The sequence below is a fragment of the Solanum lycopersicum genome, chromosome 10, assembly GCF_036512215.1.
Source record: "Solanum lycopersicum chromosome 10, SLM_r2.1".
In the NCBI taxonomy this organism is placed as follows: Eukaryota; Viridiplantae; Streptophyta; class Magnoliopsida; order Solanales; family Solanaceae; genus Solanum; species Solanum lycopersicum.
This window is the reverse complement of record NC_090809.1, coordinates 3,073,951-3,214,520: the sequence shown is the minus strand read 5'-3', so window position 1 is coordinate 3,214,520 and position 140,570 is coordinate 3,073,951. Positions and strand designations below refer to the sequence as shown.

The window sequence follows — 140,570 nt, the reverse complement described above, 5'->3', positions numbered from 1 at the left end:
GTAAGTTAAAAGTTGGACATTTTAATCATAGGCTAACCACATTTAATCCTCATTAAAGTCTCAATTCAGATAATATGGTCCATTTAAGGTGGATTTGGTGTGGAAGAAAATATTTTTTTAAAAATGTTGTTGTTTATTTAATTTTTTTAATTTATGTTTAGTTAGTTTAAAATGTTTGAAAAATATTTTTTGAATCAATTTATTTTTTTCAAATTTAAGAAAAGCAATTTTCCTTTCAAAATTGAGGAGAATATTTTTCCAAAAACTTCACATCATTCTTTCATTTTTTTTAAAAAACTTATCCATACCCCGTACCCGACACTCCTCATTCAGAAAAAATTATTTTTGAAAAAATATTTATCGGGTTAGGTCCTGTGTCAAATCTCAGGGTCAAATTTTGGAATGGTTATTAGGGTCTTGTCATAGTTTTGGTGTCGGGGTCATGGCCTAGATCAATTATCGAGGTTGATTTTCAGATCAGAATTTCTTTTCCCATGAAGAATATTTTTTAGCCTCAATTATCGGTGTTAAATGGGCGGGTTGGGTTGAAATTAAAATATTACAATGAGTTGAATAGAAATTGGATTGGGTCATAACCCACCCAAGTTTACTTTGAGCTCAATGGATTGGGCTCAGGTGGGCAAAAAATTGGGTTGGGTCATTTGTAGCCCAATTTGACCCGATTAATCTCAATAATTTAACATATTGATATTTAACTTTTATATTCACAAATTGAATTTCCGCTCAATGATTTTTTGTTAAAAAGTAAAAAAATGGATAGATAAATCGTAAAAGATGTTAAATGTATAATAATTCATACTTTCAATATAGGTTCAAATCTTAATAAAAAGTTTTAAAACGAGTTGAAATTGAGATTGAATTGGGCTCAATTAAGAAATCTCTTCAAATGGGTTAAGCTTGAACGAGTTGAAATTGAACCTAATTCTAATTATCTTAAGCCCAACCCTTCAAATTCTGGCCGGATTATCTCTGTATTAATGTACAACTTCTCTTATATTTGAATTGATTTTTCAATTTGTTTTACAAAATTTTTTGTTAAAATCATTTTCCCCTTTAATTTTGAGCTTGCTTACATTATGGATTTAGTGGATCGGGTAAAACCCTTAACCACTAACATTTTAACCCATAAATCATTTTAGAAAAATTCATGTTCATCTTTTCCAATTCTTTCGATTTACTTCTAACTTCAAAGATTTTTTTAAAAATTTTCTTGTAAATGTATATTTATGTAAGTTTTTTTAGCTCAGTAGGTATTCCGAAATCAAGACTAGCTTTGAGTTCTATAAGTGAATTTCACATTTTTTTTTGAATTTGTACGAGTAGATTGTTTGATACTTTTGTTCTCGGGAAACTATATGAACAGAAACGGGTTCAAATTTCTTTGTTGAAAGGTAAATTAGGTGCTAAATTGACCAAGTTTTAGAATTTTCTAATAAAAGACCTTGAGATAGATAGCTAGAACTTGATGATAGAGTATATAATAAAGAAATTCGCTTCGAGTAGTAAAGAACCAACTTTTGTTGTTGAGAAAAGCTCTCAACAGCCATTAACGGTGGTTTGGAGAAGAAGAAATGTGGTCTCTTTTCACTTTGATTTAACAATGCCATGTGTCAGTTTTCCATTGCTTTGGAGCTGCAATTTTACCCTTTCACGCGCTATTCTAATGTGAAAACACAATTGCCGTGAAAATGGATCAAAATGATGTATTTATTCTGAATTTTTAAATGGTTTCGTGGGGTACTAGGACTTCCGCAAACTTCTTTAAAAAATGGTCTAAGTTTGATGGGGGTTATTATGCAATTTCTCTTAGGATTACGACAAGATGAGAGTCAACAAAAAGATCAAAGCAATTAGTTTCACTTAACAATATCTATAGCCTAACATAGTGAGTAGTGACTCATTATTTTTCTAGTTTGTTGTGTTTAAGCAATCTGTTGATATTATTGTTCCTTTTCTGAATGCTCTATATTGTTTTACAATTAGCTGTCTTGTTTTTTACACTATCATTTTTCATTTTAATTACTAATTCAATTTTCTACACTCGAGCTAAGGATCCTTCGAAAACAGTCTATCCACCTCCACATGGAGGTACGAGTAAGGTTTGTTAACAATCTATCTACCCAACTCTTACTTGTGTGTTTCATCGGATATGTTGTTATATAGTGACTCAATGCACATAATCTTGAAAACTTTTAAGACTTTGCGACACCTCGATCCTAAATAAGTCAGACTAACAAAATAGTTAAAAGAGTAAGACATTTTCTGGGTTTAACTTTTGAATCAATGAATCTGATTACTAATATAGTTACCAAAAAAAAATGTACAGTTTTCTGGCAGTTAGATATAGAGAAAAATCATAACATCGATACAGTGATGTATGGATTTCTCAGCTAGGTAGACTAATACATGTTAGTAATAAGATACTTTTATTTAAATTTAACGTTAAACCCCTTCGAATTGGCTCGTCTTAGTGAGCCTCTAACGTTTTGTTCGTCCTTGTCCATTGACACAGGGGAATCAGGATTAGATGAAGCAGCATTCCAAGAATCAAGATTAGAAGATGGACATTTCAGAATCCCTTTCAAATGCTTTTTTAGTAGACAGACGCCTTCTTTGTTCGAATCATCATTTGGAGTAACCTCATTAGCTTCGACAGATATATGATTTGTGTCATCATCTGTACTAGGCTCTTTAGATTTGTCATGAGTAGAACCATCGCCTAATTGTTCCTCAGTAACTTTGGCTCGGACAAAGTCATCATCGTAATCCTCTTCACCACCTCTAACGCGAGGAGAAACATCTTCTAAGTTAACCTTACTACATTTTACTGGGACATGATGATCACCATTGGCACGTTCTATACCAGCCCATACACTTGCATAATCATCACAGAAGGTATCCTCTGTAACTTTGGCATGAATTAAGTCGTAACTAACAGCAGCGTCTTCATGTTCAGGTGCAGCATGAACTATGTTGGTGAGAAAAAGATCTTTGTCATTTGTTGTCCGAACAAGATCATATGTATCCGTTGTTTGAACAGATTGAAACTTGTCTCCCTTTTTGGCTTTAGGCAATTTGAACCATCCTTCTAAAGGGAGAGACAGATTCTTTAGAAATGAGGACTTCTTTGGAGCTTCTGCTAATTTTTTCTTGTCCTTTGTGGTGAAGAATGTTATGGCAATCACGGTGGATATGAAAAGCTGACAGATTGCACATTTGATCTGCTCATGTCTCTCGAAAGACGAAGCCTGTGTAAGGCCAATCATTTTCTTGATCCCAAGAACTTTGCGCGCCAAATCTCCTAGCTCATATCTCTTGTACTTTGAGTCATTGAAAAACTTGGCAGCCAGGTAGCCTACATCAACTTTATCTTTAGTCAAGCCTAATTCTTTAAATGGGAACATATCTTTCTTTTCTGGGATAGCAAAACCAACGAAATGAATCCTCTTGTCTGTAAGAAATTTGAGGAACGGATTAGGTAATTGTTCCCCAGAATGAAATCTGAGGATCAGACAACCTACTCCAAAGCACAAAAGAACCAAGATTATCTTAGGATCACGAGGGTGGCGCATGACATCAATGCCAACAATAGGTGGTTGTGCCCAAGTCTTACCGTCTGGGAATAGAATATCAGCTGTGAATAAAGATTCAAACTCTTTTGCCTTAAAGGTTATACCTTCTAATTTAACCTCAAATCTATTGGTTTTCAGGTACACGATTCCTGCCATATTATTTATCCGATGAATGATAAGACTCTAAAATACTGCTTGCATGAGCTGATGGGACCAAGAATAGAAAAAATCAAGATGAATCTCACAAGAGATGCAGGAAAAATGAAAATTCTTTAAACCATAATGATTTTTTGCGCAAATATTGCAACGCAATGAATGATGAAAACTAGCAAGATGGAAAAACTAATTGTGAGTCAATGGTATCCAAAACCACAAATTAAAAAGGGAGGAAAATAAGGGAAACTAGGGGTTCTTGAGAAACAAACCTGTGAAAATGGATGGTTCTAGACTAAAGTTGTTACATTTGACAGGTTTGTGTTTGTCAATTTAGGAGATTTCACATCCACTTAAATTAGGAATTTCTCCATGGAAGTTATCTCAAAAATTTGAGGATCTTTAAATGTATCAGTTCCACTAAAAAAGGAGATCAGTACTAAACTTGAACTCAAAGATAATTTTCTAAATTCACATCCACAAGGGTAAAGATTGGCCATTTACCATAATTTTCATCTTCTAGTTAACATCTTACACCACTAGAACAACATATCCTGTGTAATACCACAAGTTAGGTCTAGGAAGGCTAAAGTACTGAAGTATACACAGATCTGCCCATAACTTGGAAGGTAAAGCAGTTGTTTTTTGATAGACATTCGGCTCAAGGGTAAGCATAACAAACCAAATAAAATAGAAAGTTCCACAAAGCAAAGAAAGGAAAAACAAACTACAATGACACACTGTGGTAAACAGCGTACAAATAATTCAACAGCAGACATTGTACAAGCAAGAAAAAGATATACCAAAACATTCTAATGCTTCACACTGTACACACAGGCTTCAACATGGTGTTAAAAATGGTCATTTTCCATTACTTGAATAGCACACAATCATGTTTAACACTGGAATTAGCTTTGAAGCAGATGGACATAAATAGGTTGAAACAGGTTCAACTAATATTAGATGATAAATGCTGAGCTTTTGACTCTAGTGAAGCAAAATATTACTAGAACACACCCATGCTACCTATGAGTCATCCATGAAATTTTCACAAAGCATCATGACAATAAGAAATCTTTGAAACATCAGCATATTCATATTACTAACATCTAACAATTTCCTTAGCATTTTTCATTATTCAAAAAAACAAAAATCATGAAACATATATAAATTAAGACAGAGAGATAGTCAACTGAACACAATGAGTGATATTTCATTAGAATAGACTTGAAACATATTCAGAATTGAGAAAATTCCAAATCAAAACATAAAAGGTTCAAAACACAGAAAAACACCACCACTATATACTCAAATCACTACTACATTTTAAGCCCTTTCGCCCCTAATTCTCCTGGCAAGCTGAATATCTTTTGGCATAATGGTAACCCTCTTAGCATGAATTGCACAAAGGTTAGTATCCTCAAACAACCCAACGAGATACGCTTCAGCTGCTTCCTGTAGCGCAGCAACAGCAGAGCTCTGGAAACGGAGATCAGTCTTAAAATCCTGAGCAATCTCACGAACCAACCGCTGGAACGGAAGCTTCCTGATCAGAAGCTCAGTCGATTTCTGATACTTCCGGATCTCTCTCAGTGCCACGGTACCTGGTCTGAATCTGTGTGGCTTCTTCACTCCTCCGGTTGCCGGAGCAGATTTCCTAGCAGCTTTGGTCGCCAGTTGCTTCCTTGGAGCTTTGCCTCCAGTTGATTTACGGGCAGTTTGCTTTGTACGAGCCATCGATTAATCTCAAGTTTCAACTGATTTAGGGTTTATGATATGAGATTTTGATTTGAATAATTTGGGGAAAATGGAAGAGTATTTATAGAGCAAAATTTTGAAAAATTAAGCGGGAGAGAGGACATGGATCGATGACGTGGAAGAATCATGAGGAGATCCTGAGCGTTGGTTTTTAAAGGGTTTCATTGTGAAATCAACGGTTCTAATTGATTTGATAGAGCTGTGAGTTGCGGATCGGTGACGTGGTAATTATTGTGCTTCGTTGTTTTTGTTATTTGATCCAACGGTTCAGATTGATTTAAGAAGGGAATCATGGATCGATGACGTGGAAGGATCATTTTGGTCATAAATTTATTTTTTCTTATTAAAAGTTCTTTATTAAAAATAATGTTTGAGATAGAAAAATTATTTTTTCGTATTTCTTTAATGTTAAATTTCATGCACAAATTTCAATTTCTTTTTTGAGTGAAATCGTTATTTGATTATATACTCATATGATATTCGATATAATCAATATAACTTCGTTATTACTTGTCGTAGTCATCATTTACAATCATTATCATTAGTCACAATTATCAAACATTCACAATCACTATCGATAAGCTCACCATCGATCACAAATTCACAATTATTATCAGTTATCACCATCATTAGCTATCACTATCATCCATCACAATTAACAATTATCACCACTAACTACGTATATATACCACTATCGTTAATCATTATTATCATTCACCAATTACCTACTACACATAAGTAATTAAAATCGTTAACCCAACTGGATTTTCTCATCTCAATTCATCAATTGATGTCTGATTTGGCCATTAATGGCTTCACAACATTTCCACCCACAAAATACATGAGATATTTGATTCAATCCGTTTGAATAGATCTTTAAGGTATTTTTTTTTATCACTTTTATTAAATCATATTGCACATCTATAATCTATTGATATACTGATTACTTTGAATTTTTTTTTATCGAACTAAATCATCATTTAAAACAATTTATGAAAATAATACATTTTCAAAAAGTATATAAACGTATTCTACAGTAACGTTGTAGGGAATCTATTTTATTTTCAAAAAATTTAAGAGTTATGTTCTGACGGCGTTAAGTTGAGAAATGTTATTGTGAGTAATGTTTATATTATTTTGAGTCACGTTTTACTACTAAAACGTTAATGTTTCTTAAGAATCCAATCCTGCAAATAAAGATATAGTATGTCACAAATGTGATTGTATATTTGGAGCGGACACATCTAATATACCTATATATAAAGTTCAATTGATTGGAGCTGACTTAGCGATAGATTTATAAAGGTCCAAGGTGTGTAACGGGACACTGCTTCGTTGGTCAAGTGTAACAATCCTTACCCAAAGGACGCGAGTCCGAACATTGGAAAAGATTGTGCCACAAGTCATAATCTTATCCAGAGATCTGACATTTATTAAATATCGTACCAACGAATAAGTTCACATATATGCTCTATTTTTTGGATGACTGGAACACCAATATCATTTACACTAGTTTTATAAAATTTTAGAAAAACATATATTGTTTCGACAAATTGCTTTAAGCAGGTTACCAAGTAGTAAGTTATCGAAAAATTGTCCAGAATCATATAAAAAAGACTCTTAAAGCTCCAACCGACCCATATAGGACATAAGAAAAACATTATAATTTATTTGATTTGTTACAATAAAGTTGACAATACATGAAAAATTACAAATACAAACAAATAGGGATGAAATTAAGAAGTTCAATAGTGTAAAATTGTAACATGACATTCAACTATTAGATCACGAGTAGTGGCATTGTACCAATAAGTTCTCGCCGTGACAGTACCTCGTGCTAGCCGGAAAACACCGGAGCCACCAACCACCGGCAACTCACGGTACTCGCGGGACACTCGGTTGTGTCCGAGGATACTGAGTGTGCTACCATTGTACTTACCTTGGGTGAACACAAAGTTAAAAGTCATAAGTAGTTCTCTATCTTCAAATGAGGTGAAGCCATACATTCCTTGAACTCGACCAATTACCTGATAAAAATTTAATTGAATAAATCTAAAAATATTAATAAGATATATAGTCATAAACGACAATAATCTGGTTCAGATCTCACTGTCATCCATTCTCTCTCTCTATACATATAAAAGAATGTTCATATGCTTGGCAATCAAAATGAATCAATCCACATGTGAACACAGGGGCAGAGCCAACATTCCCCTTTCAGTGGAAAATATTACTATACATGCATGGTTAAAATTATTATTTAGATGTATATAATAGATGTCGAATTCCATTCAACTAGTTCATATGTTACTCCTTCAAATTTTGAACATCCTTATTGAAAATTTAGGATCCACCACTGTGTAAACATGTTTCACTGTTAAAGGAAAAACGTTCAAATTTACCCTTATGTGGCCCTCCCTTTCACGATTGTCTAACTTGACTATGACATTTATCACGATGACGCCACATAGATAAAAAAAAAAAAAAAGATTCAAAATTTACCACTAAACAATCAATTTTGTTTATTTACCCTCTTACGATAATTTAAAGTATGTCTACACATTTGAAAAGATTCAGACATATCCTCATAGTTTAATCAAGTTTTTTTATGATAGAAAATCATGAATCGAAGGATTATATATATATATTTGAGATGAAAAATACTTATGTGCCAAAAGGTAAGCACTTTAATATTCTAAATAAAATGATTACAGACTTCAATTATTTACCTCGGAATTGATATTTGGTCCAATAGTCATTGGGTTGTCCATCATTCTCACTAACCCAAAAGATGTGGGAGATAAAGAGGTAATATTGGCTTGTGCTATCTGAATTGCTGATGGATTCTTTCCACTCACAATGTCATGGAAATAAAAGTGAAATTTGGTCATTTTTTCCTTTGCATGTGATAAATTCTTGAACCATTTTTCAACTCCTTTTGGGCTTAAATTAAGCCCAAGAATTGAAGGCAAATTAGCAATTGCAATTAACAAGCAAATCATAAACAAAAAATTCTTCATATTTTTGTTTTATTACATTCATATGAAACTAGTTAATAACTAACTTCATATATATACTTGCACAACACATAAAAGTTTAAGTTGATTTGGGAAAAAAAAAAAGGAAAAATTTGAGTTGACCTTGGGAAACTCATAAACAACTAAGTGTTGACCAAATAAAAAATATGACTTCCATGTGAGTGGTGACAACTATTCAGATCACGAATCCAAATTTTTTGGTTAAGGGTAAATCCCGTCGATTAGTGTATCACAATCTATGTTTGTAATAACCTACATATTTATTAATTGATTTTGGTGTTATACCTTTAATTTTTTTGATATTTTCTTTTTAAATGTCAGTTCAAAAGTCTAAAGTTGGATATAATTAATTAAGCTAAATTTAAAATGAGAATTGAAAGTCTAAAATTCAAGCTTTTTATAAAGCATAAATTTGATCAATTTTCAACTTTAGACTCGATATTTCGAACCTTGAGCTTAATTTCGAAATAGCTAAATTTTTGTTGATGCATAAATTTCGATTATATCTTAAATATCAATTCTTGAAATTACCATTTACGCAATTTCCCCCGTTACTTAAAAGGGGAAAAACCACACCACACAACAAATATAGACTTTAATATATTTATACCAAATGACAACATTTTAAATAAAAGTAATATGTTTTCACTTTTTTTTTTCCAAATAAAAAAACAATCTTCACTCCTAATTACTCAAAAAAAATAACTTTTATTTTTTGCTTTCGAAAACAAAAACTATTTTTTATTATTAATTGACAGCAAAACACAACCAAAAACCTATTTTTATTTTGATTTTTCATATACTGTCTAATGTTCATATCGAAATTCATCAAAATTAAAATTATAAAATTTTCACATCTGAAAATAAAACGATACCTAACAAAGACAACTAACGGATCGAAACCTCTATTTATAATATTTCCTAGTTGAATCACTAATTTATTTTTTTTCGAATTTCCAGCTTTAGCCTGTTGTACACGCAGCATTTAGCTTATTCTTCAAGAAAATGTATCAGCCACCGGACTAGTCAAATTCCGGGGATGAAGGAAGAATAATACTATATAATATATATAAATATAAAATTCAGATCAAAGAATTTTATATTTTTTAGTGTTAAAATTAAGGTAGAGTTAACAAATTCCAAGTGATGGTCCTTCTATTATTGAAGTTAGGGACACTTGCTTTGAGAACTTTGAGTAAACCCATTGCTGTTAGGCTTAAGAAAGAAGCTGGGTTGCATCCCAAATTCCGTAATTTCATCATCAGCATTGCGCAGGTAATCTCCTTGACAAACCCTTTTAAGTAATAGTATTATGTAACAGTAGTAATAATATTAGTTTGTGATTCATGTTTTTTTTTTTTTTGGTTGAGTTGGTGATTGGATTGACTTGAGCTTTTATCGAAAATAATATATTGAGATAGGGGTAAATTATGAATATATTTTATCTTTCTCACACCTATTACGTGCGATTACGAGTTGTTGTTGGGTCGGCGACTGGATTGAGCCGAGGGTCTATGGAAAATAATCTTTTTTACCTCTTGAGAGGTAGGGGTAAAGTCGGCATTCGTTTCTCTTTCTTTAGACCCCCACTGTGTGGGACCACACTAGCTTTTGTTGTTGGGTTGAGTTGTGGATCTATTGGAAACAATCTATTGAGCTAGGGGTAAGCTACGCGTACATTTTATTTCTCAGACTCTGCCTACGTAGGACTACACTTAGTATATTGTTGTTGGATTGGTGATTGGATTGAGCTGAGAGTTTATTAGATACAAACTCTTTATCACAAGAGATTAAATTCTGCATATATTTATCTTTTCTAGACTCCACGGTATATTGTTGTTAGGTTGGTGATTGGATTGAGCTGAGGGTTATCAGTAACTTTCACTCGAGATAGAGGTAAAGTTTGCATATATTTATCTTTTCTAGACTCCAATATGTGGGACTACACTGGGTATATTGTTGGTTGGTGAATGGATTGAGCCGAGGGTCTATTAGAAATGACCTCTCTACCTGTGAGGTAGGGTAAGTTCTGCCTAGATTCTATCTTTTCCAGACCCCTTTGTTTGGGACTACACTGGGTATGTTGTTGTTATTGGGTAGGTGACTGGATTGAATCGAGGGTCTGTTAGAAATGGTATCTCTACCTGTGAGCTAGGGGTAAGGTCTTGCTTGATTCTATCTTTTCTAGAACCCATTCTGTGGGGCTACACCGGTATGTTGTTGTTGGGTCGGTGGCTGGATTGAGCTGAGAGTCTATCAGAAATTTCTCTCTACCTATGAGGTATGGGTGATGTCAGTCTACATTTTATCTTCCCAGACCTCATTGTGTGGGGCTAAACTGGTGTATTGGTGTTGTGTTGGTGATTGAATCCATCAAATACATGTAAACTTTAAACTAATTGGGTTGATTCTATGAATCATTTTAGGATTAGTCTCATTCTTTGGTCGATCTTGGGTCAATGTTCAAATAGAATGAGTTGGTTGATGTTTGTGTATTGATCTGAATTTATTCTGTCATATGATTCTTTTCTGGAATACAACAACAACATATCCAGTGTAATCTTACAAGTGAGTTTTGGAGAGAGTGGTGTGTGCTCAAACTATACCCTTATTTTGCGAAGGTAGAGAGTTGTTTCTGAAAGACCCTCAATTCAAATAAAGTAATTTTAAGCAACAAATGAAAAAAAAAGAAGAACATAACAATAGCAATTAGTCAATAACAAAACAATGCCATAAACGAAGCAAAAGAAAACAATATGATGATTAAAATAGAAAAATAAATAATAGGAGAGTGATTATAAAGCAAAGGGAACAACAAGTATGATAAGAGATTGTTGGTTTTAGAAGAATTGTGGAATTTTTTGTATACGGTTGATTTTGTCAAGTTATTGAATGAAAATACCGATCAAAAATAAAGAATTGTGGAATTTTGCTGTTTAAATGGTGAGAATTTATAGATTCTAGTTTTTTTCCAACTTGATATTCAATTATTTGTAGCAGAATTGTTGTGGAACTTTACCATCTTTTGTTGGTTCTGATCCACATTTAACTTTTCCAGAAGGTTGGATCATCTAAGAAGGTCAACTAAGAGGAAAAATTGTTCCCTGTCATTACCATCTCTCTGTTTAGCTATGAGTCTAGTTGCATCATGTAAAGTTTTTTTTTTTCCTGAAGACGGTATAAATTCTGCTGTTTTTGTATTTGATAGTATGATAAGTAGACGATGTGCTAGTTTAAAGAGTGTATCCAATTCTAAAATGTGGGTGGCTGCTTTCCGCTGGAGCCATACATTGAGTATTGGTCTTAAATTAGTATGAACAGAAATGTATCACGTTCCGTCTTTCAAATGTTGGCAAGTCTCTTCTCAAGTATTCTAGTAGTATAGACATATAGAATTATTCGTCTCTGAAAGACTGCAAATCTTAATGCTCTGTTAGAAAGACTACCTGTTGTGTATAACATATTGGTAATTGACTCCTACTACTTTGTTCATACAAGGAAATGTACAAAGAAAATGTGATCTAGACACTGACAGGAATATACTGACATATTGATGACAAACTACAGTGACTAGCAAATGCAATGGTTAGACATCACAAGCATGATGGTCATTTTTTGAAAAATATTGTGTTCATTGATGCTTGTGGTATCTCCATTAAGGGATTTTATGTCTTGGAGATTTTGTTGCATGCACCTCACTTTTTTGGTTAATACTAGTTTGTATTACAGTTCATGAGTTTATCTAAAATTTGTTGTCTATGCAGTTCTTCTTGCAAGCAGTCCATTTTACGTGTTCTCTGTTCCTCTATGCTTCATGTGGTTATAGATGTAGCACACTTGCATCCCTCTCCGATGGTTCCTAGATATGTTTCAATACATTCCACATATTTCATTTCAGATGTGAATACTGAATACTCTAGTAGACTTCATTCTTTCAACGTTATGCTCCATTTCTGTTTTTACGTTGACTTGTTTAGAGTTTCTGCATATATAGATCATCTTTCATCACATACATTGCTCAATCCAGGCGAACCACCGAATTACAACAACCATGCAAAGACGGATATATAGCCATGCAACTGATGTTGGAATACGACCTTTGAATGAAGAGAAGGCAGTTCAAGCAGCTGTTGATCTTCTGGGAGAACTTTTTGTTTTCGCGGTATTGTTTGTTCTCGTACTTGATTTCGCAATAATGTCTGCTAGTTAGCTACCCTGATTCTTACCTATAACATATGTTAATTTTTGTGAAAGCGCAGACAAGCTATGCTAAGCAGTCGAATGATACAAATTTTACACATGTAAAACTTTATACTTTCTCCCTAGTTACCACAAAAAGAAAAAAGGAACATGTTATGTTCTCTCACTCAAATAAGTTACTCCCTCCATTTTTGGGGTAAAGAGGTTGTTTCCAATCGACCCTCAGCTCAAGAAAATTATTTTCAAGAAACGTATGAAAGAAAATGTAAGAGTAGAAAAGCTATGTTGAAAATACAAAGGCTTATAACTCTCATCTTCCATTGATGTGTTTGCGTTGCCTAGACCAATATGACTTCTAAATCTTGCTGTGCACAACTCCCTTAAAATTCATTCTTCCAAAAAGCGGCTGCTAGTAGAACAGAAGGCACAAAGAGCCACAAGAGAAGTACCACCTTGTTTAGGAAATTCTCGTATCTCAATATACATAGCAAAACTTTGTGCATGTGCACAAAATCTGATCTTTGATAATTTAAGAAATATTGCTTTGGGTGATTTGCTTCAGTGAGAATAAAGTCTCAGCTGCCTGTCATGGCAAATTGGCAGTACAGTTTTGAAGGCCAGAGTTGTCTATGCTATTTCATGCATGTGCCAATGTTTAGAATCTCTACATTGCTTTCTTGCAACATAATTTTCTTATTGATAAAGCTATTGAAAGGGCTTTTGACAGAGAACTCCTTTAATTCCAAGCTAGCATATGCAATAAACATTTGAAACTTCATTAAAATCTGATAGTGTAGTAGCCAAATACGTGTCAGAGGAGGAAGATAAGAGAAGGCGGGAAGTTTTTAGGGTTGGTTTTGGGTGTTTTTGAAATATTAACAGTTCAACAAATTATTCCATTCATTTACTTGCTTGCCCAAAAATATTTGTTCGATGATTGAACTAAGTTCTTGAAAAGAAAAAGCTCCAAGTCTTGACAAATTTTGGCTTGTACTTGCTGGCATAGTAAGAGTTGGTGCAAACATGCGAAGTAAGAATGCATATAATAGACCCCTTTGACTCTGCCCTTTTTGGGCCTTGCACATAGCAGGAGTTTAGTGTGTGCCATGATGCCTTCAGTGCTTGCTGCTACTAAATTGGATATTGTATTGTCTCACAATTTCTTAATTGGATGGTCAAGCAGTTTCTAAATGCTTTGGAGCTAATATGTCAATGGAAGGGGAGAATGCAATGGAAAATTTATTAGTCCAGCAGAGCTGGCGGAAGCTGCCATATTGAAAATCTATGGCTGTTTTAGCTGTTCATTAACAGTGTGATAGAGTAATTATGTTTAACTTAATGTCGATGCATGCTGCATGATGCATGATGCATTTCGTTATACTAATGCTGGGTCACTGGAACGTACAGATTATCTTATGCCTTGACGCACTTTGTGTACGTCACTTTCGGTATAATGACAAGCCATTAGGACTTCTTTTCTTGTATCTATTTATGTTCAGTGGCATCTACACATACACACATCAATGTCTATGTCTTGAATATCTTGAGACTTGTGGTCAACTTTAACCCTTGAAACATGACCTGCCGTTGCCATCTGCTGCCTGTGCATCTTCTAAGTAATGTTTGTGCAACTTTTACAATGTGCTGAATAGGTCGCAGGTGCTATTATTGTATTTGAGGTGCAAAGGAATTCTCGGGCAGAGGCTAAGAAGGAGGAACTTCGTAGGCAAGAAACGGAGGTAGTCCTATCATATTCTTCTAAGCGAACTCTTAAGTGTGCTTTATCTATTATCCAAGCTTGACTGTTTCACTTCATCTGAAAGTTCTAAAATCGTCCTCTTGATATTTCTCTTAGATATGTACTTAATCATCTCGTTTTGAAGTTTTTCCTTTTATATTCTATCTAAATCTGATTGCCTTGGATGACAACATGCATTAGTCTGTTGATTTGTCTTCCAAGTCTAAGTGGCAGGGTATTTTTGCACCACTTACCACTAGTAATGTCAAATTTTCAAAGTCAATCTCAGATAGATACACCATCTATTAGAGTAGTACATGCTATTTTATTTTTTTACTGCTGGTTCTAGATATCAGCATGGGGTTCCTAATTCAAAAAGTTTTTCTTCCTTTGCTGCTTATGCTTTTTATATCTGATGATCTCGTGAACTATGTTCATGTTACATTCCACCTAAGTGGAAATTTAGAAAGTCCTATATTTCATATAAGAATCTGCAAACCTTTATTCCTAGATATGTGTTCAAAAGTTATATCTTAGTTCAACGGGTGTTTTTCAGAAATTGAGACTACGAGATGAAGCACTGGAAAAGGAGATAATGAGCCTTCGAAGCAAAATTCAAGAGCTGGAACAGCTAGCTAGGGGAAAGGGACTTGCTGGTATGTTCAATTTAAGACTTCCTCATATTGGAGAAGGCAAGTCAGCAACACCAGCATGATTTGTTTGCTCAGTTTTGGCTACATAGGGATCATTTTTTTCTTTTCATTCTTTTGATCCAAGTCCTATTTGGCTCTTTTTTTTTAAAAAAAAACTCGGTCTAAGCTTCACCCCGCTCACTGTAAATAAAGTTGAATCTTGCATTATGAAAGTTTTTAAATGCTAAAGTTGGTGAAAGTAGCTTAGCGCCTTCGTTTTTGTGCCATGTTTTTCTTAATTTACATTCATCCACCCAACCTGATAGAAAAGTTGATGTCTGTTACGAAATACGCTTTAAGAAACTTATCATCTTCAACTAGCATCTGATGTTGATGCTAGTTAAAAGTATGTCTAGATGCCCCCTTATCTGCAGAAATCATTATAGATTGCAGATATATTAGTAGTGATCAAGAATTTGACTATCATGGAATCTTGAAGATGATAGTGGGGGTGTACCCTTTATGCCTTCCTTCCCTTGGTTCTTTCTCTTTTTATTATTCACACAACAACAAAACCCCTTTCTGCTGAATGGATCTGGATGCTTGCTCATAAAGGCTTAAAAAAGTGGCCAATCTTTCATCAACACATCATCACAAAGAGCCATATTCTTCACTTTGGTTCTTGATGAAAAAGTGTCAATGGGAATAGTTTTTCCCTTTTTCTCTTTTGTCTGTCGGAAACAACCTCTCTGCCAGTCAAGGTAAGGAGTAACATCTGCCTGTACATTACTTTCCTCAGTTCCTACTTACGGGATGGTTGCAGCTCTTCAAGATTGCCTTGGAAACAACTTGTCAACTTATTACCTGACTTATCGTTTATTGATTTGATCTAAACATCGAACGTTCGTTCGTTGGTAACTTTTTTTTTTCTACTCATCTGTTTTAGGAAGGGAATTGATATTCCCACAACATGAGTGAGAATCTCATTGTGAAATTGTAGTCCTCAAACTTCATATTGCTATTGGGAACAAGATTCTATTTTAGACAATGCAACTGTATTCCATCCACTATCTTTTGGTGTGGGGCTAGAAAATTACTTAATTGTTCGATTTATTCAGTAATTTTAGTTTAAATTATATATTTTTATCGAATAATTTATTTAATATGTATGATAAACGAATTCAAAAGTCAATTAGTGACACCTATACCAAAATTATAGAATCTATAAAATTTAAATTTTATCTTTATTGTAAAGAATCTCTCACTTGAGCCGGTCGGTAATTAACATTATTTTTAGTTGTAGAAATATGATAATGTAATATAATTTTTAAATGTATATATTTCATTTTTTATTTTACATTCTTTTGGAGTAAGAGAAAAAAAATGCTCCATTGTTTTTTCTAATCAAATAAATAAGGATGATAAAATAAATGGAAGGGATGGTGAGATTGTTAGTAATTGCTTTTAAATATTTTTACATTTTAAGCTTGTGTAAGTAAATTATATAAAAAAAAGTAATTGAAAATAATTCACGACTTCAATCACGAATACTCAAAGACACTATAATCGATTAATATTTCGTTTCGTGATATTATAGATCGGAAAATGTATTCTGAACGACCAAAAGATAAGGGAAAAGGCTAAATAAAGGACCTAAAATCTATCATCGTAGATCGAAAAGCGTATCCTAAACGACGTAAAGAGAAGGGAAGGGGTTAAATAAAGGACTTAAAATTTTTCATCGAACGTGAATCTAAATTAGTCGAGCCAGTCGGGGATTAGGGGTATAAAAGGAAATTCAAAATAACATCATACATATATACACCTCTTGCCTCATGCTTTTGCCGCGTAGACATGAAATGTCATCAAAATTGCTTTTTTCTTTCTTTCTTCTTTAGGTATTGATAGTAACCACTAACCAGTCTTCTTCTACTCTTCTCTAAGCTCAAAAAATCATCAAAATTACAAGAATTTTACTGAAGCAAAATCCCAATTCTTCTATATATAGAAGGAACACTGAGCAGCAGTTTCACTTCTTCTCTATCTTCACTTGCATTTGTTCAGTTTGGTTCACCGCTAACAGGTACAGCCCCTTTTAGTTTTTTTTTTTTTTGGGTTTACTTTTCGAATTTCTTTATGTATGGAATGTGATTCTACTTTTTGGCGAGTTGGATGTCTTTTTTTCCATGTTTTTATTCTGTTTTTTTTAAGTATATATGGATAATTTTTAGTAGAATCTGATGCTCCAATTATTTTTGATTCCGATAATTTGGGGATTTCAAGTTGTTGTTTCCAGCTAGAGATCGTGAGGAGCGAGTTTTATTGGTTGTTTTGAGGTTTCAGTTGGGTAATCTTTCATTTCTGATTTTGGGTTTCTTTGGGATTTGATGCTTGTGAGAAATACTTGGATTTGGTAAGTAATTGATGTTTGAATTTTAGTATAGTGTTAGATTATGACTTGGGTTTTGTTGGGTTTTTCTTCTTGTTGTGTGAGGTATTGGGTTTGTAACAGATATTATGTATTGGTATTTGTTTGTTGCATATGGTTTAGGTGTTGTGGCGGGTTTGAATTTGAAGAGAAATTGATAAACAGAATTGGATGTCTAGATTTGAGTTTGTTTACTTGTTGTGTTTTTGCAGGTGAAGAGTTTAGGGTGTTCTTTTGTTTGATTGGATGAGGAAGGTTTCGAAGAGGGGTGCATGTAAGTCTGCATCACACCAGCTCTTCAAGGACAGGGCAAAGAACCGTGTGGATGATCTGCAGGGTGTGTTAACTAATTTACAATCTGCAAGGAAGGAAAGCCGAACGTATGATGTTGGGTTGCTTGAAGAGCAAGTCCACCAGATGCTGCGTGAATGGAAATCTGAGCTTAATGAGCCATCCCCAGCTTCTTCTTTGCAGGCAAGAACAAATATTTACGTCCCTTTTAGCTCCGACCGCACTTAGAGGTTTTATCTTTTGTACCTGTCCGTGGTGGGTGCACTGCAAAGAAAAAAATGCATGTTGGTGTGTCTTCTTATATGTAAGCTTGTGTTTTAATGGTATCGCGTCTTGAAGCATGCTTGAGACACATGCACATAGAAAGTTTTGGCATATAGCGAGTGCGGATCAATTCCACTATGTTAGTCAAAAGACAGTATTATGAATATTGTAGGCTGTGTGAATTTATGTTTCCTATATCCTTTATGTTGGTTTTGTTTATTTACGTGGTATTTTTATAAGTATGTTTCTGTATTCGATTATTGGTGGCATGTTTCCGTCTTCGGGTATTGGTGGCATAGAGCCAGTGTGTTTTTCATAATGGCTGCCTTTTCAGGGAGGAAGCCGTGTGTCATCATCAGCAGATATCTATAGACTGCTATTGGGAGAGGAAGAAGATGATGCCACCAGTGCATTAGCTGCACCTAAGCCTGAGCCCGATGCTCAAAAAGTTAGCATTACCGGTTTTCAAGAGGTATGCATTGTACTTGTAATTTCATCTTCTGCAATTGCTGGACTCTTCTGATTGGTATGATGACAGAGTGATCTTTCTATAGATTAGCTTGTGACTTGATTGATATTTGATGTTTAGACCTGGTAATTACAAGGAGGTTGCTGCTTCTCCTTGGGAAACCTTTCACAATTGATAAAATTTTTATGTCTTAAATAGATGGGAAGATCATTTCTAGTCCACGTTGGATCAATATCAATAAGAATAGCAGTCGTATATGTATAGGTATCTCTAATCAAATTTAAGCTTCATCTTATTGGTTTCTCTATCAGATAGCTATTACATTAGTATTTCTTCCACCACTATTAATGCTTGGAGGAAGTCACATTTGACATATTGTTAATGCCCGATTGAACAACATAGAATAAAAGTGTGAGTATCATTTGAACTAATCTAAAATGGAGTGCTATGTACACTTTGGCCTTTTAGGAAGAAAGTGATGGTCTAATTTGGTTTGAAGTTCATGTCTGTTGTGGCTGCTATCTTGCTTGAAGTTTTCCTTAACCATTATCCTACAGCATGTTTCTCTTTGTAGATTTCCTTTGTTTTGATTGATTTCTAACAAGTGAAGATTCAACCTTTTGCAATCTTTTGTTTTTCAGCTGGTTTAGGATGCCTGTTTAAGTGATCAATTAATTCTTACCTGTTAAGCAATTTGTTTGCTGTAGGGTTTCAATGTAACTCAGGTGCTGCAGGAGCAAGGTTTCCAGTTGGTTGATCAATGCAAAGGCTTGCCTTTAATGGTTAATAACACAGGAGTCAACAATCTTGGCATTGCAACACAATTGGATTACCATTCTTTTGATTTGCATCGCGAATACGATCAGCAGTACCTACCTGGATTTGATGCGTTAAATCTCTGCCTAGAGGATGCTATGCCTCCTATTCATATTAGTCCTCCACCCTCTGCTTTCCTGGGGCCGAAATGTGCACTTTGGGATTGTCCTCGGCCTGCAATGGGGTCAGACTGGTGTCAGAAGTCTCAAGACTACTGCAGCGACTATCATGCTTCTCTTGCACCTAATGAAGGCTATCCTGGGAGGCCTCCAGTTGTTAGGCCAATGGGTATTGGCTTAAAGGATAATTTGCTTTTTCAAGCTCTTGGTGCAAAAGCACATGGAAAAGAAGTTGGTGTTCCCGAGTGTGAGGGTGCTGCCACGGCAAAGTCTCCTTGGAATGCACCTGGTGAGAGTTCTGGGGCATATCTCTACTTCTGATTGCTGAGATTTTTTGTATATTTAGTTCTACACATTTACTTGTACAGTCTAATATCCGCTGGTTTGTTTATGCTTCTGCAGAGCTATTTGATCTTAAAGTTGTTGAAGGTGAAGTAATTAGAGAGTGGCTTTTCTTTGATAAGCCTCGAAGAGCATTTGAAAGTGGAAACAGGAAGCAGAGGTCATTGCCAGACTATAATGGACGGGGTTGGCACGAGTCAAGGAAGCAAATGATGAATGAATTTGGTGGGTTGAAGAGATCCTACTACATGGATCCCCAACCGATGAAAAATCTAGAATGGCATCTTTACGAGTATGAGATCAACAAGTATGATGCATGTGCCTTGTACAGATTGGAACTGAAACTTGTTGATGGGAAAAAGATCCCCAAAGGTAAGATAAGCAATGTATCAGTTGCTGATCTGCAAAAGCAAATGGGAAGACTAACTGCTGAATTTCCTTTGGACAACAAACGAACTGTGAAAGGCAGAGTGAAGGCCAATATGAAGAATATGGGAAACATTCATGCTGCTCCGGTTCCAATTGTTCCGATTGGTGAAGGATTTGATTATGGGAATACCGACCCTTATGACTATCTTCTAGACGATCTGGATGGCTACTTCATAACGTAATTCTATACATTCGATGATACTCCTTTCAAATTCACCTTTGTATTATACAGCAGTTTCGTCTTGAGACTCAAAAACATCTGGTGGTAGAAGTGTTACCCTGGCTCTGTTTATTCATCAGTCGGGGTCAACCAGATGTTTCCCATTTCCGCGGGCTTATGGTCAATGCTTCATTGTCATGTGAGACGCGGTCCTATCTAACTGTGGAGCACACTTAACTGTACTTGTTCCCAATCTACATACTTAAGAACCAGATTGACACTAAATGTATTTATGTTGTAGTGTCGAATTTGGTGACCAAATGTTATGGTCATTTTCTTCAACATCTGCTGCTTTCTATGTGTAATGGGGTTCCATTACTATGATTTAATAAATTTTTTTGGTAATATTTGTGTTAACTATGTTCAGGTGGGCCTACACCTCAAAATGGGAGAGATATGCTATTTTTTAACATTGACAACTCTGATAAGCTTTGTTGTGTATAGGGGTGTGCCACGGTTTATCGGTTTTCAATTTTTAAATATACTAAAATTAAAACATAATCTTTTATCGATTTTTGATTTATTTTTTATTAAAATGCATATATATGATTTCGTATTTCTCTAACAATTTGACACGATACAATGGCAAATCATCTATAAATGTTTTGATATAGCGAAACAAGAAATATAATGAGAACTTGCATCAATAAAAATAGATGTAGTGTAAAGGCTACAATAACATGTTACAATCAAAACATAATATGTTATTGCTTATGTGAAGTAGAAGTACTAGACATATCAAGTGTGTAGATCGCAATATAGAGTACTGATATAACATCTAGTTATGTTGAGTTATTAACTTTTAATATTCATGAAGGATGAAGTAGTAACTTAGTTATGTTGAGTTATTAATATTTAATACTTATGAAGGACATAGTAGTAACTTACTATCATCTTAACGGATTATCAATTTATCCAACAACTCCAATAGTAAAACCAATACCAAATCGATAACCCAATAATTATTTTTTATAAAACCATCAAAAACCCATTAATCCAATAGCAATGACTCAATTCTATTCTTTTCGATTTATTAGCCGGTTTGATTATTGCACAACCCTGGTCATGTAGAGTTACGTAATCTATATACTAATGGGACGTAACAGGTGTCCCTTCAACAAGTACTCAGTGAAATAATCGAGGCGATTAGAGAAATAAAACTACTTGACATTAGGTAGATACGTCGTTAATCCGATTCCATAGAAACTACTTGCACAAGCAGAATATAAACAAGATAGGTTCTGCGTCTATTTCAAACTATTTAGACATAGAAAGCCTCTTTAAATGGAGTTTACTTATTACACTCCAGCGACGCCTAGATGAGTTTCGCAGTCTTCTGAGGCAGTGAGACAGAACTATTGCCAATGGTCTACGCGCATAGTCCTGAGCAGTTCATCAGGATCTATAAGAAACGTCTTCTTCTTCGTAGTTGTTGACTCGTTCACACTCATCGATCCATTCACTATATCTGTGAGTTCCCAACAAAAAGACATGAGAAGTGCAGAGAGGAGACGGATGGTTTACAGTAAATGTATGTGAATTCAGTATAAATATGTATACTTCTCAAAATAGTTAAATATCTATATCCATCACTGAAGAAATCAATGGCAAGGTTAGGTCCACTTACATATCAATAGGTTCTGTTAGCGCTGCAAAGACGAAACACAAAAAGAAAAAACTCGTTAGCAATCCAGTTATACATATGCAAGCAAAAGTCTAATGAGACGTTAAAAGGGTGAAAAGACATGAAGGATAACGACAAAATCTTTCGCCAATACAACTATGGCATGAGCAAATGCAATATGCAGTCTTATCTGACAGAAGGCAGATCCTTTAATCCAGAGTCTGTTAGGTAAACGAGAAAATACTCGTTCATTGAAAACATCGATTAAAATTACTCTTCTATGTATCTGACTACTTTCTCATAGAAGTAGTAGGTCGCAAGTCATGCATTATATTTTCCGGCCCCAGTGGTTTTAATCATCTAATCAAATGTCATTACAAAACATGAAGCATAGACAAATTAATAGGTAAACAAGAAACCAAAAGTCTAGATATACCTGTGACAGTGGTGCTGAAGCTCTCTTGGCAGATTCTGCAATTTGCCTCACCAATCAAGTTTTTCATATCACTGGATACCAAAGATGAACATGCCATAAGATTGAGCCAAAAACAATTACGCGTTAAATTTATTGTTGACCAACAATGAAAAGCAATGCACGTTTTTTGATGATGAGTTGATCTTTTTTACACACTCTGATGGGGAAGCAAATAAATACTTCCATGTAAACTAGCAGGTGCAGCATGTATAAAGCTGGCTACAGAACTTATTCCGCTCCTTATACTATTAATCTTTTGGACGGGGAAGAAGGGAAGGGGATGGTATATATCAGCAGGACCTTTCAAAATGATTGTTTTAGGAGTTGTCATCTGAATCTAACAATGTCCAAAGTGGTGTGGAGGCGGAGAGGGAAAAGCTCAATCTATCCAATGTCTATGAAGAAAAATAACTAGCTTATGAGAATGCTAAATAATTAACTTACATGCGACATTCCACGCTGGTGCCATGGCTACAGAAAGGACAGCTGAAAACAGTGTCAAGTTTGTCCATCCTCTTCTTTGGAGGTGGCTTCGATTTTGCCTTCCTCTTTCCCATAGCTCAAGTTACTGTTAAGTGCATTTAAAAACACAAGTCAGCTGCAAGAACGTTAAAACTAACTATTAAAAGGAAGTCTGAGTACTTAACTATTCTATAACCCATTAACCCCATTATAATACATCAAAGCTATGAGCTTTTAAGTTACTGCAGCTCATGCACCAAGATAACACCAGTGAACAATTCTGCACTAGACTGATATGATACTAACGTAGTGCCATGACTGCAAAGAAATAATTATATATCCATAGCAGTTTTAACACAAATAAAACATGTCAACGCTTTTATTTCTCTCGCTTTCGTTTTCCCCAAAGAAAGCATAATGCAGCATATCCTTTAAGAGTTACAATTTTAAGCATACTTCACTCCATATCCTCCGAATGCAAGTTGAAAACTAGAGTAAACAAAACCTTGAAGATCATTCAGTCACCCAAAAATCCTACAGCAACAACATTCAAAACAAGATCCTCAAATTGTTCGACCCCCCGTTTAAAATCCTCCTTAGATCATCCTCTAATTAACTCATGTACCAGAAAATAACAACTTTCAGCAACCAAACCAAGACATAAAACTACAAACATGAGCAGAGAAGTAAAAAATCAATTTTTACAAAAAAAAATTAGCATAACGGAAATCCGAATCACCCAATAAATAACAAATTTTCCTGCAACACCAAGATGTCTTTTTCTGAGCAATTTACAGATGAAAATTGATTATCAATACTTCATAAAACAGAAACAAAATCAACAGATTTCTCAAAGAAAGACAAAAGGGTCTTTGCAAATATCATCAAAAAGTTAATCAAACATATCAATCAACAGATCCAGATTTTCTACACACACATATATTTTCAAAGTCTTCTCTCTATACTAGATCGCAAAAAACCCAATCAACTATTATCAAATCGGGATCAAAGGGTGTGTTAAAAAATCGTTTTTTTTACAAATCGGAAGAGAAATCAAACCTAAAATCGATTGAACAGCAACAAAAATCAAAATTGCCTTCCAATAATCTGCAAAAAAACAACAAAATTGAATATTTTTATACAAATTAAAATCATAAAAAGGATCTGAATTACAAATTCGATTTAAAAAATATAAGGGTTTCAGAGAAAAAGGGGAATCACCTGGAAACCGAAAGAAGAAAAAAAATAAAATCTATCAATTTTATGGCGTTGGAAGGCCTTTTTATCACACAATCGGAATTGTATTTATACCTTGTCATATTATTTTTGGCTCTTTTTTCGAGGATAGAAAAATGTATCACGTAAATTAAATTGAAAGACTCATACAAAGTTTATGAGAAGTAATAATTGGGGCAAGTTTTTCTCCGTCTTAATTGCGAAAAGGAAAAATGTTTTTCTTACATCTCACTCTGTTCGATAATAGCTGTTCACTATTAACTTAACACATTTCTTGAAAACGATAAAAAGATCGAGGTAGTATTACTATACTATTCTTTAAATTTATTAAATTAAATATTTGAAGAATGTATTAGATAATAAATAGTATGTCCTCTGTTTCATGTAGAATGATCTAGTTTGACTTAGTACGGTGTTTAAGAAAATAAAAATGATTTTTGAATCTTGGGGTCATAAATTAAAATTATGTCAAATATACAAAATTACCCTTTAATCTTGTGACATTAAACATATCACGTGAAAAATTGGAATCAAAATATTACCAAAAAAAAGGGGTCATTCTTTTTTAGACAAACTAAAGAGGAAAAGAGATTATTCTTTTTTAAACTAATAAAATATTTAATAACAAAAATAAAATAATAAATTATATCTTGATTTTATAAATTATACTGATATTATTAAATATTTATTTTTAGTATAATAGTTAATTATCGTTGAACTAATTGAGAATTTTCACTTGTTCAAAATGGGATGACAAAGTACAACATGGACAATTGACATGTTAAAAATGAAATACATGAACTTATGGTATTTATCTCTCTCTCTCTTATATATATATATATATATATATATATATATATATATATAATAAAATTAAATGATGCTATTGACTAAATTTATATATTTACATTGAGGATTCTTCATTAATATTGCCTTCTTGTTTTATTTTTATGTTATGAATACAAGGAACTTTATCGAAGGGATAAAGATTCAAAATGATTGAAGACTTTTAAATTACAATACTTTCTTCATTTCAAATTAATTTATTTTTTAAATTAATTTAATTATTTAATTTTTAAGGCTTTTTAAAATGTTTTTTTCATTTTATTCATTATTAGTTATTATTTAAATTAATTATTAATTAATATTTAGTTGTTTTAATCATGAATTTGATAATAGTAATTAATAAGAGTAAAAACAAAAGTTATGTCTAATTTATGTCTTAATTTTTTTCTTAAAGAATGTAAAATACTCTTAACAAAAGTGTTAAATAGCCAGAAAAATGTGATCAGAATTTGACTAGAATAGTGAAAAAGACAATTATAGCCTTTCACTCAACAATAAAATTAATTTGTTGATATTTTCAAAATAGTATGAGCATTAATTATTTTGATAAAATGAATTTTCTAGGTCCCGTGCCTTGTTCCTTTTTCAATTCATTTTTTTTTTTTGTCATTTCACTTCTCCTCCTTGACTCTTTTTTTTTTTACTCTTTTTATAAAATAAAATTAGATTATGGTGAAAATAAATAATTATATTTAAGCACTTAAATTGGTTAAATTCATTTTCTGAATGAAATAATAAAAATATTAGTTTATGTATCTATTGAAACTTATCAATGTAAAATATTTTTTTAAGAGTACAAAGAAAATCATAATTTCTTAGAAAAAAAATCACAATTTATTTGCTTGAATGTCAAATTCTCTATGTATATATAATTAATGCATTAATTATTATTTTTGTAATATGACTCAGTTTTAAATACACTCTCTATATTTTAAATTTAAACATTTACACTTATGTACTATAAGAAATATACAATTACACCTCCAACTAAGTTTATCTATAACTAATTACATAAAATATAATTATTAAATAATAAACTAAAAATATATTAAAAACTGTTTTTGTGACGTTATTCTTACAAATTAATTAGGGTCGATACTTATAAGTAATAAAAAAATTATAATTTCTTTAATGTTTTGATGTTTATAAAATATAAAGTGTTTTGAGTTTTGCTTGACTTTTGTTGAAATATTTTTAAATTATACTTATAAAATGATTTAAATATGTATTTTAAATTTATTTGAACGCAACTTCATAAACTTATTTAATTAGAACTCATATTAATAATAATAAATAAGTAATAGTACACATATTTATCAAGTCAACATAACATTAGGGTGCAAAACTATCACATATTCAATGTGATGTTGTTAAACAGGATCGACACTGATGAAATAAATGATTTTTATAATATTGTGATATTTGTTGTCTCTAAAGTGTTTCGAGTTTTGATTGTCATTATTAATATAGTTATGTTAAAATATTCAAATAAATAGCCTAAATTTATTTAAACATAATAATTTATAAAATTATATACTTTTCATATTAATAACAAATATGAGTAATGAATGATCTATAAATTATCAAATTGACGTAATGTAGTGCGGATACAAGACTATAATTAACATTAACACGTTACTCTCATGTATTCTCAATAATATGCAATATTAGTAAAATAAATATGGATTCTGAATTTTACAATTGAATGATAATGATTAATACGATTCTTCACTAATTAATTTAATGTTTATACATCGTGTGTATTTTTCTTTTAGAAAAATAATAATATAATTTTAGGACTTAGATATTTTAAATAACTATTAATAATAATGCAATTTCGTAGTGATGTCTTGAATTAAAAAAGTTATTTCTTATTATATAATTCTCTTAATATCAAGGTTGACTACTCTCATTTACATTTCATTACTATATCATATTGTTTGTTTGATCTTCATAATAATAATATTGTGCAAATTATGTTGAATTATTATTAGGAGAAAAAGATTTGATACACTCCTTAATTTTGTGATATAGAGATAATATATATTCAGTAAAGAAAAGGTTACATATACATTTATTGTTACATGAGCAAATTAAATAACTCATATATCCTCTTTTGACTGACAAAAGTTAAATTGTAGATTTTTAATTTATTTATTTTAGTTATTTAACCAAACAATATTTACATAGAGGAAAATCAGATAGTATTTTCACGTGATTTTATTTTTGAGTTTTTTAATTTAACGGTTAATTTGGGTCTTAATTATCTCCCTTATGAATATGTTTTTAATCATTATTTGAATATGTTGTTCATGTTTAATTTTTCGCTTTCATTTTTTAGTGTAGAAAACATGAGAATTAAAAAGAAATAAAAAAATAGTGAACCAAATAAAAAAAAATAAAAAAAAGCAAACTAAAATTAATCGTTTTTTTGCGGTTATATTGAATTTTATTCTGTAGTTGTAAAAATGTTGATGCACCTATAATAGACTTTGCAAGAAGATCAGAGAAAAAATAAATTTGATCATCTACATAGTATATCAAAATTAGTCATGGAATTATAGAAGATAAAAAATAAAAATAAAAATACAAAAATTCATGTGTGAAGAAGATCAAATATAACTCGAAATATTTTGAGAAGGGCAAATATACCTTTTATATGTTTATTTTGTTAAAATAATTAATAAATTTTTCACTTTTATCAGCGAAAAATGATCTTGGCTCTTCAAACATATCTCAAAATACTACGAAAAGGGTCAAACATACCTTGTATAATTTTTACTTTATTAAAAAAAAATGAATCAATTTTTTGACTTCCTTCATCTAAAAAAGATTTAGCTATATCAAAGTTATATATGTAACAATTGAAATAGACGTGAGCCACTTTCGTTTAACAAAAGATATATTATCTCTAAATCACAAAGTTGAAAAATATAATTTATTATTATTAGTAGTAGTATTATATAAATGACCAATATATATGACACTTTTGATTAATAATTTTACTTAATAAGTTACTTTATGAATTTTTAATTTGAATTGCATGTGAGATAAATTTATTTTAAATTTAATATTATTAGTGTTTATTTTGTCATTTAAAATTTTAAATTTTATTTATTAGTAATTTTTAATTTGTGTTCTTTAAAATTTATATTGAAAAGTAGAGGGAAGAAAAGAAATTATTAAGGCTATCATTTTATAGTATTTTTAAAAGAAATTGAAAATTAACATATAATTATGAAATTATGAGAATGTGGGAACAATTCTAATCGCCATGCATATCTTTTTATGTGTTAAAAAAATTAATAAATTAAAATTTAAATAAGGGCAAAAACGTTAAAAAGTAAATCTGTTTATAGCGTGAATGCTCTATTCTGATTATTATGGCCAAAATTTTCTCGCCAAAAGAATTTTTACTTCAATTAATTTGAAATGAGTCGAACACAAATATTAAAAGTTGTTACAATAATTATCTGACTTCAAAATAATTATTACAGCTATAATAATTACTATCTCTGTCCTTATTTAGTTGTCCACTTTAGCATTGTCACATATATTAAGATAGCAATAATTAACATAGTGAAGTTATAATTTTAACCTTATTAATTATGCTTTCAAAAATGATGAATTAAAACTTTGAAATTTTCAAAAAGTTTAAATGAGGGTATAATAGATTTTTTTTGTCCTTTCTTAATTTGTCAAAATGAATAAATAAACAGGAATAATTAAAAGAGAAAATATGGACAAGTAAATAGGGACAAAGGGGGGAGTAATAGTTATTGCAATAGCCACAAAATTTGAGGAGTTATTACAACCACTTTAAAAGTTATTGCAACAAATTCAATAATTATTACTCTCTCTGTTCACCTTATTTGTTATTTATTATTAAAATTAATTTTCATTTATACTTGTTATTCTTGACATACAAAGAAAAAATTTAATTTTTTTCATAGTTTACCTACACAAAAAATATTTGTTTTCAAAATTATTTTTCAATGTGTAATACTTCTTCCATCCCTTTTTACTTGTTCATTTTTTCTTTTATAGTTGTCTCTAATTACTTGTCTATTTTGACAAATCAAGAAATGATAATTTTTTTACCTATTATACTCTCAATTAAATGACTAATTACTTTTAAAAATGTAAAACTTTTCATCCACTTCATAATTAACAGGGATAAAATGGTAAACTCACTACGTTATTAATTATTTTCTTAATAGGTGTACCAATTCAAAAGTGAACAAGTAAAAAGGGACGAAGGGAGCACTAAACAACATTTACTAAAGATAGTATGGTAAATACATATCAATAATTATATTTTTAATGTATGTATTAAGTCAAACTGTGACAAGTAAAAATGAATAGATGGAGTACAACATAGAGTACTTTCTTAGTTTCATGATTTTTTAAAATTGAACAGATGTTGTTGAACAACTGTTTTAGTATCGTGGACAGGGACAAACCTACACAGTGTCAAATGAATTTATATGAACTCACTTTATTGAAAAATAACACTTTATTACACTTAACCACTAGGCTAGAATTGCACCTACAGAAGTGCAATGCTAGCTTAGTGGTAAAGGGGTTCAAATTTTTCCAAGAGACATGTGTGTAAATTTAGCTATCAACATTTAAGCATCAATTCATTTTAGAATACTAAAAATCTATATTTATTTTTTATATCGTGAACTCACTTGATGAGCCTAAAAAGTCAATTAAAAGTAGAGTTGTCAATATATGTTAGCTCACTCCATTCAGGCTAATTCATACAAGTTTTGACATTTTACATATCAAGTCGGGTTAGCCTATTTTTGTGGTGGCAAGAAAATGGTCGGTCCAACTCACAAGTACGTGGACTACAAACTTGTTGGGTCAGTCCACTTTTTAATTTTTTTTAATAATTATTAAATTATAAGTATAATTTAAAAATATTAACATAAATATCGACAAAAACAATATTACATGATGTTAATGTTACTACTTGTTAATCAAATTCACAGATAAAATTATCTTTATAATATTTAGGAGGAATGACCTGAGGAACCCTTGTACTTGACTTTATTTGTTACCTAGACCCTTTTACTCACTATTTTGTCAACTGAACACTAAAAGTTATTAAAACACAATATTTTAAAATGATTTTTTTTTTTGCATAATCTTTCAAACCATTGGATCCTACTTTATAAATATGTCAAAATTTATGTATTGTTGCAAGTCAATTACTTAATTATACAAAAAAAACATATAAACTAACAATACACAAAATTTAAATTATTAGAATAAAATATTCATTTTTTTATCCATATCCTTATTATTTTTAGATAATATTGATCTTCTCGATGTAGCTAAGACATGACCAAATTATAAAAAAAAATTATTTGTTCAATTAGTTTCTTAACAAAAATAGACTGAAGGATGATTCTTATTATTTTTTTGATAGTATAAAACTTTTTTTGCTCACTTAGATGATATAAGAATATAAATTAAATTTGAGTCATAATTGAGGAATAATTTTAGCCAAAAACTCCAAAATTAAAATACACTCAAATATATATATATATATATATATATATATATATATATATATATATTTATTTATTTATTTTATTTTTATTTTTTTACATTTGGCAATCATGCAAAGCGACACGAGTATCAATGAAGACAAGTGATCAACATGCAATAAAGGAATACGTGTCACACTCTTATATATATATATATATATATATATATATATATATATATATGTCTACTATTTTGTTTTTACACCTCATCGATTCATTCTACCTACTCTATTTTTGAATTCTTTGATTTTATAATATTATTTCTTCCGTTTTAAGAAGAATGTCTTCATTTACTTTTTAGTTTTTTAAAAAAGAATGACTTTTTTTTGCAACACTTTAACTTTAATTTTTCACATAATTTTAATTTAGAACCATAAAATTAAAAAAGTTCTTTTGATATATTTGACATAACTTTAATTCAGAATCATAAAATAAAAAATCTTCTTTCTTTGCTTAAACTCTATTTCAAATCAAACTAGATTATTATATTTTTTGAAACGGAGGAAATATCTTATATTTAAAATCATAGATACATTCTTTATTTCTAGGAAAATAAATATTTTATTTTTCAAAATCATACAATTAAAAAAAAGAACTTAGAAATAAGCTCATAGCTAGCCACGTGTCTATTCCTATTTTCTCTACTAGTTTGTTGCATATGAATCTTGTGATCCTTAACATTTTCCTTTCTGGTATTTTTCTCCAAAACATTAAAAAAATAATAATTTAGCCTTCTACTTTCAAATGTTGTAGATTTTAGCTATCAAATATTTCTCCACACGATTAATTTAGATTCATGTTACATACAGTGTAAAGCTCATTAAAGGAAAAGTATTTTTCATACGATTCGAATCAAGAACCCCGATAGATGATACACAAAATTGGTAACTTTTTAGCTTTTTTTTTTAATTTCTCATTTGATGTCTGATATCTATTAATGTATATTTACATCGTGTGACACTCATTTAAACAGAAGCACTCCCTACTAGGATCTTTTCCCTATTTTGATTGATTTGAATTCAATAATTTTGACTCAATTTTGTATTTGTGTTATAAAAAATCTATATCAATGAACCTAGTAAATAAAAATAATTGTGCTAAAAAACATGTAAATTAAAAATTCTGATTCCGCATCATACCCGGCAAATTATTGCATTTGTGGAGTGCAGATTTATTAGAATGAACCATATGAAACTAACATACTATATATAACTAATACTTTTTGTTTGTGCAACTATGGCATTGATGCGTTAGTGCAAAGTATCATTTAATTATTGGTATAATACGTCAAGATGATCCTTAATTTGAGTTCAGTAGATAATTATATCCTCCAATTTTGAGTGTACATTTAAATCTGTATAAAATTGTATAAGCAGACAAAGATGTCCTACACGGCAAATAAATGTAGGACGCCACCTCGAGCATAAAATTTCTGTAGGATATCATGTAAGACAATATTTTATTTGTTCAATTTTATAAAAGTGTAAGTGTCTATCTGTGCACACTCAAAATGAAAGGTCATATTTGTCCGATAACACTAAATTAGGGGTCATATTTATATATTATGTTTTAGTTATTTTCTAGTAAAAAATTAGGTAGTAGTTCTAATTTAAGTCACATTTTTTGTTTTTAGTGTTTCGGAGTCTTCAAATGCGTGAGTAAATAATTTACATTGTCAGTATATAAAACTTAAATTCTGATACGAAATTATTGATTTTCAGGTGAAAGAAGATAAAATGGAGGACAAGAAATTAACTTTTATTATGTATCCATGGTATGCCATGGGTCATCTTACATCATTTCTTCATTTATCCAACAAACTTGCACATAGAGGCCACAAAGTTTTCTTTGTCCATCCTACAAACACACTTTCCAAATTAGAAAAATTTAATCGTTATCCCGAACTCATAAACTTCAAATCCGTCACAGTTCCACATGTTGATGGACTCCCACTTGGAGCTGAAACAACTTCAGATGTTCCTATTTTCAATCAGAATCTTCTTTGTCAAGCATTGGATCTCACATTACCAAAGATTGAATCTTTAATTCAAGAAATCAAACCCCATTTCATTTTCTATGATTTTGCTTACTGGGTTCCATCTGTTGCTCGAAAATACGGAGTTAAGTCTGTGCATTACTGTTCTATTACTCCATCATCTGTTGGTTATCTTATGCGTGGCGAAAATCCAACTTCAGAAGCTGAAATGATGCAACCTCCACCTGGTTTTCCAGTTGATTCATCAATCATGCTCCATAAACATGAAGCTCGTTTAATCATAGCTCTACATTCAATGGGGAAGAATTCTGGTTCTGGCTCTGTATCGTTCACTCAACGTATGCTTTTGGCTTTTCAAGATGGAGATGCCATTGCATTCAAAACGACTCGAGAAATAGAAGGACGTTATTGTGAATTTGTTGAGCACAAGTTCAAGAAACCAGTTGTGTTAGCAGGGCCAGTATTGCCTGAACCAATGGAGACTTCAAATACAGAGGAGAATTGGTCAAAATGGCTCGAAAAATTTCAAGAAAAGACGGTTATTTTGTGTGCATTTGGTAGTGAATGTAAGCTCAAGAGAGATCAATTTCAAGAACTTGTTTTGGGACTTGAACTTACTGGCTATCCGTTTTTCGCTGCTTTAAAACCGCCTATTGAAGCTGACACAATCGAAGAGGCATTACCGGAAGGTTTCAAAGAGAGAACACAGGGGAAAGGCATTGTTCATTCAGGATGGGCAGAGCAACAATTGATGTTATCTCATCCTTCTGTTGGATGTTTTGTCACTCATTGTGGCGGGAACTCGTTATCGGAGGCTCTGATTAATGAGTGTCAATTGGTTTTAGTACCAAATTTTGGTGATCAGTTCATAAATTCAAGATTATTTGGTGGAGACTTGAAAGCTGGAGTGGAAGTTGAGAGAAATGAAGAAAATGGATCCTTCACTAAGGATGGAGTTTGTAAGGCAATCAAAATGGTAATGAATGATGAGAGTGAAGAGGGACGTAAAATAAGGGCGAATCGCGCAAAGTGGAAAGAGTTCTTGTTGAGTAAAGGGCTTGAGGATTCTTACATTGATGGTCTTGTGCAGAAGCTACAATGTCTACTATGATTGCAAGAGACTGTGTCCACAGCTTGAACCTGTAACGTTGTAACCTCCTAGTAGTTTGCCCATAAGTTCTTGTTGATTAAAGGACTTGAGGATTCTTACATTGATGGTCTTGTGCAAAAGCTACAGTGTCTACTCTGATTGCAAGAGACTGCTTTCACAGCTCGAACCTGTAACGTCGTAACCTCCTAGTAGTTTGCCAATAGAGTTCTTGTTGAGTAAAGGACTTGGAGGATTTTAACATTGATGTTCTTGTGCAAAAGCTACAATGTCTACGAGACTATTTTCACAACTCGAACCGGTAACGTTATAACATCCTTGTACTCATATGATAACAACTTTACAAGTTACACGAGAGCATCGTCAATATGTAAACTACGTAAAAATGCATTTATCTTTCATTTAAGTATGTTATTTTAGTTCTTTCCTATTTCTATTTTTAGATGTTTGTTTCTTGTTTCTACTACTAAGTGATTTCTGTCATGGAAACCCTTTTTACTGCTAATAGTCACTTATAAGAAAATATTTGGCAAGCAATTATATCTAAACGTTAAATATCAGTATACGTAGATGAATTCAAACTTACTAAATAAATAAATTTTATTTGGTTTCATAGTTTTAAAATTGATGATATTTGATTTAATTTTGATTTTATTAAAAATAAGTGAAGTGAACCAATAAATTATATGCATATTTTTAGCTTGATCTTATCTTACATTTATGCTATCTAAGTTGGTATACATAATCAAACACTTAAATTTTTATAAAAAATTAAACAAGAAGACACACATGTTTTGTATGTCATCTTATGTGGCAATTTGCATCTTTACAGTATGTCTTATGAGTATTATGTACAGAGGCTGAACTTAAGATTTGTAACTAACCTATTATTATAATTGGTGCCTTAATATGTGTGACACTTTTAAAGCGGACAACTAAATAGAGACAGGGAGTATGAGACTAAAAAAGTATTCTCTTCGTCACTTTTTATGTGACACTTTTCGAATTTCGAGATTTAAGCAAATTTAACTTTGATTATAAATTTTTTATAGACATTTTAAACGTTTGAAATTATCAATTATTATTGACTTATAATACTTAGTTTATAAATATATAAATTTTATTTTTTAAAATTAAAAATTTCACGTAAAAAAATGAAATATGTCACACAAAATTTTAGTGTATGATTTATTACCAAATAATCGCAGAGGCGGACCCACATGGTATCCACCGGATGCTCGAGCACGCATTAACTTCGTTACAAAATATATATATCTATGTAGAATTTGATAGGTAGTTGTATAAAATTAAGATAGAGCACCCAATGAATAAATGATTTAGTTGGCTACTTAAAAGACTTTTTTAGGTTCGAATCTCACTGTTAACACATATTTTTTTATATTTTCACCTACAAGCTTAAATTCCTAAATACGCCACTGAATAATCGAATCAAAGGTCAAAATCAATAAATATAGGCACTATATAGTATTTGGATTCAATCACCTCTTCTGTAAGCTTCTACCCTCCTCACTACCATGGCTGACCATCAAAAACCTAAACCCACCGACAATTTCTCTTCACCGCCGTCAACAAATCCACCTAAAACCTCCGGCGGATCATCTAACGGTGGATTATCCGGCGCTCCGCACTTTCCAAACCCGCCGGATCGTACGAATCCGGACGCGGCGACACTGAGAGAGCAATGGAGGTTCGCTATCAAGCAGTACAGCAAATGGTATTCCCACGCTTGGGGAACTGCAATTTTAGCTGGGCTTTCATTTTACGCCCTTGGTTGGATTATCAAAGGCTCTAATCCTTTGCCCTCTTTTAAGCACGAAGAGTCGGATGCTAAAAATGCTTCTTCGTCTTCGTCTTCTGATGATGCTGGTGCTGTTCCAGAGGTTAAGAGAAGTTGATGATGACGATAATTTCATTTTTAGGTTCGTTTTAGAAACTTGAATTTCTCCCTGATTTTGTTATATCTTGTTTTATTTTTAGGCATAATACATAAACTTGAGTAGTCTCAGCTGGAAAACACTTGAATTCATATAAAGTTGAACAAGTAGAAACATACGTAACATAATACAAATTGATTGAGTGTATAGAGTATGTTTTCATCTTTGCCTACTTATGCGCACCAAAAATTGGATGGCATAGATGTGAGCTGTTGAATCCAAGTTAAAATAAATGATCATGTATTATGCCTAGTTTTTATAAACATGGAGGTTAAATGGGAAGACTAATGCACCAGAGTAATTCTTTTTTTTTAAAAAATTGAGTTTTTGTACTATGTTCAGTTACATTTACATTAATAACTATACCTGAATCACTTTGGATCGATTAGATGAACTCTCTATATCCACTTTTTATAAATTTTATTTCATTTATAAGAGAATTTGGATAATTCAACCCTCTCTCTTAGGTTGAAGGCATGCTTGACGATTTGTTTGTCTATTCATCCATTTCAATTAGTAGGTTCGGGGGTTTGTTTGAGTTTAAAGACAATGTTTTTTTATGATGGTTACTTAAATTTATTGTGTTGTATCGTTAAATTCTTGTCTAATGACCAATTTGGTGTGATCATGTCATTACTCTATTTTTCTTGTAGATTATGTCTGACATGTAAGGATGGAGAATGATACAATCTATCCAAACATTGTATTAATTAAAACAATACAGTGCGATATAATACAACACAAAACAACATAATATAATACATAATGAAGGAATGTGTAACAACCATCCAAATGAAGTGTAAGGAATGAATTGAAGGTTGATTGGGAGCACTAAAGGACTGTTTCTTAATTGTCTGAGAACAAATTAGAAGTTGTAAATGTGGCTTAGTATTTCAAATTGGAAGCTTAAAATAATTTTACCATCCAAAAAGTGACAATTGTCTTTTGTGTTTGAGTTTTGACTGCCAAAATGCCCTTTTTGTCACCCTTCTGTAACTCTCATCCAAGATAAGTGAATATCCTCTCTAAGGATATTTCGCAGTCTAGAACACGTTTGAGAAAGTGTGCTTCATTTACATTCCACGCTCTTAGAGCTTGCTACTTTACCAGTTGATTTTAAAGAATCAACCTCAAACAGAAAGAAGTTCAGCTTTGAATCCTCTTTGTTTCTTTCATTCTTTCATTTGTTTGTCCTTCAACTCAGTGGACAGAAGTGAAACTGCTGACCCTTCTTCCTTTATTTCTTTTGTTTTATTTTCTTTATTTTTTTGGAGATAAATTTAATTAAATCTTTTTTGATTGTTCATGTTTTATTCTTTCCTTTTTACGCCCAAAATGCCCATTCTTGCCTTTTGTCATCTCATTAACGAGAGGACAGAAATCCTGAAAATCCCACATATTCTCTTTATTGTAAATATGCCTCTGAAGTCTTGCAATATCTTTGTATATGCTTGTATGAAAGATCAGGAGTTCTTATTTATATCTATCATGTCTGTTTGAGACATCATATGTTGAAGCCTCTCTGTTGCTTATCCAATCCCTGACCTTACTTTATAGTTTCATTTCCTTCGTTTGAATGTAATATTAAAAATCTGACCATTTATGCATTTCTATTCACCTATTTTATCCTGCTGAAAACAGAATGTAGCTGCTTTGCTCTTTGTATATGTGAAGGAACAAATAAACATATAGAGTTAATATACTTCCTATGATCTCTTTATGCATATGTAATGGAGAGATCTTTGCTGTAAATAAATGAAGCCTGTCTGGAGAAGTGTAAATCTTATTCTGGATGCATTGCCTAACGCCTCTTATTTTCAGTTGGATAGTAACAAGCAGCTAGTAATTGAAAGAAGCATATTATACATGGAAGCTCTTGACAGGATTTTAACTTGACTCTCCCCACACAAAGAATCTTATCGCCATAACGGCCTCTTGTTATGCTGTGTTACTTCAATCGCCACTGCCTTTTAGCTTTGATCATTAGATGAGCGACTGTGCATATATATTCTAATTCTATCGACCCCCTAAGTGTTGATTGACATCTTGTTAGTGAAATAGCATCCCAAGTGCTAATTGTTTTTGTCCTGTCTGGACCACCTCATCCTTGACTGTATCTTTTCCTTGTCTATTACAAGTTTTATGCTTTTCCGAAAGAAAAGATGTGATCTCGTTACCACATTAGGTAGTCAACACCACCATTCTTTGTTATCCTATTATGGTTGCAGAGACCTATTATCCAATACGCAACTCGGGAACAGCACATGGAATGGGTGATAAAGAATGCAAAGGAAGAACAGTGAGAGCTCGAGCTTTTAAAATTGTATACACTGAATGTGTCTATGCCGTATGGTTAAAGCAGAACCAGCGAGTCTTTGAGAAGAAAGCGAGAGATTATGAAGTCATTGCCAGAGAGATAACATGTATGTGTAGTGTTCAACCAATCTGTAGCTAGAATAATAAGTTGCATAGAAACTGTGCTCTAACACTACATTGTCCTTCCCTTTGCATTCTTTATCACCCATTCCAGGTGTTGTTCCTATGATGCGAATTGGATAATAGGTCTCTGCAACCATAATAAGGATTCTACTCCACAACTGCCTTCAATTCGCAAGTAGTTCAGATGAAGGAACTGAAAATGAAATAGAGAATTAAGAGGTCTCTCGGTAACTCTTTCCCATGTAAAGAGGGTGGATTAAAATGACCTTGCTCCCAAAAGCAAAGAATGTAGAGTAAATATAATGTTTTTAGTTGACTAAACTTGTAAAGGCAGCCTTCTCTTGCCATAATCTTACCGACCTGATATATAGCATGGCCAAGCTTCTGAAATCAACTTATTTGATTTACAGAACTGCTTTTACAAAAAGTATTTTTGGTAAGAGTGTTTGTGTTTTGGTTAAATCAATTTGGAAAGCACTTTTGAAAGGCTTGAATTGTATGCTAGCTTTTACTATGAATTGTAAAGTCTCGAACGTGCTCATTGGTTTATGTAGTTTAATATATTTTGTGAAAAAATAATCAGGGAAAATAATGAAGAAAAATCATGATTGTTAGTGTGTCTGACTGACTTTTGTCTTTATTTTACTGTTCTCCTCTAATTTGGAGGGACAAGAATGCAGTGAATGAACTTCTGCCATTGGGATGATGCAACTATCTCTTTTCTCTTTGTTTTGTTTGGTTGTTCATTTAAAGTAAATCAGTTCTTGTTTCTGAGTATGTATGTCTTTTGATTGGCACAGACTCTCAATGAAACAAGTTACTCATGAATAGCTGAAGTCTCTCCCTCCCCTCCAACCTCTACCCTCATTCACTTGCTGCAAGCTCTATGTGGATGGAAGTGCAATCATTGCTAACAACTAATTCCTGGGCAAAGTTAGTATATCTGCTTCCTGGAAAAAGAAACACCAAAATTTTAATAGGATGTGTACCACGACCAATATCTGCTGGTGCCCACTGAGAGTCAAAGCAAGTCAAGTGTGCCTTTTTTCTTTGACCGTTTGTCTCCTGCAATGAGTACAACAACTCTACATGAAAAACAATAGTATCCTGAATATCGTTAAGAAGAGTATTGTTACTTATTTCCTATACAGTAGATGTGCATATCAATAATGCTGTAGTTTTGAGTTGTTGACGTTCTGTGTAGCGCGGATAAGTTACCTTACCATTTTCACAGCTGAAATGTTCTTAATGTCAATGTACACTTACGAAAAGACAAAACAGATGGTTCTTAAGCAAAATTTTACTTCCATCCCCCATTTCCCCACCTCAGTTCTTCAAATTTTTCTTTCCGCCAAGTTACAACTTCTTAGAGTGGGGAGTGCTATACAATTTTGTACAGGAAACCTGAAATTCTCGCATTCCTGCATTTTTCTGCAGTTCATCTATCTGCATTTCTGAGAAATGTAGTAGTGAGTGGTTGATCCTTGCTCAACTGGAACAACAACCGCCTTTCTTAACAGCAGATACGTCATTTCCAATGTGGATCGTTTGTCCTGCAGGCAAAGATGCTGGATCGTCTCCTGCATCAAGAGCCTTCTTGCTAACCACCCTGTAAATCTGAGTCAACACTTCTGTGAAGGCGTTTTCAACATTCAGCGCCTCAAGAGCTGATGTTTCCATGAAGAAGGTATTCTCTCTTTCTGCAAATCCCTTTGATTCGTCTGTGGGAACAGCACGCAGGTGACGGAGATCTGCCTTGTTCCCGACCAGCATGACAACAATGCTCTGGTCTGTATGATCTCTGAGCTCCTTGAGCCATCTCGCAACATTCTCAAATGTTACATGGCGAGTAATATCGTAAACAAGTAAGGCACCAACTGCTCCTCTATAATAAGCACTTGTGATAGCCCTGTACCTGTTTTTATAGCCAAAAGTTATTTAGAAACAATTCCTCCAGGCATTATAGGTGAAAGAACATTGCATTCAAATCTTAAGTAAACCAAGATGCACACGAAAACTTGTCGAAAATTTTCTCTTTTTCTTTCTGTTGTTGTTGTTGCTGCTTCACATGATCTGATAAACTTTAGAACACCTAGATGATATCCATCTGATTATATAATTGATCAATATGATCAATGAAGAGAACCATGTGTTCTTAGATTCAAAACTCAGTGACGACATAAATACTAGGTGATTTCTTCGACCTGTCCAAGCCTCGGTAGATATTGTTTAACTAATTGAGGTAGGTACACAAGTGGGTTCAGACACCATGGTAGGAAAAAATTTGTGAATAGAAGTCGTACAAAATGATGATAACTAATCTTCATTTTTAGAATTCGAATCTGAGACATGTGGTTAGCAATGCATGTTAAAACCAAAAGGAAATTGGGATTGGGTTACCTTTCTTGGCCAGCAGTGTCCCATATCTGGGCTTTGACAATCTTGTCATCAACATGAATGGTTCGGGTGGCGAATTCAACGCCAATAGTCGACTTAGATTGTTGGCTGAATTCGTTTTTGGTAAATCGCGATAGCAAATTCGATTTACCAACACCAGAATCCCCTATTAACACCACCTTGAACAAGTAATCATAATCTTCCTCTGATCTATATGTTCCCATAATTTCCTTTTTCTCTTAACTTGTACATAAGATCAGTTAATTATGGAGTGTTTTCTCTATCTTCCTTTGAATTAGGGATGAAAGAAGAAGAATAACACGAATATTCATCGATTCGATTCATTTTACTATTAACAAATGGTGTATATTTAACCTCCGTTTATATCGGATGGTTGAGGGGAGAAAGAGAAGAAATAGTTTTTTAGTTCAAGTATTATATGGTTAATAGTAGCTGGTTCGTAGAATTAATTTAAATTACGATTGTTTTAATCAATGTATAATCTATGTATATCGATTAGAAAGAGTAAATAATGAATTGTGTGAAGATCCCCTTAATCCGTTTATAATTTAGATAGAAATTATTATAGTTCAAGGAGAAAAGGACACCACCCTATTAATTTAATATTGAATTGACAAAATATGGATATAATTAATTTAGGGATTTGTAAGTTATCAACTCTTAAGATTATCTCACAAGAGATATTTTAATATAATTTTGGGATTTTTTAAGGTATCAACTTTACTTTCCCACCCTATATTTCAATAATTGGCTCACATATTGTAGAATATTAGGGCTTCCCCTTCTTATCTCAATTGTGTGGTTTTAATAATAGTTTTTGTCCAAACTTTATCCAAGACACACTTCAATAATTATCTCAATTCTAACCTTGACCTTGACTCGGGATTTGATCTGACCTCAGACTCGACTGACCTCGACTCAAGATCTGAACCTTAAACCTTAATCAACCAAAGAGTATCTTGACCCAAACTTCGATTGGGGACCTAAGTTCAACCCTAACCTCGACTAGGGACTTGACCCTTAGCCTGACTGACTTGGTTTGAAGATAAAGAAAGACCCTTCAAATTTAAACTCGATTTTGCTTCGTTACCTAATTCATTGATTAAAGTTGCGAAATTGATTATTGATGATGATTTTTTGTCAATGGTATACGTTGTTTGTTCAAATTCTCGGTAATCAATATTCGGAAGAAAGATAGTATGAAAGAAAGATAATATGAATTCTATTTAGTCTAACTCTCTTTACGCTCGTCTTGACATGACTTGAGACCCAAACTCTGACCCTTGACATTCATGATCCCAACCTCAACATGAAACTCCTCATCGACCCCGACCCAAATATAGGATCTGACCCTAGCCCTCAGCGCCTTATTAGGGACTTGAACTAAAATCCTCGACTCGATGACCCGATCCCAACCTCGTCTAGGGACAGGACCTAACCCTGATTTGGAGCTCAACACCCAATCCAAAAATCGAGACTCGATTCATTTGTATATATTTTCGTATCATAATTTCCTCCAAGTCATGACCCAGAAAATCTTGATCCAATCCATAAGAAATTCCCTTATTTTGTGTTTCTTTTACTTATGCCCCTCAAAACAAAAAACCTAATATTCCTTGAAGCATAAGTATATATTTTCATATCATAATATCTTTTATGATTTTAGTTTCTAAATAACTTCTCCACCATTTGACATAGAACTATAACTAATATTAACACTATAACAAATAGAAATATAGTATTTTGATTTGGTTGGACCCATGTAAATTTATGTGAATTATGTGGTTCATGGCTAACAAAATTAATTATGCATGAGATGTTAGGAAAGTGTTGAGAAGTAGATACATCCTATTGAGCTGTCATTGGTCTTAAAGTCCTTTAAAAGTAATGAATTTTTATTGTGGGCAATGCCCCTTTATATATATATATATTATCTAAAATTGGTGGTTGTTTTCATTTTTTTGGACCTACCTTATTTATTTGTACTCACAAATTAGGTACTCACAAATTTGTAGTTTATTTTTGTATAAAATATAATTTATTGGTTTGTATCTTCAATTTTTGGATATTTATGAAGTTCTTTCATACAACATTTTTGACTTTCGTAAACTTTCGAGTAAAATTGTGTACATATCATTCTCTTCATATTTTAGCTACGAGACTATACATGATGTTAAGTAATTGTTGATTAATAGAACAACAAATTCCTTCAAATTTGATGTGATTAAATACATTGCCATAGCTTACAAATAATACATATAGTGTAAATCACATTTCTATTTTGGTTGTCGAATCATATGAAATTTTAATTCAAATATGTAATGTATGAAATATTTATGTACTAGTGAAACATAGACACACTTATTTTATAAGTAGTTTTCTACCCCTTTTCAGCCTACGTGATATTAGTTTGAAAAAAAAAAGTCAATCATCATTGGGCCCACAAGATAGTGCCACGTAGGTCGAAAAGGGGCAAAAAATTATTTAAAAAATAAGTTCGGGGGGGAGAGGGGGGGGGGGGAGAGTAATAGGACCTTAGTATAGTATAAGTGTGTCTCTGAGATTTCGAGCATAGGTTGAGGGGTACTTGTGCATAATCCTTTAAATTGAATTGAAATTTTCAACAAATATATTGATCTTTTTTTTAGAAATGACTTTTATAACTTAGGCTTATAAATTAAATTATAGGAATTTGCTTAAATCAAAACAAAAATGATTCCATTTCTACTTATTATTATTATGATAATATATTAAAAATGAGATCACAAATTGTTTGAAAAATAAGGTAAATTACTTACTACAATAAATTTAAATATATTGATAATGTAATAATACTTCACATTATCAATGTATATACGTTTAAAAAAAAAAAGGATTAGAATATACCCTTGACATTTGCAATATATTTTTATATATGTTTTTCGTAAATCTATTAGCTAATAAAAGTCTCTAATATTATTTTCGATCTCAAATACATCATTAAATAATTGGAAAAGTCCAATTAATTATTTCATGGTAATAATGGGAGTCACGTAAAAGTATATTTGGAACTTTTAAATTATTGTTCAAATAATTGCATTTGATTGCCATCCAGTGATAAATAATAATATCTATAGAATCAAAGTCCTTATATAATATTGGCTGTACTAGTTGACCACAAAGGAATTTTTTAATTTTATTCGATTTCGATTGAGATTTATGTTTTTTTTAAAAAAAAAAATTTGGTCTGTATATAAATTGATATTTAAGTTTGTATAAAGATGAATAAATTGATATACAAATCAAGTTAAGTGCATTTCACGTGAATTACCATGCAAATAAGTTAAAATGTTTATTTTTACACACTTAAAATTAAAAGACATAATTATCATCTAAAAACAAATTACAAAAACACGTTTATATATTATAACTTGACTGACTCGGCATAGCGCTTCGATCTACGTGAACATGTGGTGCAAAAATTCAATAGCTTGATCCCTTTTTCACTATAAGAAAATTGTGGATTACATGGAGATTTTTCTGGGAATTAGTATGAAAAATCTGTAGGAATTTTTTTTTTTTTACAAATTTTTATAGAAATCACCAGAAAAAATTCCATGTAATTCACCATTTTCTTACGGTGTTTGACAAAGTAATGGACAAGTGGAATGATTTTGATTTTTGATATGATATTTTAACACATTTTTGGAATCTTCCACTAAAGAATTTTGTCATAACCGCACAAGATATACCACGTATAAGGATCCAATTATATTTTTATTATAGACAAAAAAAAAATATAATTAAAATACAGTCAATCGGTACATTAAGTTCCCTCTATATGCGGAGTTCAAAGAAATATAAATCGATTTATGATTTGAAATTTATGAATTCTCAATAATTTCAAATTTAAAAATAATTATTTTGTATGTGCCTAAATGAAATCAAACCATGTACGACAAATATTACTTATATATTAATTAATTTTTTAATATAAATTTAAGATATACATAAAATTTATTCGATATCTTAGATTCGTAGAGCATAAACAATAATGGAAAGGAAAAAAAACAGTTGAAGAATTCATTAGCTATTTTTGAGATGATTTCTGTGTGTTGTATATATATTCAGAATAAATATATTTTGTTGTATTTATTATTAATAATTGAAGTGGACCTATATTTAATCAGTAGGAAATAAAAAAAGAATTTTAAAATATGTGATCGAAATGAAAAATTACATATTTGAAGGAAACAAATAAACGTCATTTTAAATTAAGGTAACAAGTGAAAACGACTCGATTGAAATTATGTTTAATTAAATTGGTTAAAGTATGCGAAATTTCTTACTTTTTACGAAAAAATAGATTTTACAATCAAAGTTCCGTGGCTAACTCATATTGTCTATCAGTCTATCACCATTTCCTTATATCTTTTTCGTTACTGGTTATACGTACAAAATTAATTTCAAAATTAAATATCGTACGAAAGATCTTTAAAATAATCCGAAAAGAGAAAGGATCTAAAAAAGTACTATATATTTTAAATTTTTATAGAGGTCCACTGCTATTATTAATAGTACCTACACACAACAATTTTTTATTTTTTTTTGCCATTATATATACAACACATTATAATAGACCAAAAAACTCATTCTAATTTTTTCAACAATTTTTTTTTCTCTCCCAATTATTATTCTTCAACAATGATTTTTCCTTGTAAAATTATTCTCTTTTTGCCCATTCTTCTCATTATTATTTTCCAAAATAAAACTCAAGGTCGAACATTATTATTAAATAATAATAATAATAATAATAATTATAAAAAATTGCCAAGGCCATTTAACAATACAGTTTCAGCTGTTTTTGTGTTCGGAGATTCCACGGTTGATTCCGGCAACAACAACTACATAAACACCATCGCAAAGTGCGATTTTCCGCCCTACGGTCGCGATTTCTCGAACCACGTTCCCACCGGGAGGTTCACTAATGGTCGTCTCGTTACAGATTACTTAGGTACGTACGTACATATATAGTAAAAAATATTTATGATTGCATCGTGTACGTATAGCATTATTCATGTACATAGATAGGGGAAATAGTACTTTCATTGAATACGTGATCATTATAATGAAATACTGTTACAAGGAGATCTTGCTTACTTAGGTACGTACGTACATATAGTCAAAAATATTTATGATTGCATCGTGTACGTAGCATTACTCATGTACATAGATAGGGGAAATAGTACTTTTATTGAAAACGTAATCATTATAATGAAATACTGTTACAGGGTGATCTAGTTTTACATTAAAATGTAAATTTTGCTCTATCATATCATTTAAGATGTATTATGAGCTACATTTTCATTTTACATATTTTGGTCGAACATGAAATTTAACAAAGAAAAAGAAATACTTTATATAAAAAATATGTGGTCAAGAAAATTAATAGAATATAGTTATTTTGATTTTTTGTGATGATAAATCGTGTCATTAAGATATAATTAAAAGTTTAAAGTTAAATTATTTTGAAAAAAGAGGATTTTTGTTTGAGTGTTACTTAAAAAGAATTTCTATATAATCACCAATATATATACATAGATTTTAGAGTTTTTTTTTTTTATATTTTATCTAATTGTTATGGTATTTTTTTTAAAAAAAAAGTGAAACTGTCAATGTATATAATTTAAATAATATTATAAATTTTTGTAACAGCTTGGTATGTGGGAATCAAAGATTTCGTGCCACCTTATTTAGACCCGAGTCTTAGCTTGGACGAACTCATGACCGGAGTTAGTTTTGCCTCGGGTAGCTCTGGCTTTGACCCTCTCACAGCTCAATTAGTCGTACGTCTCTCTTATTTATTTATTTCGTATAATAAAACTAGCGATATAATTAAAATATTTATTATTGCGCGATCTGAGATTTCGATGGAAGGATATTAATTGACTTCCCTTAAATAAATCATTGTTGACTAGTGTAGTTGTAACATAATGGTAATTAAAAATTCAAAAAATTACAAATAATCAACTTTATAGTAATTTATTAGGTGCATTAATTAATTTAAAATTGTTGAAATCTTGCAAAATTTATTCTTTATAAAGAAAAAGAACAAATACTCTGTTATAATCTGACACTTGAATCATAGTTGCATTGAATTTTTTTCTTTATAAGTAAATTACTCCCAACAACTAAAACTTGTACTATCTGCATTAACCTTTAATTTAAAAAATATAAAAATATATAAGTTAATAAAAAAAATGATTTCTCTATATTCATCATAAAAGTAGAAAAAAATAAATTTCATAAATAATATTATACATCGATAGTCTCTTATACTAACACATACTTCATCTCCACTCTCGACGCTAATCTCGATAATATTCATTTTTATAGTATTTATCGAAATGCTTAAGATAATATGTTTTATATTTACTTATAAAACTTAAAATATATAAAAAAAAATACCATTTATTTTTTAGAAAGCTTTCCTTTTCTAGTAATGATATAATTAGATAGAGACTTAGGGTTTCATACCATGTTCCAACTTTATTTTTGTATAAGGGTAGACGTTTAATTTTTTTACAAAAATATTAACGATTCGAATGTTATCGTAAAATAAACTACTTATATTATACCAAAAAGAGAAATGATAGGTATAACTAGACAGTAAGACGTGAATAATCAATCATTATACTGTAAAAATTGCGTAGGTTCGATCTATAGTGATTATACCCTTTTTTTTTAATCAATTGATTATTGACAAGATTGTGATTTGATATTGATTATTATTATTATTATTATTATTATTATTATTATTGCAGGATGTAATTACGATGGAAAAACAGCTGGAATATTTTAAAGAATACAAAAGAAAACTTGAAAACTCAATTGGAAAAGAAAAGACAAAAATATTAATAAGCAAAGCAGCATTTATAATAAGTGCAGGAACAAATGATTTTGCTGTAAATTATTATAACACCCCATTTAGAAGACAAAAATATTATAATGTCTCTCAATATCAACAATTCTTGATGCAAATGGTCCAACAATTTATCCAAGTAAGTATATATCATATACTCTTTCTCGGTCTCAATTTAAATGACACTTTTTCTGTTTTGAGACTCAAACAATTTAAGTTTGATAGAAAATTTACGCATGAAATTTTTTAATTTTTTTAAAATGAAAATTTATATATTTATGAACTACGTAAAAAGTACTATAAGTCATAATAATTTATAATTCAAAGTATTTTAAAAAAATTAAGCTCAAAGATAGATTTGTTTGACTCTTAAATTCAAAATGTAACATATAAAATGAGACTGGATGTTGTGATAAATTATAGCCATGTGATTCTTATAAATGTGGAAAGATATATAGGACTAATATTTTTATTGACAAATTATAGCCATGTGGTTCTTATAAATGTGAAAAAAAATCTGATTGTATGCATATATTTTTATCTTTATACTTTGGGTTTTTTTTTAAAAAAAAGAAAAAAATATTAGTGGCATGAGTAGGATACATAGAGGTGAAGTGATTTAATAGGCCTTTTTGAAATGATATAAACATATTATTATAATAATAATAATTTGGAAGCAAAAACATTTATGATGATTTATGAAGTGGGGAAGGGTTGAGTTAGGTGTTGTTATGTAATTACTACAATTAATTGGAGACAACCAAATTTTTACAAGTTTTTAATTCCTTTTTTTACAAATATTATATTGTTTTTCGGTAACTGCATCTCAATTAATTTTATAGAATATCTTCTTTTCTTTAACGATCAAGTACATGATGATTTTGTACTTCACTAAAATTTAAATATAAGACCTTATTAATTTCAATTTATTTGATTGATAATTGGACAACGTACATGGTTCAGTTAGCTGCTTGAATTTGTAAAATCAAATTTTTTTCGTAGGAGGTAAGGAAAGAGGAAAATAGGGAGGGGATTACGTGATAGAAAATCGATTCTTCATGTAATCAATTAACTGAGCAACTAAAATTTCCTGTCTGAATATTTATCCAAATGGTATATGTATCAATTTAATGTGTTTGATACTAATATTTTGTATACAAAAACTTTGTGTTGATTGTTCTAGGGTTTGATGAACGAAGGAGCTCGAGTAATCGGCGTCGCCGGAGTTCCGCCTTTCGGGTGCTTGCCGATAGTCATCACGATAGATTCCGGTGACGCACTTCAACCTCGTCGATGTATCGAATCGTACTCCGCCGTTGCAAGAGAGTACAACTCGCTACTTCAACGCTTATTAAAGACTATGGAAATTGATGGCACAAAATTATTCTACGTCGATATCTATAGTCCAATAAATGACATGATACAAAATCCAATTAAATATGGTGAGCAACCCAAAATAATTAATTTTCCACTTTTGGATAATGTTATTTTTCAATTTTTATTGGTCAAAATTTTCTAAAACTTAGATTTTTTAAATTAGAAATATAATTTTTCTAACAAAAATATATAAAATAAGTATCGTAAGTAGCATTTCAAACTAATTGTCTCGTCAAACCCCCCCCCCCCCCCCCAATTTTCCAAATGCCTCCACCCCCGCCTCCACTCCCAACTCACTCCTACCCCCTCATCCTCCTTCACCCCTAGCTCGCTTTTTATATAAAAATATTTTTGAAATAATTTTTTCTGTATATACTAAGTCAACGTTTTACCAAATGAAGGTAAGAAAATCGAAAAATTTTCAGGAAAAATATTTCCTTCATATCAACTAAATTTTTAAAATACAAAGAAATTAGCTTGTTATAGTAAATTATCGACTTTAATTTTTTTAATTATTAATTCTACTTATTGTAAACAATATTTTATAATTTGATTTAATGGCGTAAAAATTACTTAATATTTTGTAGGATTTAGTGAAGTTACCATGGGATGTTGTGGAAGTGGACTTATTGAAGCATCAATTCTTTGCAATCCAAAATCAATTGTATGCAATAATCCTTCAAATCATATGTTTTGGGATGCAGTCCACCCAAGTGAAGCTACTTATTACAATGTTTTCAAAGCAATACGTCCTTCTATTGATTTTGCCATCAACCAATTGTAAACATCGGGTGAATCAAGAATTAGAATTCAGATAAAGAAAAAAAATATCGATCGATTGATTCTTTTTTTTTTTAGATTTTGATGATATATTATGGTGAATGTATTTGGTGGTGGTGAAGTCAGAAATTTAAATTAAGGGATTTATGTTAAAGGTACTTCATCTGTTTCAAAAAGAATGATTCTATTTTCTTTTTAATCTGTTTAAAAAAGAATGACCCCTTTCCTTTTTTGACAACACTTTTAACTTTAACTTTCCACGTGGCATGTTTAAGAAAAAAGATTAAAGGGCATTTTGGTAAAGTCTTCTTTCTTTTCTTAAACTCCGTTCCAAGTCAAATTAGGTCATCCTTCATGAAACGGAGGGAGTACTCTCTTTGTCTATTAATTTTTTATTTTCGTATGATGTTTAAGAAATCATAAATAAGAAGATCATTTTATCAACTTATTTTTTAAAAGAACTTCTCTTTTAATTTGTTAATTTTGACGGTGCTTAAGAAATTATAAATAAAACGATAATTTTACTAACTCGCTTTTTCAAAAAAAAAATTGAGAATTTTATAAACAAATTTCAACACTTAAAAAAAGAATTAATTACAAGAGTAATATAAAAAAAATTAATTAATGTTTTTTGATTAATATGATGGGGAACTATTATAGGACGACTAATTATATAATGATCAACTAATCAATATGAAATGAAGGAAGTAATAATCGTGTAAAGATGATTCAACAACTTATACATGAAATTAAAACAATTTAATAATTTATAAATCAAAGTATCAAACTAATATACACTCATCAATTTTGATTCGATTTTTAAAAAATAAAGTACAAAATTAGATTTCTTTTATCTCAAGAAAACAAGAAATAAATAAAGTAAAAGCATAAACTTTCTACTTTGCTAAGGTAGTTCTATATATGTACCAATGTACATTGGCCCTTTAGTGACATTGATTTGCACTTCACTAAATTCTTAAATTTCTTGCCTGCATGCACTTTCTTTCATAGGAAGTTGTTATTATTAACGACATGATTTTCGTAAATAATCACTATAATAAATTTAATTATGCTTTATAGTTATAATTATATATTTACGAATTATAGCTATAATTTAAGCTGTCTCGTTCGTATAGCTACAAAATAACTATTATGTCTTGATCTGCATGCCTCTTTACCTATATATATATGAGGAAAAAAGTTTGAAATATATCTGAACTTTGATCGAAATTGTGTTACGATACTAAATTTTATGGAAGACCTTTTTACCCCCTTGCACTATTTAATAGCGTATTGTGCTCACGTGGACATAAAAAATATTGCATCTTTTTAAATAGTAATGTGTCACGTGGACACATATATACCTTTAAAATACACTTTTTAAAAGTGCAGCGGTAAAAGGTCTTTTATAAAGTTTGGTATCGTAACTGCAATACCGACCAAAATTAAAGTATTTTTCAGACTCTTTTCCTTGTCTATATAACACCTTATGATGTCTACAAATTCATTATCCATATCTAATCAAAATGCATTTTTCATATTCTTATATTTTTCTTTTACATCTTCTTGTGTTAATATTGAAAGCTCATGCTCAAAAACATAATAGTTTAGTTTCTACAATTCTTGTTTTTGGAGACTCAACAGCTGATCCTGGAAACAATAATCACATATTAACTACTATTAAGAGTAATTTCAAACCCTATGGAAGAGAATTTCCTAATCATGTTTCAACAGGAAGGTTTACTAATGGGAAGCTTGCTTATGATTTCATTGGTAATTATTCTACAAAATACTTTTATTAGTTACTTTGATTAGTTAGTTAAGTTTGAAATGACACATAAAAAGGTTGCAAAAGTAGGGTCTAGGGGTGGATTTTGTAGCTAGGTTCGACTGAATTCATTAATTTTAGTTCGAGCAATGTATATGCATGCATATGTAAAAATAGGTTTGAAACATATTATTAACGATATAATTAAGAAATAGTGTGTTTTATTTAATAACTGAACTTTCTAGACGAGATGATCGCATAGATTAGACGATATAGAATATTTGTATAAATAAACCACTTCTTCTTAGATTGTATGTGATGTATATTATAATTTTTATATAACAAATTGAACTAAACGATCAATAAGAAATAATAGTAGGAGCAGATAATCTTAGCATAACTAATTTCAATATATAATTAATCATATCATCATAATAACTTGTGTTCAACTTTAAGATTCTTAACATTGAGTTTATTTTAGGGAAAATACCCAAGTACCCCCTCAACCTATGCCCGAAATCTCAGAGACACACTTATACTATACTAAGGTCCTATTACCCTCCTGAACTTATTTTATAAGTAATTTTCTATCCTTTTTTAGCCTACGTGGCACTAGTTTGAAAAAAAAGTCAACCATCGTTGGACCCACAAAATAGTGCCACGTAAGATAAAAAGGGGTAAAAAATTATTAATAAAATAAGTTCAGGGGGTAATAAGACCTTAGTATAGTTTAAGTGTGTCTCTGAGATTTCGGCATAGGTTGAGGGGTACTTGGGCATTATCCCTTTATTTTAATTCTTAAACTATGGGTTAATTAAGACCTAATATTTATTTGGTTATTTTAATGCAGCTAAGCATTTTGGTATCAAAGAATATGTGCCTCCATATTTAGATCAAAGTTTAAGTATTGAAGAACTCAAGACTGGAGTTAGTTTTGCATCTGCTGGAACTGGAATTGACCCCCTCACAGCACAACACTCTGTATGCTATCTCAAACCCCCCCCCCCCCCCCCCCCCAAGAAAAAAAAATATTTTTAATATGGTGTAATATTATCTTCGTTTTTTGAATTACGAGTATCCAATAATACATTTTAAGTACACCATTCCCTTCTCTTTTTACGATACCACAACAATATACCAATATTCATATAGTATTAATGACTAATGAGTAATTTTTGAACAAAAAATCTTACTGATATCAATAGTATCAATTAAGCTAAATTATCTGCCTAATTAATGATATAATACTTATTAAGTATTAGTTAAGCGAAATTAGTTTGGAGGGGTGTGTGTGTATAGTGTTATTATTTAGTAGTGTATGAATATAAAGGAGTATATGTTTGTAACTATTTTGTTTTATGAGGTATTTACTTAATTTTCCCTTTATAAAAACACGTAATAGCTTAGTGGACAAGCGCCTTTTAATTCTATAATTCAATAAATTTAAAATTCTGAATTCGTATTAATCATAATGTTGTCATAGACTCATAGTCATAGGAACAAAATAGAGCTAGACTTGTTTTATATTATAAGTTGATTCAATTTTTATTCTCAACAATGATTAACCAACCCCCCACCCCCACCCCCACCCCTTTTTGTGGAATTTTTAGAATGTGATACCATTATCAAAGCAAGTGGAATACTTCAAGGAGTATCAAGAGAAAATAGAGGCAGCTATTGGGAAAGAGCAAACAAAAAAATTGATAAAAGAATCATTGTTCATTATAAGTATAGGTTCAAATGATATTATTGCAAATTACAAGTTATATCCATTTCCTAGTGAAAACTACACAGTCTCAGCCTACATTGACTTCTTGTTACAACATGCCCACAACTTCCTAAAGGTTTGTCTACTCATTTAAAAGTTAAGTTATATACGCTGATAATATAATTTTCTTTTTTATAGCATATATTCAATTTAATTGGCTATTGTAAGTACTCATACAATTTTTTATGACTTGAGTTTCAATAGAAAAGCGATGATAATGAATGGAATGATCTCTCGTTGGATCACGACGATATCCCACAACTCTTTTATATGATCTGGATAATTCTTAATTTTTTTCTTTTTGAGTTTGTTTTTTTGTGTGAGTTGAGTTAAGATGATTGAGGTCGAATCTAACATACTATAGTCAAGCTAGGAAATCAGACAGTTGCCGAGGTGTGAAAATACCTCGATTCATGAATGTGCACGTACTGGACTAAACAGCGAAAATCCAGATAAACAATCTTTCTACCTTTAAACCTAGTTTTTAATGTGTGAATTAGATCCAAAATCGAAGTTGACATATGTTCAAAGGTTCGTATATTACAAATCTAGTAAAAAATTTACCTATGGAAATTTTTGATTAATTCCACCACTTTGTAAGACTTATTAATCTTCGATTAATGATGGTGAAAATGAACTATATATTAAAGTAAGCAATGTGGTAAAATAAATAGTTATAAGGTAGTCTAGCTCGATCCAGGTAATAATATCGAAATGTCTTTTTTAGTCGGACCAATTCAACTACTAATAACTTTAATTAATTATTTTTCAACTTAATTTTAATTATGCAGGAATTATTAGATGAAGGAGCTAGGAAAATTGCAATGGCTGGTCTACCACCATTAGGTTGTTTACCAATTGTCATTACACTTAACTCAAATGATGTATTTTCAAAGAGAAATTGCATTGATTCCTTTAATTCCATTGCTAGAGACTACAATTCCAAGCTCCAAAACAAATTAAATGACATGCAAAATAGCTTTGCAAATTTGGGTTCTAGAATTGCTTATTTAGAAGCTTATAAATCTACTATGGACATAATTCAAGACAAGAAGTTATATGGTGAGTAATTGTGATTCATACTCTATATTTTAGGAAAATAATGTCTGAAATATATTTGAAATTTAATCGAAATTGTTCTAACAATACTATACTTTGGAAAGAACCTTTTACCCCTCTGCACTATTTAATAGTGTATTCTAAAGGTATGTATGTGCCCACAAAGATATAAAAAATATTGCAGAATTATAAACTTTAAAATATACTATTAAATAGTGCAAGGGGGAACATTTAGTATTGTAACAATAATTTTGGCCAAAATTAGAGTATTTTTCATACCCTGTATTTTCAAATAGTTTTATGTAAGTTTTATATTTTAGAAGTACAAGTAATAATAGTATATATGACAGTGAAGTATGTCTAATTATATAGTTTTTTCTTATTTAATTTATTAAAACTAATATAAATTTTTATTCCTTTTGTTTTTTTTTCTTTATAGATTTTGAATTTGTGAACATTGGCTGCTGTGGAACTGGCTTATTGGAATTTGGACTTGCATGTAATCCCATGTCAAATATTTGCCCAAATTCATCAAAGTATTATTGGTGGGATTCAGTCCATCCAACTGAGAAGGCATATGATATTATTTCTAAAACACTTTTTCCAACTATTGATTCCATCATCAAGAACTAGTAATAATAATAATACTTTGTATATTTAATAATTTTAGTGCGATACAATAAAAATCAAATTGATCATCTATGAAATCAAGTCAGTTATCGATCATGTGTTATATGAAACTTCAAATATACACATGATGACATGAAAGGACAACTTTACTATAATACATGAAAAGTTCTCAAGTTAGCATAATCACGATGATTTTCATGTGTCTCACAGCTATAACGCGATCACCATGCACATTTTCCTCACGCAATCGCACAAATACGAATAAATATCTGCAACAGTTAGATTAACTCATTTTGAAATATGAAAATTTAAAATGAGAGACGATTGAATTATTACACGTATAACAATAATTATATATTTGGTGAGATTGAATTATTACACTTAGTTTGATAAATATGATGGTGTGGGTGTATGAATGTATATGTGTCAAATTAAGGTTCATAGAAAGTTGACTAAAAACTCCTATACAAAAATTAGAAAGCATATTATAAGGTTACACTTATTTTATTTTTTCCTATTTATGAACCATGCACATTCATAAATAGGCGTTTGGTGATCAAAAAGAGTATAAATTATGATACAAGTTAATTTTAATTGTATTGCCACTTATACCAAACTCAAAGAAATTAATTAATTAGAGATGGTGGTTAAGAAAACTTTAAATTACATTTGAAGTGTTTGGTCCATCAAACAATTACAAGAACAAAAGCAACATCGATCATGACAATAAAAATAGCTTTCAACGATAATAAATATATGCATATATAAAAAATATTAAAATTATCAATTTTAATTAACTGTCATTGTTAACGTCGATATGGACTCTAGAAACGTTTGCAAAGAGCACTAGTTACCTCTAAATTTATTTTTATAATTAAACAAATAATTAAATCCATTTAATTCTTAATTAACTAGTCATGCTATATATATATAACTCCTTGTTTTTAATAAAGTCATCAAAAGGCATAAGATTGAAGCTTTAAACTTTTCCAAAATTTTCTTGATCAAATCATTAATTATTAATATGAGTCTTTTAAATTTTTTTATTATTCTTTTGTTAATTTTCTTCATGTTGGAAGCTCCAATATTAATTAAAGCTCTATCTAAGAATAATAATAATTTAGTTTCTGCCATTTTTATTTTTGGAGATTCAACAGCTGATCCTGGAAATAATAATTATATATCAACTCCTTTCAAGAGTAATTTCTCACCTTATGGAAAAGATTTTCTAAACCATGTTCCAACTGGAAGGTTTACTAATGGAATGCTTGCTAATGATTTCATTGGTAATTAATTCTTCTTTTTCTTTTTCTTTTCGAACATCGAAAATAATTTCTATCGAACTTTACTTGTGAAATTACATTAGATATATTGTTGTTGTAATTTTTAGACACTAACCAATGCAAAATATATTTACATTTTAAATACAGAATCTAGAGTCAGTGGATTCAGAAAGAGTGTGATCTAATCAGATGACACTCTGTATTACATCTTAATGTAAATCTTGATTCTGTCACTAAATTAAATCGGAAGTTCAATGTAGAACCTAAGTATAAAACTCGTCTTAGATTCGCCTCTCTCTCTCTATATATACACACATGCAACTTCATTGTGCTTGAAATTTGTGTTTGATTAATGCAGCTAGGTATGTTGGTGTTAAAGAATATGTGCCTCCATATTTGGATCAAAGTTTGAGTATTGAAGATCTCAAGACTGGAGTTAGTTTTGCATCTGCTGGAACTGGATTTGATCCCCTTACACCAAAAATCAGTGTATTATATCTAATACTCATCTGTTTTTTTTTTCTCTCACCTGGTGTTTGGTATCCTCATTGAAATCTGACTAAATTCAGATTCGCGTAAGAAAGTTCTACATTGGGGTTAAACCGCTCCCAAAGACGACTCCATATCAAGGGGACTCGAATCCGGGACCTCTTGGGTTTCCCACCACATTGGAGTCTCACTTAATCCGGATTTACGCCGAAAAGTCCCGGGTTGGGGGTAAAACGCTTCCCAATGAAGGTGACTTCATACCCAAGGGGACTCGAACCCGAAACCATTATCCCGTTAGTGAGATAATGGGTTAATTAACCACCTTTCCATTAGTGGGATAATGGGTCCATGATGTGGGATAATGGACTCATATAATATGGACCATATCAGCATTAACAAAAATGCAAACAGTAAAATGCTCCTTAACAAAGACGACTCCGTAGACAAGACCTCTTGGTTAAGAATGAAAGAAATTACTACTCCATCTAATACTCATCTAATTCTCATTAATCCCCTACTCTTTCATCATTTCTCTTTATGGGACGAAAATATAGTAGGATTCGAACCCTCACCGTATATACGGAGGAAACATATTTTTTCATGTTCAGTTGATTAAATTTTCTGAAAAACATCGTCTCTAAAAAAAATATGAAAAATGAAGAAAATGACTTACCTAGTAGAATTTAGAAAAACAAATTCCACAACTGACATTGCATATTGATTATGTCATTCTCACTCACTAACACAACAACAAATCCCATTGCCCCGCCCACCCCACAACCCTTACATTACATAGTATTTCTCTGGATTATATATATATATATTTTTTTTTGGAAATAAATACAGAATGTGATCTCATTGTCAAAGCAAATAGAATATTTCAAGGAGTATCAAGAGAAAATGGAGGCAGCTATTGGAAAAGAGCAAACACAAAATTTGATAAAAGAATCATTGTTCATTATTAGTGCAGGCACAAATGACTTTGTTGTCAATTACAACACACTTCCAATTCGTAGTAAAACCTACAAACTCTCAAACTACACTGACTTCTTGTTACAACATCTTCAACTCTTCCTCCAGGTTGGTTACCCATCTTCAAGAATTTTCCTCTAGATTAATATCGAAAAAAATTAAGTTATATACACTGACAATATATAATTTTAAAATATTTTATAAGGTGGGGGGGGGGGGGGGGGTAATTTAACTGTCGATAGTAAGTTCTTATGTTAGTCTTTCAGGTTATCATATCAAACTTGACATAAAAAGTTCTCTAACTATACTTGTGATTGTTTTAAACTACCTCTATTTAAAATAAATACATGACCTTAGTTTATTGTGTTACACAATTCATTACTCGATTTATCCTAATTTATATATGACACATTTTTTTAAGCATGTCTGAAAAAGAATATCACATTTTTTATATTAAAAAATAATTAACGACAAAGAATATCTCATTTTAATACAGCCACACAAAACAAGCCTTATTTCAGATAATAAATTTCAAAAGTCTTTTATGTTATAGCATGATTTAAATTAATGTCAATGGTTTTTCTTTTTTCTTTTTGGCTTAATTTTGTGTAGAAATTGTTGGATCAAGGGGCTAGGAAAATTGGCATGGTAGGTCTACCACCAATGGGTTGTTTACCAATTGTCATCACCATTCACTCTGATAATGCATTTTCAAAGAGAGATTGCATTGATTTCTACTCTTCCATTGCTAGAGACTACAATTCCAAGCTCCAAAACAAGTTAAATGACATCAAGTTTGCAAATTTGGGTTCAAGATTTGCTTATTTAGATATATATGGACCATTGATGGACATGATTGTAGGCCACAAATATGGTGAGTCTATACTAATTCTTATGTGCGGAATACGTAGAAGAGTCGGTTCATAGACTAACTTTATATCGATAATCTTTCCCTTACCTCTTATGAATTCGTGACTTTTCTGATCAAACGATAATAACTTAATTTACCAGTGTATTTGAGGAGTAATTCTAATTTTGATATGGTAACTTATAAACTTATTTCCACAAATCTAATAATGAATACATAAGAACCAACATGTGTGTGTGTTCATTCATGCATTATAATCACTAAAACATTATTAATTAATTCACAATCTTGTTTTAGTTTTATCATTAATTTGTAGTACGTTAATATAATTTGACGTAAACGCTTTGTTCATTACAATATAAATATTATAAATTATAATAACAACATATTCAGTATAATCTCATATGTGAGGTCTGAAATGACAGACTATACACAAATTTTATTCGACCTATCTTTAAATCTTGAAAGACCGTTTTCGATAGATCCTCGGCTCTATATGATATGTTTTTTTTTTAATGATAGATTTTGAAAAGGCTAACTATGGCTGCTGTGGAACTGGCTTATTGGAAGGTGCATTTTTGTGCAACCCAAGTTCATATGTATGCAAAAATGCATCAAAGTATGTTTTTTGGGATTCAATTCATCCAACTGAGAAGACATATTATCTTATTTCTCAAACATTTCAGCCAACTATTGATTCCATCACCAAATAGTTTAACTTATATGCAATATATCAGTATAAGGAAACTTTTATATTACGAGGTTATTTTTAGTTATCGCAGTGCATAATCTATTTTATTTTTAAGCTTAATAAAGAAGTTTTACATTTAAAAAAGTTTATCCGTAGCTTTTAGGGACAACTACAAAAATCTTCTATATCTGGGGCTAATTACATTTCCAGAAGTTTCGCTAATTACAATAATCTCAAATTTTTTTATTACTTTTGAATACATTTCTTGGTTGTTCGATGCTTTGCAAATGATACATTACTTAATGTGAGAGATGTATTCGAGAAGATATAGGGATGTATCCAAGAGGGTATAGCAATGTATCCGAGAGAGAATTTTTGTTATTTTTTTAAATGACAGGAATTTTAGAAATTATGTTATTTTAAATTGTGCATTTGTGTAATTTTTTTTTAAGTGATTTGATAACAAGCAAATGAGACATTCAATGGCAATATATATATTTTTAGTGATAATATTTATCGTTGCAAAAATATTTAGCGTCAATTGAGTCAATATTATTGCATCTAAAATTGCTAAAACCTTTAACAATGATATATAAAGTGTTGATCATAAATATTCATATTATATAATAACCGTTAAATATAATATAGCAACAATTACATTATTCAAAGATCTCTACTACTATTCCTCATCATTATCAACTAGTGTCTCGTCCCTAGAGACAACCCTACCTTGTGGCGTGAGGTATATATGCATTTGGTAATTTTATTTTATTTTTGTTATATATGTATAGATAATCTGAGAAAGGATAGATATATTTAATTCTGCATTCTTATAAATTAGAACTCATTTGGGTACACTACTGGTTTGAAGCTATGATGGTACATCTCGCATCATTGTGAGTTCGAGCCTAGACAAGGAGCTACTTTATCTTTAAATTTTGTGGTTGTCTCTGCTCACCGTCCATCATCATTAACTATCACCAATATGAGTGCGAGCCTAGACAAGGAGCTACCTTATTTTTAAATCTTGTGTTTGTCTCTGGCTCTCTGTTCACCGTTCAGTCATCTTCAACCACGACTACTATTACTGTCAATCACTATCATTAATCGTCACCATCACTAGCCACTACTTACAATCATCACCACCGATCACCAATCACCATCATCATCATTAACAATTATACACAGTCAACCATCACTGTCATTCATCGCCCCTATTAGCCATCATTATCATTCAACTATAAACGAACAACAACAACCATTATCCAACATCATCCTCAGTCTTAATTATTTAATATTTAAATCTTAATACAATGTATTACTATTTAGATATATATTTATTCAATATCTAAAACATGCATACATTATACATAATATTCACACGTTTTAATCTTAATAAAAATAAATAATGGTTCCTTTTTTGGCCCTTTGTTTTTTCTCGTGTGTATATATATCCGTTTCTTTTCTCACTAATCTGAAACCCGTTTGTCAGCCCAAGTCTAATTTCCCTTCACTTCTACTGTCTCTACTGCTTAAACTTACAAGCTTAGCAATGGCGGAGTCATCGGACGAAGCCATTATCGAGAAGCTTTACGAGTACGGCGAACGCCTCAACGAGTCGAAGGACAAGTCTCAGGTACGTAAAAACTCAATTTACCTTTTCAGTTTCCCGTTCTAGGGTTCGAATTTGAATCGAATCTGTATTTGTTTTTTCGGAATTGAATAATTTTTATTGAATTGTGGTTTATTCAGTCAAATTTATGTGTAGTAGTTTCAGTTTAGTTTGATTGAACAGCGGTGTAATGAATGAAATTTGTTTCTTTTTTGGGCAAGTTTCAGCTAAGTTTGAGTGAAATGTGGTGTATTCAGTCAGTCAACTTTAGTTTGATTGAACTGTGGTGAACTGATTTAATTTTTTTTTAAAAATATTTTGTTCGAACAGTTTTAGTTTGATTGAACTATGGTGTATCGAGTCAAATTTCTTTATTATTTTTGGATAGTTTCAGCTAATTTTGATTGATCTGTGGCATTATTTGGTGTATAATGTGGATGATTGTGAGATGTAATTGACGTAGTGAAGAACATCATGTGGTGTGCTGAGTCAAGTTTGTATATTTTTTCGAGTATTTTCAGCTAAATTTGATTGAACTGTGGTGTATTCTTTCAAGTTTATATATATATTGAATAGTTTCAGATAAGTTTGATTGGACTGTGTAATTATTTGGTGTATAATGTGGAGAGGACTATGAGAATAAGTTAAGGCTGTGAAGAGAAGCATGTGGCTTATTCAACCAAATTTATGTTTTTTCGAGTAGTTTAAGCTAAGTTTGTTGAATTGCAGTGGATAAAATCAAGTTTTTATATATATTTTTTAAGAATAATTTCAGCTAATTTTGATTGGACTGTGCAATTATTTGGTGTAGAATGTGGAGGACTATGAGAATATAATTAAGGCAGCGAAGAGCAGCAGTGTTAAAGCTATGCAACTAGCAGCTCAGCTAATCCCCAGATTCTTCAAGTATTTTCCTAGTTTATCAGTCCGTGCTGTAGATGCTCAGCTGGATTTCTGTGAAGCTGAGGAGCTTGGGGTCAGTCTTTTGTATTTACCTTTTTAAAAAAATTTCCTTTTAATATCAATTTGGACCTTTCTCCGTTTGTGTCTGTCATCCTGGTCTCATACTAATATTTTCTATCTCATTTCATATTTATCAGCTTGTTTCTTTTTCTTATGATTATTTGTAAATTTCTTTCGGTTTTATTTTGGAACATTTCAGTAAGCATTCTATTTCTTATTTTTTGTTGACAAGCAGCGATTTGTGTATTCAATTGCTTCATAAAATTGAAGTTAATGAATCACATGACTTGGGAACTGAATATTTTTGCTGTATGTTGGGATTTGGGAGTATCAATTCATGATTGAACTTTAGAAATGAAGATAGTTGTTTGCCGGCTCGAGAATATGAAAAGTAGTAGGGAAAAAAATAAAATCATGACATTGTGATAATTGCTTTTTCAAAGCCATCCTACGTGTATATTATACTGCAAGTTTATTGTTGTGTTCTATCCCTGTTGTCTTAATTTTTGTGCTTAAGTGGAAAGACAAGGTACATAAGAAAATTTAGCCCGTAGAAGTTCAATACAAACATAAAGAGCGAGGAAATACCAGTACTCTTGTCACCAGGTACATAATTGAGGTAAGCGTAAGCTAAGCCTGAAAACCACCGTAATAAAATAAAAAGAAACCCTGTATTTCTTGATCTTAATCAATTTCATTTTTAGGTTAGAAATAGGTAGGTAATGACGAAAAGGTTGTGATGAGATTGACCTTATTCTATCTGTAACCTATTTTACATTCGGGAATTTCTCTGTTTCTTGATTACATACAAGACTTCAGTTTCATTTGTAATTATTATTTTCTTTCTAGGTCTCAATTTTCTTCAGTTTCTATTCGGGTTTTCTTTCTGTCTTGCTTTACTGTTTTTTAACATGTTTAAATATCTTATTTGTAGACCCTTCGGGGTGGCCCAGTGGTTAGGGCTTGGGACTTCCATGTTGGAGGTCTCAAGATCGAAACCCCTTGCCAGCGAAAGCAAGGGGTTTGCCTTCTGGGTCGAGCTCGTTGCACCGGGCTTGCCTAGTGCGGGTTACCTCCTATGTGGTTTGCGAGCAATCGATAGGAGCGGGGAGTTTACCCTGTGGGCACCTCAAAGTGTAGCAGCTGTCGGTTTCCTTTGTCATCAAAAAAAAATTATCTTATTTGTAATGGAGTTCCTATAAACATTTCGACTGCATGATTTAAGTTTCTCACAGCAGATAAAAAAGAAAGGACTTCTCTGGACAGTACTTATGGCATAAATGAGGAGTCCGGAGCCAAAAGGGTTAAAAAAAATTGCCAAAAATTCCAAAAGGGCACATTATATTTTGTTTAAACCAAAAGGGCAAAATCGCTACTACCGAAGCGATTTCCCTTTGTCACTTTTGAACGACATTTACTCCGTTGAAATTAAAAATCGCTGCTCGATCAGCGATTTTCTCCAAAATTCTTTTTCTTTTTTTCTGCTATTATCGCTGCCACGTTTTCATAGATTTTTTTTTTTGAAACAGCTTCAATGGCAGCTTTTTTATTATTATTTTTTGTTTGAATAGCTGCCTTGTTGATGTGCATTTAATCAGGAAAAAAGTTTTTGTTAAAAAAAAATTCAGGCAAAACGCTGCCAAGGCAGCGAATTTAACAAAAAAAATAAAATTGAAGTAAAACGCTGTGGAGGCAGTCATTTCAATTTTATTTCATTTTATAAAAAAGCTGCCAAAGCAGCAATATTATTGGGGAAAAAAAAGAGAAGTTCTTTTTGGAGAAAATCGCTGCTTGGGCAGCGATTTTTAATATTAACGGAGTAAACGGCGGACACATTAAATGTGTCCATGGGAAATTGCTTCGGCAATAGCGATTTGTCCTTTTTGGTTTTAAAAAATATGATGTGCCCTATTGGGTCTTTTGGCAATTTTTTTTATCCTTTTGGCTCCAGACTCCATAAATGAGACTAGAAGTTTGTAACGTTGATGTCTCTTGATGGGACCTTTGAGCTTTGTTTGACCAATTACTGCTTGCAGGTTCGAGTGCAAGCCATTCGTGGACTTCCTCTTTTTTGCAAAGACACACCCGAGCATCTTTCAAAAATTGTTGATATACTTGTTCAACTCCTGACTGCGGGTATAGAAATCTCTTAGTCTTTCCATCAAAATATGTTGATTATGAGGAAAGATATGTGATCCTGACTTCTCTATCTTTCTATTTTTCCAGAGGAAAATGTGGAACGTGATGCAGTAAACAAAGCCCTTTTGTCCTTGTTAAGGCAAGACGTACAAGGTATGTAGATTCTTTCACTTACATTGAAAAACCAATGCATATAGGTTTTTTCTGTAACTAAATTCAACTTAAATTGAGTTAAGAAATTAAATTGCTGAACTTATCAAACTGCACTTGTTTTCTTCTGCTGGATGCTATTTCATATTTCCTGGTACCGTTCTTTTAGAAAAAGGTAGAATAAAGATACATTAAAGCCTGGTCTACGAAAACAATGGATGTTTTGTTTGATACCACTGTTTCAGTGTTTCTTGTATAGTGCCTTGGAAGGTGTATTGTCTTCAACTTACTCTGTAAAATGCCATAACCATGAGCATATGTTGTGTGAAAATGAACCTTGAGCCCAGTTTAATCCTATAAGCTATCTTATGAGGTGACTGGTGAGGATCGCTAAGATCGTACAAGGAGACAAACATCCTATCCCTCAACCACTGTAGGACACTTTACACCCCTGCAAGCCCAGATTTTGATATTTGGAGCATGGTGATGATAACATGGGGGCGCAACATTGCCTGAACCAATAATAAGGATATGTGAAGAAATTGAACCTTGAGCCGAATCAACCCCAAAAGTTGGCTCATGAAGTGAGAAGTGACATTGCCCAAAACCATATAAAGAAGACAAGCAACTCATCCCTTGTGTTCATTGGCTACATTGGAATAAATCAGCAAATTTATTGCTGCTGTGCACATTATTATATGTTGCATTTGATGCACCATTTGGCATTAACAAGCATGCTCTTCTGGTCAATACCTGGACTACTGTTTACCATTGTTCTAGCTACTTATATATCTTGATTAAGCTACTAGTTCCAGGCTTTTGCAGCCATTGGTATGCCATATTAAAATGCATCTTTATATTACACTTATCTGAGATAGGAATTTTATTGATTAAATCCTTCTAGGAAATATGTCTTTGTCCAAATTTATAATTAGCTTAAATAAGAGCTTAAGTGTTGCTAGGTGGATATGTCAGCTACAGACAAATATTTATACTTTAGTATGACACTGCTGAATGTAGTGCACATTTTTGCTTTCAAAAAGAGGAAGACGATGTCTGAAGGGATGTAGTTATGTGGGTACATTGGGTTGATAGGAATAAAGAGCATTTGAAGGACTAGAGAATGAATTTTTACCTTACCTTACCATTTTCCGTCATTTTTTCTTGATGCTATAACTGGGACAATTTTTTCTGATAGAATTGCTGCTCTGTTATTAAGGCAATTTGACTCTTTCTGTCCCTGTAGCTTCATTGACAGCTCTTTTTAAACACATTGAGACTATTGATGAGCAGATGTCGGATGACAATCTCCGTGAAAGGACCTTAGTTTTTATCAAAGACAAGGTAATAAGGTCAACATTCTCTCTGCCGAAGCTGTTAAATATGACCATTTATAAGTCTTGTGTATTTTAATTGTCTATATGACTTTGTCTACAGGTATTTCCTCTAAAAGCTGAGCTCCTCAAGCCTCCAGAAAAAATGGAGAGGCACATAACCGATCTGATAAAGAAGGTAGTTAGATATTCTACTCCTGTTCTGTCTGTCCTGTAGGGAGTTAATGAGGATATTTGTCAAGTATTTTGACTTGCATTTCAAAAGCTTTGTTTCTTCGATATTCCGCCATTACCTGTGATATCTTGTAGAGTCTACATTCCATTTGATTTTTCTCTCATAGAATATGGAGATACCTGTAATACCAGTGAGGAAAAATTCCAAGATGATAAATTCTGTATTTTCTCGATGCTCTTCAATGAGAATGTGAGAAGATTAATTGTATCTATTGCAGAGCCTACAAGATGTGACAGGAGGTGAATTTAAGATGTTCATGGATTTTTTGAGAAGTTTGAGCATATTTGGAAATAAAGCTCCTCAAGAGCGTGTGCAAGAACTGATTGAGATCATTTCAGGACAAGCTGATTTAGATGCACAATTCAATGTAAGTGTCTTTTTCATTTTAGAATGTTGTAGGAATTTCTGGTTTCATATTGTTCTCGCAGTCAAAAAGCATCACACTGGAGTGGTTGGTACTTGGTTGGTTGTCTACTAATGTATTTCCCTTAGTTACTGAAAGTATTGATCATCCTCATCTTTAGAACCAGTTGGATGATAAAACCTTTTCACTGCAGTTTAGTTGGTTTTCTTATTAGCAATTTCATCCCAGGGTGAGAACTTTTATAATCTGTCATTGGATTGAAACCCATAAATTCAACACATGTAACTTCTGTCCCGGATTTCACACATCAAATCAACCAAACTAGTACGAATTCCCAGAAGCATTGGAGCTGAACAAATCTGTTTGAAACCCTTTTTAATAGAACTGATATAGACCTTAATACATGAAAACTTTAAGCATAGATGTTCACTCTGTATCTGCTTTCTTGGCGTGGAGCACTTAAAGCACTTCACGAATGAAACCTCTGAATTTTTTTGGATTACTAAAATCGGTATACTAAATGTGTACATCACCTGTATCAATAGAAATCATATGCCGTCCGGAATGAATTAGATATCTGCTCTATGTTCTCCGTCTTCTTTCTCTGTGAGTCCAAACTTCTTGTCTGGTAAACTTCTGTACCATCTGTCCGCTTGTTAATCTGTAGGCAGCTAAAGAATTCCTTCATCTGAATTGTTTAAAATTGCAGGTTTCAGATGGAGACCACATCAATCGATTGATAGCCTGTTTATTTATGGCTATTCCGTTTTTCGAGGTTTGTCCTTGTATTTAAGTACTTCATTACTTTTTCAGTGCTTAATACAAAGTATCATGCCTAACGGTTTCTATGTTTCATGCAGAGGGGTGCCTCAAATAGCAAATTTCTAAATTATTTGAATAAACATATTTTCCCAGTATTTGACAAGGTAATACCTGAATTCCTTGTTTCGTAGCATAATACTTATTTGGTTCCCTTATCTGCTATGAGATGTAGCTATCGCATTGGGTATAATTTTAGTGTTTAAAACATTTTTATTTAGTATTGTTTTAAATAAGAAGCTAAACACAATCTCTTTTTGTTGTTGTGGATATTAATTTGTTCTTTTGGTAGTTCAAACAATTGTTCTAACCTATTTTTTGTCATCAGCTTCCTGAAGAACGGAAGGTAGACCTGCTCAAAAACCTCGCAGAGAGTGCACCCTATACAATTCCTCAAGATTCGAGACAAATCCTTCCCTCTGTTGTTCAACTATTGAAGGCAAGTATTTAGTTATCCTCAGTTCTGATTAGGGCATCTTTATACGTGCAGAAAATGGTAGGGTTGATTAACCTTATATTGTTCCATGAACAAGGTGAACTTTGAGTTTGAACTATTTGAAAGATAAACCTTTTCAGTTAATCATTTTCCTTATGAAACTTTTTATTCTCTTCTAGAAATATATGCCTCGTCGAAAAGCGGGAGAAGAGATGAACTTTACTTATGTTGAGTGTTTGCTGTATACTTTTCACCATTTAGCTCACAAGGTACGTCTTTCTCTTGGATACGTATTTTGTATCTGCATATTGAGTTCTCACCACTTATTTGTTGTCGGATAGGCGCCAAATGCCACCAATAGCTTATGTGGTTACAAGATTGTGACTGGACAGCCATCTGATAGGCTTGGGGAAGACTTCTCGGAGAATTACAAAGAGTTCACAGAGAGGTAGTTTGTTGGTTAAACTTTTATCTAAATTTTTGCTCTGGAATATCTCATCCTGCACAGAGTGCATATGCCAAATAGTGTTCTTGGAATATAAAACTTACCAGTTTTAAAAAAATATAATATTCTTGAAATATTTGATTTCTTTACCGAGTCAAATGCACACTAATTTTGCCTATTAGCAAAGTTGTTTGCATTGGTTGCTGCATGGGAAGTAGGAATATTCTACCAGGATCGAGTAATAATCAAAACTTCTCAGGTTATCATGTTAAAATGTAGGCCATCTTAAGTAAGGTTATCTTTTACTTTTGATAGTTAGACCACAATATTGAGAAAGGTGGTTCGACTGCAGTATATTATAGTGATTTTGTTAGTTATCAATCAGCGCAGGAAGAAATAACTTACTGAAAAAAAGCTTGATCATAGTTTGTGTTCTGTGTTGTTCTATAGAGCTTATTCATAATTGAAGACATGCATTCCAGGTAGTTCTCATACTTATTGGGTCAATGTTGCTTGGCCTCTCCAAAATTAGTGCCGCACCCGTGTTGATACCTTTAAAAAAGCACTACTTTTGAGGATCCAATATGTACCCGGAGGCATTTTAAAGGAGTCCGAGCAACATAGGTGGGAGATGCAAGATGCAAAAAGGAATAGATGATACTAGCTATGACATCGGGAAAAGAGGGGGATGCACAATATGTTTTCCATTCAAATTGGTTCTAGCAAGTGTGGGAGGAAAAAGAGGACGACGATGAGACTAGCAATGGCCTAGGAAAAAGAGGAGCACCAGTTGAGGATTGGGAGGAAAAGAGGAGTGGGCACTGGGCAAAGCTGGAGCACATACCTTAAAGAATGGTGAAAAAGCTCTTTGTTTGTTTGTGTTTTCTTTTGGGATGGGTTTGGGGGGGGGGGTTGTGCAGTGGGTGGGTGGGTGGGGGGGAGTGAAAGAGGGAGAACGAGATGAGTGGAGAGAGGGGTCGTAGAGGTTTCTGTCAATTTCTATGTTAAATCAATCATTATGTATGCTTCCATTATTTTTCCTTTTCATTGATCTGCTATAGTATCATAAACACAATTGAAAAAGTAAATAAAACCAATATTCCCAATAAATATATATAATCTTAGAAGAGGAAAGATGTAATTACTGAATTGTACTTTTTCCCTAAGCAAGCTATCGGAACCTTGCTAACTATGATAGGCTATAGGGGTGCAGTTAACTGATTGGGTGGTGTCAATGATTATGTCAAACTCCCATGTTGGAAGCACTTATCCTTTTAATTTACTGTGCTTTTTCTTTCTTTTCTTGTTTTGTTAACCGTGGTGTCTGGGCCAGTTAACTTGATGTGCTTCTTTGGAGTGGCAAATAAAATTAGCCCATGAAAATATGTTCCGCCCGTTTATTAATTCAACCTGTTTTGACCCACCCAGCAGCTCATCTAAAAGTTAAAAATTGGGCTGATATGTAGCTCAAATTGATCCATATTAGCCGATCCCAAGTTATATTGGATTGATGCGTAGTTGTATAAGAAAGCAAAGAAATTAAAACTTGGGAACAGCTGGGCCATGACCTATTGTTTTAGCCCACTTGACCCAACTCATTTCAGCCGAAGTAACCTTTGGGTGGGCTATTGACCCGTCCATGTCTTAACACAACCTGTTTTTATCCGTGAAAACTCAGCTCAACCCACTTATTTGACACCCCTACTGTGCCTGCATTCCTTCAAGTCTTGAATTCACTTATTTCCTTTGGTATTTGATTCAGGTTAAACTGTGTTGAAGAGCTTGCTAGGGCTACCATTAAGAAATTAACTCAAGGGATGGTGGAGCACAATAAAGCATTTGCTGATGCTAAATCTGATGAAGAAAAGGAAAAAATTGTGAGTGCATTCTCCATGTTATATCAAAATGTTCTTAAAATGCAACTTAATGATGCACTATTTGAGGTAAAATCTTTGGGTTCTGCAGAAGGCTCAAAAGCAGAATACTACTACAGGGCTGAGAACTTGCAATAATATACTGTCTATGGCACAGGTAATTAAACTGAATTTTAAGATATAGGAATACATTTGAATTTGCTTATGTGAAACTTTCTTGAATCAATTGTTATCTTTGATTACTCAGCCATTACATGCAAAAACACCTTCATTCATTGGGGACAAAAAAATCAACCTTTCTTGGAAGGAAGTTGTGAAATCTGCCACACCAATGACTGCAGCTTCAACTGGGTATGTTATTGTTTGAATTACTAAGCAGAAAGAGGGTATGGTTACGCTAGTTTATCTGACTAGTCTGGTCTCATAAGTCACAAGTAATATTGTTGCATGGATTATTAACTGGCTGCATAGTGATATATAATATATATCACATTAGTGAAATGAGATGTTGAGCATAAACCCCACCCCTGCTTTAGTATTACATTGATTTGTATTTAATCAGTACTTATAGTGATACAACTCAAACCAGGTTTCATTTATAATAGGCAAGTTACATATGAAACCTGTCTTCCTTCAGCCCATGCGTAGTGTTTCATTCTGATTGGTTTGCAGTTTTAACACATTTATCGGTGGTCAGAAAAGCTAACTGCTATCCCCAGAATAAGCCTCTAGTTATTATGGAATTCTATTTTTCATTGTAGTCATTTTGATGCTCGGTTTAAGTAATTCAATCATCTGATATCATTTTACATTAATGTATATGATTTTGGTCATGCTAAACTATTCTAGCACTATTTTAATATAGCACAAAAACCATGACCCAAGACATAAACTAATACAAAAAGAAAGGTCTTCTTGGCTTACTGTTTGTCTATCATCTCAAGATGCTTTTAGGTCTCGAGTGTTAATTGTTTGAACTCTAAGCTTTTTTTTATTTACCCGTCATTTGTTATTTGCCAACTTATTGTTGGTTATTTACTCAAAATTTCATTCAATATGGAAGACTTAGCAGAGGTTTATGTTCTTTTAGGCCGGTCACTACCTACCTTTTCATTTAATTTATCATCTTACCTTAGTTTTGTCCCTTTCTTTATCCTCAGAGTAAAACGACCCGCTGGTGCTATTAATGGTTCCACTAGTTCTGGACCAAAGAAGGGCCGGGGAGGTGGTAGCATGCAGAACCAGCTCGTTGATAGAGCTTTTCAAGGACTATCATATGGAGGGAGAAGTTCAAGAGGAAGAGGCAGAGGAAGGGGTTTTCGTGGAGGTTTTCGCGGAAGGGGAAGAGGAAGGGGGGGATATCACTAACCCAGTTCCGCCTCGGTGTGATTTGTTACATTTCCCAGTGAACTGATAAGATGCATAGACATCGGTTTCGTCTTTAAGAGATGCATTTTTGAGAAGTAGTCAGATGATTTATGGATTCGAAAACGTAGTTGATCCCCTGTGCTCGACTGTCAATTCTAATGTGGCAGTCGGAAGCCGATCTTTCTTAAGATACTCTCACAATTTATTTGATTTGATTTTTATTTGGAAGACATCGTTTTGTTGTTAATTTTGTGACATAATTTATGTTTAATTTACTGTCATCGTCGTTTTTGTAAACTCTGTATTTGAACTATTTTAAGTGTGCGTAGATACTATTGAACTTTTTTTGTAGTATAGGATATTATCAGAAATTTACCTGGCATTGTTATACTGAACCAATTTGAGTTATATGTTAATTAATTAATGGTTAATAATCGATTGCTCAAGGATACCCACACTGAAAATTGTAGTATTAGGTGAAACTTTATTCGACATAATCAATTCGATTGTGCATTCGTTATAAGTTTTGAACACGAAAAAATCATTATTGTTCAACTTTCTGACTGACATGAAAAATATCAAAAGCTTTGTCCTTCCACTATATCTATGTGAGGTCGGAAGCGCAAAGGCCTTTCGTGTCCCTTTTAGTAAAAAATTAAGGTTTCGTAGCCATTAATCAATATATTTTTCTTTCATGCCTTTATTCATTTATGTTTGTATATTCTATACGAATAGCAACAAATCTTTGTATTTTATTTTTTTTTCATTTAAGTATACTCGAGAAGGACGATAGCAAATCTGTACGAGGTAATTAGAAAATTTTATTGTCTCTAAAGACTAAGTTAATTTATTATGTAGATTCACAAATCTATTGAGATATTAAACTATGAGAAAATAAAATGTTTAATTAATAAACAAAACGGTCCCGTAGCTCAGTTGGTTAGAGCGTTGGTCTTATGAGCCGAAGGTCGCGGGTTCGAGCCCCGCCGGGACCAATATTGAGGTTTAATTTTTTAGCCATGATTGTTTTGAGAAATTCTTTTCTTGTCCAATTAAAAAGATAATATAAGAAAATACTTTTCAAGAAAAAATTAAATAAAATTAGCTATTATTTAGGGAACTTCACTTTTGTAAAATAGACTTCATGAAATTGAATACTAAGATTTTAGTATAGATATTTTGGGGCTATTATTAGCTTTACAAGAAACGGGGGGAGAGGGGAGTATCGTTAAGGCAAATCAGGTGTACTTTATTTTTTTTTTGAACAAACTATTTAATTTGAAAAATACTTTAAAATTAATATAAAAGCGACAATATGTACTTAAATTAAGATTTCAAAAGCTAAAATTACTTCACTTTTTTCTTTTACTATTTTATTTATTATTATACTTATTATATATACGATATAATTCTTTGTAATTTCCTAGCACGTGTGTTGAATTGTTATCATCACCCAATTTTTGTGCTTTATTATGATTGTTAGCATTGTTATTATATGAGTGGAATAATATAATATAATCACCCTATTAAGTTGCTACTTAATGAAGTAAATCAAATCATATCAAATTAATTTAATTTATCATATGATAAAGTAGTTTAATAAAATGAAAATATACATTAATTGTTCATAATTAAGTGATAAAAGTATACGTGCAAATAATATCATATATTTATGTTATTATAATTTGATATAAGTATTGTGAATAAGCTTTTGTCCTCTTATAATTTCTCTTCATTTTTTAAATCCTACTTTGGCTTTGTGGTTGATATCAATTGTTTGAAAAATGAGAGTTGGCTTAAAAGTTTCAATTTGATTAATTATACTTTTTGACTTTTTAATACTTGGGAATTTTCTAAATTTTTTTTTTTTGATAGTATGACTTTTAAAAGAGTAAAGTGGGCTCATAAATAAAAGATCATTTGGTGGGATTGAGACTTTACACCTTGTGGTTTAGTTAGTTTAAACACTAATAATTATGTTACATTATAATGTAAAGATCATTTATGTGGTGTTTGATAATAATGAAAGGGTTATGTGATGATTAATAATGAAAAATGTTGTTATATATAAAAGGGCAATTTAATTATACACAAAATATTCTATATTAGTGAGGTTTGAGAAAGGGTTACACCTTAAGGGAAATGGTTAAGATAATTTATTCGAATATAAATATAAATAATTATTTTTAGTGTTTGAAATTAGTGATCGATAAATTACATTAAAATAATATTATTTTAGAAAGATGTATGTCTTTGAATAATCAATTTATTGTACATATTCTTATTATTCCACATTAATAGCACCTCTTTTGAGTTCTTAAGCAACCATTGTATTAATTATATTACACTAAGTGGCATGAGATAAAATCATTTTCTGCAAATCTTTTATTTTCCTCGTTATAATTTACGTGTTACTGTATTTTACTAATTAGTTTTAAAAAGAATACTATATTATTGTAGAAAAATTGTATATAATAGCAAATTAATAACCTAAAATAAATAGAGTAGCTAGAGTTTGATTTAATTGTGCTCTATAGAAAACGTTTGCAAAAAATTGTCAGGCGCCACTCTCCTCCAATCTCTCGCTCGCTTCCTTACTTTTTATACAAATACAAGTGTACAAAAATTGTTTTTAATTGTATAAAGCAGAGAAAATTGTATAAATACATATATTTTTGTTCCCCTCTCCCCCCTCTTCCAGATCTCGCTCGTCACTCTCCCAAATTTCGCTCGCCACCCTCGCCTTTCTCACTTATACAAACAGAAGCGAAATGTATAAATTGCATTTCTGTTTATATAAAGCGTGAGAAAATTGTATATACACATGCAAGTACATATATTTTCGTCCTATACACTTATAATTATACGATAAAAATACTCCCCTGCCTAGTTTCTCTTTCTCGTTTTATACAATTTTCAAATTGTATCTAATTTCTCTCTTTCTTGTTTTATACAATTCGATTCAATTGTATATTCCTTGTCAAATCTCTTTTGTCTTTCTCTGTTATACAAATTCAAATTGTATATAATCGTTCTATACACTTATAATCATACAATTCGTTTTATACACTTCATTTATACAATTCTCTGCCCAAGTGTCTTTCTCTTTTTCGTTTTATACAATTTACTTCAACTGTATATGTATAGCGAATTATACAGTTTCTATATTTGCTATGGAGCGCAATTATGCAAACTTTGCTATAGCATATAAATAAAAAAAATTTATTTGCTACGTGTGAAAGCTTTTTATATTTGAAGTAATTAACTTTAATTTTTTATTTCATCTTTAATAAGTATCTCTTATAAGTAAGTAAATAATACAACATGTTTAAGATCATAACTTACCCATTTAAAAGAAATCATAACTATCAGAAATTATATTAAAACATATTTAAGATTATAAAAATCAAAAATTATTATTTTTGTATGAAACTTTTATATATAATTAAATTATAGCACATAAATTGATAAACGAAAGCAAAAATTTTAGGAAAACAATGACATAAAGCCGCATCACAAGAGTTGGTTCAGCAGTCGTTGTAGCTGTGTATTATTGACTTGAATACATAATAAATTAAAGATTCGATCGAGATTTGAGAATTGATAAGAGTTTAATTAAATATAATCTTAATATAATGATATGGTCTGTTTTGATATTTTTCTGTTTTTATAATAAAATATTATTATAAAAAAAATATAATATAACATAATATAAGTGATTGATTTCGCAAATTAAAAATAGGAAAATATTAATAATAGAGATCTAAATATATAGATGGAATTAATATTAAAAAGATAACTATATTGAAAGGATATAATATATTATTGAACAATAGATAAGGGTAAGATGAGAAGGGCTTAGCTACCCTTTTATAGTGTTCAGATACTTTTCGTTCAAAATTATATCGTATATATAAGTATAATAATAAATAAAATAGATAAATAATAATATTTTAGATACTTTTAATACGATAATATGATGTAGCTTAATTGTTTTGACACCTTAAAAGAGTAAAAATGTACAAACTTAAAGCGTGTGTTTGAATTTCACTAGTAACAAAAAGAGCATATTCACCTTATAAGTATTTAGACACCTTTCATAAAATTTGTGTCTTTGCATTGAATCTAAACCAAAATTTTTGTACGTTTATTTAAGAGATCCTGACTTATAAATAAACGCGAATAGATATCTCTAACTTCTTCGCCTTTTAAGTTTTAACAAGTTATCTCAAAGTTCAAAATGGATAATTGCTCTTCACATTTTATCTTCAAATTTCGATATTTAATTAAAATTTTTTATTTTCACTCTTAAATATACTTTCTCCGTTTAAAATTTAAAGAGGACCTTATTTTCTTTTTAGTCTCTTTTAAAAAGAGTGATTTTTTTTTCTTTTTAGCAACACTTTAACTTTAATTTTTTACATGACATATTTACGGTCATAAAATTAAAAAAAATATTTTAATACATTTAATAGAACTTTAATTTAAAACCACATGATTAGTTTTTTTCCTTAAATTTCATTCCAATTCAAATTTCGATCAAACCTAATTTACTTGCCTTTAATCATATCTTATAAATTTTAACTTAGTTTACACCAACACAATATTTTTTGAACAAATAATAACATATGCGATTACACCAAATTGATTGTCGAATAAAATAGACATTGTATTTAATAACCATCTAAACAAGCTGTTGTATTCTATAGTTCTTTGTTAGTTGAACTCCTTTTGTGAAAAAAAGCAAAAAATCCTCTGCTGTTGTTGTCAAGCTGAAGCTTGAAAGGCCATGGCCATTCCACATATTTTTTCACACAAATGACAAAGGTATAATACCTATCCTTTTGCTTTTTTTGCTTTTTTGCTTTTACATTCCTCACATTATTTCTTCTCAATAACTCATACTATTTTGCTATTCTATTACTGTCATTACTATTCTTTTTTTTTTCTGTGTGTTTTCAAGTATACCCTTTTGCTAGCAAGGGCTTTTGCTACTACTGTGGTATGATCTTGTACCCACAATTTAATTATTTTTTATGTTCAAAGTTTTCAAGATTACATTTTTATGTGTTCTTGTTACTCTATGATGTTAATATGTATCTGGGGTACTCTTTGTTTGACCAAAATTTTTTGTCCACAGTTTATTTCCTATGTTTAAAGTTCCAAGATTGCATTTTTATTGTGTTCTTGTTAGTGTCTGGTGTAAATATGTATCTGGGGTACTCTTTGTTTGACCCAATTTTTTCTCAACAATTTGTTTCTTATGTTTAAAGTTTCAAGATTACATTTTTATGTGTTCTTGTTACTCTATGGTGTAAATATGTACGTGGGTACTCTTAATTTGTTCAAAATTTTTTGTCCACAATTTGTTTTTTAATGTTTAAGGTATCAAGATTGCATTTTTATGTGTTCTTGTTACTCTATGGTGTAAATATGTATCTGGGGTTCTCGTTGTTTGACCAAAAATTTTTGTCCACAATTTGTTTCATATGTTCAAAGTTTCAATATTACATTTTTATTGTGTTCTTGTTACTCTCTGGTGTAAATATGTATCTAGGTACTTTTTATTTGAGCAAAATTTATAAGGAGAAATGAGGATGTGTGTGTGTTGATGTGGGAAAGAAGTCAACAGCAGTGTTTAGCTCATTGGATTGTTAGCTCTGTGCTATTGCTTCCTTACTGAAACTAGAAGCGAATAAGGGCTTTGATTTGGCTGCTCTGGGTGTTTTTTCTTTAACCTACTAGTATAGTTAAGAGGGCTAGAGGTGGAGTCAGGATTTGAACTTTATGGGTTCTAAATTCTAGGATAATGATATCAAATGTTAGTAACTGGGTTCTGAATTTTAATTCTTTAAATATTTGATTAATTTTCTTAATATAATACAAGGTTTGAGCTAAAGCTATTAGGTTTGGCCGAATGTGTATGTTGGCTTCTTGCCCTGCCCCTGGTTATGCGTTAAGTGCTGCAGTTCATCTGCAATGATCTTCCTGCAACCTGTCTGTTTTATTTTAGACATAGGGGCCGGTTCACATGGTTAGTAATTGGGGGTCGGGGAGTGGGGGGCGGAGGTGCGCCATGATTCGATTGAATTTTATTACATGTTTGTGTGTGTGTTTGTGTTAAGAAATTTGTTAATTATATGTTTATGCTAATTCTGGCTCATTATCCTAAAAGAGTAGTGAGTGTAGTGGATCAATGATACTCATGTCCTGGATCGGCCTCTGTTTAGGCTCACTGTCTTGTCGGAGTGTACCCCTATTGATATATGGAGGAATGCAATTTAGACCATAAACATCTATTAAGTAATGCTTGATCAATTTGTTTAGAACACCTTATGGCATCTATGATTGGCAAGGGAATAATTAATTCTAAACAAAATTACAAATAGGTCTGAGTTAGTTAGACATTGCTACATATATAAGTTTGACCTACAAGGAGTTTTGTGCCTAGGATGTGGAGTTCTTTGTTTATGAGGCGATTTCTACTACTGTATTGGACAATTATCGTTCCATTTGGTTGATAGTCATTGTTCCGAAAAAATCTTCTTGCGTATTCATCACATAAGAAGAAGACTGCTAGTTGCTAGCACAAAGCTTCATTAAGCAGTAGGTAACGTTTTAAGTACATACTTTTGTGATGACTAGCTGGAAGGTATGAGGTATCGGATTTTTAAGTATTCTTTTCGTGAATGTGTTATGTAGTCTATAATTGAAACTCGTTAGGTTGTCTGAATGCATGTGTCTATTTTAAGGTTTTGGAATAATTCTTCTTACTTCTTTGGCCCACTAAATCATTGCATCACTTGCACTCACTGATTGTTTATTCCCCATGAGCTGTAGTTTAATTGCACTTTAAGTATTAATAAAGCACATATATCTTGCTGTTATTAGAAAAGTTCCCTATAATATAACATGTGATAGGCTGGCAGATTTTATTGCAGACTTTGACTTTGGTTGTTCTGCATAGTGGTTGAAAAACAACACCTGGATTCTAAGTTAGGCGTGGTTGCCTCTGCGAATCCTCATTATATCGCTCCGTTTGTACTTCCCTTGAGAGAGTGTAGTCCTCCTAAATCTCCCACTTACCAAAGTTAAGAAGAAAAGAAATCCATGCAAACCGTGAGTAAGCCAACGCCTTCTTATTTTCAGTTTTTCGGTTGAAGCCACATTTCCTTCTATAATAATTGTATTTATAAGTCCCAAAATCTTCCTTCTTGATGCACAACCATTTAAAATATCTTCATTTCTTCCATCCTCGGATTCACGTATGTATTAGACGTGGAATATGAAAAGTAGAGAACTTCATAACTGATGCTCTTTTCTTTTTCATTTTGTTCTGTCCTGCAGGGTAAAACATATATATAACAAGCATCTGCAATGGGTTCTGGATACTGGCTTAAAAAGGTAATCAGTTTGAGAAAAGCAAAAGATGGCAGATCGAAAAGATTAAAGGTAAGCCTCCCAAGGACTTATTATATCAACGATTTTTCTTTACCTTATGGATTTTAGAAGCTGTGGATCATTGAAATATCTTAATTTCCACACTCAACGTTGAGATTTACATAATATGATAGGTACAATCAATTATGAACAAGGAAGTAAAGGCAGCTGACAAATAATACTCCCTATGTTTCAATTTGTTTGTTTTACTCTCATTTTTCAGAAAGTATGTCTCTTTCCTTTTTTGGCAACTCTTAGTTCTAACTTTCCACCTGACATGTTTAAGACCACAAAATTAAAAGGCATTTCGGTATGTTCAACATATCTTTCAGTTTAGGACCACAAGTTCAGAGGTTTTCTTTACTTTCTTAAATTCCGTGACAAGTCAAAACTAGACAATCGAATTGAAACGGAGGGAGTAGTTTGTTTAAAGGTTTCGTTTGCTCTCTCAGGACTCAGATTGATTCTTACAATGTTGCTTGTTATTAATTCCTGTGTGTGTCATGTAGCTTGACTAGAAGGTTGAAAGAGTTATGTATGTCGCTTAAATAAATAAGTATTTTTAAGACGGGAAGTGAAATTATTAACGGGTACCCTCTCATACACCATGATTCTATTATAGTCCATTCCTTCAGTTATTTTCATGAGTTGCTTTCTTCTCCAGTACTAGACAAGATCAATCAGATTCATAGTTTTTCTTGAGACAGGGAACTTCTATTGGACGCAAGGAGGATGAACACTCTCAGAAAGAGCCTTCAAGAAGAACAAATGGTGCCTCTGTCAAAAAGCACAGAGAAATGGGAATTCCTTCTGAAGATAACGCAGCCATAAGGATTCAGACAGCTTTCCGTGCATATATGGTAGCATAACGGTTAATTCCATAATGATCATGAGTGCCTCAAACTTGTTTACCTACAGTTATCCAAAGAAATTGCTACAACTCTTTCTGTAGGTTGAATATGTGTTTTCTCCTTTTCCAGGCAAGGAAAACTTTGCGTCGCTTGAAACGGATATCAAGGTTACGTTCGATGATACAAGGCCCTTCTGTGAAAAAACAAGCTTCGACAACCTTGAGCGCTCTCCATTCATGGAACAGGATACAAGCTGAGATTAGAGCTTGTCGAGTTCGTATGGTCATAGAAGGACGTCTTAAGCAGAAGAAACTGGAGAATCAGTTGAAGCTAGAGGCAAAGCTTCATAACTTAGAGGTTACACTTAGCCATTTTCTTCTGCTCTTGACTGGTTTTTTATACTAGATTTTCCATAGGATATGAAGCCTTCATATCTTTATATGTTAGCATCTTTTTTGCTCTCATATACTAGTTTTTCTTTTATTTATATTTTTCAGAAAAGGGTAAAAAATATCCTTGCGCTATTGCAAAATTATATAGAAATGCCCCCTGTTAATAGTTTGGTCCAAAACTTACCAATGCGTCTGTCATAAACAATGAAAAAAAGAAGAAAAGTTTCCACTGTCTAGGATATATTAGTTATGAGTAGGATCATTTTGAACTACTTCCATGTTCTGAAATCTAAACCTTGTCTGGAGTTGACTACACAGTCACCTGTGATTAATCTGTCTCATATGACGATACGTGGGAAACAGACTAAGTAGTATTTGTATGACAATAACGATATATTTGAAGCAGTGTATCAGAGATCTGGTTGAATCATAATCCATTAACATAAAAATAGCTGCATGGGCGGCAGCGCCAACTATGAGAAATCCTTATCGAATGATAATTCATTTCCTTATAGGAGCTGTTATTTCGCAAAGAAGCTTCTTCGTGCACAATAACTTGTAGAAGCTTAGATATATGATTTTTATGCATCTTCCCATTTCCATTATGGATTAGATTAACACCAAATGAACATTCTAAAACACATGAACAGCAGTTGTGCCTTAACGTCATCCTTGGTCAAGGTTGCAAATTTATTGTTGCAACGGAGTTCTGTTGTTTCTGGCTAAGCTTAAAGTGATTCCCCCAAAATCACTTGAAAAAAACTAATTATTACAAAGTATATTAGGAATGGTACTGCAATTATAAGTTATTAAGTAGCGAAGGAAAGCCACAAACTTTCACAATTTCACATGTAAATTTAGTAAGTGTTCCAAGACCATTAAAAAGTCCATGGTCACTGGACTGTAAGTGGCCAGTGGGAACACTATTGATCCTCCTATGGGGTGGGTTGGAAAACAAAAAGCTCCGTAGTGGAAGAGGTGGGTTTCAACTAATGCTAATTAGACGTTCCACTCAAATGTTTCTAATATTTGAGATAGTTTACCTCCATGTTATTGGGACTTTCCAAAAATGTTGCTGCACCTGTGTCAGATCCTTAAAATGTTTCACTATTGGAGGATCCGACATGTAGCAGTTGATACTCTTTGAAGAGTCCGAGCAACATAGGCTTAACTTCACAAGTTTTTCGGCCCTGCATTATGCAGTATTACTTCTCTAACATGAGCCAATGGCTGACAGGTAGAGTGGAATGGTGGCCCTGAAACAATGGAAGTGGTTCTATCAAGGATACATCAGAGAGAAGCAGCAGCAGTGAAGCGGGAAAGAACTATGGCATATGCATTTTCTCATCAGGTATGTTCGTTTTTATATGATTCTCTAGGTTATATAGTATTTACATTGTTCATTTCAGAACAAGAATCATCATTGTTTGGAACATTATGTCACAGTGGAGAGCCAATTCCAACCCAATGTTTGGATCAAGTATCCATGATTTAGGCAAAGCTAATTGGGGCTGGAGCTGGAAAGATCGCTGGATCGCTGCTCGACCATGGGAAAGCCGAATCCCTGTTCAATCAAGTCCAAAAATTGCCAATAGAACAGCAAGCAAGACTCCTAAAAGTTATAAAACTCAAACAACAAAAACACCAGTTTCTGTTAAATCAACTTCTGCCAATCGGAAACGTGCTATGAAGCCTCGAAAGCTATCATACGAAGCAGCTGATAAACTAACTGCACTGAAAGGGATAAACAAAGTTGAAACAAGCATTGACAAACAGGAAGTGGCATCTTAGAAGCTATTGAAAGCAAGATGACGCGTTTCTACAGTTCCGATGAAGATCAAATGATGCTGAAAAACTTGAAGTTGGATATGTTTCTGAAAAGTGAAGTGAAGTTTGCCAGTTTTTCGTTTAAATTTCCGAGCTATTCAAAGCTTATGTATATGAAAGAAAAAAAAAAGTTTTTCATTGGTTATAATGTGTATAGATAAAGTATATCTGTTTATAGGTTCATATCTCAGAATATTCAAGCTTGAGTGTTCCTTTTTAGTGTGTTTGTTGCCAATTTTTTTGCTCAGAACTTCTGTTTTTTGTACAAAATGTAAAAGATATTGCAGAGTGTTTTTGGTTATAGTAACATCTTATTGCTTGGTGATACTTTATTTTTGGTTATGTGTATCCCATGTTGGTTTTCATATACAAAATACATAAATCGACGCTTTAATTTGGTCTTCACCGCGGTTGAACACTTTGACTTTCATTATAACCATCTAGACGCTTCAACTTGACACACGTGTGTCTCGCAGACACCTTAACTTCAAAAACGCATATCTAGGTATCTTTAAGAGGTGTACATTCTAGATTGCATTCTCAAAGTTAAACCAAATGAATTTAGAAATAATAAAAACCTCTATATCATTCCTCTTCATCTTCATATAAAAATCACAAAGCATCATCATATTTTTTAGGTGACGGTTCTAAATTTTTTAAAGTTTCGATTATTAGAGACATGAAAAATGAACTATTAAAGTATCATGTAAAATGAATTATGTGAACAACTAGGTGGGTAGTGAGTTACGTTCGATAAAAATATGACATTTTCTTAGTATGGACTAAAAGGAAAAGTATGTTTCGGAACATATCCGCCTCTATCCAATGCTCACTAGAGGTGGGAAACTGAATCCTTACCAACAAAATGAAAGTCCAGATAGTCAATCAACTGAGTTACTAAAATTATTTTCGATACGAAACAATTTAAACTAGACACTAATGTCTTGTCTTTTTCAATAAAAGATTTTGTAAAAAATGAAAAACAAAAACAATGGACAAAAAATCCTCATACAATAAAAGTGAAGTAAATATTTTGACTGTTGATGAATAGTGCAAAAAGTATATAATGTGAGCATGCTTATAATAAATATGTAACCTCCATATGACAATCAATCATTGTAACCAAACCAAAAGAGGAAGCCCTAGCTAGGGTTGTTTATTAACTACTCCTACTATCCACTTTATGTGATTCAATAATTATTATTTAGAGTAACAACTTTTTTGGTCCTTTTTAAATATTTGAATGTAAATTATTATATAATTTATAGTTATTTTTAAGAGTAAAAAAACAATTCATTGAGACATGCTTACTTTGTTCATACCTTCTTAGCTTAGTCAACTTCCAACTAAACTTAATAACCCTAAAAAATTAAATTCTTGAAAGAAGATCTCAATATTTTTATCGAATTCGAATTTCAAAGTCATTATTTCAGAAAAAACTAAATATTTTTGCTAATTTTTTTATGAAAAATAATTTTGATCTTTATACTCCGAATCGTCTCACGTATTTTTTAAGAAACTTATTTTTTTCTATTTTTGGGGGAAATCCTTTATTTAATATCCACCAAAATAGAGTTGCCCACATGAATGAAAAGCTACTTCTTGTAGTCATCATTGCTAGATGGAACTTATACATATGAAAAATCACAATTCCATAGGCTCACATGGTGTCAGCCTCAGGTTTAGCAGAGCCAATTCTTTCTGATTTCTATCGTTTTAATTTATTTATCCGATTTTTACTTTGACATGTTATTTTAATTTTTTTTTTAAAAATTTATGATTTAGAACTAAAAATATATAGAATATATCAGAATGTTCTTACGAAGAGAATACTTGTTCAATTTAGTAAATAAAAAAATTAAAATAAAATGGAAATCGCAAAATAAAAACTTTTAAAGAAAAATATATGAGATTAAAAAATTCAATGTGTGTTCTTACGTAATCTAATTCCCTTATTGTATTTGAAATGTTGAATTATTTCCTCCCGAAATAAAATAGATAATCGAAATAGTGGTGCCTCAAATAATTACGATTTCGTTAAACTCAAACATAGTCTCAAATCACATGAAGACTCAACTTTCTATTTATAAGAAAATATACAGACAAGAACTATCTTACTATACCTGAATCAGTTTGACTCAATGCTTACACTTAAATCTTTCTCCCCGGCTTCTTTCTACGATTCTAGTCAAGCCCTGCTAGTATGCCTGCAATCAAATCAAAATCCAAAGCCAAGTCTAGCAACAACAGCACCATGAGAATTCCCACATTCCCCACAAATTCCATAAGAAATTTATTGTCTAGTTATGAACTATCTAAAATAAATTTCGAAATTCCTTATATTATATTATGTATAATATAATTAATAAATATACAACATTTATAGTTCAACTTCAAATGCTAGCTCGTAAAACAATTATTTAAATTCATATAAGGAAATGATAACTAAATTCTTTCTAGACAAAGTGAAAAAAAATAAAAGGAAACAAATTCAAAAAGTAAAGTATCATGCATTTATAAAAGGATTTAGTAAAAGATCGCACCTCAAAAGTGTAACATACACAGTCATGATTCAAATATTAGTGATTGATTTCATGTCTCAAACGAGTAATCTATTGGTTTATAAGTCACATAAAACTAAATTTACCGTTACTCCAATATTGGAATTAAGAATTTTTTTTTTCCATTTCTATAACAAGAATTATACATCAATGCATCTAACTCATAAATATTTCAGCTGTAAAAAGGACTTGATGGAAAAAAAAAAAAACTAATCTTGATAATGTAGAAGAGTAGTTGAAATTGAACCCTGTTCATCTTGTTGTTGTTGTTGTTGTGTTATTGGAGCAGAACTAAGTCCCAATAAGCCATCATTTGCAAATCCAATATTATTGGAATAAGATATAGTTTGAGGAAAATTAGAAGTGGACTGAAGGGGTTCCCTCTGATAATTGAACATTTGGTTTTGGCCTAAAACTGTAGGGAAATTTTGTGGTGAAAAGCTAAAACCATGATGATGATCACCAGAAAAACTGATGGGTTCATTTTGATGACATGATTGAAAACTGAAAAAATTGCCTAATTGAGTTGATTGGTTTTTGGTTTCTGACTGAAAATGGCTTAGTGGGGGAGTCTGCAATTCACAAAAAGATTGAATCTTGGCAACATTTGGTGATTGTTTTTTGGTTTCTGACTGAAAATGGCTTTGTGGGTGAGTCTGCAATTCACAAAAAGATTGAACCTTGGCAACATTTGGTGATTGGTTTTTGGTTTCTGAGTGAAAATGGCCTTGTGGGTGAGTCTGCAATTCACAAAAAGATTGAATCTTGGCATCATTAGTTGATTGTTTTTGGGTTTGTGAGTGAAAATGGCTTTGTGGGGTAGTCTGCAATTCACCAAAAGATTGAATCTTGGCAACATTTGGTGATTGGTTTTTTGTTTCTGACTGAAAATGGCTTTGTGGGTGAGTCTGCAATTGACAAAAAGATTGAATCTTGGCATCATTAGTTGGTTGGTTTTTGGTTTGTGAGTGAAAATGGCCTTGTGAGGGAGTCTGCATTTCACAAAAAGATAGAGTCTTGGCAACATTTGGTGACTGTTTTTTGGTTTGTGAGTGAAAATGGCTTTGTGGGTGAGTCTGGTATTCACAAAAAGATTGAATCTTGGCATCATTTGGTGATTGTCTTTTGGTTTGTGAGTGTAAATGGGCTTGTGGGTGAGTCTGAATTTGACAAAAAGATTGAATCTTGGAACCATTTGCTGAAGAATTTACAATTTGGGTGGCATTTGCTTGACAAACTTTTGAACTCTGTTCTTTATAGCATCCCTCTGGAAATTGATCAGTTGAATACTGCACTGTGGCATTAAGTTTCGAAGAACGGCGAGCCAACTCTTCTAACTCCGTTTTCTTATCAGCAGACCAACTCTGTTCAAGAGCAAATTGGCCTACTTCATTTTCCACATTTCGGACATTCAGTGCTTTATTTGTCGAGTTAATCTTATTGGAAAACACTTGAAATGGAGCTTTTTCAAGTGCATTGATAGCTCTTTGAGCTTCTTTAATCAACCAATCGATAGCCTTACTAGGACGGTCATAGCCAAGACGATCTTGCACGTCATAGAACTGAATTGCCGTGTTAGGAGAGAGCCTAACACGCCTGTCCTTCGGACCTGTGGCTGTTGAAACCTTGCTGTGCCTGTCTTTCCTCCCCGTGGCTCGGACAATGCGGCTTCCATGGACTTCCATAACATCTTGTTTAGCCCTCTTTGGCTTCCTTTTTAGTGATACTTTCTTGGTTTCCTCTTTGTGACTTGGACATTGTGTGTTGTTTTGTTTTTTTGGGACTAAAGTTGAACTAGGGGGTGTGAAATAATTAGGCCATTGTTGCATATGTTGGTAATCACTTTGGAGGATTTCTTGAAAAAATTCATCTTTATTTTCATCATCATCATCATCTTGTTGTGATGATGATGATGATTTATCTTCATTTTCATTTGATACTTCAAGATGATGTTTCATTGGAGGATCAAAGACTTGAAGTAAATCTTATTATTGCTTTCCTCAAACTTTTTGACTTCTCACTTTTTCAAGTGTATTTGGTACTTAGCAATTGCTTTTTATAGAACTTCTCGTGACTTTGGACCCTTGAGTAAAAGATTGTACTTGAGTATAACAAATGCATAAATAAATGAAAATAAATAAACTATGAAAAAGTAGAGATATGTTTGAAAACCCGAGGGGTCTGTTTGGTAGAGTGTATTAGAAATGTTTGTATTAGTTGTGCTTGTTTTAGTTATATTTGTATTAATTATATATAGATTATTTTTATGCATTGTTTGATTTTTGATACATTATAAGTAATATGCAATGCATTAAAAAAATTATTTACAAAGATATCCTCCATACTATTATAGTGGAAAAGATGTAAAAAGAGGTTTTAATGGACAATTGAGTCTTTAATCATTAAAATCATTGCATTGCTAATACATAGAAATTCATGGTATTAACAATACAGACCTTAACACACAATAGAGTGTATAACTAGGATTAGTCAATTATACGTAGATTAGAAAAGAGTACCAAACAAGGTACTAGTAATACACAAGGTTAATTCATGTATTATGTTATTTCTCTTAATACACTTTATCAAACAATTCCTAAGTGTTTTATTAACAATACGTCACATAATCAGGATTTTCACTAAAGAGATTTAAAATATAAAAGCCTTTGGACACACCAAAAAAATTGAAAGGGTGGAAGGTTTCTCAACTAGAGTTGAGTGTGGGGTCGCTATAGTGTTATATCGAGTGAGTTTTTCTACACGACTGAATGTGCTGTTAAAGACAAAGATATAATAATCTTCTTAGAATCGATGTGCCTTAAAGTGATCGCGGAAAAACACAAATATAGGAATAAACCAGAAGTTTCAATACCTAATATATGTACATAAAACTAATTTTAATATAAATAATTATATAAAATAACATTCTATTGAAGAGAATTCAAATGAATGTATTACACCTCCTAGCTCCATGTGGCTATTGCAAAGATTAAGCAACCAAAAAAATAGTAAAATTCTTTACTTTTAATCAGAGTTTTTAAATTCGAACGTAGAAAATATAAACCTCTTTTAAAGAAGCGTTAAAATCTCGTAATGGACTTTCTACATATATGGTGACTTTCCTTTATTGAAGAAAATGAGATCAAAAAAAAAATCTTATATAATCATATAGTAACTATCAATTGAACACGAAAAGTTTGTTCAAGTAATTGAGTATCTCTATCATCATCAATATGTTGAGAATTCGAATCACGTTTGAGAGTAAATGAGAACATTATTAATCCGCGGAGGGGTGGGAAAACAATTTTCCTGTGACACTAGCAAGTACTAAAGTAGACAACTCAACACACACTTTTGGATTTATATTTTATCTTTTTGTGACATACATTATGATCAGTAGTGTTCAATATTACTCCCTCTGCATAAATAGTTATTTCTGTTTTTTTTTTTGTCATTTTATAACCTGTTTGCCATAACCAATTATAGCCCCCTACAAAAAAAATCACGGCGAATTAATGAAAAATTTATATTATAAACGTTTGAATAACTTACTGAAAAACATATGATAAAAAATAGATTTTCACTGAAATAATATTTTTTATTTTATGGAAACATTACCTCATTGATTTAATCAGGAGGTGTAGTGTAAATTAGTAGTTGTAAGTATAATTTTTTGTACGTTGAAAAACTCTTTAAAATATGATATGTAAAAATTATGAATTGTACGTCAAATTTTCCCCTATAATATGGTAATAGGTGTGTGTCAAATTAGGAGTTGTACGTGGTTTTGTTTTTAATATGAGGTAGAAAATAATTTAATACAAAGAAAAATTAATGTTAGTAGGGAACCTATATATAAATGGAAGGTGTACTTTAAAAATTAAGGACTATTATAATAAAAATATTTTCATGTTTTAGGTTTTTTTTTTTTTGTTTTTTAAGAAATGGTTTTCGATTTTTATAAATTGAGAATCATTTTTTTTTCTAGAAATTATGCACTGTACTCAAACAGTAAGATGACATAGATATCAGTTACAATCACGTTAAATGACATGAACAACATCGTGTTATTTCAATTCTCAACTAAATTAAAGCAATTCCGAAAAAAATATCCTGAATGATCAACGATTCTATGTTTCGACTAATATTTTTTAATTTTAATTATTTTTTTTATCTAAATCGTGATTAAAAAAAACCCATTTTTAAGTAGGGCCCTCTTATAACTAAAGAAACAAGGCAAATTGCATGCGTGCATGTGCTTGATCTTTATCACCCAACTTTAACTTGGTAGTACTTTTTTTCCTTTTATTATTTTTGTATTTTATTCTCGATATTTATTATTTATAATTTATAAAAAATATTATCATGTCCAACGAAACTGAGTTAAGAGCCTCGAAAGGCATACGAGTTTGCCTTTCAGTAGACGAATATTAACTCAATCTAAGGGTTATTTAAATACTTTAATTTTCATCGTAAAATCAATATAAATTTATTCTCAATATTAATTATTTATAATTTATAAAAAATATTATGATGTCCAACGGGACTGAGTTAAGAGCCTCGAAAGGCATAAGAACTTGCCTCTCGTAAACGAATATTGACTCAATCTAAGGATTATTCGAATACTTTAATTTTCATCGTAAAATCAATATAAATCCGTTTGACCATAAAAAATCAGGACATAAGGAGTATTTTATTATATATAAGTAATATAAACCAAAACATAGAAGAAAATATATTAATCTATAATCTAATTAGTCAGGTCCTTTTAAGTGTCATTTTTTTCAAATCCAAATCATTATTGTTCCCCTAATCCTTTGCTAAATCTATTGCAGCAATAAATAATTCAGCCTAAAAGCTGAAAAAAGGACCTAATTAAAGTACATAATTGACTTCAATTAATTATTAATTAATTACTTGGGTACCTAAGAACTAGCTCGTTTTATGTGTATATAAATACCCTTTTCATATTTATTGAAATAGTACAATTTTTATCTTTTTAATGAAGGTGTTGTTTATTCAATCTTCTTATTGTTATACAAAATATTATTATAAATTAGGAATTTATAATATAGTACCATAATATGAAAATTGAATTCAAAGAAAATATAATTGGTGATAAATAGACTCAGTGAATTTTGATGATTGATATATAATTTGAGCTAAATGAGTTGGTCACCAGATCAAATAAATTATTAAAATAAAACATGTGTTGAACTAAATGAATAATAAGGTACAATAATTTCATATTCCATTCAAAATATGGACTCTTACCTCGAGTTATTTTAATAACAATAATGAGAATTTTTTTGGGCAGATCTTGAATAATAACAATAAAATATCTCGAGTTTTTATGGTACAGAGTTGTTTTTGTTAGAAAGTGTTTTGTTTTTAATGTGAAACTTTATAACGTGAATTCGAATGCTTTATTTTCAACGTGGAACTTTAGGTGTGAATTTGGATTTAATCGGATTTCGATACTATTAAATATTGAGTGGGAAACTTCAACATAAAAATAACATACCCAATAAAATTTCATAATTAGAGTCTGAAGAGGGTAGAATATATACAAACGTTATCATGATAAAAATAACTTTTAATGAAAATAAATATATACATTAACAAAGAGTGATGAATTTTTTACCAATATTAGTTATATGGTCATCGAATTAATGTCGCTATCAATTTTATGAACGTTTATAAATATGATTATTGATCACTAAAAAAATATATTTAATAGCTATTAAAATATTATCATTAATTAATTACAATTAATGAATATTTCTCTGGGATCTCATATCTCACGGAGTTACAAAAAATTGTTCTTGAAAGACCATTAATTCAAGATAAGCAAATTCAATATAGACGGAAAAAAAAAAACATAACAACTAACAAAAAAAATATAAATTAAGACTAAAAAATAATAACAATAAATAATCTCATAATGGAAAAACATATTAAAGATATTGAATAATCCGTTCATTTTTACTTGTAAATTTAGATTTTTCATTGCTTAAAATAATATAGGAATGATTACTATACATGTTTTATCATAATATTTATATTAATTAATGTTTATTATTAAATTTTTGAGAAATAATTTCAAACATAAAGCAATTAATTATAAAAGTAAAATAAAGTATTTTTAATATGTAAAAAATAATAAGTAAAAAAAATTATTTTAAAAATAGTGAATAAGTAAAATAAATTGAATTGAAATGGAGTACTACTTTGTTTTACTTGTTATCATGAATATTAAATATGCAAGTCCTTATGTAATAATTAGCAGGGGGTTATCAATAAATAACAAAAACTTTATAGTCATCAATTAATACTCTGAACTACTATTATTAATTATTTTCCTTAAAGTACTCTGAACTTATTAGCATTATAATTATTGTAGTCGTTAGGATTAGCCTTTTAGATTTTAATTATGAATTATACCTACATGGCTATATTAAATATGATCAATTACCTAAATTGTATCTAAAGAGATTCGAATCGAGAGTTTTGATTAAATATAATTTTTTTATTTGATAATAGATGAAAACTAATTTGACGTATGTTTATTTTCACTTATCGAGTATTAACTTAGTTTTATGTTTTTTAAGGAGTAATAAATAGAATATGTTAAATGACTAAAAAATTTGGTCAGAAATTTAGAAAGTCTATATTTTTTTATTTTAAAATAAATTAATTTTTTATTCATTTTTAATCAAAAGATATTGTAACGACCCGTTTAGTCGTTTTGAGCAACAGACTTCAATTCTGGAAAAACTGGCAGAAGCGACGGACCCCGCGACGGAACGTCATGGCCACGACGGACCGTCGCAGGGTCTCGTCCCAAAACACTTAGAAATTCTGAAATTTGGGTGCTGAAATCGACTCTCTGAACTCTGTGACGGACACGCAGGACGGACCGTCATAGGCACGACGGACCGTCGTGATCCACCGTTTCAAAACACTTCAACTCTTGAGAATTTGGTACAGGGAACGACTCTCTGAACTTTGTGACGGAATGGCAGGACGGACCGTCACGGACCCTTGGTGGAAATATTGGGTCTCTGAACCTTGCGACGACCTGCAGGACGGACCGTCGCAGGCACGACGGCCCGTCACAGGTTGCGCAAATCCCAGGCAGAATCGGATTTCCTTACACGTTTTAAGGGACGTTTTTGGACTATTCTTTCCTTAATTATAGATTTCGTGGGTTTATATTAATAACTCAAATTCTTGGGGGTTAAAAGAGGTAACCCTAAGTTAATTAGTGGGGTATTATTGTCATCTTTTATTCTTAATTATATATTAATTAGGGTAAAAGAAAGAGGGTTGAATAAAGAAAATTAGAAAGAACAAAGAGAAGGAAAGAGAAACGAATTGAGAGAGGAACGATCGAGAAGAAGAGGAAAACACCAAGCTTTGAGGATTAACTTACTTGATTTCAATTCTTCGGTGGAGGTAGGTTATGGTTATTTCATGCTATTCGTAGTAAACTCTTAATAGCGAATGATATGTGTTAGTAGTATTGTAAACCTTCTATATGCTTAATTGTATGCTTGCATGAATGATGTGATTATGTAATTGTGAATAAATAAGCATGATGAAGCTATTGAATCCCAAATCTTGAAAAGAAACCCTAATCTACTTTGTTAATGATGATGCCTTGGTATAAAAGAAGGCTTGATGAACGAAAGTGGTGAGATTAGGGGATCGGGTGCCACGTTCCGGTACCAGGATAGTATATGAGGATCGGAGTATCACGTTCCGACACCAGGATAGAATATGGATCGGGTGCCACGTTTCGATACCAGGATAGAATATGGATCGGGTGTCACGTTCCGACACCAGGATAGAATATGGATCGGGTGCCACGTTCCGGTACCAGGATAGAATATGGATCGGGTGTCACGTTCCGACACCAGGATAGAATATGGATCGGGTGCCACGTTCCGGTACCAGGATAGAATATGGATTGGGTGTCACGTTCCGACACCAGGATAGAATATAGATCGGGTGCCACGTTCCGGTACCAGGATAGAATGAGGATCGGAGTGTCACGTTCCGACACCAGGATAGTATATTGAGGAGCGGAGTGTCACGTACCGACACGAGGGGAATAAAGATAATGAATCTTGAAATATGTTAATATATCCAATCTAATGAACTAAATTCCCAAATGAGTATGATGAGGAGGTGTGAGTCCTTATTGATGTACTTGGTGTTGTAACCAAGGGTTATGGTAACTGTAAATGCTGCATGCTAAGGATATTAGTTGATTTTATGATATTGCTTAATATATACTGTTTTCTATTTTGAGTTGGCCGATGATATCTACTCAGTACCCGTGTTTGTACTGACCCCCTACTTTTATGTTTTTCTTCTTGTTATTTGTGGAGTGCAGCAAACGTGCTGTCATCTTCGACTCAACAGTAACTCAAGCCAGTCTTCGTCACACCAGATCTTCAGGGTGAGCTAACGCTTCTAGCTTGGACTGGATCTTCTCCTTCATGTCTTGATGCCTTGAACTTCCGGCATGGACTAGCTTCTTATGTATTTTTAGCTTCTTAGAAACTCTTAGAATTAGTAGTTTAAAGTAGATGTTCTTGTGATGATGACTTCCAGGTTTTGGGAATAATAGATGTTGAATAATAATAGTTATTGATTTTATTAATGAGTTTAAGTCTTCCGCATTACTTTCTGCTTATATTATATTGAAATGTTAAGGTTTAGATTGGTTGGTTCGCTCACATAGGAGGGTAAGTGTGGGTGCCAGTCGCGGCCTGGATTTGGGTCGTGACAAAACTTGGTATCAGAGCATTAGGTTCGTTGGTCTCATCATACAAGAACAGGTCTAGTAGAGTCTTAAGGAACGGTAGGGGGACGCCTTTACTTTTCCTTGAGAGGCTATAAGACTTTAGGAAAATTTCACTCTTTCATTCTTTCTTTCGTGCTACTACTTGAGTCCAATTGGTATCTAGGCGATACGAATTGGTATCTGACCATCTTCACTCCCTTTCGCGGATGGTTAGAACTAGAGCAACGACTGCGCCAACACCAACATCGGCAAGACAAGAAGCGTCTGAGCCAGCCACTGGGGCTGTAGCTCTAGGAAGAGTAACGGCAAGAGGCCGTGGTAGAGGTCGTGGGAGGACGTCCTCTAGAGGAAGAGGACGAGCACCTAGCCCATCTGATACTAGGGCAGTGACTCCTCCACCGACTGAGGAGGTAATAAGAGAAGGGGAGGATGGGGAAACTGAACAAGTGCAAAATGAGGAAATGCCACCCAACCTACCCCAGAGATGATCAATCAGATTCTGGCTTATCTTAGCGGGTTGTCTGATCAGGGCCAGACACCCCAGTGTTTCTGCGCCAACACCTCCGGTTTCAGAAGTACAACATGCAGCCACTAGGGCTCCTCGTATGGATGCCTCATTGGATATAGGCACATTTCCACGTCTGACTACTGGGCCTATAATGACAAATGATCAGCATGAACTTTTCAGTAAGTTCTTGAAATTGAAACCTCCGGTCTTCAAGGGTGCTGAATCGGAGGATGCTTATGATTTTCTGGTTGACTGTCACGAGCTAATACACAAGATGGGTATAGTAGAACAGTTTGGTGTGGAGTTTGTGACTTATCAGTTTCAAGGGAACGCCAAAATGTGGTGGCGGTCACATATTGAGTGTCAACCAACAGAGGCACCACCTATGACTTGGGCCTCATTCTCTAGCTTGTTTATGGAGAAGTATATCCCCCGAACTTTGAGGGATAGTAAAAGGGATGAGTTCTTGAGCCTAGAGCAAGGTAGGATGTCGGTTAATGCTTATGAGGCTAAGTTTCGCTCACTATCCAGATATGCCACTCAATTATGTTTCAGTCCCCAAGAGTGAATTCGCCGGTTTGTGAAGGGGTTGAGGTCAGAATTGTGGATTTCGGCCTTACAGATAGCGGCAACGGCAAAATCCTTCCAAGAGGTGGTAAACCTTGTGATAGAAGTGGAAGGAGTGAAGCCAGACGACTTCACCACAACATCAACATCAAAAAGGTTTCGAAAGGGAGGTGAGTTTAATGGTTAGTAAAGGGTGTTTAGCTTTCTTGGCACATCTCAAGGATGACACTACCCAAGTACCCTCGATTGAGTCGGTTTCGGTGGTCCGTGAGTTTCTGGATGTGTTCCCTGCAGATCTTCCTGGTATGCCACCAGATAGGGATATTGATTTTTGTATTGACCTAGAACCGGGTACTCGCCCCATTTCGATACACCCTTACAGAATGGCTCCCGCGGAGTTAAGAGAGTTAAAAGCCCAACTTCAAGAGTTGTTAAACAAAGGTTTTATTAGACCAAGTGCATCTCCTTGGGGTGCTCCGATTTTGTTTGTAAAGAAGAAGGATGGGAGTTTTCGAATGTGTATAGACTACAGACAACTGAACAAGGTAACCATAAAGAACAAGTATCCTCTTCCCCGCATTGATGACTTATTCGATCAGTTACAAGGTGCTTGTGTCTTCTCTAAGATTGATTTGAGATCCGGTTATCATCAATTGAAAATACGGACAACGGATGTGCCAAAGACTGCTTTTCGAACGAGGTATGGGCATTACGAATTTGTAGTGATGTCTTTTGGTCTAACGAATGCCCCTGCTGCGTTCATGAGTTTGATGAACGGGATTTTTAAGCCATATTTGGACCTCTTCGTGATCGTATTTATTGATGATATACTAGTATACTCAAAGAGCAAGAAGGAACATGAAGAGCATTTGAGAATGGTATTGGAAATGTTGAGGGAGAAAAAGATTTATGTCAAGTTCTCTAAGTGTGAGTTTTGGCTAGATGCAGTGTCCTTCTTGGGGCACGTGGTTTCTAAGGATGGAGTGATGGTGGATCCTTCTAAGATTGAGACAGTGAAGAATTGGGTGAGACCTACTAATGTGTCAGAAATAAGGAACTTTGTTGGGTTAGCTAGCTACTACTGTCGATTTGTCAAGGGATTCTCTTCTATTGCTTCCCAATTGACGAACTTGACTAAGCAGAATGTTCCATTTGTATGATCGGACGAATGTGAGGAAAGCTTTCAGAAGCTCAAGACTTTGTTGACTACCGCACCTATCCTTACCTTGCCAGTAGAGGGTAAGAACTTCATTATTTATTGTGATGCATCCTATTCGGGTTTGGGTGCAGTACTAATGCAAGAGAAGAGTGTGATTGCTTATGCTTCGAGGCAATTAAAAGTGCATGAACGTAACTACCCAACTCATGATTTGGAATTGGCTGCGGTAGTGTTTGCATTAAAGCAATGGAGACACTATTTATATGGGTTTAAGTGTGAGGTCTACACGGATCATCGTAGCCTTCAGTATGTCTTTACTCAGAAAGATTTGAACTTGAGACAGAGAAGATGGATGGAACTGCTGAAGGACTACGACATCACCATTTTGTATCATCTGGGGAAGGCGAATGTTGTGGCGGATGCTTTAAGTAGAAAAGCGGGAAGCATGAGAAGTCTAGCTCACTTGCAAGCCTCTAGACGCCCATTAGCTAGAGAGGTTCAGACTCTAGTTAACGACTTGATGAGATTAGAAGTAAATGAGAAGGGAGGATTGTTGGCTTGTGTGGAGTCAAGATCTTCTTTTCTTGACAAAATTAAGGGAAAACAGTTTGATGATGAGAAACTAAGAAGAATTCAAGATAAAGTATTGCGAGGGGAGGCTAAGGAAGCACAAATCGATGAGGAAGGTGTTTTGAGAATCAAGGGAAGGGTATGTGTACCCCGCGTCAATGATTTGATCAACACTATTCTGACAGAGGCTCATAGTTCAAGGTATTCTATACATCCGGGTGCAACCAAGATGTATCGCGACCTAAAACAACACTTTTGGTGGAGTAGAATGAAGCGTGACATTGTGGATTTTATTGCCAAATGTCCAAACTGTCAACAAGTAAAGTATGAACACCAAAGGCCCGGAGGAACACTTCACAGAATGCCCATTCCGGAATGGAAGTGGAAAAGAATTGCAATGGATTTTGTGGTTGGTCTTCCGAAGACAATGGGTAAGTATGACTCCATTTGGGTGATTGTTGATAGGTTAACTAAATCTGCTCATTTCATTCCGGTCAAGGTGACTTACAATGCAGAAAAGTTAGCCAAACTTTACATCTCGGAAGTGGTGCGATTGCATGGGGTTCCACTATCCATCATATCAGATAGAGGTACGCAGTTTACTTCTAAGTTTTGGAAAACATTGCATGCGGAATTGGGTACTAGGTTGGACCTTAGTACTGCGTTCCATCCCCAGACCGATGGTCAGTCTGAGCGAACGATTCAAGTGTTGGAGGATATGCTTCGTGCGTGTGTGATAGAATTTGGTGGCCATTGGGATAGCTTCTTACCCTTAACGGAGTTTTCATACAATAATAGCTATCACTCAAGCATTGATATGGCTTCATTTGAAGCATTGTATGGTAGGAGATGTAGGTCTCCCATTGGTTGGTTTGATGTGTTTGAGGTTAGACCTTGGGGTACTGATCTCTTGAAGGATTCGATGGAAAAAGTGAAGTCTATTCAAGAAAAGCTTCTAGCGGCGCAAAGTAGACAAAAAGAATATGCAGATCGAAAGGTTAGAGACTTAGAGTTCATGGAGGGTGAACAAGTCTTGTTGAAGGTTTCACCCATGAAAGGGGTGATGCGGTTTGGAAAAAGGGGTAAACTAAGTCCAAGGTACATTGGACCATTTGAAGTACTTAAGCGAGTAGGGGAGGTGGCTTATAAGTTAGCCTTGCCTCCAGGGCTGTCCGGAGTACACCCGGTATTCCATGTGTCGATGTTGAAAAGATACCATGGGGATGAGAATTACATTATCCGTTGGGATTCAGTTTTGCTTGATGAGAACTTGTCTTATGAGGAGGAGTCTGTTGCTATTTTAGATAGAGAAGTTCGCAAGTTGAGGTCAAGAGAGATTGCATCCACCAAGGTGCAATGGAAGAATCGACCCGTTGAAGAAGCCACTTGGGAGAAGGAGGCGGATATGCGAGAAAAATACCCACATCTGTTTACAGATTCAGGTACTCCTTTTCGCCCTTGTTTTCCTTCTTTTGATCGTTCGGGGACGAACGATGGGTAAATTGGTATCTAATGTAACGACCCGTTTAGTCGTTTTGAGCAACAGACTTCAATTCTGGAAAAACTGGCAGAAGCGACGGACCCCACGACGGAATGTCATGGGCACGACGGACCGTCGCAGGGTCTCGTCCCAAAACACTTAGAAATTCTGAAATTTGGGTGCTGAAATCGACTCTCTGAACTCTGTGATGGACACGCTGGACGGACCGTCATAGGCACGACGGACCGTCGTGATCCACCGTTTCAAAACACTTCAACTCTTGAGAATTTGGTACAGGGAACGACTCTCTGAACTTTGTGACGGAATGGCAGGACGGACCGTCACAGACCTTTGGTGGAAATATTGGGTCTCTGAACCTTGCGACGACCTGCAGGACGGACCGTCGCAGGCACGACGGCCCGTCACAGGTTGCGCAAATCCCAGGCAGAATCGGATTTCCTTACACGTTTTAAGGGACGTTTTTGGACTATTCTTTCCTTAATTATAGATTTCGTGGGTTTATATTAATAACTCAAATTCTTGGGGGTTAAAAGAGGTAATCCTAAGTTAATTAGTGGGGTATTATTGTCATCTTTTATTCTTAATTATATATTAATTAGGGTAAAAGAAAGAGGGTTGAATAAAGAAAATTAGAAAGAACAAAGAGAAGGAAAGAGAAACGAATTGAGAGAGGAACGATCGAGAAGAAGAGGAAAACACCAAGCTTTGAGGATTAACTTACTTGATTTCAATTCTTCGGTGGAGGTAGGTTATGGTTATTTCATGCTATTCGTAGTAAACTCTTAATAGCGAATGATATGTGTTAGTAGTATTGTAAACCTTCTATATGCTTAATTGTATGCTTGCATGAATGATGTGATTATGTAATTGTGAATAAATAAGCATGATGAAGCTATTGAATCCCAAATCTTGAAAAGAAACCCTAATCTACTTTGTTAATGATGATGCCTTGGTATAAAAGAAGGCTTGATGAACGAAAGTGGTGAGATTAGAGGATCGGGTGCCACGTTCCGGTACCAGGATAGTATATGAGGATCGGAGTGTCACGTTCCGACACCAGGATAGAATATGGATCGGGTGCCACGTTCCGGTACCAGGATAGAATATGGATCGGGTATCACGTTCCGACACCAGGATAGAATATGGATCGGGTGCCACGTTCCGGTACCAGGATAGAATATGGATCGGGTGTCACGTTCTGACACCAGGATAGAATATGGATCGGGTGCCACGTTCCGGTACCAGGATAGAATATGGATCGGGTGTCACGTTCCGACACCAGGATAGAATATAGATCGGGTGCCACGTTCCGGTACCAGGATAGAATGAGGATCGGAGTGTCACGTTCCGACACCAGGATAGTATATTGAGGAGCGGAGTGTCACGTACCGACACGAGGGGAATAAAGATAATGAATCTTGAAATATGTTAATATATCCAAACTAATGAACTAAATTCCCAAATGAGTATGATGAGGAGGTGTGAGTCCTCATTGATGTGCTTGGTGTTGTAACCAAGGGTTATAGTAACTGTAAATGCTGCATGCTAAGGATATTAGTTGATTTTATGATATTGCTTAATATATACTGTTTTCTATTTTGAGTTGGCCGATGATATCTACTCAGTACCCGTGTTTGTACTGACCCCCTACTTTTATGTTTTTCTTCTTGTTATTTGTGGAGTGCAGCAAACGTGCTGTCATCTTCGACTCAACAGTAACTCAAGCCAGTCTTCGTCACACCGGATCTTCAGGGTGAGCTAACGCTTCTAGCTTGGACTGGATCTTCTCCTTCATGTCTTGATGCCTTGAACTTCCGGCATGGACTAGCTTCTTATGTATTTTTAGCTTCTTAGAAACTCTTAGAATTAGTAGTTTAAAGTAGATGTTCTTGTGATGATGACTTCCAGGTTTTGGGAATAATAGATGTTGAATAATAATAGTTATTGATTTTATTAATGAGTTTAAGTCTTCCGCATTACTTTCTGTTTATATTATATTGAAATGTTAAGGTTTAGATTGGTTGGTTCGCTCACATAGGAGGGTAAGTGTGGGTGCCAGTCACGGCCCGGATTTGGGTCGTGACAGATATTAAGGTTAGAAAGATAAAAATGTTCAAAAAGGTAAAATATAATTCTGACCAAAAAGATATTTTTTTACTATATCATCTTTTGTGTATATAAAATTTTAATATTTTGGAAAATGACAATAGTTAATAATAATAGTTCAGATCCTAAGTGATTATTATCTCTTTATTTTTCAAACAAAATAAATAAATAAAAAATAAACTCATAAAGTAATCTAAAAATTTCGAAATAGACGGTATAAAAAGGCGGAGTTATAACTAAGGGGAAAGTTTTGGTTTACTGAATATACATATATCATTGAGTCAAAAATTTTACCATAAAAGTTCAAAATATAAAAAAATAAACACACGATGAAATTTAGAGAATTTAACATGTATATATTATATATACCTCAAACAAATACATATATATATATATATATATATATATATATATATATATATATATATACACACACACAAATGTTAATAAAAATAAACTAAAATAAATGAATGTTTTAAGAAACGGATGTTTTAAGTTTAAAATTAATGGACGTACCTAAAAAAAAGATTATTTAAAATAAATAAGTCAGTTTCAAATAAGTTTAAAATAAATTTGGGTAAATAACAATATTATTATATTAAATAATATAATATTCAAAAAATTAAATCAAGTCATACTAAAAGTCAATAAAGCGATCGTGCTAGAACCACAGAAGTATCCCCTCAACGTATGCCTGAAATCTCAGAGATACACTTATACTATACTGAGGTCCTATTACCCCTCTGAACTTATTTTATTAATAATTTTCTAGTCCTTTAGGGCCTACGTGGCACTATCTTGTGGGTTCAACTTTGATTGATTTTTTTAAAAGCTAATGCCACGTGGATCAAAAAAGGATAGAAAATTAGTTATAAAATAAGTTCAAAAAGATAATAGAACTATACTATAATATAAGCGTGTCTCTAGAATTTCGAATATAAATTAAGAAAATACTTGTGCATTTTTCCTTCAATAAACAATTTAAAACTCAAATAAATCTCTTACACTTACATAGCTCTAATACTTTTTGTCAAAACACAATATAAATTTGCACAGAAGAAAACACTAATAAATCACTTACATCTATATAGTTTTTAATATTTTTTTATCAAAAAATTACATTACATATATTTATTATCAAATCTTATTTATATGCTACCTGCATATGCTTTTCTTGTTAAAGCTATGATGACACACATGAAGAATTGATGTGTACAAGCAACCCTAATAAGGTTGAAGTACAGAGTTCAATGATACATCACAATGAATTGACATGTGGAGAGATCCCACCTTTTATTGTTTATTTTGAATATCTTTTAATTATTTTTTTTGCATAGGGTCTTAATTATGAGAAAAGGTTTCCCCAATCAGAGTAGTCAGTGTGCCTGCTCCGTCCTTCTTTGACGAAATGGATGTTGTAGGAGAGGTTGGGAAGGAGGGACTTCACTAAAGATGGTCTGTCTGTGCGCGTGTTAAAAAAAAATTATGTTCAAAATTTAAATTCGTAGGCTTCATATTTTTCTTTTCAAATCCATCTACGATAGAGGAGTTTAGGCATGATTCTGACTTATGTATTGTACTAAAAGATCATGCCCCTTTAAGTTACACGAAGGATATAGATTTTCTCTTTATACAGAAGATATTCATTATTATTAGAAATAAAATGACAATAAATATAATTTATTGAGATCACTTCATTCATAATAAATATTTTGTTAGACACTAAAAAAATTAACTATTAAGTATACGAAACCCTTGTTATAGTCAATCATAATCAAAAGAGACTTTTCATTTGAGCTCTGATATTTATTCAATTCCGTTCTTCATAAGATTTTTAACTCTCAGATAAAATGATGTGAAAATGGATGTTTGTATACTTTGATAAGGTCTATATCAATTATTTAAGCGAAGAAAAGATAAATATATCTCGAACTATTATAAGTGGTATGTAAACACTCTTCGTCAAACTTTTAAGATATTGATGTCTCTGCCGTCAAAAAACTAGAGGATATATACCCTTTATACTAATGGACATACACGTGTCATAATCTTATCCATCCATCTGACATTTATCGACAAAATAATATTATGTCACGTGTCCTTGTTTAGTCTTTCGTTAGAGTAAATAACATATATGCTCTAGTTTTTGCACGTTATGGACACCAGTGTCTCAAAAGTATGATGAAGAATATCTACATATCATTTATGATAGTTTAAGAATATATTTGTCCTTTCTTTAATTATTTAATAATGTGTCAAATTAAAGTAAAAACATTCTATTTTTGTAATTTAGGAGAAACTATAAAGTCAATATCAATTCTAAAATCAGATTTATAAATAAATTATAAGAACCGATTATCTATGAAATGACGAAACTAATTCTTTAATGTTTTCTTTTATTTTGACTTTAATTTCTAATGAATTTCTTAATAAAGCGTATTAACAAAAATAATTTAATAATATTTTTTTGAAACTCCAAAATAATTTGGACTAGACAAGTGGAATACAACATACTTCAACTTAAATTAATTGAGATAACATTTTATTAAATACATTATAAGTTTAAGTTATTTATATTATTAATAGGTATAATATCATATTTAACATACCAAATATTTTCCTCGAAAAGTTCACAAATTATTAATAATTTTCATAGGTATAATATCATATTTAACATACCAAATATTTTTCTCAAAAAGTTATTGAAGAAAAAAGAAATTGTTGAGCTTCATTTGAGATTTACAAAGTATGTATGATTTATTAGTTTTTGATAAACATGGAAATTTGTTAAGTATGAAAAAAAAATGCTATCTTCAATTCGAAGATTGTCAATTTCTTCAATTTCATCATTTCAATCTCCAATTTCACTTCGCAAATTGATCATAATGGATTCTTCATCTTCATCTTCATCATTAGTTGATAAATCTTCTCAGAAGTTGTTTGCTTTAGCTCAACAATTGCGTCTTTACAAACCCCCACCGCCGACACCATTTGGGGACGACGATGAAGCTGAAGCTGATTTCGAGGAGCAGAAATTGGAAGAAAGGGTAGGGAAGGTTGTTTCCCAATTGGGTTTTCAAGAATCGGTTACCCCAGATGCTGTTGTGCAGAAAGAAAGATTTAAACCCAAAAGAGCTGCTGTTTTGATCTGTTTATTTGAAGGGGTTGATGGGGAACTTCGGGTTATTCTTACTAAGAGGTCTTCCAAGCTTTCTACTCACTCCGGTTAGTGAATCTTAGACATTTGAGTCAGAATTTGAAGTTTATGAGTTCTGAACTCGATACAGAACCTGTATTACAGTTAAAGACTTACACATATCCAATTTGAAGCTTATAGTATTGTGGGGTTTTGGCAGATTATATGCAGAACTAGTTATTTATCTTAAAGGATAGTTTTTTTTAGTATTGGGTGAAATGGGTCTGAATTGAATGGGTTGGATATAGAGATCGATGATTCATAAAGCTGACACCAAGTTTTTTCTTGGATTAAGATGTAGTTGATTGAATTGATATGTGATTTGATGCATGTAGTTGATATTGTCGATGGTGATAGTGTGGTTTTGATGTTTATTTTGAACTTAAGTCAGCACAGTGGATTCTGCTGAGCTACAATGTATTTTGTCCTATCTTAAGGCAAATTCTTGTGTGTGTAGTTTCTATCAGATTATGAAGAGGATTGTAGTTTGCAATTGGTAATAAATATGTATAGTCTATCTGATCTCCTTATAACTGCATATTGTGTTGAGATTTTTGGGCTGTAGGTGAGAAGAGGGGTTATGGTTGTTGATTGATCGTTATAGTGTAGAGGGATTTTGGTAGATTATATGCAGAAGTTGTAATTTACCTTAAAGGATAGTTTTTTTTAGTATTGGGATGAAAGGGGTCTGAATTGATTTGATATGTGATTTGATGCATGTAGTTGATATTGTCAATGGTGATAGTGTGGTTTTGATGTTTGTTTTGAACTTAAGTCAGCACAATGGACTCTGCCGAGCTACGATGTATTTTGTCCTATCTTAAGGCAAATTCTTGTGTGTGTTTTGCTTGTTAAAATAGTGTGTAGTTTCTATTAGATTATGAAGAGGGTTGTTGTTCGCAATTGGTAATAAAGATGTTTAGTCTATCTGATATCCTTGTAACTGTATATTGTGTTGAAATTTTTGGGCTGTAGGTGAGAATAGGGGTTATGGTTGTTGATTGATCGTTATAGTGTAGTGGGATTTTGGTAGATTATATGCAGAACTTGTAATTTATCTTTAAGGATAGTTTTTTTTAGTATTGGGATGAAATGGGTCCGAATAGAATGGTTTGGATATAGAGGTCAAGGATTTTCATATGGGCAACTCCAAATAGTTTCTCGGATTGAGATGTAGTTGATTGATTGTCTGATATGTGATTGTGTTTTGATATATGAAAGAGGTCTGCAGTTTATTTTGTCGATGGTGATAGTTTTGTTTGATGTTTGTTTAGATGTAAGTCTTGAAATATGTACCATTTTCTTCTACATTATTAAGAGGGATTATAGTTCATCATTGGTAATGAGATGTTTGCTCTATCCTATATCTCTGTTCTGTCCATTGATTCACTATGTTAAATTGATAAGCTGGCATAATGGTTTAATTCTTATCTTGTTTTTTATCTAAAGATTGTGGTTGGATGCTTCTGAAAACCAGTTTTTGGTATTAGTTGCTGCTAAAAATGTTGTTGCTTGGATGTTTAGTCAAATTACAATTTTTCTTGTGATTGAAATTTCGGGGCTTGCAAATTTGTCTAATTGAGCCTCATTTTTGTTTATTCAAGATATGAACTGTCTATAATCTTTTCACCAAGTTGCTTTATGTATTTGTAGTTGATATTTTATGTTGTTGTTACTGTCCTCTGCTATGTTCTCTAATACTGTGCTAAGGTTAGCTGATTTTACCTAAAATCCTATTCATGCAGGTGAAGTCGCATTGCCTGGAGGAAAAGCAGAAGAAGGAGATGCAAGTGATGCTGATACTGCAACCAGAGAAGCAAAGGAGGAGATAGGGCTAGATCCTTCATTGGTTAATGTTGTGACTTGCCTTGAGCCATTCTTGTCTAAGGTATGTGGATATCATCTATAATAGTTCGCACCAAAAAAAAATCTATAAATAAGATAAACTCTAGTCTGTCAGGAAACCTTGGGTGGATGTCATCATAGCTTGGTTGAAAGACAACTTGCATCCCAGCTATCTAGGAAACCGCGTGAATTTTGTCAGAAAATTTGCCTGTTTAGATAAATGATAAGAGAGATGTATGTGGAGTGTAATGGTGAATCTGCTTAGGAAATCTTCACTGTTCTCTGGGCTTGCCAGTTGATGAATTTATATGGACGACAAACTTCCATAAGGTCCAATTTCTTCAACAAGATAAATCTATTTAGAGCTTTCTTCCACAGGGGAGATGTGCTCTACCGACGTTAGAACTATGTTAATTTAGCCTTGATATCCTCAAGCACGTGTAACGTTTGACTGTGTTCAATAATGCTGGTTATCTGATAAGTTCGTTTTATATTTAACAGCACAAGTTGATACTTTCAAACATTAGCTGAACATGGGGAACCAAATAAGCCTTATAGATGAGATTTTGAAATGTTATATCAGAAGAATGAAACAACCCTGTTCCCTGTTTCTTCCTTCTATGTCCAGCTTACAAATCACCGGGTCTTACGTTTGCCAAATTTATAGATCTTGCAGTTAATGTACATTAAAAGTGAGAAGGCATTGCCTGTACTTTACTAGAATTATGCTAATACTTGATTTAGGTCGCTGTAATTTTGTATGTATCTTTGGTATTCCTATCGAGTTCCAAGTTTTTGTGGTGTTATGAGTATTCAGGTGCTGGTTCTAATGTTGTGAGCTTAGTTAATATATGTTTAGCTGCACAGAACGGAGAACAGTTACTTTTCCTCCTCCCAAAGTGCGTTAGCACTTTTACCATTCAGCAATAAAGCTAATCAATATCCAGAGGAAAAACAAACTGGATAGCATAAATGTACACATTCCAAAACTACTTAAAAGCTGCTAAAGATCTCAGAATTAGACTTTCAAGAGTATCAATATTCAAATTTAAAATACTTATTTAAAAAGATGGAATATTGCTGTTGGCTTAGAGTTGTATATGAATAAGTGTTAATCGTCTTAGAATGGAGCTAGGTTATGCAGGTGATCAATGTTGATATCTTCTTTAAAAGATTCCACTCTTTTCCAGTAAACTTTTGAAATGTCAACCATTTCCTTCATTCATAAGAACCAGGTAACTCTTGTCCATCAAGAGTCCACTGATAGGAAGAAATCACCTAATGTTTTTGCCTCCGCTAGAATCTGAAGTTTTTTAACACCTCATGGTTCTCAACCCACTTGACTGACTACTACTAGGGCACACCCTTGGTTGCAGATTATAGAGGTGTCTTAACCTCTCTTGCATCCAACTTTATTATCATTAACACCATACCCTTGGGCGTAGATTATTGAGGTGTTATTACCTCTCTGACATCCAACTTATCACTAACAACTTTCAGAACCATTTTCCTTCCAAGAAAAGGTCCTTGCTTGGTGCAGCTTCTTTTGATTATCTTTTAGTAGCAAGAAGTTTATATGTGGACATCTTGAGCAAATCTTTGGTGGACCTCCTTTAAGATTTATGTGTAGTTATCTCATCTGGTGTATTCAATCTTTGCCAAGTTTACAGTCACAAACCTAGTGCTGGTTTTGCATTACGCGACAGTGACCCTAAATTCTTACCCCCGATGAGATTATTATTGGTGCTGAAAATGACAGCATTTCACTATCAACGAAACAATGCTGGCTCTAGGATGCTTGATCCCTCTGTACTACCTTTAACTTGTGCGCATATCTAATACATTTTGTTATTTATGCAGCATCTTCTTAGAGTAATACCCGTGATTGGGATTCTTTCCAATAAAAAGGAATTCAATCCCATCCCGAATGTTTCTGAAGTAGAAACAGTTTTCGATGTCCCATTGGAGATGTTTCTCAAGGTTTGTATCCTTCTGTAGATCACACAAATAAGTTTCTTCCATTTCTTGGATGCTCAAGTGCAACGTCTTTATACAGGACGAGAAGAGGAAATCAGAAGAAAGAGAATGGATGGGCGAAAAGTATTTGATTCATTTGTTCGACTACGAGATGGACGACAAGAAATACTTGATCTGGGGTTTAACTGCTGGGATTTTGATTAGAGCAGCATCAGTTGTGTACCAGAGACCACCTGCATTCTTGGAACAAAATCCTAAATTCAAGCTCCCTAAGGTAGTGGACAAGAATACTACAATGAGTTAAACTGTAATTGATCATTGTTTCTTGTATGATCAAAAGCTTGTGTCATAAATTAAATGCATTACAATGGAGTATTGTGTATTCTTCTAACCATATGATGTAATAACAGAATTTTCCCCCTCAAATATGTGCACAGTGGAATATTAAGGCCCTATATAAAGCTTTTTCTTTTAATCCTTCTGTTTCATTTTACGCGACATTTTTTCGGATTTCAAGATTGAAAAACAAGTCTATTTTTGATCGTAAGTTTTTTGTATATATATTTTAAACATTTTGAATTATCAATTATTGTGATTATAATACTTGTTACATAGTTTATAAATGACATAATACATATATTGGACCCTAAACTTGACTTTCAATTTTAACTTTGACCTCCAACTTTCATAATGCACAAATAAATACTTTAACTATCCAAGTTTTAAATAAATAAACATATGAGTCCTACATGGCACAATATACGTAAGACACCATGACAAAAAAGTCTACTTGTGCGCACCCAAAGTTGAAGTGCATAAATGTAATTCGAAGCCAAGTTGAAGGGCATATTTATGTATTATGTCGTTTTATATGAAATTTTTTTAGTTCATTTGAAAAAAATTGAAGATTTTGTGCGTAAAATTTTTTGATCAAACTTAAACGGTTTGATTCTCGAAAAATAAAAATGTTACATAAATTGGGGCAAAGTGAGTAGTCTTCTTCATTCAGTGTTAATTCCGATTTGCCTTGGAAAGCTCCACTTTGGAGGAAAACGCTTCCATCAAAGACGATTTCTGTATCTTGAGCCTTTTTTTTGTTCAGTTTAAGTGGTGGAGTTTCAGAACATATTCTACCTTTGCTTCCTTATTCTTCTGTTCCAAAAATGATCCAATTGAATCTTCTGAAGCTGATATATAAAATCTCAAAGGCTAAAAAAAAAGCTAATCAAATTAGTACTCGTGCGGTTACTTTAGCCATGTAAAAGGTGGGATACTTTCCCAACCTCCTTGGCTTTCTTGTTAGGTATCAACTTTTCTAATTTACCTTATATCTCACGGTAACGCTTCATTATATATGAATCGAAAAAATTAAAATTCGTGATTTCGGATTAAAAATTAGAAAAGTAAAGTAGTTACTACTTTATATCAACAAGAATTGATTTCATTTCTGGTGAGGCTACTTAGCCATAAAGGGTGTGCCAGCCAACCAACCAACCAAGCAATAAATGACAGCATCTGCCATCACCTAATTAATTGGAGATAATCTTTTTGTCCTAATTCATGTTTGTATTTTAATGGTGAAATTATGAATTTTAAATTTTGAAATCGTCTCTATTTTTAATGTAAATATAAACATATATAACTTATAAGCTTTTTAATATACTCAAAAGAATATAATTCAAATGAAGTATAAACCTTCATACTATTTCTTATCAAGAAATTATGATAAAATAGTTGAGATTTATAATTTTTATTTAAAAATTTGAGTTTGAAGTGTTTTATCTCTAATTAAATTTATTTGATATAAATCTAAATTAATTGAATCAATAATCTTTAAATATCAAATGATCAAATCAAAATTAATTAGAAAAATAATAAAAAAAGATGGATTACCCGCAATGAAATCAGATCTCTTTTTTTTTTAAAAAAAAAATATGACTAAGAAAACACACAAAAAGTCGAATGAGGTATACATTATTTATAAGGCATAATACATAAATATGTCCTTTAACTTAGCTTCGAATCACATTTATGCCCTTCAACTTTGGGTGTGCACAAGTAGACACTTAAACTTGTATAAAATTGAACAAATAGACACACTTGTCCTACATGTCATTTTTGTCCTATGTGGTGTCTTACGTGTATTGTGCCACGTAGGACTCATGTGTTTATTTATATAAAAATTGAATACTTAAGTGTCTATTTGTACATTATAAAAGTTGGAGATCAAAGTTAAAATTTGTACCCAAATTTAGAGTCCAATACGTGTATTATGTCTATTTTTAACCACATTAAACAGTATAATTTTTCGAATTCATAACCCTGATTACATATTCATGAGCTGCTTTTTATAAGCTTTTAAAACAATACATTTTCCGTTTTCTTCTTTCTCCTTCTCAGTGCCCAAATGGCATCTAACAGATCAGAGAGCCTTGTGAAGTTAGCTGAAAGACTTCGTCTTTATAACTCTATAAGTACCCAAATTTCGAAAATTCAAGAATTTGTTCCCAAAAATCAAGAATTGGGGATAAACCCAATACCTAAATCAAACAGGGCTGCAGTTTTGGTGTGTCTATTTGAAGACCCACAAGGCCATCTTCGTGTAATCCTCACCAAAAGAGCTTCAACACTTTCTTCACACTCAGGTTTCTATTTGATTTATTGAAGTTAAATTTGTACAATGGTGTTCACTTGGTATCGTAGTATTCAGGGACGGATTCATGATTTGAAGTTTATGAATAATGTTAATTTGGGATCATTTTTCTATTTGGAAGCTCTTTTAACTCTACCCCTTTAGGAATTGTTTGGTAGCTGGTTTAGATGTGAGTCGTGTAAGTATTAAATTATGTATAGGTAATAGCTGGTTAAGACGTAAGTTATTCATGTAATGTATATAGATTTGCTAATAACTAATTCCTACGTTGTTATTGATACTTGCATAACTCTAACCAGCTACCAAACAACCCCCTTAATGATATGATGTTATAGAAATGTGAGACTATAGGTTTTAGTGTCGTCTCAGATTGTTTGTCTGGTTTTGATTTGACACGAAGTTTAAGAAAGTAAATGAAACTTTTGCTAATTGAGCTAATTAACCCCTTTTTGTAACATTCAATACCTGAGGATACCCTTCTCCTCGCTCAGGGCTCGAACTTGTAACTTTAAAGACACAAATCTTTCAACCTCTTACTTTAATGTTTTTAGGTGAAGTTGCTTTGCCTGGTGGGAAAGTAGAAGAAGGGGATGCCGATAACGTTGAGACAGCATTGAGGGAGGCTGAGGAGGAGATCGGATTAGACCGTTCACTTGTAGATGTTGTTACTGTTCTTGAATCCTTTACCAACAAGGTAATGCATTTGTCTTCATTTGAGGTCTTACATTATTCTGTGTTCATGCCCTTTTAAGGTTTCTTAGCTCGTTAAATATTAATGACAAGTAGGGACATAGTTGATAATACAAGCCCGTCTCTTTTGTATCAAAGTTGAAGGGATCAAATTTCATGGAACATTTATATGCCAAGAACAGTACGAACAACAATAGTAATTCAACGGGACTAATTAATCAGTTGTTGAGAGAGCACTGTGCAAAATTAAACATGACATTTTAGGTTTTATGTTGGAAAACCAACAAAGAACGAGTAATGGAACTTTTTATCTATGTTGCTCGGACTGTTTGAAAATACAACTGGTATGCGTTGGATCCTCCAAAAGTTTGTAGTTTTGAAGTATCCAACACGAATAGGGCAATACTTTTGGAGGGTCTGAGCAATGTAGCTTTTTATCATACTCATGTCCATCACACAATCGACACTGCAGCCAAAGTCTTGTTTACCTCAAGAGAAGTAAAAAGAAGAGTCTTAACTGAAGTATCGGGTTGCAAGTTTCAAATGCTTCCGTTTCATTTCGTGGAAGGTTAATTCTCAATAGTACAGTTCTACTGCATTGATGCTTACCTTTTGAAATCTGTTCTGTCTTAACTGTCTTGTTAAAAATTTCGCCCTATTAACATTTATATGATCTGTGCTCAAATCGGTGTTTTGTTTTTCCTCAGAAGGGAATTACGGTGATTCCTGTCGTGGGCATACTTTGGGACCGGAACACATTCAACCCGTTGATAAATACTGCAGAAGTGGCATCACTATTTGATGCACCTCTAGAGATGTTTCTCAAGGTTAGTAAGTCTATAAACTCCCTCTCTTGTTTACGTGTTTCGTCTCCAGTTGCTCTTACGAATACATATTGGTTGATTTAGGATGAGAATCGACGAGAACAAGAACGTGAATACATGGGAGATGAATATGTTCTTCATTTCTTTGATCATGAAACAGAGAATGAGAAGTATATAATATGGGCTATAACTGCTGGCATTTTGATTAAAGCTGCATCGATTGTGTACCAACGTCCCCCTGATTTTCAAGAACGAACACCTAAATTCTGGAGTAGAAATCGTCAATGAAAGACGTTATTGCCAAATCTCTCTCTCTCTCTCGATCGAGAGACTTTTGTCCTTCGACCTTGGAACCTTTAACATAGTTTCGTCTTGTCTATGGTGGATTGCTTTATCCGAAATTATATTATGTTCATCTTATGCAAACGTTTGAGCGGGGTTTCTAGCTCCAAATTTATTTTCAAATATCTGTTTGATCTTGAAATTTAATTTTGATACTCATGAAAATTTAGTACATATATTTATTCCAATAATCAACATGGCATATGTATTTAAAACCACAAATAAAATACGAATAAGAATACGAAATTAAATTACAATACACACAAAAAATAGTTTAATTTTTTATTCTTTAAACTAAGGAATGAAAGAAAAAAATAAAATAAGAATAAGAAATTCAAATAATTATAATAAAAGAAGTCAAAAAATAATTTATGTATGAAAAAAATTAAAATATACCTTGAACTTTGATAGAAGAATCATATATACCCCTAAATAATTTTAAAAAAATTCAGAAGTAATAAATATAAATTTAAAACTAATTTCTTAACTTCCGTTAAATGAAGGGTATATGTGAGTAATTTTGTAACGAGAGGGGTATATACGAGCCGTTTGTATAACGGTAAGAGCATATACGAGTCACTTTTATAACGAGAGTATATCAGCTCCAAATGACAAAGTTGAGGGGTATATGAGACACTTTTCCCTTTATAATAAATATAATTGGTAGCTTAAAAAATAGAGTAAATTTATAAGTAGATTGACTGGGTAAAGCACTAAAAAGGGTGTATTATTCTGAAGCATTAAATATAATCTTGATAGATAATTAACAATAGACTCGACTCGAGATTTGCAGAATCCCAGCCCTGATTCACACTCCGAACCTAATTCTTGACTCCGAGTTGAGATCTGACTCTCAATCCCAACCTTGTCACGAGACTCAACTTACAAACTCCCTATCTCACCTACCAATCTCTGTCCCGAACTAGTCTATCGAACCAAACTCCATACCCGAACCTGAGACCCAACCCATTCCCCTACCTTGACTTGATTTTGGGTCATTATTTTTGGATTGCGGATCCGGATTTTACATTTAAGTGGATCCGGGTTAAGTTTGTTGGTTAAATCTATTAATTAATAAAAATTTCAACCAATATATGAAATAAAAATCCTAATTTTGATTTTCTCTAAATCCCAAATGGCATATAACAGATCAGAGAGACTGATGAAATTAAGTGAAAGGCTTCGTTTATATAACCAAAATTCAAAAATTGAAGAATTGGGGACAGATAATAGTAATAGTAATTCAATAAGATCCAAATCAAACAGAGCTGCAGTTTTGGTGTGTCTATTTGAAGACCCACAAGAAAATCTTCGTGTAATCCTCACCAAAAGAGCTTCAACACTTTCTTCATACTCAGGTAAGTATTTTTGCGAGTTTCATATCTGAACTATCAGTTCGTTATCGCAAGTGTTTGAATGTAATCACAATGGTTCAATTTTGCCCATAAAATTTTGTCTTAATGATAATAACTTAATTGTGGTTTGGTATGAAAGGAAAATATTTTGGACAATGTTTTTCTAGAAAATGTTTTTCTGCAAAACAAATAGATTTTGGACTTATTTTCTCATGTTTGGTTGGTGAGTAGAAAATATTTTTCGGAAATGATTTTTAGTGTTTGATTTATGAATGAAAAATATTTTTGAGGAACATCTTTTATTTTTTTTTATTTTTACTAGAATACAAAAATAATTTATGAAATTGAAAATATTTTTTAAAAATAATTTTTTTTAGTGGTGGTATAGGAGGTGGGGTAGTGGGGCGGGGGGGGGGGGGCTGGTAAGGGTGCTGGCCGGGAGAGGAGAGGTAGGAACTTAAAAATAAAAATTTGGAGTTAATATTTTAAAAAAAGCAAAATTAATTTTTTGGGGAGGGGGCCAGGGGGTGGTGGTAAAAGATCGGGTTAAAAAATTAAATTTTGATATTGAAAATATTTTTTTTTAAATTGATCTTCCCAAGAAAATGTAATTTGAAATAGGAGGAGAGCTTTGAAAAATGTTTTCCTTACTTTTCTAAGGGAAGTCATTTTCCTTAATTTTGAGGTAAATGAGTTGATTTGAAAAATATTTTCCAAAACTTTTGCCCCAACCAAACATGAGAAAATTGGAAAACATTTTCCAGAAAATGTTTTCCTTCATACCAAACACACTCTAAATATGTTTGTAAATGACCCTAAACGCTGTAGTGACATTAGATCTTATCATAATGTACTAATGCCGGTAAAGGCTAATAACATTCTTTGTTATCGTGTAAATTTTTTTGGTTTGAAGTGTATGAAAAGCAAACATTTGATAGTTTAGGTTAGAAACTCGTAAACATTGTAGGGAAAATGCATAACTACCCCCAACCTATGTCCGAAATCTCAGAGACATAGTTATATTATACTAAGATGTTATTACCCCTGAACTTATTTTACAAATAATTTCTACCCCTTTTCGGCCTACGTGGCACTAGATTGAAAAAAATATCAACACGCGCTGGGCCCACAAGATAATGTCACGTAGGCCGAAAAGGGTAGAAAATTATTTATAAAATAAGTTTAGGGGTAATAGGACCTTAGGATAGTGTTTATGTGTCTCTGAGATTTCGGGCATAGGTTGGAGATACTTGTGCATTTTCGAAACTTTGTATGGTGAACTATCTTTAACTAAGTTAAAACACTTATTAGAGAACTTTTAATATTATTATTGCTATTATTTTTATATGTATATTTGACTCATTTTTACTTTTGTTTTATTTTGTACGATGATGATATGAAATGAGTTTAAACGAAATAGCAAGGATTCATATAGCTAAGCTCTACTTGTTTGAGGTCTGAGCCAATACTTTTGAGCCAATTGCGACATTTGAAACTCAAGGATGATGAGAGTCGTTCCTTTGCCCTTCTCCACTTAAATACTCGATTTAGTTCACTTGGCACGATGCTTTAATTTGTGACCTAAGATACAAGTTCCTCAACCTCTCAGTCTATTGTTTTTAGGTGAAGTTGCTTTGCCTGGTGGAAAAGTAGAAGAAGGTGATGCCGATGACATTGAAACAGCTCTGAGGGAGGCCGAGGAGGAGATCGGATTAGATCGTTCACTTGTAGATGTTGTCACTGTTCTTGAATCCTTTACCGCCAAGGTAATGCAGTTATCTTCATTAGCGATCATTTGAGACATTATTTTGTGTTCATTTCCTTTTAAGGTAGGTGTAAGTTCTACGTACACTTTACCCTCCCAGACTGATTACATTGTGTATAAGGATGGTTCATTTTCTTACATCAACGTTGAAAGGACCATATATATGCCAAGAACAGAGTTTAAGTGATCTGTTATGTTTTCGGAACTCATGATCAATGCTTAGCTGATATAAGAAGTTACAGTTGCAAGTTTTAAATGCAAACTTTTCAGTTTCATTTCGTGGGATAGCACAGTTCTGTTGCATTGATGCTTATGGTATGATATTGTTGTTTTGTTTTTCCTCAGAAGGGAATTACAGTGATTCCAGTTGTGGGCATACTTTGGGATCGGAGCGCGTTCAACCCGTTGATAAACGCTGCAGAAGTGGCATCAATATTTGATGCACCTCTGGAAATGTTTCTTAAGGTTAGTAAAGTCTACAAACTCTTCTCTTTTCGTTTACAAGTTTCGTCTTCACTTGCTCTTACAATGAATTATTGGTTGATTTAGGATGAGAATCGACGAGAGCAAGAGTTTGAACACATGGGAGATAAGTATGTAATCCATTTCTTTGATCATCAAACAGAGAATGAGAAGTATATAATATGGGCTTTTACTGCTGCTATTTTGATTAAAGCTGCATCGATTGTGTACCAACGTCCCCCTGATTTTCAAGAACGAAGACCTAGATTTTGGAACAGAAGTCGTCAATGAAAGATGTTAGTGTCCTTTGAACTTTGAACATAAGAGGTTGTTCCTTCAAAGTTACATAAATATGTCTCCATATGTATTTATAGCCATTGCTCTCTGTGAAAGTATATTCTGTTTGGGCCAACTTGCGTGCACCTCTACCTCTACTATTGCATATTTGTCTTCCAAAGTACAGGTAGATGAAAAGGCATTACGTAATGTATTTTGTCTCTGCTGGAACTTGAACCGTAGGAGAGTTCTTTGGTATGAAGAAGTGATACTCCCACCAAAGATTGACTATGGGGTTCATTTTAGAGTCAGACCAAACGAGGCGAGGCCAGAGATACAACATTGGGAACCTTAGGCCAAAGATTGATAACAATCAAAGACCAGTAAGTTTAAGTACAGGTGAATCTGAACACATTTCTTAAGCACAGTACACAGACAATCTTCAGTTTTGACAATGGTCAAATCTTTAGATGATTTGAGAAATGGAAAATTAAGACAAAAACAAGTATGTTGCTCTATAAAACAGCTTGGTGCAGGGAAATGTTTACCCAAAGAAGAAAGCTATTTGTCTCCTTAGCCAAAAACCTCGTAAAATTTCTCAACAACAAGTAAACCTGAGTCGATAGATTCCAACGGATCCTTCCTAAGTCTGTGTCTTAAGCAGTTGGGAATGACAGTGGCGATATCTTCTGGGGTTACCTTATCTCTTCCTTTAAGTGCAGCCAATGCTCTTGCTGCTCTGTTAGTGACTATATCACCTCTCAATCCATCGACATTCAGTTCTGCACAGACCTTAGAGATTTTAACGCGGAGATCATGATCAATCGTAACAGAAGAAAGCCCGCTCCTGGCTGAGGTGATTTGGCTCTGGAGCTTTTCTTGCTCCCCCTTGTATGATTCCCGGAATTCCTTGGGGTTCTTGTCAAAACGACCTCTTTCCTCGACGATCTTCACTCTTAGTTCTGCATCTCTCACAGTCCCGACTTGGGCATGCATTCCAAATCGATCAAGAAGCTGTGGCCTAAGTTCTCCTTCTTCAGGATTACCTGAACCAATAAGGATAAATCGAGCAGGGTGTGAAATTGATATTCCCTCTCTTTCAACAGTGTTCCATCCTGATGCTGCAGAATCCAAAAGAACATCTACTAAATGGTCGTCCAAAAGATTAACCTCGTCGACATAAAGTATTCCTCTGTTAGCTTTAGCAAGAAGACCAGGCTCGAATGCCTTCACACCCTCGGTAAGAGCTTTCTCAATGTCGATTGTCCCACACACCCTGTCCTCAGTAGCACCTAGTGGTAAATCAACCATGTTGATTTTGGTGAGAGACACAGGAAGCTGCTCTCCCTTCCTCAATTTGTCACGGACTTCAGCGCTCATTACTTCTTGGTCATCTGGATCTGAATTAAATGGATCACCAGAAATAACTTTTATTTCTGGAAGTAAATCCACCAAAGACCTAACCGTGGTGGACTTCCCAGTTCCTCTATCACCCATAATCATCACGCCTCCAATCTTTGGATCTATTACATTCAGCAAAAGACACAACTTCATCTCATCTTGCCCCACTATGGCGGGAAATGGATACACCGGTCTCTGGCTGTCTTCAGCAAGTTTCTGAGCCTAAAAATTACAAAGTAGGTAAAACCTTATCAATATACTTGGTACAACAACAACAACATACACAGTATAGTCCCACAGAATGGGGTCCGCGGAGGGTTGAGTGTACGCGGACAGACCTTACCCGTACCTTAGAGGTAGAGAGGTTGGTTCTGATAGACCCTCGGCTGAAGGATAAACAGTCCAAAACAGTCCTAAAAAGGAATCAATATACTTGGTAAATCCCCCCTCCCCCAAAATAAAATGGGTTGCAAATACATTGCCTTCCAAATAAATCATTTTGCCCAAGTGTTGTAAATTTCTAAGCTGAACCTAACAAAACTATTTTGAATTCGACTTCTGATAATCCTTGCCCTGAAACTTAATACTCCCATGAGCTATTTGGTATGACAATCTTTCCTCTTTGGGACATCATAACATGATTGACATCATTTTTGTAAAACTTTTACAATGTTAAAGAACTCGAATAAACTCTTATCTGAAACAGTCTCTACTACATCCACAAGGTAATGGTAAGGTATGCATACACTCTACCCTCCTCACACCGACCCCACTTGATGAATTCCCTGGGTATGTTGTTATATCCAAAGTTACTTCGATATCATGTTTCCTTTGTCAAACTAATTTTGAACTCTCCGTGTAACATTCATTTCCACCATCAATAATACAATACTCCCTCCGTTTCAATTGATTTGTTTTGCTTACCTTTTTAGTCCATTTAATGAAAAAATGTCTCCTTTTAATTCTAACTTTACACATGACATGTTTAAGACCACAAGATTAAAACGATCTTTAGTTTAAGATCACAATATTCAAAAGTCTTCTTTTATTTTCTTAAACTCTATGCAGAGTCAAAACTAGAGAAACAAATTGAAACTGAAACGGAGGGAGTAGACAAAGGGGCAGTGTCCAAGCTTTTCAGCAAACATCTTATATGCATTTTAATAATCTTCCCACCTCTCACACAATATTGCTTCATAGCCTCAACTTAAATTCTGTAAAAGAACTCCACAACCAAACACCCAAACCCCACATTATTATATAGAAAATAGAAATCTTCCACACAAATTACCCAAACTGTTTAGCAAAAACACCTGATGAAATCACCATATCATGAAAAATTGGTACCTGTTCTTGAGCAGGGCTGATTTCAGTTGCAACATTGGAAATTGCCACATGGAATTGGGACCTCCCTTTCTTAACTGGGAGTCTAATTCCTCCATAAAACTTCCTCCCTTGGCTATGTCCTACAACAACAATGCCCATCAATTCATACTTAACCCATAAAAAAATACGGTGAAATCCCACAAAATAGAGTCGAGGGTATACACAATCCTTATCACTACCTAGAAAGATTGTTCCCGAAAAACCCTCAGCTCAACAAAGTTAATAAAACGAAACGAACAAGTGAAGTGACATCACAACGAATAGCAAATCAGTAACAACTATATGCAAGGAACCGTAACAACATCCACAAAATACGATCACCTAAACACAGTAAACCTCATAAAATACGAATACCAAAAAAATCCAAAAACTACCTGAATACACAAATGCTCTATACTACCAAGAGTCCAAATTCACAAACTCTCAAAAACCAATTCAAAGTATAGATATCAAAAAAATGTAAAACACCCATTACACAGTAGGAACAAAATCAGAACAAAAATATAAATCTTTACAATTAAAAAAAAAAAAACACTTACCCATCAAAATTGTAGCTCATAATCAACAACCAAGAACCCAAAAATTCACAAAAAAAACTCAAACCCAATTCAAAGGAAAACTAGAAATGGCATAATATACAAAAAATTTGAACACCCACTAACAATGCGAACACAATTAGTTGAAAAAAACACATTTATTTAAATACCTGAAGATGGGAAAAGGGATAAAGCAGCAGACTTAGAGGAACGAGAAGTGAAGGGTGTAGAAGCTAAAATTGCTGCTGCAGAAGAAGAAGAAGAAGTTCCCAATAGTGAAGCCATTTCAGTGAAGAAGAAGAAGAAGTTTTGGCATCAGTGTATTGGTCACTGCTTACTACTACTAACTAATGGCTTGTGTTTGTGTCTTTGGATAAGACGATAGATTTCCGGGTCATACTTTTATTGGACTTTCATGGATTCATGGGCTCATTAATTTTCGACTTCAAATTTGGGTATTTTGATCATGTTTTTTTTTTTTTAAGTAATTTTAGGTTTAGCAAACATAAAAATAATATTATGCTTTATAGCTATATTTATGTTATTTGCACTTCATAATAAACCACATTTGATTGTATAAATTTGGTGTCTGTGTCTATGAAAATTATGTTTGAATATGTATATGTACTTTGTGATTGTATATCTGCATTAAAGTTTGAATTCGTATACAATTTAATCGAGTTAAAATAGTTATATTTGTATATCAAATTTTTTTTCTCGATTTATACAAACACAAATTATATATTGTATTTTGTATGATTTGTGTTTGTGTAAAAAAAAGAGAGGAAGGCAAAAGAGAAATGGGTGGGAAAGATTTGTATTGTATAAGTATAAGTGTATAGGGCTAAGTGATGTATATTTGTATATACAGTTTTCTCTCGCTTTATATAAATACAAACACAATTTATACATTTGTGTTTGTATAAAGTGAGAGAGGCGGAGGAGAGTGGTGAGCGAGATTCTGGGGAGAGAGGTAAATGGCAAAGTGTTCACTACAAATTAGATGAAACTATGGTTGTATCATTTATTTTAAATTAATAATTTGTTGTTTCATATAATTTTCTCTTTTTTTTCGTTGAAAAATTACCTAAATACACATCTTATTTAATTATATTTTTCAAAATTTCCTACCCTTTTAAAGGTTTTTTTGTAATTTGAAAAAGAAATTTTGGAGGGGGGGGGGGTGTTTTTTTAAAAGGACATGTATCAAAAAAAAAATCACAGGTTGGCTTTTTTTTTCCTCTATGATATTATCACAGTATATTATAGTATATGAATATACTTTGATGGTGTCAAAGAGTAAATAAGCAGTGTCTTCATTGTAGGATTGCTTCTTCCTCCTAAATACCATCAATGTATTATATACTCTTATGATATAAATGAGTAACTGAACAATATTTTCATTGAAGCTTGCTTTAGTCCTTCAATGAGATTACTCAATTATCCATGATATTACTATAGTAAATCTACATACTGTTGTGGTATCATTGAGATATGTTTTGATATTTTAATATTTTAATTTTAAAAATTATAATTTCTACTAATTTAGAGTTTAATAACTAAGATTGTGAATTTAATAATTTTCTCTTAATTGTTTTTTTTTGTTTATTTCTCAACAAAAGAGTCTAATTCGATACCAATAGGATATCAATATATCAACGAAGTATCATAGATTAAATTAAGCTCGATCCTATATAATATCGATGTGGTGTCTACATACCAATGGAATATCACAGAGGATTAATCATAGTAGTAATGTTATGTTGATATCATACACGAAATAATAAAGGAGAAAGTGGACTAAGCAGGTTAACAGTTTGGGTCATTTATCTATTAAGGCTAAATCGTTTCGGTTGAATTTAATTTGGATAAATAATTTCATGATAAGGTCTATTTTTTGTAGTTTTCCCTTCTTCTTTTTTGTGATTTTTTTTAAAAAATTAATATTTGAAGTTGTATTTTTCATGAATATAAATGGAAGTTGTTTTTCTTTTTGCGGATAATTTAAAGTGAAAAAAGTAGAACTATTTTTTTGTTATCTTTTAAGTTCGTGAAAATTTTGGAATTCTAATCTTTTCAATAGTCAAATATGTGTGTAAATCTTTTAAGTTCGTGAAAATTTTGGAATTCTAATCTTTTCAATAGTCAAATATGTGTGTAATACTTTTTAACAAAATTTAACTTGAAATCAATCACCTAAACAAATGTATGTGTTTATAATAGAGAAAATGGTCAAAAGCCTTCCTAATTTAAATTCGGATTCTCAATTACACATTTTAATTTTACGAAAGTCCTATCACCCTCCTCCTGAACTATCTAAAACTGAAATAATTACCCCCCTTGAATGCTTAGCTGGCAAAGAGAGTATATTTCACTCTCTCAGAGAATGAGCACAAAAGGCAAATATTAAAACTTTTTTATTTATTTATAAATATATGTATTTATTATTTATTTGTTTATTGTCCTTCTTCTCCAGAACAATAAAGATTAAATTCCTCCACCATTTACTATCTCTAAACCATCATTGTCATCACCATCTTCACCGAATTTACCAATGTTGATTTCACACAAGCTTTTAGATTCTCATGTAAAAATAATTATACACCAATCAAATCAATTAAAAATTAAATGAGATGTATTTATATCACCTAAAAATGAGATTTGGATTAGATATATTCGTCCTCTCTCTTTCTCTCCCTTCACTTTTTTTAGTTTGTTTTAGGTTTCCATCTCTCCGCTACTCGACTGACCGGCGAAACGCCACCATTGTCGTCGCCTTCGCGAAACCCAAAACACCAGCAACCCCCCCTCCCCCCTCCCTCGGAGTTCCTACATTTCCTGTTAGATATTGGTGGGTGTACTATGAACCTATTCTTATACAAAACAACACAAATTTGATGAAGAACTGTAATTTTGTATCTAGCGTCTGAGGATTTCGCATTCGACTGCTGGCTGTTTTGAGGGGTAGCCTCCCCATCCCCTCTCTCTCTCTCTCTTGTTTCTCATGATCCAATTTTGAGGAACTTTGGTGTTTAAAGTAATTGTGAAGTTATCATAGGAATTTAAAGGAATTGGGAGAAGAATTTGCTTTAGGATTTGAAGAAATTGAATAAGTATAGGAAAAAGGGAAAAATAATTATAAGAGAATTGAAGAAAAATAATCAATTAATTAAATTTCCACATGTCAAACGCGTGAAATTTACAGGTTAATGTAGGTGTGGTTATGATTTTTCAGGGGTGTAATTATTTCAGTTTTAAACTATTTAGGAGGGTGATAGGACTCCCGTAAACTTAAAGTGTTAGTTGAAAATTCAAATATAGATTGAGGGGCTTTTGGCTATTTTCTTGTTTATAATACTTCCAAACAAAATTTCACTTGAAATCAATCACCGAATTTGAACTTTAAATTTGTGATTTTAATTTTTTGAATCTAAAATTTGAATCATAAATGTATATTTTATATTAAAAAACCCTCATAATTTTTAAAGTTTGCAAAAAATAATAATAATCAATGTTTGACATGATGTGAAGTAAACACTACTTCAAATATTAAACAAAGAAGTTCACTATATTTGGGGAAAATACCCAAGTACCCCCTCAACCTATGCCCGAAATCCCAGAGACACACTTATACTATACTAAGGTCCTATTACCCCCCTGAACTTATTTTATATGTAATTTTTTACCCCTTTTTAGCCTACGTGGCACTAGTTCGGAAAAAAAAGTCAACCATCGTTAGGCCTACAAGATAGTGCCACGTAAGCTAAAAACGGGTAAAAAATTATTAATAAAATAAGTTCAGGAGGGTAATAGGACCTTAGTATAGTATAAGTGTGTCTCTGAAATTTCGGGCATAGGTTGAGGGGGTACTTGGGCATTATCCCTATTTAATGAACTAAAATAGAGTTACAGAAGAATCAGAGGTGAAACATGGATTTTTACTAAGCACAATGCACAATGACTCCTTTGCTTACAAGGTCTATTCAGGATAGTGTTTCTTTTTAGACACAGAGCTTGCACTCAAAATCTCTAATTAAGAATGAAGCAGTTTTATTCGTATGTTTCAACCAAAAAAAAAGCGAAGTTATTTTCAATCAAGGGCAAATGCAAATGTGTGAAAGCTTAATAAACAAAAACCAAAAAATGAAAAGGATAAACTTTACCCAAAAAAAAAAAAAGGATAAAACCAAAAACAAAGTTACACCAAGTATTACTTAATTAAGAGAGGGAAAAAATATAATGCAAGATAAATTTTTAGAAGAAACTACCTAATTATACATCTATTCCTATCATAATTACTAATTCTTCTTTCGGTTTAAAATAATTATATTTAATTTCACTATTTGATTTTTTTATATCAAATTTCAAGTTAAATATACCTAAATGCATGTTATTTTGCTACTAGATATACTGAAATAGGGAGAGAGGTGAACGAGAACAGAAGGGAGGTGAGTGAGATTCGCCCATATACTTAGGATATTAGATTAGCAAGCAAGATATGCGAGTGGAGAGCAAGATGAGAGGGAGGCGAGTGAGATTTTTCCATTTATTCCAGAACATGTGAATTCACTTGAATACAATATATATAGAACAAATTACACCTAACTTTAACCCCATGAATCCGCGATACATGTATCTTGATGTATCTGAATGCACTAAAATCTAATAAAACTCGTAATATTACAAATTAGCGTATATTTAAATAATTAAGTCATAAACTAGTGAAAGTTTTGTAATCACTTTAGGAGGGAGGGTGAGAATATGGTCTTTTCAAGCATCCAAGGGGCATCATTGAGCTTCCACACTAAGACTAGTTTTGAACATCTTGCAATATTTTCAAATTAGATTGAATTATGACTTAATTAAAGTATTTGATAAATGGCCAAAAGGGCAAAGGCCATAACACTTTTGAGGGATTAATGCATTTGATTTTTATTTTTTTGTGGATATATGCATTGTTTACATTCATATGGAATCTTTTAAAGCATGTGATTTTATAACCATAAGAACATGCCTTGTTGGATATATATATATATATATATATATATATATATATAACTACGCTCTCTTGTAGTTATTTCTAAAACCTCTCAAAATATTGCTTTACAATTTTGAGACGGATTTAAAAATTTTAATTTACGAGTTCTAAACTTTAAGAAGATAAATTTTATTCAAAATTATTAAGTTCAGTCAAGCCTATAATGAGAACTTTTACTCTATCTGCCTCATATTACTAATTAAACGTTTGAAGAAGGGATAATGCTCTAGTACCCCCTCAACCTATGCCCGAAATCTCAGAGACACACTTATACTATACTAAGGTCCTATTACCTCTCTAAACTTATTTTATTAATAATTTTTTACCCCTTTTTAGTCTACGTGGCACTATCTTGTGGGTCCAATAATGATGGTTGACTTTTTTTTAAACTAGTGCCACGTAGGCTAAAAAGGGGTAGAAAATTACTTATAAAATAAGTTAAGGGGATAATAGGACCTTAGTATAGTATAAGTGTGTCTCTGAGATTTCGGGCATAGGTTGAGGGGGTACTTGTGCATTTTCCCTTTGAAGAACTTAAAAAGACATGAAAGAAATAAGAGACATTACAAAAGAACATGGTCACCTACAAAATAACGAGCCAAAAATGATTAATTTAAGTGTTTCCGCACAACGTTTAAGAAATAAAGAAAGTTTTTTAAATTTTATAGTCTTAATTAAATTAAAGATGTGTGTAGTCATTTAAATCTTGTGATCCCTGATATGTCACATATAATGTTGAAATCGAAAAACTTAATAAAAAAACAATAAGCTTTTTTTGAGAGAAACGAAAAAAATTAGTAAAGAAAAGACACTTTAATTAGAAGACCACAACAAGATTATGTCATTTCGTAGCTTGTTTTTGTTCTTTCCACATAAGCTTGAAGATTAGTTGATTAATTAATCTAAAACTTTGTAAATTTTTATATTGTTAAATGTCCAAAAGATTAATACTATATCTTAAAACTATCAGTTAGTTAAAGTAGATTCTCAAGAAAAAACAGTTATTAGTAAGGGTCAAGTGACATTGATTATGCAAATTTTAGGTGTAATGGGCTTAACATGAAAGCAAAAATAAATAAATTAATTATTAGACAAAATCCCATATTCCAAAGTATTTTAGGTTATAAGATCCAAAAAACTCTTTTTATATTTTGATAAGTACATTGTTAAGAAAAAACAATTATAGACAACTTGCCTATTTAGGATCATGAAAGAACAATTAATGTATTTAAAAATTCATAATAAAAAAGGTGATCAAAAGATTCTTCATTAATTAGTGGCTAAATGCCATTTTTGGTGCGGCGATTAGAATATAAAGGTGCAATTAGAACAATGTCAAAAGAGATTGAGTCGGATTTATCGAAAATAGACTTTTTACATTTATAAAAGTAGGGGTAAAGTTAGTTTTATTTTACTTTCTCATATTTTATTTGTGAAATTATATTTTGATTATGTTATTATTGTTGATGGTGGTAACAAATAAATTAGTGAATCGAGAAGTATGAAGATTCAGATTCTAATCTCACTACAACAGAAACAGTTTTAACAGAAAGAAATATACACATTAATAAAAAGTTTTAAAGTCTTTACAAACATTAGTTAATTGCAATTGGGTCCGCTATAGAGACGTTTACAAAGAGTGCTAGCTAATTGCCTTTAAAAATCACATTTAAGCAATTAAGCTAGTCGTTGATTAATTGTTACTAAAGGTCATTTTTTATGTAGTGAAAAGATAAATGACATAGGTAATTTCTTCTTCTTCTTCTTCTTCTTCTTCTTTTTTGGATGTAGGAAGCTTTAATGATACCACAACAATATATGGATAAACTGATACAGAATGAGTAGTTTTGTAAATAAATGAATGAAGGAAACTTTAGTGCTACCACAACAGTATTTTCATATATAATGATGGTATCATACATGATTTGAAGAGAGTTACATGTTATAAGAAATAGTTCTTAATGATACCATGTCAGTATATGATAATTGTGATGGTATCATCGATAAATTATGAATTTGTCCCTTAAAAGAATGTTCATTAGTCAACGATAGTATGTAATTATACATATTTGAGGTATATGAATGAATGCAGGAAACCTTAATGATATCATTACAGTATATGTATATATTGTTATGATATCATTAACAATGACTAGCATTGTGAATTAATGAATGAAGGTAACGTTTGCGCTATCACAATAGTATATTCACATATTTTAATGGCATCGTACATGACATGGGGAGTATTACTGATTATGTGAAACAATATTGAATGATAGCATGTCAGTATATAATGGTATTTTGGAGGTGTCGTTGAATGATTGAAGTACACATCAATGATATGTATCGTAACAATATATAGATATAATTTGGTGGTATCATTGCGGCCTGCGGCTAATCTTAATGATATCATGTTAGTATATAGATATACTACGAAGGTATTATAGAGGTCTCACTAATATAAAAAATAATACTCTTTTTTTATGGAAACAAAAAAAAATAAAACATTTAAATTAAAACAAAGAAAGAAGTATATATTATACAAAACATGGTAAAGAAAAGACACTTTAATTAGAAGAACACAACAAGATTATGTCATTTCGTAGCTTGTTTTGGTTCTTTCCACATAAGCTTTAAGATTAGTTAATTAAATAATCTTAAAACTTTGTAATTTCTTAGTACTATATTGTTAAATTTCCAAAAGATTTAATATATCTTATAATTGTCAGTTAGATAAAGTAGATTCTCAAGAAAAAACAGTTATTAGTAGGGTCAAGTGACATGGATTATGCAAATATTAGGTGTAATGGGCTTAACATGAAATCAAATTATTTACAAAATTTCATATTCCAAAATATATTAGGTTATAAGATCCAAAAAACTCTTTTTATATTTTGACAAGTACATTGTTAAGAAAAAATAATTATAGACAACTTGCCTATTTAGGATCATGAAAGAACAATTAATGTAATTAAAAAATTCATAATGAAAAAAGTGTCCATTGAATCAAAAGATTCTTCATCAATTAATGGCTAAATGACATTTTTGGTGCGGCGATTAGAATACAAAGGTGCAATTAGAACAATATCAAAACACGTCGAGTCGATGATTTTTCGAAAACGAATTTTTCATCTCCATAAAAGTAAGGTAAGATTCATATATATCTTACTTTTTCAAATTTCATTTGTTAAATTATATTGAGTGTGTTATTATTGTTGATAGTAACGATAAATGGCTGCTAAATTAGTGGATTGAGAAGTATGAGGATTCAGATTCTAATCTCATTGATTAGATACCACAATAAAAACAATTTTTTAGCAGAAATAAATACGTATATTAACAAAGAGTTATCGACAAAATTAGTTAATTACAATTGGATTTGTTGTCGCTATAGACTTTAGAGACATTTTACAAAGAGTGTTAATAACCTCTACATAATATATTTAACAACAATAACAATTAAAATATTATTGCTATTTAATTATCGCTTAAAATAATTTTTTGTACAATAAAAAAATAAAAACAACATTAATCCCTTTTTATTCATTTAATCTTGATTGACATAACTACTTGTTATTGTTTGTGTTGGTGAGACTAAAACAAATACATCATCATTATACTTATCACTTCATCGCGACAATTAAAATATAATATATCTATTGTTAATATCTTTTAATATGTTATTTTTTATTTTTTTATTATTTATTTATTGACAAAAAATGAATCCATGAAATTCCTTGGACCTATTCATATTAGATAAATAAAATTATATATAAACCACTTATTAATAGACTATTCAATCTTACGTATGTCACATGGGCACCGAAACAACTTGTAATGGGGTAATAAACCCTAATCTGATATCACTTCTAAGTCTTTCGTAAAGTTTACCTAGTTTGAATTTTGAATAATCGAATCAGTAAATTCTAAATATCAAATATTTAACTTTAAAAATCGACTTATACAAATACAATTGTACTCCCTTTAGTGTTGATTTTGTTGGGACAAACATTACTACTCATCCAATAACTTCCATAGACCAATTCTTGTCACAATGGATTAAGGAGACAAAAGGTACATAAAAGTTTTGAGTGTAAAGGTACAACAAGTGTGACATAGACGAAATATATGTTAGAGTGATCGAATTGGTTGAACAGAACATTTGAAATGTTACGTATGCTTTCTTGATCGAGTTTATTGTACATCATTTACCTAGTATAATTTTTTCTATATGATTTAATTTATAAACTATTATATTTGGACATAGTTTAATTATCTTATGCACACTTAAAAGATATGAAAAAATGTGAAGAAGGTGGATTATTTTGGGAGTGTTTTTTAAATTTTTATATTCAAATATAATGATATTTAATTTTTGTGAATGTTGCTTGTTTAATGAAAATTTATGGACTAAAGCATCCTTATCTATGACTTAATTTTGATAGACATAGTTAAGAGAATTTTGTAATTGTTTTATAGGAATTAAATTATACAACATAAGTAGCTAGTATTTCTAAGAGACACACTTGTACTATAGTAAGGTCCTATTATCTCCATGAACTTATCTTATAAATAATTTTCTACCCTTTTTCGACCTACGTGACACTATCTTGTGGGTCCAACTTGTGTTGATATTTTTTTAAGCTAGTGCCACGTAGGCCGAAAAAGGGTAGAAAATTATTTATAAAATAAGTTAGAGAATAATAAAATCTTAGTATAATATAACTGTGTCTCTGAAATTTCAAACATATATTAAGGGTACTTATGTTTTTTCCCTATTTTTTTCTTACTTAAATATTAAAGCCAAAAATTAAAGACTTTTCAAATTTGAACAAGATATTAAATCCCAAACTTTATGTTTTAGAGGGAACCTCAATTAAGTAGTTAAAATATCAAATGGTTAAGCCTAAAAAAATAACTTAACTTAAGTGTCCTCTAAACTTAGTTGAATTTTTTATACAAATAGTTAATCGAATCATAATTTTATAAACGGTGCACATATTTTTTATATGCAATTACACCTATTACATATTTATCGACTAATCGTTCTTTTCGAACTTTATTTATGAAATTAAATTGAATATGACATTGTTGTAATGTCTCATAGTACAAGATGACTAGTCATCCAACACATACAAACCAATCTCATAATGGATTAAGGAGACAAAATAAAAGTGAAACAAAAGTTTGAGTGTATTAGTGGGGACAAGTGATCACATGCATTATGTAGAGATTTTAGGTAATGGGCTTAACATGATGAAAAGCAAAAAAAAAATTAAAAAAATTAATTAAACAAAACCTCATATAATCCAAAAAAGAATTCAAGTAAACAAGATCCAAAAACACTTTCTATATGCACATGATTAAAATGGTTTCCACTATTGATACTCCCCCTTTGAATTCACTTTTATATATTTGCATGATGTCTATTGATGCCTTACTTGATTGTTATTATTATATATATAGCTTACAATAAGCTCTTTCACCTATCACAAATTATATTCTTAAAAGAGTTTTAATTTTCCTAGCTATATATCATCTCAATGGCTAACTCAAATTCCAAATTGAGCTTAGTATTCCTTCTATTATTATTGTTATTATTATTTGCAAATGTGAATATTTCAATGGCAACTAGCTATCGTGGGGTTGAAAGTATTATAAGATCAAAGATAGATAGCAAGAAGTTATTACAAGAAATATGTTCTTATTTGGGAAAAAAGAAAATTTGTAATAGGAGGGTATTGGTGGATGTTATAGATAGAGTGGCACCAGGAGGACCTGATCCAAAACATCATTAGCAACAACTTTTTCAAGATCGCGTTACGGTTATTTTATTTTTTTATGTACCAGAGTTCAGTATGTATCGATCTTTAGAAGTTTCTGGAATATTCAATTATCATTAGCAATAACTTTTTCAAGATCGCGTTACGACTATTTCATTTTTTATGTACCAGAGTTTAGTATGCATCGATCTTTAGAAGTTTCTGGAATATTCAATTTGTATGATGAAGGATATTTTTATTGGATAAAAATATATTTTTCTTCAAAACATGACAATTTCATATAGTTGTGTATGTCATTTGTCATCTTATATATGTTGTGTTGCATTTGATGCAAGTTGAAGTGTTAAATTTTCTTCAAAGATAATCTCTTTGCTCGTAATCTCTCTTCTTTTTTTTTCTTTTTTTATTGTCTTAATTTGATATGAAACAAAATATAATTATAAATTAAAGTAAGATAGATTTTTTAATTTTGTGATTAAAATTAAGTATATATATTATATATCCAAATGTCTTTCAAAATTTATACTTTAAACAAATACGTCTAAAATTGACTTCAATATTTGAAAAATATTTTTCTAATAAACTTATTTTCCTTCTATTTAATATTGATTTATATGGTAAAAAGCATTCAAACTTTTAAGAAAAAGTAAAAGCAAGTTGAACTTGAACAATATTGCACCTGGGGCGACGAATCTAGGAATTCTTTCGATAAAAAGTTATATCGTATATAAATATAAAAAAAATTTATATATAAATAAATTTTGAATCTAGTAATTATAAAACTAAAATTTGACTCGATGATTTAAAAACTCTCCTAGAGATTCAAAGTTTAAATATCAAGCACTTAAGGTCTGGCTCATAGTTTAAAGTGATTCAAAATTCATTTTGAAATTCAAATACATTATTATGAGATATTTTAAATTTTCAATATTCAATTCGACACGTTTAAAATTGTTCCGCAAGTAAATTTGAAAGAAAAAAAGAACTTTGGATATACAAATTTTAATATGCACATAATTAAATTTTTTTTGATTATTACATAGTCAAGAAAAGGAATTACGAACAACTTGCCTATTTGGGAACATGAAAAAAACACACTAGTGTTTTAAAAAGGCATAATATATAATTATGTCATTTAACTTAATTTCGAATCATATTTATTTTCTTCAATTTTGGGTCTGCACAAATAGATACTTAAACGTGTATAAAGTTGAAAAAATTGACACACATGTCCTATATGTCATCCTACATGTCAGAATTAGTACCAAAAACCCCTTCTTGGCGAAAAGTCAAGAAATCCACAAAAAAGCAAATTGAATCTAATTAGGCTAATTTAGGGGGTAGAGAATATGTTCTATGTGGTGTCCTACGTGTATTTTGTCATGTAGACTCATGTGTTTATTTATCTAAAAAATGGATAGTTAAAATGTCTGTTTGTGCACAAAAAGACACTTAAACTTGTATAAAGTTGAACAAAATAGACACACATGTCCTATATGTCATCCTACATGTCACTTTTTCTTCTATGTGGTGTCCTACGTGTATTTTGTCATGTAGGACTCATGTGTTTATTTATCTAAAAATGGATAGTTAAAATGTCTGTTTGTGCACAAAAAGACACTTAAACTTGTATAAAGTTGAACAAAATAGACACACATGTCCTATATGTCATCCTACATGTCACTTTTTGTCCTACGTAGTGTCCTACGTGTATTTTGCCATGTAGGACTCATGTGTTTATTTGTTTAAAAAATGAAAAGTTAAAGTGCTTGTTTATGTATAATGAAAATTAAATATCAAAGCTAAAATTTGAAGCCAAATTTCAAATTTAATATATGTATTATGCCTTTTTAAAAAGTGTCCATCATCAAAACTTTTATTAATGTAGTTAGTGGAGAATGACATTTTTGGTGCGGCGATTCGGATATGGATAAAGAACAATGACAAAAGCAACTTTAGGGTCTAAGCATATACTTTTGTGTCATATTTTAAAGTAGGGATAGTACATAAATATTTTTTAATTTAGTTTCGAATCACATTTATATTTTTCAATTTTGGGTGTGCACACTTAAATTTGTATAAAGTTGAACAAATAGACACACATGTTCTATATGTCATTGTTTGTCCTGCATGGTGTCCTACGTGTATTTTGTCATGTATGACTCATATGTTTATTTATTTAAAAGTTGGATAGTTAAAGTGTTTGTTGTACATTATGAAAGTTGGAGGTCAAAGTTAAAATTTGAAGTCAGGGTTCAAACATATGTATCATGCCTTTAAAGTATCATGTCGATTTATTACACATATATTTACTATTTAGAAGTGAAGGTGTATTATACTCAACTTTATATCAATACCATCTCAGTGTTAAATCAGATATCATGTTAGATTTCAAAAAAGGAATTCTTAAAAAAAATATTTATGTCATTTAATAATTGTTTCTTCTTCGATAAATATTATTATGAATTCAGTATTATTGTTTCAATACCAATAATAAATTTATATTTTCATCGTTAAAAATCAAAATAGCTTTCATAAATTGTACCGCTTACCATCAAACTCACAATTGAAATCACATTCATCAACGTCATCCTCATAAAAATTGTAAGTACCAGCACAAATTTCAATATTCATAACCAAATTCATCATTGAAATCACATCATGGTCATCAAAAGGTACAAAAATTACCATCAAATTCATCACCATCAGTGTCAGTATCGATTTATTCTTCTTTATCACCTTCCATTCTCGCTTCTTTGTCACTCGCCATCCACACTTAAACTCGTATAAAGTTGTAAAAATAGAATTTATGAAGAAATTAAGCGTTAAAAGAATTGCAATGAAAAATAAAAAATAAGTGGATGATGGACGGAGTGTGAAGAAGAAGAAGAGATATTGAAGGTAGACTGGAAGGAGGAATATTCAAATTTATTTTCTTGTTTTAATTTTCATTAGACGCACTTATTTTTTATTTTATTTATTATCACATTAGTTTTATATTACCTGAAAGATAAATTTCGTTTTAAATAATAATTGTGTGTAATAAATAATTTAAGCATGCATTAGACTTTTTGAGATAAGTTCAACACCCAGACCAAAACAAGTATCAACAGTCTGCTTTCAGAATCATTCGACGGTTTATATCAAGGGAATCTATGACTTTTTCTTTAATCTGGCTTCATATCTCAAGAAGTCCTTATGTGTCGAGAGTAATACACTTTTGACTAATCTTTTTGTTGCTCGAATTCAAATCAATGTTTAAGGATAAATGATACTCATACATCCAAGATTACGGCATAGAGATAAAATAAAATGAATTGAGAATCAAGATATATCAAATTTTTTTAGCCTCAGTTAAAGCAAAAGAAAAAGTCTCGTTATGATTTATTCAATACTTACTTCAAAATTAATTAGCTAGTAAATAAACTTAAAAAGGAATTAACAATATCATTTATTTATCTTCTAAATATTCATTAAAATAGAAATATACATGAACCACATTTTTTAAAGATTATTTAATATAATTAATTATTAGTATCTCACATAGGCATCACACCGTATATGTCTATTATAATAGGATAAGAAACCTTTATCTCACGTCACTTCTAAGACAAAAGGGACATAAGAACTTTTGGTAGCCATGGAGCATGCAATAGAGCACTTTATTCCGAGAAATTTATATGAATTCAAATTAATTTCATTCAATTAACTTTGTAAGTAGCAATACGCAGAAATGATCATGACTTTATGATCAACTTTTATTCTATTTGTCGAAAGATTCGTTTAAATCAATACATTTTAAGTATCGATGAACAATATTAAATCCAATAGGTTAGAACGTCTATCCGCTTTCTTATTAATATTATTATTGTTATACTATCATTCTTCAATTTTATTGTTACTTTTAGGGATAATACCCAAGTACCCCCTCAACCTATGGCTGAAATCTCAGAGACACACTTATACTATACTAATGTCCTATTACCCCCTGAACTTATTTTATTAATAATTATTTACCCCTTTTCAACCTACGTGGTACTATCTTGTGGGCCCAACGATGGTTGACTTTTTTTTCAAACTAGTGCCACGTAAGCTAAAAAGGGGCAGAAAATTACTTATAAAATAAGTTCAGGGGTAATAGGACCTTAGTATAGTATAAATGTGTCTCTGGGATTTCGGACATAGGTTGAGGGGGTACTTGTGCATTTTCCCTTACTTTTACAATAGATACAATGCACCAAATTATCATTAAGAAAAATGAGACAAGTGATGAACACAAAACTTACGTTCAAAACTATCTAAGATACATATATAGCAACTTATCTTACAAGATGACTATGGATTAAGGAGACAACAGGTTAAAAATTTGGGTGTATTATTAATTAGGAGGGACAAGTGACATGTGGAGGATGTAAATTCTTTGGTTAATGGACTTAACATGTAATCAATTGAAATTACATATCATTAAACACAAAAGATCCAAAAATTCTTTCTAATGCACATGATTAAAAAGATTTTCATTTCCTCAGTTGGTTTGGAGGGTGATTATCCACACGGATAACCAGGATCGATCCCTCCTTAATGTCTTCTGAGTCGAGTCTGTCAATTAGGGTTTTATCTAGTGCGATTTACTTTTGCTATGTAGTTTGCAGGCCATTGCATAGTGACGAATTTACCCATTGCCCACAAACTGCTCATCACAGAGTGCTCACCTGAAGGTTAGAGGTTGTGACAGAGATTATAGCAGTTGTAGATTATTGTAGGGTTAAAAAAAAATTCACTACTAATACTTCCTTTATATATATTTGCATGATGCTTATTGATGCCTTACTTGATTACATATTTAGCTTACAATAAGCTTTTTTTATATAATTTTCCTCTCACAATTTTTGAGTTATAATTTTTCCTATCATCCATATATGGACAACTCAAACTCCATATTGAACTTAGTATTACTTCTATTATTATTATTATTTGCAAAAGCAAATAATACAATAGCAACTAGCTATGGTGGACTTGAAAGCATAAGGAAAAAGGTAGATAGCCAACATATTTTTCATTTTAATCTTTTTTGGCACTCTTATTATTTGTCTGTTTTTTAAAATGAAACACCTATTAAAATAATTATTAAAATAAATTTATTATTTACCTTTATTAATAATGAAGTAGATAAATTAAAAATTTAAAATTTTTAAAAAGTTCTACCTTTTAATTAGCGTACAAACTTTTTTGAAATTATTGGACCCACTTAGCTATGATCTTTAGTTTTAAATTCATATCTTTTTGTTGTAAGTTTATTATTTTTGAATGTCAGAAATATGTGTATATTTTGTAACTACTTTGAATAAAAATTAAGAAAGGATAAGAAAAATTCTTAAACTATGGACATCTCAATGAACCTGTTCACGTTAGATTTGAGTGGGAAAAAATGAGATAATTTACTACTACATATAAATATATATTATAATTTATTGTAGAGCAAAAATTTAAATTTATTTAATCAATATTGCTTAAAATTAATCAACTTTAATAATTTCATATGTATTTATTTTTAAAATTAGAGAGACGATATAATATCATTTCATTATATGATTCATAAAATAAATTTGTGAACATGTATTGGGCCCATGCTATGCACGTGCATATGCTAGCTAGCTCTCTTATATTATATAGAGAGACTTCATGCTAAAGCAGGCACGTAAATATTTTAATTATGAACATTTTAATAGATCTTTTCACATTAAATTTGCGCAAATAAAAAGCAATTAACAATTTAAAATATCTAAAAATTATATATAAATTTAATTAACTTTTTAAATTTTATTTGCATCGCATATATTTTTTTTTAAAAACAGATATTGAATCCACACTGATACAGACACCTATGTCTAGTATAATATAAAGTAGAGTATTATTGATGTATGAAATTTAATTTTATCCCATTAGATTACATATGTTATAGAAAACTTATCTTATTTATTTTTATTATTACCATTTACATTTTTTTTTATTTAAGGAGACTTGTCTTATCTTTTAACTCTATATATACAGATTTATTAGAGAAATTTCACCTTTTATTTTATTTATTATTATTATTCCTGATAAGTTTTATAAATTTCAAAAGAATTTCATTTTTCGCATGTCACATTAATCTATTTTGCGTATCATATTAGTATATCTCGCGCATGAAATTAGTATATCATGTATAAAATGTATCTCGTGCATCATATTAGTATATCTTGCGCATCAAATTAGTGTATCATGTATAAAATGTAATGTATCTCGCGTAATAGATTAATGTATCAACACTTATATTATTATATCCGTTTTGAACTTTTTTTTAATTATAAATTTTTAAGGAATAGATTATAATTTTACATTAAAAATATGTGACTGCCGTAATTTGTCATATATAATGACTTGAAAGGACATTTCTCGTATAAATCAACCTTTATCCAGTACACCATGAAGCCCACTAGGCCTAAAATACCTGACCATTAAATTCAACATTATTATTTTGAGAATTTTACACAAATTACATAAATCGATAGAATTCGGATATCTTTCAAAATATCCTGATACATCATACCCGATTTTGGGCAATTTCAAAGTTTTAATATATCGTGTCTCGGTTATAAATACATTACTCAACGTCACATTATATTGCGTAAAATAATGTATTCGATCGATGCATTACGTAAAGTAATGTGTCCAATCAATATCGCGTAAAGTGATATATTCGTAGTAAAAATTAGCGATTTTTGTAAAAAATAATCAATAATAGGAAATTTTAAAAATATAGTAAACTGAAATTGCGTATTTATATTTTATTAAAGAAAAGATGAGTAAGCTTTACGAAAAATAGCATTTTGAAAAATTGCTACACGATGTGTTGTTTTCACTAGTTGTTAGAGATACCAAACTTATTCTTTTTCTTTTTTTCTTTTTCCTAACTGTATTTTAAATTTAGATTTCTCCTAATTATCCTCTTCTCTCCAAAAATTACCTTTTTCCCGATAAAATAGAAACGATATAACTTACTAATATCCAATTCAAGCAGAATGAGAATACAAATACGATCCTAAGTTGTCAGCTTATGTCATATGACTTATTCAGGGTGTATCATAGTTAAATAGATGTTCGATTCTCATTAATCAGCTTATTATTCTAAATAAATATTTGTTCAAGTAATCTTGAATTAGATTTTTAAAAATTATATATTTATTTGTAGAATAAATCCGTCTCTTATATCATTTACAATAAAAAAAAAAACTTTTTTTTTAGATATCTCACCGTCACGCTCACCCTAAAAAACGAAAGAAGAAAAGTGCAAATTTGTGATGTCTATCTTTGTAATTGTCATAGATACATACAAAAGGGTCGATAAGAAAAATGCACATATTACTACTTTGAAATGATAAATAAATATATATTTTGTTGACTCTAAGAATATCAAGAAAAATAAATGCGTTCTTTCGTTCGATACCTTTTATATTATAGAAATACATTTAATAAAAAATATTATTAATGGTAATTAATTCTTAATTGTATTAATGTATTTTTACTGACAATAAACACTCTTAGTATATATCGCTAAAGTCTTTAGGGACATTGGTTCTAATAACACTTAATTTATATCGGTAAAGACTTAACCTTCTTTATTAATGTCAATATCTAATACCATTAAAGATTGTTTTTGTTATATATATATATAAAAAAATTTAAATTTTAAATATTAATAAAATAAAGTATTTAACATCTCATCTTTTCTAGATAAAGATAGAAACATTATTTCTAAAAGTCCTCAAAAATTTATTATTGGAAGCAAATTAATTTATATTCCAATTTGACCTTATTTTTTACTCATCTAGAACTAATCAAACCTTTTTCTTTTTTTAAAAAGAAATTGAACAATGGAAAGACCTTGGAAGGGGGGTTGGTCAACTTATATATACAATAAATAAAAATAACATAACGTGTTTGGTGAGATATGAAAATTTCATAAATAGAATAAAAATAAATTAGAAGTTGCCAAGAAAAAGGTTTAATTTTGGTTACATAAAAACCATATTCTATAAAGGAAAATATCATTAAATTCACAATCACCCCCCCCCCCCCCCACAATCCTACCTATATATATTATTACTCCTTATCTCCCTCTCTCCTTTTCTTTTGAACAAACTTTAGATCAACAAAGAAAAAACCAACAAAAAGAAAATAGAAAAAAAAAAGATCTTGATTTTTTTTTTAATTTTGTGGTGAAAAACAAATCTTGATATTACAAAAATTAAAAAAAAAATATGTGTTGTTGTGGAGATGATTGTCAATGTAGACCTTTAGGTTTTCTATTGGGTCTTCCCTTTGCTTTTGTTGCTCTTCTTCTATCTATTGTTGGTGTTATCATATGGATTGTTGGGTAAGTTCATTATTCTCTATTATCTTTCTTTTTATTTTATATCGAGTCAGAAATTTAAATAAGGAGATTCAGAACTCGAATTTTCTAAATCCCTTTATGGTTTACTAAAATCGTCATGATAAAAAATGAGAATTTATAACGAATATTCAAAATTTGTATAAATCAACCCAAATTTTAATTATGAGAAGATTTTTTTTTCTTTTTTTTTTTAGTAGTTAATTCTTATGAGTTTCTTTGTTAGTTCACTAGAATTTTAATCTTGTGTCAAGTAGATTCAATAATTATTATTTATACAGTATAATTCTTCAATGAAGCTCCGTTATATTTCACAATAATGAAAATAGTAGCGGAGCTACATAGTCTGATTAAATTTCTAAAAATAAGCAGTTTTTAACTACTTAGCCAAAACAAGCTAAAAAAACAATTTATTGAAATAATTCTTCTTGATTTTGATAAAAAATTAACAATTTATTTTTCTTTCAAATTATTATTTTCTAATTTTTATTTTATTTTTTGCAGAATTACATTGAGTTGTTTATGTCCATGCTGTATTTGCGTAACAGTATTGGTAGAAATGGCTTTGGCATTAATTAAAGCACCCTTTTCGGTTATGAAGTGGTTTACTGAACAAATTCCATGTTAGAAAAAAAAATATATATTTAATTTTTTTTTATGTATTTTTTTTCTTTCTTTTGTGAGAAAATAAATTAGGTTTATTTTAATATTGTTGAACTTGTTTTTTTTTTTTAATTTAATTATTGAAATTGATTACTAGTATTGTTTTTGGTATTACTACATAATGTATATATATTTGTTGTTGATGTTATTCTTTTCAGTGTTATTATATTTCCTTTTTCATATATTTTATTTAAGCGAAAGATTTCTAAAAAATATTCAACTTTTATCTTTATAAAATAGAAATAAAATTATATATGTGTTATTACTAGATCGCGATGAAGCAATAATTTATTTATATTATAAATAAACCCTTTTTGACATTACCCTACTCCTAATTAAATGAATGTTTGTCTTTTTATATGACCAATTTTTTTTTTTTTTTTTTATATGACCAATTAAAGTTATTAAAAAGTTTTTTTAAAATAAAAAAAATAAAACACATAAATTTTGCTGTCGACATTGAATGCCAACGGTGTGGCTTATCTGTAATTGGTTTAAACTTTAAATAGTCAAAGACACATTGAAAAATTAAATAAAAATAGTGATGAAGCGATAAATATTTTTAAATATTTTAATAAAATTATAACTTAAATGTGAAGATATAAAAATACTTATTTCTTCCTAGTTTAAACCTTTTGTTGAGTGAGAGGATGTTTCTATTTCTGCTGAAATAGAATTACAAAGACTCAGACGAATTTAAATTTAATTTGACTTTAATGAATATTTAATATCGAAAGGATATTATAATAAAATAAGTAAAAGATGATTTTGTCCGATTTTGATTCATTATTCTCAATTATTGATCACATGGAACAGATAAGGGCTTTTTTGGATGCTATCCTCACAAAATTCTATAATATCTTTTATTTTTTTGGACAGGTGAGTAGGTTTAATTTGTCAATAATGATAAAGCATCAACGGCAAATAATTAGGATTAATTTAATCATCAATATCATAATCAAGAACAAAGAAATTGAAATTAACAATGAAGTGAAAGATATAAAGTTAAAACATAAAATTGGTTGAATTTTTGTTAGTAATATTTAGAAAAGTAAAATATGCATTGTAGCAAAGTATTAACTTAAAATAAATATTATAGCTATAGTTTCATTTAATTTTAATATATAGTAAAAACACTTTGTCATTCAGAGAATTTAGCTTGCCGCTGTGGAATCTCGCTCGTCTCTCTCACTTCATACAAACACAAATATATAAATTGTGTTTGTATAAAGCGAGAGAAAACTGTATATACAAATACAAATACATATATGTTTATTTTATACACTTATAATTATACAAATACAGATCTTTTCTTGTCAAGTTTTCTTTTGTGTTTCTCTCTTTATACAAACACAAACTTTACAAATTACAATGTGTAGCGAGAGAGATTTGATATACAAATATTTTAATTCGATTCAATTGTATAAAAACACTGTGCTTTTTACAAACGAGATGTCTACATTTGATTTATACAAATTAGATGCTCACAGTATACTATGGAGCACAAATAACAAAACTGTAACTATAGAATGCTAATTTGATTTTTATGTTTGTTATTGCTAAAATTTGCTCCATTTAGAATTAGTAATTCACCTAAATACCTTTAGAAATTAAAAAAAAAAAAACTATAATGCACCTAAACTATATATTAGGATCCTCAAGAGGCTAAAGATTCTTCCATATTCGAGTGCATAAGTTTCAAAGCAATTTAACATTTACAACTAATTACTCACTAATCAAAACTAATTAAAGACTAATCAAAATGCTATGTACTCCATTCGACAAATCAAGAAATGAGTTTTCTTGGCCATTTACGAAATGAATCAAAGAAAATTGTATTGTTAAAATATCTTATGCGTAAAAATAAAGATCTCTTACGAAAAAAATCATCATATGGTTAAATGTTATACATATTTCATGGTTCAAATTTGTAACGACCTGTTTAGTTGTTTTGAGCAGCAGACTTCAATTCTGGAAAAACTGGCAGAAACGATGGACCCCACGACGAACCGTCATGGGCACGACGGACCGTCGCAGGGTCTCGTTTCAAAACACTTAGAAAATCTGAAATTAGGTACTAAAAATTGACTCTCTGAACTTCGTAACGGAATGGCAGGACAGACCGTCACAGACTCTTCAGAGAAATTGAGTCTCTGAACTCTGTGACGGGGCAGCAGGACGGACCGTCGCAGGCGCGACGGGCCGTCACAGACTGCGTAATCCCAGTCTGGGTCGGATTTCTTGATACGTTTTAAGGGACGTTTTTGACTATTCCTGCTTTAATTATAAAGTTAGTGGGTTAATGTTAATAAGTCTAATTACTTGGGGGTTAAAAGAGGTAACCTTAAGTTAATTAGTGGGTCATTATTGCTATCTTTTATTCTTAATTATATACTAATTAGGGTAAAAGAAAGAGGGTTTGAATAAAGAAAAATAGAAAGAACAAAGAGAGAGAGATGATTGATCGAGAGAGGAGAAACGAAGAGGAAAACACAAAGCTTTGGGAATTTGCTTGCTTGATCACTAGTCTTCAGTGGAGGTAGGTTATGGTTTTCATGCTTTCATAGTAAACTCTTAATAGAGAATGATATGTATTGGTAGTATTGTAAACCCTGCTATGTGCTTAATTGTATGCATGCATGAACGTGATTATATAATTGTGATTATATTAAGCATGATGAAGTTATTGAATCCCAAATCTTGATAAAAACCTAA

The 140,570-nt window shown here is 31.8% G+C and overlaps 19 protein-coding genes and 1 non-coding gene across 43 annotated transcripts; 14 read left to right on the top strand and 6 right to left on the bottom strand.

The window, feature by feature from the left end:
- Window positions 1-4,934: 4,934 nt before the first annotated feature.
- LOC101250929 (histone H3.2) lies at window positions 4,935-5,614 on the bottom strand. Its single transcript, XM_004248075.5, has one exon. The coding sequence runs from the start codon at window positions 5,481-5,483 to the stop codon at window positions 5,073-5,075; it is 411 nt and encodes a 136-aa protein (XP_004248123.1). The 5' UTR covers window positions 5,484-5,614; the 3' UTR covers window positions 4,935-5,072.
- Window positions 5,615-7,146: 1,532 nt separating this feature from the next.
- LOC101251226 (dirigent protein 22) lies at window positions 7,147-8,544 on the bottom strand. Its single transcript, XM_004248076.5, has 2 exons — window positions 8,234-8,544; window positions 7,147-7,531 (listed from the first exon to the last, which is right to left on the bottom strand). The coding sequence occupies exons 1-2, from the start codon at window positions 8,522-8,524 to the stop codon at window positions 7,250-7,252; spliced, it is 573 nt and encodes a 190-aa protein (XP_004248124.1). The 5' UTR covers window positions 8,525-8,544; the 3' UTR covers window positions 7,147-7,249.
- An 809-nt stretch (window positions 8,545-9,353) lies between these two features.
- On the top strand, window positions 9,354-16,213 carry LOC101251516 (OPA3-like protein). Of its 4 annotated transcripts, XM_019210830.3 has the most exons (6): window positions 9,542-9,817; window positions 12,307-12,442; window positions 12,570-12,704; window positions 14,395-14,481; window positions 15,037-15,136; window positions 15,912-16,213. In XM_019210830.3, exons 2-6 carry the CDS (start codon window positions 12,350-12,352, stop codon window positions 15,998-16,000), a joined length of 504 nt encoding a protein of 167 aa, XP_019066375.1. In that variant the 5' UTR covers window positions 9,542-9,817; window positions 12,307-12,349; the 3' UTR covers window positions 16,001-16,213. The 4 variants fall into 4 exon arrangements, with proteins under 4 accessions (XP_004248125.1, XP_010327039.1, XP_019066375.1 ...); XM_004248077.4 differs by lacking the exon at window positions 12,307-12,442 and having other exon boundaries at window positions 9,354-9,817; XM_010328737.3 differs by lacking the exon at window positions 12,307-12,442 and having other exon boundaries at window positions 9,483-9,817; window positions 12,537-12,704.
- A 732-nt stretch (window positions 16,214-16,945) lies between these two features.
- Window positions 16,946-20,835, top strand: LOC101251820 (transcription factor VOZ1). 2 transcript variants are annotated; one of them, XM_004248078.5, is made up of 5 exons: window positions 16,946-17,195; window positions 17,753-18,014; window positions 18,430-18,567; window positions 19,272-19,788; window positions 19,902-20,835. In XM_004248078.5, exons 2-5 carry the CDS (start codon window positions 17,787-17,789, stop codon window positions 20,450-20,452), a joined length of 1,434 nt encoding a protein of 477 aa, XP_004248126.1. In that variant the 5' UTR covers window positions 16,946-17,195; window positions 17,753-17,786; the 3' UTR covers window positions 20,453-20,835. The 2 variants fall into 2 exon arrangements, with proteins under 2 accessions (XP_004248126.1, XP_004248127.1); XM_004248079.4 differs by lacking the exon at window positions 16,946-17,195 and adding an exon at window positions 17,280-17,525.
- An 801-nt stretch (window positions 20,836-21,636) lies between these two features.
- On the bottom strand, window positions 21,637-24,522 carry LOC101252629 (transcription elongation factor 1 homolog). Of its 2 annotated transcripts, XM_069290136.1 has the most exons (7): window positions 24,273-24,412; window positions 24,111-24,158; window positions 23,237-23,369; window positions 23,034-23,157; window positions 22,551-22,621; window positions 22,118-22,139; window positions 21,637-21,958 (listed from the first exon to the last, which is right to left on the bottom strand). In XM_069290136.1, the coding sequence occupies exons 4-7, from the start codon at window positions 23,144-23,146 to the stop codon at window positions 21,886-21,888; spliced, it is 279 nt and encodes a 92-aa protein (XP_069146237.1). In that variant the 5' UTR covers window positions 23,147-23,157; window positions 23,237-23,369; window positions 24,111-24,158; window positions 24,273-24,412; the 3' UTR covers window positions 21,637-21,885. The 2 variants fall into 2 exon arrangements, with proteins under 2 accessions (XP_069146237.1, XP_004248129.1); XM_004248081.5 differs by lacking the exon at window positions 23,237-23,369 and having other exon boundaries at window positions 24,273-24,522.
- Window positions 24,523-31,332: 6,810 nt separating this feature from the next.
- LOC101255247 (cyanidin 3-O-galactoside 2''-O-xylosyltransferase FGGT1-like) lies at window positions 31,333-34,221 on the top strand. Its single transcript, XM_004248413.5, has 2 exons — window positions 31,333-31,578; window positions 32,416-34,221. The coding sequence occupies exon 2, from the start codon at window positions 32,431-32,433 to the stop codon at window positions 33,799-33,801; it is 1,371 nt and encodes a 456-aa protein (XP_004248461.2). The 5' UTR covers window positions 31,333-31,578; window positions 32,416-32,430; the 3' UTR covers window positions 33,802-34,221.
- A 1,028-nt stretch (window positions 34,222-35,249) lies between these two features.
- On the top strand, window positions 35,250-40,220 carry LOC101253135 (uncharacterized). 2 transcript variants are annotated; one of them, XM_004248083.5, is made up of 2 exons: window positions 35,250-35,738; window positions 38,993-40,220. In XM_004248083.5, the coding sequence occupies exon 1, from the start codon at window positions 35,334-35,336 to the stop codon at window positions 35,712-35,714; it is 381 nt and encodes a 126-aa protein (XP_004248131.1). In that variant the 5' UTR covers window positions 35,250-35,333; the 3' UTR covers window positions 35,715-35,738; window positions 38,993-40,220. The 2 variants fall into 2 exon arrangements, with proteins under 2 accessions (XP_004248131.1, XP_010327043.1); XM_010328741.4 differs by having other exon boundaries at window positions 35,282-35,738; window positions 39,630-40,220.
- Window positions 38,991-41,034, bottom strand: LOC101252329 (ras-related protein RABA1f-like). The gene is made up of 2 exons (XM_004248080.5): window positions 40,593-41,034; window positions 38,991-40,107 (listed from the first exon to the last, which is right to left on the bottom strand). The coding sequence occupies exons 1-2, from the start codon at window positions 40,811-40,813 to the stop codon at window positions 39,681-39,683; spliced, it is 648 nt and encodes a 215-aa protein (XP_004248128.1). The 5' UTR covers window positions 40,814-41,034; the 3' UTR covers window positions 38,991-39,680.
- A 4,194-nt stretch (window positions 41,035-45,228) lies between these two features.
- LOC101255540 (GDSL esterase/lipase At5g45960-like) lies at window positions 45,229-49,883 on the top strand. 2 transcript variants are annotated; one of them, XM_004248414.5, is made up of 5 exons: window positions 45,231-45,603; window positions 46,305-46,435; window positions 47,414-47,650; window positions 48,695-48,953; window positions 49,476-49,883. In XM_004248414.5, the coding sequence occupies exons 1-5, from the start codon at window positions 45,294-45,296 to the stop codon at window positions 49,670-49,672; spliced, it is 1,134 nt and encodes a 377-aa protein (XP_004248462.1). In that variant the 5' UTR covers window positions 45,231-45,293; the 3' UTR covers window positions 49,673-49,883. The 2 variants fall into 2 exon arrangements, with proteins under 2 accessions (XP_019071382.1, XP_004248462.1); XM_019215837.3 differs by lacking the exon at window positions 47,414-47,650 and having other exon boundaries at window positions 45,229-45,603.
- Window positions 49,884-51,183: 1,300 nt separating this feature from the next.
- LOC101255838 (GDSL esterase/lipase At5g45960-like) lies at window positions 51,184-54,989 on the top strand. 2 transcript variants are annotated; one of them, XM_069290428.1, is made up of 5 exons: window positions 51,184-51,441; window positions 52,287-52,417; window positions 53,047-53,280; window positions 53,996-54,050; window positions 54,703-54,989. In XM_069290428.1, the coding sequence occupies exons 1-5, from the start codon at window positions 51,195-51,197 to the stop codon at window positions 54,894-54,896; spliced, it is 861 nt and encodes a 286-aa protein (XP_069146529.1). In that variant the 5' UTR covers window positions 51,184-51,194; the 3' UTR covers window positions 54,897-54,989. The 2 variants fall into 2 exon arrangements, with proteins under 2 accessions (XP_069146529.1, XP_025883773.2); XM_026027988.2 differs by having other exon boundaries at window positions 53,996-54,266.
- Window positions 54,990-55,853: 864 nt separating this feature from the next.
- LOC101253430 (GDSL esterase/lipase At5g45960-like) lies at window positions 55,854-59,613 on the top strand. The gene is made up of 5 exons (XM_004248084.5): window positions 55,854-56,179; window positions 56,535-56,665; window positions 57,512-57,745; window positions 58,250-58,511; window positions 59,028-59,613. The coding sequence occupies exons 1-5, from the start codon at window positions 55,918-55,920 to the stop codon at window positions 59,216-59,218; spliced, it is 1,080 nt and encodes a 359-aa protein (XP_004248132.4). The 5' UTR covers window positions 55,854-55,917; the 3' UTR covers window positions 59,219-59,613.
- A 1,018-nt stretch (window positions 59,614-60,631) lies between these two features.
- LOC101253728 (apoptosis inhibitor 5-like protein API5) lies at window positions 60,632-71,232 on the top strand. Its single transcript, XM_004248085.5, has 16 exons — window positions 60,632-60,832; window positions 61,620-61,784; window positions 63,808-63,907; window positions 63,998-64,063; window positions 65,307-65,404; window positions 65,498-65,572; window positions 65,847-65,996; window positions 66,703-66,768; window positions 66,854-66,919; window positions 67,141-67,251; window positions 67,428-67,517; window positions 67,590-67,696; window positions 69,456-69,570; window positions 69,659-69,724; window positions 69,815-69,918; window positions 70,728-71,232. The coding sequence occupies exons 1-16, from the start codon at window positions 60,749-60,751 to the stop codon at window positions 70,933-70,935; spliced, it is 1,671 nt and encodes a 556-aa protein (XP_004248133.1). The 5' UTR covers window positions 60,632-60,748; the 3' UTR covers window positions 70,936-71,232.
- A 624-nt stretch (window positions 71,233-71,856) lies between these two features.
- Window positions 71,857-71,930, top strand: TRNAI-UAU (transfer RNA isoleucine (anticodon UAU)). Its single transcript has one exon. It is a non-coding gene; the product is annotated as a tRNA-Ile (tRNA).
- Window positions 71,931-75,547: 3,617 nt separating this feature from the next.
- On the top strand, window positions 75,548-81,772 carry LOC101254038 (SUN family protein SUN28). 15 transcript variants are annotated; one of them, XM_010328742.3, is made up of 7 exons: window positions 75,622-75,762; window positions 77,865-78,054; window positions 78,283-78,387; window positions 79,083-79,235; window positions 79,356-79,583; window positions 80,856-80,969; window positions 81,065-81,772. In XM_010328742.3, exons 3-7 carry the CDS (start codon window positions 78,313-78,315, stop codon window positions 81,407-81,409), a joined length of 915 nt encoding a protein of 304 aa, XP_010327044.1. In that variant the 5' UTR covers window positions 75,622-75,762; window positions 77,865-78,054; window positions 78,283-78,312; the 3' UTR covers window positions 81,410-81,772. The 15 variants fall into 15 exon arrangements, with proteins under 15 accessions (XP_010327049.1, XP_010327044.1, XP_069145771.1 ...); XM_069289670.1 differs by having other exon boundaries at window positions 75,624-75,762; window positions 77,865-78,058; XM_010328744.4 differs by having other exon boundaries at window positions 75,636-75,762; window positions 77,877-78,054.
- Window positions 81,773-84,105: 2,333 nt separating this feature from the next.
- Window positions 84,106-86,061, bottom strand: LOC138339087 (uncharacterized). Its single transcript, XM_069290400.1, has one exon. The coding sequence runs from the start codon at window positions 85,962-85,964 to the stop codon at window positions 84,216-84,218; it is 1,749 nt and encodes a 582-aa protein (XP_069146501.1). The 5' UTR covers window positions 85,965-86,061; the 3' UTR covers window positions 84,106-84,215.
- A 15,693-nt stretch (window positions 86,062-101,754) lies between these two features.
- On the top strand, window positions 101,755-106,725 carry LOC101254536 (nudix hydrolase 15, mitochondrial-like). Its single transcript, XM_004248088.3, has 4 exons — window positions 101,755-102,457; window positions 104,174-104,316; window positions 106,134-106,253; window positions 106,330-106,725. The coding sequence occupies exons 1-4, from the start codon at window positions 102,037-102,039 to the stop codon at window positions 106,552-106,554; spliced, it is 909 nt and encodes a 302-aa protein (XP_004248136.1). The 5' UTR covers window positions 101,755-102,036; the 3' UTR covers window positions 106,555-106,725.
- Window positions 106,726-108,569: 1,844 nt separating this feature from the next.
- Window positions 108,570-110,901, top strand: LOC101254843 (nudix hydrolase 15, mitochondrial). Its single transcript, XM_004248089.5, has 4 exons — window positions 108,570-108,895; window positions 109,455-109,597; window positions 110,301-110,420; window positions 110,502-110,901. Exons 1-4 carry the CDS (start codon window positions 108,658-108,660, stop codon window positions 110,703-110,705), a joined length of 705 nt encoding a protein of 234 aa, XP_004248137.1. The 5' UTR covers window positions 108,570-108,657; the 3' UTR covers window positions 110,706-110,901.
- Window positions 110,902-111,479: 578 nt separating this feature from the next.
- LOC101255142 (nudix hydrolase 22, chloroplastic-like) lies at window positions 111,480-114,753 on the top strand. Of its 2 annotated transcripts, none has more exons than XM_004248090.5 (4): window positions 111,480-112,117; window positions 113,738-113,880; window positions 114,225-114,344; window positions 114,429-114,753. In XM_004248090.5, exons 1-4 carry the CDS (start codon window positions 111,895-111,897, stop codon window positions 114,630-114,632), a joined length of 690 nt encoding a protein of 229 aa, XP_004248138.1. In that variant the 5' UTR covers window positions 111,480-111,894; the 3' UTR covers window positions 114,633-114,753. The 2 variants fall into 2 exon arrangements, with proteins under 2 accessions (XP_004248138.1, XP_010327051.1); XM_010328749.4 differs by having other exon boundaries at window positions 111,577-112,117; window positions 114,228-114,344.
- A 252-nt stretch (window positions 114,754-115,005) lies between these two features.
- LOC101255435 (magnesium-chelatase subunit ChlI, chloroplastic) lies at window positions 115,006-118,571 on the bottom strand. Its single transcript, XM_004248091.5, has 3 exons — window positions 118,111-118,571; window positions 117,366-117,484; window positions 115,006-116,240 (listed from the first exon to the last, which is right to left on the bottom strand). The coding sequence occupies exons 1-3, from the start codon at window positions 118,223-118,225 to the stop codon at window positions 115,191-115,193; spliced, it is 1,284 nt and encodes a 427-aa protein (XP_004248139.1). The 5' UTR covers window positions 118,226-118,571; the 3' UTR covers window positions 115,006-115,190.
- An 18,348-nt stretch (window positions 118,572-136,919) lies between these two features.
- LOC101255929 (signalling peptide TAXIMIN1-like protein) lies at window positions 136,920-138,003 on the top strand. Its single transcript, XM_004248093.5, has 2 exons — window positions 136,920-137,177; window positions 137,697-138,003. The coding sequence occupies exons 1-2, from the start codon at window positions 137,062-137,064 to the stop codon at window positions 137,818-137,820; spliced, it is 240 nt and encodes a 79-aa protein (XP_004248141.1). The 5' UTR covers window positions 136,920-137,061; the 3' UTR covers window positions 137,821-138,003.
- The last annotated feature ends 2,567 nt before the right edge of the window (window positions 138,004-140,570 follow it).

Coding starts and splice junctions, on each gene's coding strand:
- LOC101254536 (XM_004248088.3), top strand. CDS start 102,037: ATGCTATCTTCAATTCGAAGATTGTCAATTTCTTCAATTTCATCATTT. Junction 104,317..106,133: donor TTGAGCCATTCTTGTCTAAG/GTATGTGGATAT, acceptor TTATTTATGCAG/CATCTTCTTAGAGTAATACC. Junction 106,254..106,329: donor CATTGGAGATGTTTCTCAAG/GTTTGTATCCTT, acceptor GTCTTTATACAG/GACGAGAAGAGGAAATCAGA.
- LOC101255929 (XM_004248093.5), top strand. CDS start 137,062: ATGTGTTGTTGTGGAGATGATTGTCAATGTAGACCTTTAGGTTTTCTA. Junction 137,178..137,696: donor GTTATCATATGGATTGTTGG/GTAAGTTCATTA, acceptor TATTTTTTGCAG/AATTACATTGAGTTGTTTAT.
- LOC101253430 (XM_004248084.5), top strand. CDS start 55,918: ATGAGTCTTTTAAATTTTTTTATTATTCTTTTGTTAATTTTCTTCATG. Junction 56,666..57,511: donor CCCTTACACCAAAAATCAGT/GTATTATATCTA, acceptor AAATAAATACAG/AATGTGATCTCATTGTCAAA. Junction 57,746..58,249: donor ATCTTCAACTCTTCCTCCAG/GTTGGTTACCCA, acceptor AATTTTGTGTAG/AAATTGTTGGATCAAGGGGC.
- LOC101252329 (XM_004248080.5), bottom strand. CDS start 40,813: ATGGGAACATATAGATCAGAGGAAGATTATGATTACTTGTTCAAGGTG. Junction 40,108..40,592: donor GACACTGCTGGCCAAGAAAG/GTAACCCAATCC, acceptor CTATAAAAACAG/GTACAGGGCTATCACAAGTG.
- LOC101255540 (XM_004248414.5), top strand. CDS start 45,294: ATGATTTTTCCTTGTAAAATTATTCTCTTTTTGCCCATTCTTCTCATT. Junction 45,604..46,304: donor TCTCGTTACAGATTACTTAG/GTACGTACGTAC, acceptor TTTTTGTAACAG/CTTGGTATGTGGGAATCAAA. Junction 47,651..48,694: donor TGGTCCAACAATTTATCCAA/GTAAGTATATAT, acceptor TGATTGTTCTAG/GGTTTGATGAACGAAGGAGC.
- LOC101255838 (XM_026027988.2), top strand. CDS start 51,195: ATGCATTTTTCATATTCTTATATTTTTCTTTTACATCTTCTTGTGTTA. Junction 52,418..53,046: donor CCCTCACAGCACAACACTCT/GTATGCTATCTC, acceptor TGGAATTTTTAG/AATGTGATACCATTATCAAA. Junction 53,281..53,995: donor ATGCCCACAACTTCCTAAAG/GTTTGTCTACTC, acceptor TTAATTATGCAG/GAATTATTAGATGAAGGAGC.
- LOC101251820 (XM_004248078.5), top strand. CDS start 17,787: ATGAGGAAGGTTTCGAAGAGGGGTGCATGTAAGTCTGCATCACACCAG. Junction 18,568..19,271: donor GCATTACCGGTTTTCAAGAG/GTATGCATTGTA, acceptor TGTTTGCTGTAG/GGTTTCAATGTAACTCAGGT. Junction 19,789..19,901: donor GTCTCCTTGGAATGCACCTG/GTGAGAGTTCTG, acceptor ATGCTTCTGCAG/AGCTATTTGATCTTAAAGTT.
- LOC101253728 (XM_004248085.5), top strand. CDS start 60,749: ATGGCGGAGTCATCGGACGAAGCCATTATCGAGAAGCTTTACGAGTAC. Junction 61,785..63,807: donor GTGAAGCTGAGGAGCTTGGG/GTCAGTCTTTTG, acceptor TACTGCTTGCAG/GTTCGAGTGCAAGCCATTCG. Junction 66,769..66,853: donor TGGCTATTCCGTTTTTCGAG/GTTTGTCCTTGT, acceptor TGTTTCATGCAG/AGGGGTGCCTCAAATAGCAA.
- LOC101254038 (XM_010328747.4), top strand. CDS start 78,313: ATGGGTTCTGGATACTGGCTTAAAAAGGTAATCAGTTTGAGAAAAGCA. Junction 79,236..79,355: donor CAGCTTTCCGTGCATATATG/GTAGCATAACGG, acceptor CTCCTTTTCCAG/GCAAGGAAAACTTTGCGTCG. Junction 80,970..81,064: donor CATATGCATTTTCTCATCAG/GTATGTTCGTTT, acceptor ATTATGTCACAG/TGGAGAGCCAATTCCAACCC.
- LOC101250929 (XM_004248075.5), bottom strand. CDS start 5,483: ATGGCTCGTACAAAGCAAACTGCCCGTAAATCAACTGGAGGCAAAGCT.
- LOC138339087 (XM_069290400.1), bottom strand. CDS start 85,964: ATGAAACATCATCTTGAAGTATCAAATGAAAATGAAGATAAATCATCA.
- LOC101255142 (XM_004248090.5), top strand. CDS start 111,895: ATGGCATATAACAGATCAGAGAGACTGATGAAATTAAGTGAAAGGCTT. Junction 113,881..114,224: donor TTGAATCCTTTACCGCCAAG/GTAATGCAGTTA, acceptor GTTTTTCCTCAG/AAGGGAATTACAGTGATTCC. Junction 114,345..114,428: donor CTCTGGAAATGTTTCTTAAG/GTTAGTAAAGTC, acceptor TGGTTGATTTAG/GATGAGAATCGACGAGAGCA.
- LOC101255247 (XM_004248413.5), top strand. CDS start 32,431: ATGGAGGACAAGAAATTAACTTTTATTATGTATCCATGGTATGCCATG.
- LOC101254843 (XM_004248089.5), top strand. CDS start 108,658: ATGGCATCTAACAGATCAGAGAGCCTTGTGAAGTTAGCTGAAAGACTT. Junction 108,896..109,454: donor AACACTTTCTTCACACTCAG/GTTTCTATTTGA, acceptor TAATGTTTTTAG/GTGAAGTTGCTTTGCCTGGT. Junction 110,421..110,501: donor CTCTAGAGATGTTTCTCAAG/GTTAGTAAGTCT, acceptor TGGTTGATTTAG/GATGAGAATCGACGAGAACA.
- LOC101252629 (XM_004248081.5), bottom strand. CDS start 23,146: ATGGGAAAGAGGAAGGCAAAATCGAAGCCACCTCCAAAGAAGAGGATG. Junction 22,622..23,033: donor ACCAGCGTGGAATGTCGCAT/GTAAGTTAATTA, acceptor TTTGGTATCCAG/TGATATGAAAAACTTGATTG. Junction 22,140..22,550: donor CTTCAGCACCACTGTCACAG/GTATATCTAGAC, acceptor TCGTCTTTGCAG/CGCTAACAGAACCTATTGAT.
- LOC101253135 (XM_004248083.5), top strand. CDS start 35,334: ATGGCTGACCATCAAAAACCTAAACCCACCGACAATTTCTCTTCACCG.
- LOC101251226 (XM_004248076.5), bottom strand. CDS start 8,524: ATGAAGAATTTTTTGTTTATGATTTGCTTGTTAATTGCAATTGCTAAT. Junction 7,532..8,233: donor GACCAAATATCAATTCCGAG/GTAAATAATTGA, acceptor AATTTTTATCAG/GTAATTGGTCGAGTTCAAGG.
- LOC101251516 (XM_010328737.3), top strand. CDS start 9,689: ATGGTCCTTCTATTATTGAAGTTAGGGACACTTGCTTTGAGAACTTTG. Junction 9,818..12,536: donor TCATCATCAGCATTGCGCAG/GTAATCTCCTTG, acceptor CTGCATATATAG/ATCATCTTTCATCACATACA. Junction 14,482..15,036: donor TTCGTAGGCAAGAAACGGAG/GTAGTCCTATCA, acceptor GGTGTTTTTCAG/AAATTGAGACTACGAGATGA.
- LOC101255435 (XM_004248091.5), bottom strand. CDS start 118,225: ATGGCTTCACTATTGGGAACTTCTTCTTCTTCTTCTGCAGCAGCAATT. Junction 117,485..118,110: donor ATCCCTTTTCCCATCTTCAG/GTATTTAAATAA, acceptor TTGTTGTTGTAG/GACATAGCCAAGGGAGGAAG. Junction 116,241..117,365: donor TCAGCCCTGCTCAAGAACAG/GTACCAATTTTT, acceptor TGTAATTTTTAG/GCTCAGAAACTTGCTGAAGA.